The sequence below is a fragment of the Terrapene carolina genome, unplaced genomic scaffold (assembly GCF_002925995.2).
Source record: "Terrapene carolina triunguis isolate 2854851 unplaced genomic scaffold, T_m_triunguis-2.0 Scaffold42, whole genome shotgun sequence".
Lineage (NCBI taxonomy): Eukaryota > Metazoa > Chordata > Testudines > Emydidae > Terrapene > Terrapene triunguis.
The window spans coordinates 41,279,552-41,406,001 of NW_020664393.1; the positions used below are offsets into that span (position 1 = coordinate 41,279,552).

Genomic DNA, 126,450 nt, shown 5'->3' on the forward strand with positions numbered 1-126,450 from the left:
ATTAAAGTCATATGGCTGATGTCAGGTGTGCAGTCCAGAATAACAGAGTAATATCTTGCTGACTTCAGATCTGCCACAATCTTCTGTTTGACTTTTGTTGCCAGTAACTGTATGATCTCATTTTGAGTTGTTTTTCCAAGGTAGTGGTTTGTGTACATTTCTTGGGTGGTGACTCTTCTTAGATGCTCCTGGAGTACAGCATCAAACTCAGCCATCAGCTCCACAATTTTAAGGAAGTTTCCATTGTTTGGCACATACACCTGATCTGAAGTGCCATGCAGGGCTAGGTTTTCAGTAGCAAGCATTCTCACAATGGCAATGAGCCTTTTCAGAACATTTTGCCAGTAAAGAGGCTCTGATGCAATCTTCTCTTTATGCTGATCATCTAGTCTCATCTCAACCTCTTTCCACCTATGGAATGCTCTCCAGTGATTTGCTGCCTTCTCATGGCATGCCAGATTTCTAGCCAGATTTCCAGTCCTTTGTTCCTGTAGAACCCAATGTGGCTGGAACATTAGACTGGAAGAGTTTGCAACAAAAACAGTATGCAGCATTCTGTGTTTTTGAGTACATAAGCCATGACCTCTCCACTTTGTCACCATTGGGGATTTCATGCCAGTAATGTGTTGGACGGAAACTTCTATTTTCATTGTCTTTGAATGAACATGAAGTTGGGGAACATGAAGTTTTTCACTTGCTGTGGCCCATGCAGTACAAGGAAGACCCTCAGGCTACTGCTCAAGTGGGTCCACAGTCCTGGATCATCTAGACTTAAGGAACTAAACTCAGCAGCAGCTGTTTCTTGATCCTCCACCACACTCTTCTTTCATCTACACTTTTCTTCAGGAATGTGCATGGTTACATTCATTTGAGATGGAGATATGGATGCTACAGTAGCTGCCAGGTCATCTGCACTCTGACTAACTGGAAGACCAGGCATCTCCTCACCACTCACATCCTCACTGGAGCTGGAAGGCTCACCGTCAACATTTGTGTCCATGCATCTCAGGAGAGCTCTTTCCTGCTTAGATAGAAAAGCTTCCTTTGCTTTCTTTCTTTTTCTGAATGCTGCCCCAGAGGGACGTTTTCTTCTTTCACTCATGACTGCTGTTCTGTGCCAGCTATAGTGGCTCTCAACACTCAATTGAAGGGGACAAATAAGCAGGCTGGTAGCAAGGCCTGAGTGAGGGAAGATAGCATCTTAAGGGCTCCTACTACTTCAGTTCACTGCCTGTTCTCCTCAAGTGGGTTCAGGGAAGCAGCAGGAAACAGGAAACTCCCTGAGAAGCTGGTGTTAATCAGTCCAGGCTCCTAGGAGTGCTAGAGAGGTACATAAGAGGCTCCTCCTCCTCTCTCTCCCTGCAGCTCCTGCTGCTTTCTGTTATTCCCTCTCACCTTTTCTTCTGCTTGCCTGTTATGTCTCTTGTGCCCTCCCTCCCACAGCACAGAACTCCACCATCTCTGTGCATCTAGAGCAGAGAGAATACATATGCACCAGCAGCAGACACAATCTTCTACACTCTGGGCCCTAGTGGCGACCCCCCACCGTCTAGCACCTGAGGCGGCTGCATCAGTTCGCCTCATGGTAAGGCCAGCCCTGTATGTCAACTTTCCTATGTTTTATCGTCTGAATTCAAGACAAAGCATTTTTAGCCTCCACTGTATTCTCGCCACCCAGTGGTAGTTAGATTTACATTGCTTCTCTTACCAGTGGGAATGGCCACATTGAGATCTCGGTTACACCAGTGCAAATCTGGAATAACTCCAGGAAAATCAATGGATTGACTCCAGATCTAAATGTGACCCTAAGTCTTTTATGTCCTTTAACTTTTTTGCATGTTACTTCTCATTTCTATCATACTGGTGAAAAGGTACCATTGCAAAATAAGACAGTAACTTGGGAACTATGAATGGGCATCACTGAGGTAGAGAAGATGACAGAACATTAATTCTAAGTGCTTGATTATAGTCACAATTATACCCATTTAAAGAAGGAATAACTATACTGAGGTCAGTGGAGTAAAAGCAGTGTAAAATTACTGACAGATGAAATTCAGGCCCAATGGAGGTGTTCTGGATTTATACTACCATAACAAAGTAGAGTTTAACCACAAGTATCCAGGTTTTATTCATGAGTCCCAAAACACTACAGCTCCAGTTCAGAAAGATACTTAAGCACATGAGTAGGCAGTCAGTGGGACTAACTCTTGTGCTTAAAGTAAAGCATGTGATTAAATACCTTGCTTATCTGGGACCTATGCTACGGTAACTGATCTGTTCTCACAGAAAATTTTGAGAGACAAAAGTGTAAAGGAAGAAAACAAAATGAGACCAGGCCAGCTGAAAGATCATATAAGAAAAAAAAAGTACACTACTGAGATAGGAGGGATTTACAGTAAATGGCAATGTTCCAGTTCAGTCTCCCAAAGCAATTTCATTTCAAAAGCCTGGAAGTATTGTTTTGTTTAGAGACTGGAGAAGTGTAGAAAAGCTTTTAGGTTTGTTAAGATGGACACTGTAGTTTGGATCAGTTCATAGATATATGGGACAAGTTGAAGACATTCTCGGAACATTTAAGGAGTAGAAAAGGGCACAATACTAGGTTGAGCAGATAGACCTAATGGCAAAACCATCATCATATGTATTTTTTTATTTGTGAAGTGAATGTGAGAAGCGCTGGGGGGAGGATGATTCTTGTATGCATACAGCATAGCAAACAGGAAGTCTAACCCAGATGTGGAAGACAGGCAAACCATGATCTTGTGACTAGCTGGCTTGAGTGATAAAGAGCTTCTTGTCTTAGCTAAAAGAAAAATCAGAATGTTGATGGGCAGAAGATCCTGATGTTCCTAGATGTGGGTTCCTAGAGACAGGCAAAGAACTATGGTTCTTATTATAAAATTATTTGAACAGCAGCAAATGCAGAGGCATCAATGCAGTAACCTGCAAAACTAAGTCAAAACCAAAAGACAATGGTATGTTTTTATATTTTGGGACTTTGAAGTACAGAGACTGTTGAACAAACTTAATAAAAGCCTAATCTCTCCATATAATGAAATCTGATCAATATGACAGGCCCCATTAGCTGGGAAGGAACATACTGTCTGCTAGTTACAGCACAGCAATCAGATTCAGGGGCTGTTTCCTCCACTGCCTTTCCACGTGACTTTGGACAAGGCACTTAAGGCTAATTGTGATCACTTACACTTCCTATTATAATAAAATGGGACCAATGACACAAATAGAGTAATCACAATCCTGCCCTTCATCTCTCTGGGCCCAATTCTGCCAACCTCATTGAAGTTGAGTGGCAATTTACTTCTTACATAGTCTCAGTCACTTCCATTGGACTAATTGGGGATAAGGTACTACTCACTCAGGGAGGCAGAATATAGCCCTCTATCTATGTCTCAGCTTCCGATCTGGAAAAATGATGATAAAAATACTAATCTGACTCAGAGAGATACAGTGAGGATGAGTTCATTAGAGCTTATAAAATGCTTTTTAGAGGAGAGAAAAGGCTGTGGAGTGTGGTTCTCTCTACACGCTCTGGTAGCCCTTGTGCCTCCCAGCTGGAGTTCACAGGCTTGCTGCACAGAATCTTGGTTTGTGGGATGGAAGGAGAGGCAGCATTATGACAAACACAACTCCCTCCCTTGGTGTGCTTCTCTCTATGTAATTCACCATTGACTTCACACACTTCTACTTTTTCTTAAAGAAATATCCTCCAGTAGAATAAGGAACGGACAAAAGATGATGGGTCATATTCTGCACTGATTTACAACCCTAACTATGCCAATGAGATGAGGTGTAAGTCAGTGCAAAATATGGCACAGCCTTTATATTTTTATTCCGTGAAAGCTTATGATGCTGTTCTCTAAATGCAGTCAACGCTCACTCAAGTGAGATGCATAGTCCCTCCATTCAAATCTTCAGCCTGCTTAGAAATTAACTATCTTGAATACATCATCATCTTCTCCCTCTCCACTCCCATCCCCTTGAAGAATAGATAAATAATTTTAAGGCCTCAAGCTGGAAACTCACCATGTTCTCTAGATGGGGACCTCTTAGAAAATTATGAGGGAAGGCATGCCACTACCTCAAAAGCAGTGAGTTTGCAAAAAACTCTCAGTGTGACTACAGAAAGAAAGCTGAGTATAATCTTGTGGTTTGACTTTCTTGCAAAAAACGTACTGCAATATTAAGAGATGTACTGTTTCTAGGAGTGTCACATATAAAACTAGGGAGGGAATAGTGCCAAACTATGGAGTTTTGGGGAAACCATAGCTGGGATGCACTAATATGTATAATGATCTGTATATCTAAGCTGCTGCTCACAAATTAACTAATTTAATCCTCACTGATGAAAATCAGTATTTGCTGCAATCCTTGTTCTAGCTGTTTGGGAATACTAAAATAGTATGTAAAATAGCAAAATACAGACGTTCAATAAAAAATACAGAAAACAAGATATATAAGGAGAGAGAACTACATTTATATTCTCTTTAAAAAGGGAAAGACTAATGAGGGAGTCTTGTTGATCAGAATCTATAAATATGTAAAAGGTTACAGTGTAAATGGAGAGCATTTTTCACAGTCTCAGAAAATGGCAGAAGTAATGGTGTGAAACTACATAGGGAAAAGTGTAGATACCAGAAAAAGTCTGTGGCTGAGAGAGAAATCAGGTAGTGAGCTATGGTGATAAAAGTAGTATAAGACGTTCAGAACAGACTAGAACAGAGTACCATGGGAGGTACTCAAAGCAGTCATTGCAGATATTCCAAAACAAGTTTAGATTAGAAATGAGGAGGAATGAAGTCATAAATAGCTTTTATGATGGAAAGGGAGATCAGAATGGAGAACCAGAGGCTATAGCTACCAATCATTTACTTCTGTGAGTAGACCTGGAGTCGTTTTGCTGGTTTGTTTTTGGCTTTATTTTGTTTTGGCCCCCCAACCCTTTTTTTTCTTATTTTAAGTGCTTTAGTTTAGTTTTTTTTTTTAATTGGTTCATTGTCCCAAGACATGGAAAGGGCTGATTTATCAATCAGCAAAGAAAATAAATATTACCCCATACAGGCTAACACTGTTAACCACAGATAATTTCATTATTACTCCCACTTTTTTCATTATTTAAAAGCTTGGAAATCAGACTTCAGACACTACATTAATGAAGCATGGAGTTCACACAGTACAAAGCATACATTTAATTTTCAGCAGCAACCTCAACTGTACTCTATTTCATTGGTAGACAGTATTTTCCATTTCTGTTTTTCTGACTAAATATGTTATACTATATATTGTGGACAAAATAGAAAATACATTGGATTCGCAATGCGGCTAATTTAGTGTTATTAATACCCTAATTGCTACATTTCATGGCTTTTGTGATTTTAATTGGACAACCTAATTATTGGATTAATTAGACTTTTAATAGTTTGTTTATTTAGTTTTGTTTGTTAAAAGTCCGGTTGGCGACACAGCAGGGCTAAGGCAGGCTCCCTGCCTGCCACAGCTCTGTGCAGCTCCCGGAAGCAGCGGCATGTCTCCCCTCCAGCTCGTATGCGTAGGGGCAGCCAAGGGGCTCCGCAGGCTGCACCCGCCCCAAGCGCCGGTTCTGAAGCTCCCATTGGCTGGGAACAGCAGTCAATGGGACATGCAGGGGCAGTGTCTGCAGACAGGGCAGCGTGCAGAGTCACCTAGCCGCACCTCCGTGTAGGAACTGGAGGGAAGACATGCCACTGCTTCCGGGAGCTGCTTGAGATAAGCGCCACCCGGAGCCTGCACCCCTGACCGCCTCCTGTGCCCCAACCCTCTGCCCCAGCTCTGATCCCCCTCCCACCCTCTGAGCCCCTCAGCCCCCCCCCAGCCTGGAGCCCCCCTCCTGCACCCCAAGCCCCTCATCCACGGCCCCACCCCAGAGCCCATACCCCCAGATGGAGCCCTCACCCCCCCACACCGCAACCACCTGCCCCAGCCCAGAGCACCCTCCCACACTCTGAACCCCCCAGCCCCCTCCTGCACTCCAATCCCTCATCTCTAGCCCCACCCCAGAGCCCACACCCCCAGCCAGAGCCCTCACCCCCTCCTGCATCCCAACCCACCGCCTCAGCCCGGAGCCCCCTCCCACACCTTGAACTCCTCATTTCTGGTCCCACCCCGGATCCCACACCCCCAGGTGGAGCCCTCACCACCTCCCACAGCCCAAGCCCCTGAGCCAGCCGGGTGAAAATGTGTGAGTGAGTGAGGGTGGGGAGTGCAAGCAAAAGAGGGAGGGGGTGGGGCCTCAGAGGAGGGATGGGGCAGAGGGCAGGGCAAAGGTGTTCGGTTTTGTGCGAGTAGAAAGTTGGCAACACTAGTTGGCCCTAATGCCTAGATGGATCTGACTAGAGGATTAACAACTAAAATCTGACATCCTCTCTCAACACTGTTCTATTATGTTATCAAATTAAAGCAGAGAAAATGTTAATGCCAGACTGGGAAGATGACTTTGATGGGTTAGATCACAGAAACCCTCTTGGGAGCTGCCAACTGATGTGCCAAGACTATTTCTGCCCCTGCTTTCCTGCCCTGTCAGCTTAGGACTTCAGTGCCCTGCCTGGTTTGAGCCAGACTCGCTAGCCTGCTGCAAACCCAGACCCAGGTCTGAACCATGTCTCCTAACAGCTGTAGGGTTACCTGAAAGCAGCTAATAGAAGTGTTCTTATCTTTAACACTCAGATGCCCAACTCCCAGTGGGGTCTAAACCCAAATAAATCCGTTTTACCCTGTATAAAACTTATACAGGGTAAACTCATAAATTGTTCGCCCTCTATAACACTGATAGAGAGATATGCATAGCTGTTTGGCCCCCCCCCAGGTATTAATACATACTCTGGGTTAATTAATAAGTAAAAAGTGATTTTATTAAATACAAAAAGTAGGATTTAAGTGATTCCAAGTAGTAAAAGACAGAACAAAGTGAATTACCAAATAAAATAAAATAAAATACGCAAATCTAAGTCTAATACAGTAATACGACTGAGTACAGATAAAAACTTCACTAGTAAGTTTCCTTTTACAGACTAGCCTCCTTCTAGTCTGGGTCCAGCAATCACTCACACCTCCTGTGGTTACTGTCCTTTGTTCCAGTTTCTTTCAGATATCCTTGGGTGGTAGAGGCTCTCTTCAGCCAGCTGAAGACAAAATGGAGGGGTCTCCCACGGGCTTAAATAGACTTTCTCTTGTGGGTGGAGACCCCCTCCTCTCTCCTATGCAAAGTCCAGCTCCAAGATGGAGTTCTGGATTCACCTTGGCAAGTCACATGTCCATGCATGACTCACAGTTTTTACAGGCAGAAGCCATTGCCCACATGGTATCTTGTATGTCTCCAGGAAGACTTCTTATGTGGATTGGAGCATTCCAAGATGCATTGTTCCTTAAGTGCTTCTTGACTGGGCACTTAACTTTGCTCATTCCTTTCTAAAGAAGCTGACCAAATGCCTTACAAAGCTTACTTAGAAATCAAGCAAGTATACAGCTAATATTCATAACTTCAAGTACAAAAATGATATATGTGTACAAATAGGATGAATAGATTCAGTAAACCATAACCTTTACAGAGATATGTTACATGGCACATGTAGCATAAAACATACTCCAGTTATGTCATATTCCCATAAAGCATTATGGGATACATCGTCACAATGACAACCTGCTAGCCATGTACAATTGCAAAACAATGTTTATTTAAATTCTATGGAAGCTTGATTACAAAATTAATACAACAAAATTTAATACAACTTTATATTTTGCAAAACATCACAAGTCAAGTTTATGGAGACTACAACTCTATGATAGAAACAACACTACACTGAAAAATCTTTCTGTTCTATCTCTGGAAAGCAGATTAAAATAGCAAAATTATCAATGTAAATCTATCAAGGTAACAAAATAGTAATATACTAATGAGTGGGTGTTAAACTCTGGCTATCTACAAAAGAGTGTGTCAGAATCAGCCCATCTATGTCAAAGACTCCACCTGCTGGTTCAGTAAAGGAATCTCCTTCATCTTAAAGATCCAGGACTCTGTTTTGTTTCAGAGGGGTGTTCTGTTTTGTTTTTGCCAAAAATAAAAATAAAAAGGGCCTTGTTTCACATAAAGTGGGTATCAGATTTTTTTTTTAAATTACATTTTTTAAAAACCACAAGTTCTGTGCTACAACTCATACGTTGGAGTATTAAAATGGAAATTAAAAAACCCACCAACTAGGTGCAGATGTTTAGAAATGCAACATACACCATCACACAAACAATTAGCCTGGCTGTGCACACTGTGCTCACTTGCCTAGGCAGTTACTGTAACTGTGCATGTCTAGTTCTGAAACTTTGGATTCTAATTTACTTTTCATTGTTTATTTTGTGCATTACTCTGAACTTGGACAATGAAAGTAGTCTGCATTTATCGGGGACCAGCTTGTCGTATTGAGCCTTTGGCCCATACTGAGGGCACTTTCCAGCAGGATTTTGGTCCAGGAGTCATAATCCCTCCTTGGACATCCTTGTGTGAATGCTGCACTTTCCCTTTGTAGGGTACAGTTTGCTCTCCTATCCACAGGCTGGTGCAAGGACGCACAGTCCCATCTCATTCCTTCCCTTTTGGGGCATTGTACTCCCCACAGTAGTTTTGAAAGATTAACAGATTTGAAATCCTGAAGGAACCACTATGGTCAGCTAGTCTGATCTCCTGCATAACACAGGCCATAGAATTTTAACAGGTGGAGCCTGCATCAAGCCCAAATCTTTTGCTTGAGCTACAGCTTAGAAAGGAATCCCTCCATATGATTTAAATCCACGTGATTTAAAGACTTCAAGTGATGGAGGTTCCACCATATTGTTAACTGTTCAAACAGTTAATCCACTGAAGGAGCAATTTCTGCACTTTCCTGAATGTGAGGACTGCAGCTGGTTGATACATGAAGGGCTCAAGGGGATTGTGGGTTAGAACACACTTTGGGTCAGATTTTTAAAGGTGTTTAGGTGCCAAAAGCACCTAGTGGAATTTGCAAAAGCATCTAGGCACCTTGTCTGCATCTTTAGGCCCCTAAATACCTTTGTAAATACCTTTGTAAATCTGGCCCTTTGTGCGTTTCTCCCACCCACACAAAGGCTAGCAACCTGACAGCGCTCCTATTTTCATCCCATTCTTACCAGATGCCAGCTTACATTATTTTGTTCCAACATGACATGCTGCAACTGTATTTGGCATCATGCTTTTCATATAAGCCCCATACAAAAATGCTATGGTGTCTTGAATCACACAGTGACACAGTTACAAGCATACATCGTAAAGAGAAACCAGAGGTGTACTGGCAGGAAAGAAGATGTGTTTTCAGTTAAGAGCTGACATGCGATGAAGGGCTGAGGAGGCAAAGACACAAAGTCTGTTCTAGAGTGTAGGAGCAGCTGAAGAGAAGGCTTTCACAGGAACAGTGGAAAGACTGTATGAAGAAGGGAAAGGAAGAAGATTGGGGCTAGACAACAGAGAAGAATAGAGAGAGATATTACAGGTGCTCAGACAGTATGGTAATGAGAGAGCAGTAGTATAAATAGATGCAAGGTCTGTGAAGTAGGCTGGAAGAAGTCCACTTTAATGTAGTTACTCCAGATTTACTATAGGGTCACAGAGCAGAATCTGATCCAATGGATATTACATAATATCACATATCAAAAGTACAGGTTATTTGATTATTTTTTTAAATCATAAAGGCAAGAAAATTCAAAATTCAGTCTCAGCTGCTTTAATTTAGTTCTTTCTCCTGGAGTACCTAAATATTGCAAAACATGGACTTCAATAATGGCCAAATTCAATGACAACTCCCTAGCTTCCACACTGTAGAACCCCCAGAATTGTATTTAATGTTACCAAAAAGAGGAATATTACATCCACTCTAGGCAACATTTTCCTGCTTAGGAATAAGTCACTAAACATCTTGGGGCATGGAACATTTCCCACGATTGTGCGGCCAGAATATGCTACAGTGCCTAAACCTGTGAAGTTTATCTACAAAGGTTATATCCTGCTGTCTCACTCTGGCCCGTTGACATCAGTGGAACTACACCAATCTATACCAGCTGAGGATCTGGTTGATGGCAAAGTTGAAAGCACTTTGAAGTTCCCCAGTCATAATATTTGTTCAAGCCATTATTCAAAATGTTCAGATTTACGTGTGTTCATACTTTATCCTTTATGCTGATTTAATGAGCTTTAAAGGGCTAGAGTTTCCCAGGGATGTGATCTGAAGGCTTTAGCACAATAAGAAGAGAGGTGGAAGGGAACGTTGTACCCAAGATGATCAGAGATAAATTTCTGCTGGTATAAATTGGTGTATTGACTTGAGCAAAGCTGGAGCAATTTACACCAACAGAGAATTTGGCCTTGTATTTTCAAACCTTGGTAGAGCAGCACTGCAACCAAACTGCCCGTAAAAGTGTGCACCGAGAAATCTGTCACTGAGCATAGCTGAAAATAAATTGAAATTGAAATGCAATTGCTCCGTAATAGGAATTGCATGTCAATTGATGGCTGCCGGAGACAAACATACAGCTAATGACCTGTATTATTGTAACCAGCCAGCCAAAAAAAAGCCATAACATTTGCAAACAGATACAGAACCAGCTGTGTTTGGGAGCTGTAGCAGCCTATATGGAATTTAGAGGAAGGAGCATAGGGTGGGTGCAGGAGGGAAGAATTTGGAGGATTCACCAGGAAGTTAGTGTGTGTGCGCATGTGGCTTGAATACTAGCTGCTGTTGCAACATCTCTGTAAATAGTTATCTTCAAGAAGAGCCAGTTTGGGTTTTACAAGTTTGGAGTCCCTTCGTGTGATTACCTAGCATGCAGTACATGAAATAGGAATCACACTGCCAGCATGAGATGCAGAGAATAGGATAAGTAGTCCAGAAAGCCCACAGATCACACCCAGACTAAGAAAACAGGTTATATATGGGCAAAGGGTCAACTTCTTCAGAATGATAAAGAACAATGATGCTACAGTTGTAGAAATGAGAAAAATCATCATAGGGACTTAAACCAGGACCTAAAGGAGGAGACTCTTGTCATACAGTACTACAATGGTCAATGTAATCACTGCCTTAGGATTTCTAACCACAATGTCTTTCCAAAGAATTACTGGGGACACCCCCAGGTATTAGCCAGTCTACTACATCCAGCTATATTAACCTTTTCCTTGACACTATTCTCAAAGAGGAAAATTTTCAAAAGCGCATAAGTAATTTAGGAGTCTAAGCCCCATTTTCAAAAGTGATTTAGGCACTCATCAGCTCCTAACTGCCTTATTCACCTTTGCAAATGAGACGTAGTCCACTAAGTCACTTAGGTGTTTTGAAAATTTTACCCAAGAGATAAAACACTATATTTGTTTTCCACAGGAAAGACAAAATCAACAGCTCTGCATGTGCTTCACTTCTCAACTCCTTTTCCCATTTAAACAAAGTCAGAGATGCCCATGATTTTTCGCCACTCTTGCCAGTCCATAGCATGGGTTCATAGCTGTTGTAGTTCCAGTCTTTTTTCTCTTCAAACTTCTTTTGGTAGAGTCTTTTCATCACATCCTTGGTGGCTGTCCTCTTCCTCCCATGCTTTCTTTGCTGGTCATTCTTCTCCCATTCTTATCACATGTCCAGCCCACCTCAAACATGAGCGGTCCAGCCTATCTATCACAGAGAGTCCCCAGTTCACCCTCTGCATAATTTCTTCCATGTGCACCCCTTGTCTACCCTCTGCTTGCCTCAGTAGATTATCTTCCTCTTCTAGTAGAGTATCTTCCTCTTCCATCTCCGTAAGACCCACCATTTCCAAACATACAGGAACAAACGCACGTAGCATACACTTTTTCTTATAATTTGTTGACTGCTGGTCCCACAGTACTGCTGCCACCTTTTTTACTGAGTCCCATGCACACTGAGTTTTCCTTTCAATTCTCCAGATCTCTCTTCAATGGCACTAAGAGTACTTCCAAATACACACATTCTTTCTTCTGATTCAGCTTCTTTCCTGAATCCTCAATCAACAGCTCTTCTTCCACCTTCTCTACTTTATTACTTCAGTTTTCTTTGTGTTTACCTTCAAACCATGGTCTTCAAACACAGACACCCACTCTGATACCATATTTACATGGTGTTTTTTATAGTAGAGCTAGGTAAAATTCTTGACCGAAACTTTTTCAGTGAAAAAGGCAGATTCAGTGACACCAAAACATTTTATGGACTTATGTCAACTTTGCCAAAAAAAACCCAAACCCTCAAAGAATCAAAACTTTGTTTCAACATTTTCTAAAGAAAACGTTTGGATTTCAATTTGAAATGACTTTTCATTTGCAAATTTCATATAATTTTATTTTTAAAAATTAAAAAAAAAAATTAAAATGCTCAAAGTTGAAACAAAACATTTAGTTCAACCTGAAACCATTTTAATTTTACTTTTCAATTTGTCAAATATTTTTAAAAAAATCTTTGAGTTCAACTTGAATTTTTTTTTCTCCTGATTTTGTCAGAATTGCCAGTGAACCAAAAAATTCCATTATTCACCCATCTCTACTTTATTGACCAAGCAAAGAAAGATCCCTGACTTAGGAGTCTGAAATCTAAGCTAAACTATAAAAGAGTTCTTTGGCATAGCAAAACCTCATAACTTGGATTGGTGCTATAGACTGCACTTACATCTCTCTTAGCCTCATTCCCTGGAGGAAGGGAATAGAACCATCTACAGAAGCTGGACTGTTTTCCATTCAATCATCATATTGAAGACGCACAGTACTCAGGATGATGTCATACCTCATACGTCCTCAGACATTCAGCCTTGGCTACAGCATTTGGAACCAATGATCTTGGTAGTGTTTGGCTGTTCGTACAAGACTGACCTCACTGTGCATTTACATTGAGAAAGATTAAATATAAAATAAATAAATTAATTAATGGAGATATCCTATCTCCTAGAACTGGAAGGGACCTTGAAAGGTCATTGAGTCCAGCCCCCTGCCTTCACTAGCAGGACCAAGTACTGATTTTTGCCCCAGATCCCTAAGTGGCCCCCTCAAGGATTGAACTCATAACCCTGTGTTTAGCAGGCCAATGCTCAAACCACTGAGCTATCCCTCCCCCTGTGATTGATCAGACCAGTGGTCCTTCTAGCCCAGTGGCCAGTACCAGACACTGCACCCCATTTATTTAAATTAATCAGCATCATAAAAGGCAAGGGACATAAAGACAATAAGAGGTTCTATAAATACATAAGGAGAAAGATGAAAGAATGGAAAATGCAGGTCCAGTACTTGGCAGGGAAGGAAGGCTAATAAAGGCTGACATCAAGAAGGCTGAGGTGTTTATTGACTATTCTGCTTCAGTCTTCACTAAAAAGTAAATTGTGACCAGATACTTAACCCGATAAATATTAACAAGAAGTGGGAAGGGAAGCAAGCAAAGATAGGGAAAGAACAGGTTAAAGAGTATTTAGATAGGCTACATGTATTCAAATTCCCGGCCAATGGGAGCTGTAGAGCCAGCACTCAGGGCGGGCTGGGGGCAGCGCACAGAGCTGCCTAGCCACACCTCCGCCTGGGAGCAGCAGGGACATGTGGCTGCTTGCGGGGTGCCGCCCAAGGTGAATGCCGCCTGGATTTGGCACCCCAGAACCCCTCCCGCACCCCAACCCCTTGCCCTGAGCCCACTCCTGCACCCAAACTCCCTCCCAGAGCCTGCACCCTGCACCGCGGCCCACACGCCAAACCTCTCATGGGCGTTTCTCCGCCTCGGAGCAGCAGGGACATGTCGCCGCTTCCAGGGAGCCATGCGGAGCCAGGTAGGAAGCCTGCCGGCCCTGCGCCAACCAGACTATAAACTGGACTTTCAATGAAGATCAGAAATGCCAGTTTATAGAGGTTTCTGGTTGGTAAAGTGACGGATAGCACAGCTTTTACTGTATAAGGATTGTTAAGCACTGGAACTGGTTTCCAAGGGAGGCTGTGGAATACGTCACTGGATGGTTTTAAGAACAGACTAGACAAACACCTCTAAGGGATGGTCTAGGTATATCTGGTCCTGCCTCAGTACAGGGGGCTGGACTAGATGACCTCCTGAGGTCCTTTTCAAGCCTACATTTCTAGGAGTCTATTATATGGGTATCATGCAAACATATCTGCTGATTGCTGTGCCTGTGTCTCTGCATACAATTTTGGTGATGCTTGGACGTTGAGATGGAACTTGTGGGAGGTTCCCTACTGATATCTTATTCTTTTTTTATCTCAGCCACGAAACAGGGCTCGTTCAAACATACTTCATGCTAGCTGGTGCAGGCATCTCTCATGTTGTAGAATTAGGCATGCCAAAATTTTGATGTAATTTTAGCTGACATTTGGGGGCCTTTTCCTCCTTGCCAGTGCTACACCTGTTTGTGGTCCATATTTCTCATGTTTCATAATTTTTGATATTATTGGTTGTCATGCAGATTTTGTACTCTTCATCAGTGGTTCTCAAAGCCGGTCCGCCGCTTGTTCAGGGAAAGCCCCTGGTTTGTTTACCTGCCGCCTCTGCAGGTTTGGACGATCACCGCTCCCACTGGCCGCGGTTCACAGCTCCAGGCCAATGGGGGCTGCAGGAAGCGGCGTGGGCCAAGGGATGTGCTGGCCGCCCTTCCTGCAGCCTCCATTGGCCTGGAGCAGCGAACCGCAGCCAGTGGGAGCCGCAATCGGCCAAATCGGAGGACGCAGGAGGTAAACAAACCAGAGCGGCCCGCCAGGGGCTTTCCCTGAACAAGCGGCGGACCAGCTTTGAGAACCACTGCTCTACATTGACCAAGGTCAACGAAGTCCAACTCATGCTGTTCCATAAAATTGTTTATGAAAAACAGGAAAAGTTGGAGATCAACAGACTGGATTGTTTAAGTAAAAAGAACTGTGATAAAGGGACTTTAAGGCTTCTGATAAAGTCACAGGTTGATATGACAGCAAACTGAAAGATTCAAGAAATGGGAGGAAACATTTATAGTTGAAATCACCAAAACATGTTTCCATTGGTTAATGCTAATAGGATGAGATTGACACCTGTTCTTGGACAGTGTTTATATAGGGGTCACTGAAAGGAAGTGTGGGGGAGGAATACGTTTTTATCACCTCTACTATCTCCTGGGAACCCTTGGATCCACCATGACACTGTTGTGCCTGCATTGTCCTGATCCTAAAAGTCATCCTGACCAGATCAGTCCAGAGAGGGGGAACCGATGACATTACCACCTCTACCAACTTTGCCTAAATTCTGAACACCAGCTGGCATGAGAGACTTGGGTTCCTAATGTCATGCCTTCCTTCCTTCATGTGTCTTTTTCCTTCCCTACCTTATTTCTCTTTTTACTCTCTCTTTTTTGTCCTCTGTTTAATAAGGGTCAGGCTTAGTAGGCCAAGACTGCATCTTTTGCAACAATTCTGTGAACCCATGACCAGTAAGGCAGCTAAAAAACATGACCTAAAGAGCCGAATATTGGTGCAAGTTTGCCAGGTCTCAGAGAAGCTGATAGAGCTGTGTGCTGTGCCAGTGTTTCTCCAGCAGTGAGGTTGCAAGTGAGAAGTAGCACCAGAGACAGAAGCTGTGTTTTCTATCTTTTCTGCTCTTTTCTGTTTCCTTGTGTGTGTATTTGTTTTGTTTTGTCCTTAAAGGACTGGACTTCAGTAACTTCAGATGTAGCTCCAGCCCATCTCAACTACCTACTTCTGTTTTCCCCAGAAAGGACAGTTTTTACCATCTTTAATATCATCTAAAAGACTGTAAAACAGGATTTTTATTATCCACCCTTACAAAAACGCTCTACCACTAAAGGGAAAGAGAATAAGGGATATTGTTACACTGAAAGCCTTATTTTACTTTACATTTCAAAAGCTTTAACTACTTTTCCTTCTTTTTCTTTATCTCTAAGATAAGGTTAAATATTTGTAATGTAGGCTGTTAGAATGGGAGTCACCAGCAATAACTTGAAATGAAATCCCGCACTACACTTCATTATTAAAAGTTGTAATAGTGAAACAGAGTTTTATTTACATCTTGTCCATGCTCATGCTTGAACCCCCCTTTTAAACACAAAATTTCTAACTCAGCCTGGCCTCTGATGCCACATTAAGCCTGAACATTTGTGCCTGCAATTTGCATGCATGACATCCCTGCATTGTTTTTAGGATGTAACTTTGGTAACTTTCCCCCCCTCAGGTTTAACCTTTCTGCAAAGGATTTGCTATGCAATGTGCAAACACATGTCCCCAACCTGGTAATGCTCTTCTTTGTCTTAAAATATAGCTCCTACTATTATTGGGGCCTTTCTTCTACCTATAAGAGCCTAAACTATCTTATAACAGCAGCTTATTCAAAAACATTGCTTTATTTTGCATATCATTTTCCAGAGGTTGGTTGCATGCTGTTTCAACACTTCTATTAACATATTATAGCACTGTGAGCTGCCTTAAAATGCTAATAAAATTAAATTCTAGTTTATAGTCTTTTTTTCCAAGTATTTTCCAAAAGCAGTGACAACAAAGGAGATTTGTACCAAAAAAAGAATGGGCAAAATTCATCTTTCACATAAGTTCACCGCAGTTAGAAGAGATATCCCTGGGCTGATACTATATCTAATACTAAACTTTTACAGTAGTATGTATTTGTATTATGGAGGTGCCTAGCGATCCCAACAGAGATAAGGGCCCCATGGTGCTAGCCATTGTACAAACACATAGAAAGAGGCAATTTCTACCCCAAAGATGTTACACCCTAAACAGATCAGATAGATAAAAGGTGGGAAGAGAAAGGATATACCCAAAGTCATAGAGCGGATCAGAGGCAGAACCAAGACTAAAACCCATGTTGTCGATGCCACTCTATGTTTAGGACATAAGGTCTTTTCAGGGATTCCAGGTATCCTCAAGTTTTCAGTCTATTTTTCATTTTGTACTCCACTCTCTCATAGGTTTGTATTATGACACTTCCCCACCTATTCTCTTGTTGGTGGCCCTCTGGGATTTCCATTTCTGGGGTAATGCAAAGATGGTCACAGGAAAATAATACATGAAGTAATTTTGTCATGTGATCAACTCACTAATTATCTAAATCATCCTGCACACTGCCTAACGAACAAGTTATGCAGCTAATTGCAAGGAATCTTTGTTCCCGTACAGTATTTATTATTTGAATGATCTCTTTTATAGTCATTTGTTTTTCTGTTCTCCCTTATGTAAGAAGTAGTTCATCTGTTATCACTGTCCAGTAGTTGTGACACATCTTGGTTTCAGTGCATGGGAATATAATAGAGATCTGACACTAAGTAAACATGAAGTACTGGACTTGGTATTCCTCATTTCTTCTGTTATTGCTAGAAATTTGCTCATTATCCTCCCTTCCTAAAGTCACATTCAGAGCGGTCTCCCAGATTCCCTCAGAGGGTGTAAGCTTGTGATGGGTTGTATTTACTCTCTTAGAGAGCTGTACGTCTGAGTAATTGAGGTTTTAGTTGTTTAGTGTGCTGAGCAGACATGTTTCTGAGGTGCTCATTTTCCTCAGCTCAGTTCTTTCCTCAGATAAACCCATGTTACCCTACTTGAGGGAGGCAATGTCCTTTTGAAAATAACGTAAAGGGTCACTCCCAGTCACTGACTGGATCTTAAAGCTTTTCTCCCCTAGTGGAGCCTATGAGAGTATATAGCTGTATCCCCGAATGGGGGTAAGCCCCTTCTTCAGTACAGTTACCCTGTTGGCATGGGTGTGTACATACAAATTCCACTCCTAAGAGTGTTGCACAGGTATAACTGAGGTCAGGTTCATGCCTAATATCTTAATGGAAGGTCTGTTCTTTGTTCTATTCTGAGCTTCTATCTCCATGGAGATATGTTTTCAATGCATGCATCTCTGAATGACTTTTCACTTCTTTGTCTTCATGGAGATATGAGACATGAAGGCCAGCTTGTCTTGAAAAGTTTTGCATGCTGACATTGTTCCAATGAAAACAAGCATTTCTTGATATTTTGTAAGCTGTCGTTTCAGATGAGTCAGCAGGGAGTATCCTTAAACTGTGTAGTCATACCTATAGACAAGAGGTTTGATTCACAGATGTCTTAGCCAGACTGGGTGTGGTATCACTGAAGCAATTCTAAAAAACTTGGAACAGACTGGTGAGAATGTAATTCTATGAAAAGCCATTTTCACATTTTTTTTCCAGTCTGAAGGCAGAATGATGCTTTAGTCATGGATCTCATTATTCTTGATTTTAAGGCCTCAGGGTCTACTTTCCACCTGACATCATCATAAAGAAATCTGCTGGGTCATTTCTTTGGGGAAATAAAAGCTGGTTTAGCTTTGAAAGAGAATTTTTCCATTATACTTCAGCACAGTTTACACTTATTTAATATTTTATCCTGCACATTTTTAATATTTCGATAGCCCTTTCCATTTTGTGGTCTTTGGAGATGAGATCTGCACACAGTGCCTCATAAGAAACAATAGGTTGACTTTACATGAACCTCTGTACCACTTATATGAAAGGATCTGTATCTAAAAACATTAATATGGCATTATATAATGCTAGTAAAACTTCCCAAGTCTTAACTGAACCAATGTAAAGTTAGTGATAAAATAATTCGTAGTACATAGTGGGCCATATTCTCTTTTTGTGACAAGATGAAGGACTGAGGAGATGGCTACTTTAATTTAACATAGCTGGCTGATTCCCTGAAGGATCACAGGTCAGCTGAGAAGGGGCACAGTGGCGCTCCAGTCAACGCATTCCCAGACCAGAAGAGTGGGCCAGCTGGTAAAAGCAGGCTCTGCTGGCACATTCAGCATTCCCATCTGCTGAGGGAATTCTCACTTTGTCACTTGCAGCCAAATTACCTGGATGGACATGGAGCTGAAAATCTGGCCCATTGTCTCTCCTTAATCCTTGAAGTCACTAGTTAGTTTCACCAGAAGCTTCCAGGCTTCTTTGGCTTAGTTTCTACTCATGTAAAAACCTCACCCTGGTACATCTGACTGATAGTCATAGAAAATATTTGCCAGACAATATTTTAATTATGGATATTAAAATCCTACATACACACAAGATTGTCTGTCTGTTATAACCCAATATTTTTATGCCTAATATGATACAATGTTTTTTAGCATCCTAATGCCTAGCTCACTTTGACAATGACATGTTGCTGACATATTCCTTATCTATAAAAAGTGATGCATGACATTGCTGTGAATTTATTCAAATAAGCCATTCCCACAGGATAGTCCAGTTGTGGCTAATAAATCAACAAGATACTAAAAAACTTCTCACCATCTAAGCCAAGGCAGCTCAAATCTAGCAAAATAAGACCCCCACCTCGAACTATGCACCCGCAGACATGTCTTACAAATAAAACTAAGTAATAAATGGCATTGTATAGCTTGCACCTTAAACTCAAGGGTTACCATAAATAAATATTGTCCTTCCCTTAGGCTTGCTATACTAAACTTGAAGGTCAAGACAAATGAGCCTACATTACAGAAACATCAAGGCAGACTCTCATAAGAACCTAGCATACACTCCTAAAGAAAAGAATTCTCCATGTAAGAAGAATATTAAACTAGTTGAACTGGTCGCATGCACTACCTTAAGTGTGCTCTAGAACCTCTTCTATCAACAACAGTGATACAATAGCTGGTCTTCACTTTGCACTTTCTTGCAGAATCAGAATAAAAAGAAGTACTGCTTATCAGCAGTGTGACTTCAAATTGGCCTTTGTATGCTTTTCTTTTTTAAAAAATTAGACTGAAAACTTTTTTCTAGAAATTGTTACTGCCGTGCTGGAACAGGTTTCTGGCACAGTGTTCATGGGAATGGAATCAAATAACGTGCAATAAGAGCAAGTCAAGGCTTCCAAAAGCAACTAATGATTTGGGGTCCCTCAGTATTTAGGCACTCAACTTGAAATATTTTAAAGGGCTTTATTTGCAACATTTCTTGTTCAGTCCTTTCTGAAAACCATCTCCCCTTATGGTGTCTTTTATTGAGTCCTCAAATATTTATGTGCCTGAAATCACTAGTCACTTTTGAAAGCCTTGGCTACAATAAGCAAAACTACAACCAGAAGGAAATGTTTCACTGAAGAAAGAAAAGGGGAAAAAAAAGTTTTATGTTGCTGAAACAAGTTCTTATTTCCTTTACCTGGAATCAACAGCGCATACACTATTTATCTGTGCACACCTCTTTAGTAGGAATGTGTAATATATTATGCTGTCAAGCTTTGCCTCTGGCCTAGAACAAGTATTTCAGTTGCCTGTTCAATTAGCAGCAGCCACTTCCTCAGTGGGGCAAAACAGAAAGCTGCTTCAAACATGCAGAAGGGGTTTGTTTGTTTGTTTTGTGGTGGAAGCTTATTTGTAGATTTTTGTGCAAATGATAGTATTTGCAGACATGCCAGTTGCATAGCCCTGGAGACCAAATTCCTCCATCTACACTGCAGGTGCAGCACAGAGAGCCCCATGCCAATTCACAAGTCTGACTCAAAATGATCCCTCTTTGGGAGTGATGTCATTTCTAGGTGTAATTAGTTTCTATAACCATTTACTCCTTGGCCTCTCTGCTAAGGTTGCCAATGAGGAAGTCTTGAAATAGGCCTTATTATAGTGGTACTTGTTATTTGGAAGCCTCTCCGCTGGGAAATGGACTAACAGCAAGTACATATTGTGTAATTTACCATCTGGCTGGATGGAGTGGATGAGACACAATCTCTTCCCTAGCTCCCCAGCTGTGCAGAGAAATGCATGTGCTGCACCATCCCTTTAGATGGTACAGCCTGCTGCTGCCCCTCCGCACTCCTAAACCAGCTCCCTTGGCTGGGCCTCATGTGGAGGGACCAGGGGTCTGCCACCTGTCTGTGCCTTTTGGGGTGCCATGCACCCTCAGTGATGCTTAGAGGGGTCATCCCTGTGCTCTCCAAACATTTTTTCTATTTCTTCATTTAAAAGAAGATAAAGGAAATTGAAGAAAAATATCAAATAACTCTACAGATTGGAGCCAACCCTTCAAAAGTCAAGCTTGTTGAGGCAACTTTTAAAAAAATTCATTTCTGTGGCAGGTTTTTTATAGCAATACAACAAAATTAAACACACTAAATGAAGGGCAAACTCAAAAGCTGCCACATAACTTGATATTTCACTGAATCATGCACTAACTTCCTTAGCCTAGAATCTTGAAATTCACAGTTATGTCCTGCGCTAGTGCTACAAATACCATACCTTGCCAATTCTGGAAGAGATCAGCAGAGCACAAATACTTACTTCTGTCTGATGAGTCCTAGAAGTTATGCCCAACCTATTCAAGTAAATCTGGGTCCAAGTTTCATAAGTAGTTTAACCAAGTGGCTAAGCAGATGGATTTGACTTATTTTTACTTGAACTGGAGGCAGTTCTTTCTTTTTCTATCCTAAAGGTCATAATGCATAAACATGAGAACATGCCATCTCTGCAGATTAAGATATAGAAAACGGAGGAAAAATGCAAGAGTGCTTACCAGTTAGTAGGGAAGAGAATGGAGCATGCAGAAGCTACCTGCAAAATGGCCACCTTAAGCCTACTCCTTCTTGGCTCTGCAAAATTTAAAGAGCCAGGCCACAGAAAGGCATGTGGAGAAAAAAGTTCCTATAAAAGGGCTACCATGTATTGGGGAGAATTAGATGGTGCGAGGTAGTCACAAAAGAAGGTTCAGTGTGTTGTATTCTTCCACCGTAGAACAAGTAACCAAAAGACCGAATCTACTAGAGCTTAATGCCAAGAGATACTGAGTACCCTCAATTCCCATTTGAACGTGCACAGGACCTTATTTATTAGTGCATAAAACTGAGTTGATCTGAGCAGTATTTGTGGATTAAGCCATGAGTTGGCCTCAGAAACTGGTGATTATTGGGTACCCTAAATACACTGGAAAAAGCTTTTCTCTGAGTACATTTATTGCATAAGTGGGGATTTCCTACAGCTGAACTTGCTTAGTGGAAGCGAAAGTTTTATAAAGCTTGAAATACCCTGACATGATCTTTTTTCTCTGGTGGAGGTAACCCAGCAGGAAAGAAAAGATTTCTAAGAATAGCGTAAGTGACAAATATTGATCTCACATTACATATTGGCAGAGGTGTTTCTGAGCAGAATCATGGTCTTTGACATAAAGTTTAGCAATCTTTCTTGAACTACAGATAAAATCACCATGGAATAAGCAAGACCCAAGGCTATTTTTGTAGTGCACAGGTACATGAAAAAGCTAAGTAACAGACAGATTCTGTCATTAACAACACCCTTACAGGTGAGCCCAGTGAGGTATCTAGTGAAGTTAATGAGAATTTTTCCGTTGACCTCAATGGGAGCATTTATTAATGATTAATTATCATTAGTCTGTATTTGTATTACAGTAGTACCAAGAGGACCCAACCAAGATTGGGACCCCATGATGCTAGGCACTGTCAAACACAGAAAAGAGTCCCTGCCCCAAACAGTTTACAGTCTAAATAGACAAGCTGGACAAATGAAGCATTATCAACCCCATTTTACAGATGAGTAATTGAGGCACAAAAAGGATTCAAGAGCCAGAATTAAAAATAATATTTCAGTGCCTAAAGAGGCAGATAGGCTTCTCGTGGGATTTTCAATAGCCCCTAGGCATCTAACTGCTATTGAAATCAGTGGGAGTTAGGCACTTAGAGACATTTGAAAATTGCTCGAGGCATCTATTTGTATCTTTAGGCACTAAAATACCTTCAAAAATCTGGCCCTAAGTGACTTGCCTAAGGCCAGACAGGAAGCCTGTGGCACACCTGGGAACTGAATTAAGATCTCCTGAGTGCCAATCCTTAATGAAAATATCCCTCCTGAGGAGAAGGGTTAGGCTTTTACTGTGTGTAACTCAGGATGGAATTTATCCCCAAACTCTTTCAGTTCACATCAGTGTAACAGCTGGCAGCTCTAATATTAGCTGAAACTAGTGAATATGTGTTAATTGCACTTCACAGGAAGTAGAATCAAGGTCCTTCACAGAGTATTGCTTTTACTTCAGTATTCATCTATAATTATATCTCCATCTTTAAAGGCAATATGCATCAGCTTCATGAAAAAACAAGTGATTTGAAAGAGCATATAATCAGGTTCCTATTTTCTATAGCTTTGCCTATGATAATTGCCAGTTTTATGCCTGTATTATAATCACATAGAAAACATATAATTAATTTGCTTTTAATGTTCCATTTTATGTAATGGATTGCTGGATTAAACCTCAGATCAAACTTCACATACTTAATTTTGAAGGCTGGAAAAGGGACATCTGAAAGCCCTGAACTGTTTAATGGTGGGTATTTAATCCCAGGACATTTTTCTACTTTGTTGGGTCTTTTAAAAACAGATGTTCTTGTATGTATTGTGAATTATGTTTGGATCTTACAACAGTTTAGGGATCAGTAACAACCTATACATCTCAAACATATAGATCTCATTGCTAATCACTGCACAGAGTAGTTTGTTGTGATTTCCTTAAAACTGCTGTCATGTTAAAACACAAATACTAGCGTGCAAATGTGGTACTGGTCATAGTGTCAGTAGAGTTATCTTGTCTGAGTTACTACTGAACTAGTACCCCAGCATAGAAATGAGTTGCTATAGAGCATTTCTTTAGAAACTGTAAAACTAAACTCTTAGTTATTCTTGGGATCATAATCTATCCTGGTTGTGTGTGTAGAACTCTCATTGGACACGGGAACAATATGGAGCATGATCATTAAAGCATCCAGTGTTCTTTGCAGGAATAAGGCTATTAGTTACCCTAGGTGTCAAGTCCAAATTTCAGTTTCAGAAATTACATTCTAGCTACCTAAAACTCCACTCTAGTTTCAACAGGACACATTACTAATCACTCTCCCTCCTTAAAGTGTGCTACTACTCTGAAAAGTGACTCTAAAAATATCATTAAGTTAGGAATTTGTATTTATTCTTTCAGTGCCTTTCAATAACAAACTTTCTCACTTTACAAGAAGCTGTTTATCTATCTGCCAACAATAGATATCAACCATTGAATCTGAAAGTCAAGCTGTGTTCTTTCAAGCTCATGGAGCACCACCAGTAGCAAAGATTTTGGAACTGGAATTGTCTAACTATTTTGCTTGATGGTTCATGAGACTAAAGAGAATCCAGCTCGCACAAAGCTCTATTTGATTTTCTGTGCTAAAAGACATTAAAAAAAATTAAAGCAGGTGTGACTGTAAATACAGGCAGGGAGCAGATTGATCTGTTGAGGGGTTATCATACTTACATAGCTTTCTGGCTGTAACTGCACTTCAGGTTGTTGTGTGATGTTAAAGGCGAGGCATGAGGCTCCCATTTTGCAAAGTAAATGCACAGGTGGATTGATGTGCCCCATTGACTTGAACGGGGGCTCTGCAAGGGTGAACTTAGCTCAGAAATACCTTATATTTTACAGGATTGGGGTTTTCTATTTTCTCAAAATAGATCTCTTCTGTAAGTGTTTGAGCTTGGGGCTTGTTTCCTTTAAAAATAACAATAAATAAGTCAATGTTCAGTACAAAATACTAGCCTATACTTTCCATTTGCCATCTGTAATCTTATTTAGCTACATCAAAGTGCTATAAATTTGGTCTGTTGTCCACAGAAAATTAAAAATGCCACTTTGGTTGCCTCAGGCAGCTGGAGAGACTAATATTTTCTCCTCTGTGATTTTTTCCCTTTAATTAAGAGATCTACAGAAGTGTGTTAAAGTAGAGAGAGATAAATAGTCTGACCCATATATTTTCCTCAAATTATATTCTCAGGATTTCTAGGGGATTTGTGGCATTCACCACTCTGTTGAGAGGGGGAAAAACATTTAGTTACTCACAAAAGAAAATAGTGACGTGTGTTCTACGGGCCACTTCTTAACACTTTGAAGCACTAAAGCAGATGTGGTTTGTCATATCTTTTGTGCATCATATATTTCTTTAATCCAAGAGTGGTAGTGGATGGGAGGTGATGGACAGAGCTACCATTTAAAGTTCAAAAGAACAGATTTTATGAATGAATAGAGGGCAGTTCAATCTTGGGGAAAGACTCATGGTGAGATTGGAGATCTATTTTGAGAAAGTGTAATCGTTGACTTCTGTCCTAATTTAAGCTATTTGTTAAATATTTATTACTCAGACTTTCTCAGAAACACATCCGTGATATTAACTCTGAATTTACACCAGAAATGAATGTGGCCCCAAGAGCTGTCTTTACAACCAAAATATTGCATGTAACCAGCCTTTAGAAAGAAGCCCAATTTGGATAACTGGAATCTCTGGCATAGTTAACTGGAATCTTTGTATAAGGAATGTGAAACATTTTTCAAAAGCAGTTAAGTAACTTAGAGCCAGTTTTTTACAGGTATTTAGATGCCTGAAGATGCAAATAGGAACCTAGTAGGAATTTCGAAAGTACAGTACTTAAGTGCCTAAATCCTAGTTAGAAGCATAGGTGTTCAAAAGACTCCACAAGAGGTCCACCTGCATACTTAGGCACCTAAATACCCTGAAAATTCTGGCCCTTTAGTGACCTTGAAAATGGGATTTAGGCTACTAAGTCACTTAGGCACTTTTGAACTTTTTACCCCATATACGTGAATGAGAGTTTTTAAATTCCTGCTGCTCATTCTTTTTTTTGTACCAATACCTCACATTTTTAGGACTTCCCCACGCTTAATTAAAATATAAAGCAAGCTCCATACATTTGGATTTTGGCTCTTATCTTTCTTCATGTGATTGTGTGCCCCAGTAAATGTAAATCAGTTAACTAGAGTGGATTTATACTGCCAAACACCACCTTAATTTACTACTAAACTCTCAAGATTCTTAGATCTAAATTGTTATAAACAATTGATCTGAAAATAATTCAACCAAATTATTGGCTTTACCTTTTGTAGTGAATGAAATATTGGCTGTTAATCCCACAATTAAAGGCAGTGAATTCATCTCGGAGAAAAAAGTCCTTCATTTGGAATTTTATAATACTTTTGAGTATGATTGATGTCTTTAGGACTGATGAGGCTGAATCTATATGTGCTCTCCTAGCCAGGTCAAACACAGGAAATGTGCTGGAGCCTGTCTCTATGGAACTTTGACATTACTCAGAGAAAGGCTGTCCTGATGCAGAGCTTGTTTTATAAAACTCTCAGAGCCAAATGCAGTAGTGAAGTAAATTGTGGTACAAACTATATGTTTGATATAAGTGGGTTAGAAGGTGGGTCTAAGCAGCCCATAAGTGGTACATTAGTGTAACTTACACCATGTGGATTTCAAAGGGTGGGTAAAAAAAGTGCACAAAATAGGAGAGAGGGCTAGCAGGAAAAGCAATGATCAGGAGTGTGTAAGATACAGCATTTCCTTCTACCTTATCTTTTACTCTACTGTCCATTGCTTTATCTGGTACATCCTCACCTTCTGCTCCCTTGTCTTATCTGTGAAATTGCAGTGAAGACGGGGCTAGGCAAAGCAGAAAGTCTGTCAGTAATCCCATAGAGAGTTCATATTTCATTACTCGAAGTGGTATTATTGCTCTGAATCTGTACATTGTGGGTGGTAAAACTTTACCATCCTCAAGTTAAAAAAAGAAGTCAGACTGTAGAATCTGTAGCACTTTATTTGGAAATGCACACCTCTCTCAGATAAAGTTTAATCTGTCCCAACAAATTGAACAGAACATTCCTTTAGATCCAAGATTCGTTATGCTGGGCCTGGCTGGTGACCTCAAGTTTCAAAGTACAGTGAGAGAGACAGCTCCATTCCAGGCCACTTGACTGAATTTATTGAGGAATTTTTGTACCTAGAAGAATTATGTTTAATTTTCAACTGAGAACTGGAGACTTCAGTGCCAAGCATCCAGTATTTTGAACTCTCTGAAACAAAAGAGGAAAAAATTAGATGATTGTATTCATTTTCTTTTTAAAGTACTGCTCAGTGACTGCTTCTAATTTTTGCTGTCTGCATAATGCCAGTTTATCCATGCTCATACATGTATTTATGTTGCTTGATAAATTCTGTGGAGTTGCACCTCAAACTGAATTTATCCCTACTCTGGGGTAGAGTAACTTTTTCTTTGTGATTATGAACAAAGAGACTGATAACAGTCAGTACTCTTATCCTCCTGATTTTTTCCCCCTTTCTCTCCTTTGTGACCCAACCCACCCTTCTCACCCAAAACATTTGTAATGTTATAAAAATGACAGAGAAAAGGGGCATGAATCTTTGAGGCTTCTTTACTGCACTTGCCTGACAGACATGTTACTGGAGTCAGCCAAGCCTGTACATCCTTGTAGCTACTCTTGGTCACTTTAAGGTTTATTCAGTTGGGGAAGAACGGACAGTCAGGATTGAGTTCCTGTGTGTGCTCACTGATGGTTCTTTGACAGTATGACAGACCAAAATTACCATCTGTGGGTTGGATCCTCCGCTGGTGTAAATCACTAGTTCCATTGGCCTGAGTGGAAACACTCTGAATTACACCAGTTGAAAACTGACCCATGGTCAGGTAGTGAGATATTCTGACCTTGGGAAAGCACAATGAAGAATGATTAATGAAGACAGTAGCTGTTTATGGTGGGCTTGGAACAGACTGCTGTATAAAAATAGTAAAGATTACCCCTATATTGCCATTGAACATTCAACACGTATAGGCAGTTACCACAATGATAGCACTACACTTAGAATGGAAAATAAGTGGGTATTTCAAATACACAGTGTGGTAACTGTCAGTGATTTTTTGAGACTTATATGGAAACACTTATATACCTATACAGAGGCCTGTTTTCAAAATGGACTAGTGATTTTGGATGGATCCATTTTGAGTCTCCTTAACGGGGCTTGATTTTCAGAGGGCAAGTGTTCAGCAATTTCTGAAAATTTGGCTCCAGCTCAGGCAGTCAAAAACTTAGGCAACCCATATAACTGGTAATCTTTGACATTTTAAAATTTGAATGTTCAGGCCACTGGCAGGAGCCTGAGGGCTGGGAGTCAGGAGACCTTAGTTATATCCTCAGCTTTACTATCAGCTCACTATGAAATCTTGGCTGAGTGACACAAGACCTCTGTGCCTCAGTTTCTCCAATTTGTGGAGGTAATCATGTGTATTCACCTATGCAGAGTTCTCTGAGATCTAAGCACTTTTATAGCAGATTTCATCCTATGTATTATTTTTAACAGTACATACTGAGTCAAAAAATGACACTTTACACTTTTTGCTGATGAATAGTATCTCATTGCTTAGTCTCAAACAAATCTATCATTTATATCATAAATTAAATCTTGATTTTGTTTAGTTATATAGGCAAGGCTTGTTCGTCAAGTCAGTTGAGACTTTAATAGGGATAATTATTATTTATACCAATTTTTGAGCTCCCACATACATGCTAGGCACTTTAGAGAAAGAAGTTGAAAACAGTCCCCCGCCCTGAAGAACTTACTGTCTAAGTTTAGATTTGACACAAGTGAGGGAAATAAACAAAGAGGGGAAAGGGAAGAAGTGGGACCCAGGAGTGTAATCCTGACATCAGGTGGTTACTCAGTTACAGCATGAGCACATCTTACTTAGTAGGTTAAATCTTTATGCTCTTTTATTTATATTTCTGTATATGGGGACATTGTGTGATTTTATGTATATGTATGTCTATCTGAACATGTGCACACACACACACACACACACACACACACATCCCATAACCAAATAATCACCCGATCTTACTTCTATAACTCTTGTCCTCTCTTTTTCTTTCCTCTCTTTTTGTTCATTTCCTTATTGACTTTAAATGTAGACTGTAATCTCTTTAGGACTTATTTTCCCTACTTATTTCTCTAAAGCACCTAGCACATATTTGGATATTGAAAATCAATTCTTCATGAGACATTAAGTTGGAAGTCTATGCTTATGCACAGAGGAGTGTGTGAAGACACTTCTTGTAAGCAATCTGATAGAAGTGAGTTTTTAGGAAGCATTTAAATGAGGAGAGGTTAGATGCTAGGCAAATAGATTTTGAAAGGGGCAGCATGGAATAGGACCTGAGGTGGCTGTGTTAGAAGGAAGAAAAGAGGATATCAATTATCATTAACAAAGCAGAGGTAACATGAAAGGAAACAAAGCTGGAGATGTATGTAGAAGCAGAGTGATATAAGACCTTGAAATTAAGCACAGAAAGTTGACATAATTGACCCGATCCTTGTAACCTTATTATCTCCTTTATTGCTACCTCTATTTTACTATTGATATTCTACGGGGAAATGATTTAAGTTTTCATCCTCCAATTCCCAGTCCAAGGGTAGACTGCTGATCCTGTATGAGGCCCCATGGAAATCAGTGAGGCTCTATGAAGGCATAGCATGCACTAAATTGTAGGGTTGGAGCTTTCATTACCAACATTTGTTGCTTGATTTGTTTTATGTCAGTACGTTTTTTAAAATTAAAAAAAATGATGAAGATATTTAAAACTAGAAATATTAATAGTAGTATGAAATCAATGTAAATAAAGGTGTTAGAGAAACTAAGCTTTAAAAGAAGCATTTTATTTGGTAAAAAATAATAAAAGTAATAAATTATTTCATGACAAATTTTGGTTTGCATTTGTACATATACAGTATATGCATGGCATTAACTACCATGTAATGTAAGTATTTCCATTGAGAAACCAGAGTTTACATAATGAATAACAGTGCAAAACTAAATCCAGACTAGAAACAGGCATATTAATCTGGCATGCCCAAAACCTAGCTTCATGGAATTCCCTGGTGCTTTCAAAACTTTTGTACATTCTGTTTTCTCCTTTGCAATCAAGAATACCAATTATGGATGCTTGTATATGTGTATAATATCCTGTCTATTTCCTTTGCATCATCTAGATTACAAAAAGCAGAAGCAATAGCTACCATTTACATGCGGTTTGGAAGGGGCAATAAAATCCAGATCTGGCTACAGCTTGGCTGTGTGAAATCCAGACATTGCTCTAAGTAAATAAAAAAAACATATATTTAGATTAACAATTGATTGGAATATGTGATTTGATGCCCAAATAGTATTATGAATCTTTAGACCATGATAAAGGAAAGCACTTAAGCACATGCTTAATTTTATACTTTAACTTTATGCTAGGACTACTTGAGTGCTTAAAGATAAGCACATGCTTAAATGCTTTGCTAGACTGGGTTCTAAAAGCTTGATACAAAGGCCATTATAATCAGTGGGAAACAATCAGGTTTTTGAGCTCTTTGACTGCTAGATGAGGCAAGAACAGGCATTGTAGAACAGACACTTAAATGCACTATGTTCACATGCAAATATTTGGTGTTTTACATCCAGTGTATACTTAAATCAGTAAAGAAAATAAAATGTTGGTAGTGGTATCCTGTCGGTATTTTAATTGGAGACTCACACAGGAAGGTTTTTTCCTGGCCTATGTTACACCCTCTGTACTCTACTTGTAGAGAAAGAATGTCAGGTGAGTAGTCTATTCTCTCCCCCCACACACACGCAATTTTCTCAACCATACCCATCTAGAGAGACATACCATCTAGAGAGACATTTGGCAAACAAATGTATATTACGTGCATTTTACTGGAAATGTTTATATGTTCTTTCTCTTGACTTAGCAATCTGCCTTTGATAGAAGAAATAGTAATTTTCCAAAAATTGTAACAAACTATATCTCATAAGATTTACTACATGTATGTACACACACAGGGAACTGCAATTTTTAGCACCTGCCATGGTAGCCCCAAAAGGAAAAATATGAACATTCTATGGTGGTATGCTGGAGAGCTGCCTAGGGCAGGAGAATGCAAATAAATGAGCTTCCAATGCTTACAAATCCTGACTTACAGGGCCATGAGCAGCTCTGCAGCTTGTATGTATTCCAGCGGAGTTCTCATAATTGGGACACCCTCCTGAAAACTTGCTGATCATAAAAAATGTACTGTTAATAAAAAATGCTGCTGTCTAGAGAGTAACAGGAGTCCATACTGGGAAGCCCCCTAGAGTTGTGAGGAGGCATTTTCTGTACTCAACACTCCAGCGATGCCAGTTCAGCATGGAAAAGGCAAACTAACAGCATGTATTAGTGAAGCAATTCATATACTTTCTCAAATATTTCAGCTAAGAAGGAACTGAAAACTTTTGGTAGAGGGAAAGAGAAAGACCCAACATACAATTGAGACACAAGAGTTCACCACTAACTGTAAATACCATCCCCACTATATAATAGTTATTGTTATTACATATCATTTTGCTTAAAACTGTTCTTTGGGAAATGTCCTGATCCTGCCTCATAGAAGTCACTGGCAATAACCATTGTGATTTTAATGAGAACAGGAGAGGGTTCTAGATGAAATGCAGCACACTATAGTTCAAGGACTCCCATCACAGCCATAGGTGGGGAGGAACAAGCAGGTTTCTGACGTAGCCGATGAACAAATCAGGCATGTTTAAAAAAAAAAGAATTAAATAGCATATCCCTTCACTGGAGTTTTTGAGGAGTGCTGTTGGGAGGGAGGTATAATCAACCACTGATTATACATTTTACTTTGGTCTATGAAATTTGAAAGATAATCTGCTGTTTTAACTGCATCTGGAAATTCAGAGTTCAGCTAGGTAGGGCCTATTATCTTTGGGTCACATCTCTTTTAGGTTTCAAATGGAATGATTTTATAGACCTCTAAGGGGGTAGGACAGAGGTCTATCTGATCATGACTGATGTGGCAAAAGTAAATAAGAAAGTGTTATTTACTCCTTCTCATAACACAAGAACTAGGGGGTCACCAAATGAAATTAATAGGCAGCAGATTTAAAACAAGCAAAAGGAAGTATTTCTTCGCACAACTCACAGTCAACCTGTGGAACTCTTTTTCCAGAGGATGTTGTGAAGGCCAAGACTGTAACAGAGTTCAAAAAAGAAGTAGATAAATTCATGGAGGATAGGTCCAACAATGGCTACTAGCCAGGATGGGAAGAGATTGTGTCCCTAGCCTCTGTTTGTCAGAAGCTGGGAATGGGCGACAGGGGATGGATCACTATATGTTAGTATAAATCAGAAATAACTCAGTGGGGTTACAGGAGTGTAGAACACTTAGATACTATAGTGCCGTGGGCCATATTTGTTCCAAGTTATACAGATAAAGCTAAATTAAGTGAGATCATAATCAGGGCCTCTCTGTCAATCCACTAATGTGAGATTAATTCAAGACAACTTTTTCCATAATATTAACAATCACTGCATGAAAATATGGTTGCTATTTAAAAAAGTTATTTGGATGGGAGTTGCTCTCCTCAACAGCACAATATTCTTATTCAAAATCCCTCCCCCATTAAAATAAAGGAAATAACATACAGAAATCACTGGTGTGCTCATCTCAACAATCAGTTCAGGTATAGACATTAAAAATAAATGTTTGTGAATGAATTAACATTAAATATTAATCATCAGTGTCATACTCTTCTCATATGAACTGTTGTTGTAGCCATGTTGGTCCAGGATATTAGAGAGACAAGATTTCCCAGATCTAAAGAAGAGCTCTGTATAAGCTCAAAAACTTGTCTCTATCACCAAGAGAAGTTGGTCTAATAAAATATATGCTTCACCAACCTTGTCTCTCTCATACTCTTCTTATATTTACTATGCACAGTAGTGGGGTCCTGATTATCTTACTGCTTGATACAAGTAACTCTTTATTGACTTCAGTGGGAATTACTCATGTCTTAGTTAAATAAAATGGTTGGTTCCTGATCCAATGTCCATTGAAGTCACTGGCAGAACACCCGAATTTTGCAAACAGATTATCTCAATTTGAGAAATCCTTAAATTAGCACTGACCAATTCAAATGAAAAGAGTTTGTGAATGTTTCCATACTTTAAAAAATGATTTGAATGCAAGCTGGTCAAGTGAACTGTGAGCATTCCTGTGCATGGTCCTTTGGTCCATATAGTAAATAGGAAGAAATTAGGAACAGGAGTTTATAAACAAGATAGGTGAAATCTTGGCTCCACTAATGTCAATGGGTATTTTACCACTGACTCCCATGGAGCCAGAATTTCACCCAGTCTGTCTAAAAGGTCTTTTGTTGCTTCCATTACTTTAGTCTTTGGAAATACTTCAAGTTTTGAGTGAAATAAGTGCCTACAACTTTTCTTAACTGGACTACTTAAGTTAGAATTGCAAATTCAATTGCTAACATTTAAAGCTAGGTACTATATGGGGAACTTACAAACTTGACTGAGAAATGGTAATCCACAGACTAATTTTCTTCCTTGATGCTCCAAATTTAAAAATACAGGAAAGCACATGTTTCTAAGGATGCATTATGGAATATTGGCATATATGATAAAAAGTTAACTGTACATTTGAGGTTTAACTCCAATTGCAGCCTACTTTCAATAAATCTTGATGCATCAATAGTTTTTAAAATGTCACCCTACACTTACAACCACTTCACATTGTAAACAAGTACACCACACCCTGGTGTGAGGGTCACTTTGAGGTTTGTGGTGATATGTAATTACATACAATATTCAGTACAATAAGTGAGATTCTCCATTTGTTACCCTCACAGTTCAATATAGTCTGTGTGGACAATCAGTAACATGGTAAAGTCTGTAAGAGGCTTTCAAAAATTAGTTTAAATGGCTAAGTAACATACAATGAATTAACATCTGCTTTTATTACTTTCAAGAGTACATAAATGCTGAAAAGACACAGCAGACCACTTATCCCAGTATTGTTCTATTTTTAAATGACAGGTTTTTGAAAAAAATATTAGTTGGAGTTTAAAAAACCTCCTCCCTCTTTTTCACACTTATAAGATATTATTACATACTTTCTGAATGAGGGAAAGTATCTAGCTCAAATTAATCTTACAGTATAAACATTATAAACATCTCATTTAAAACACCTTTTAGACACAGAACTTGTGTAATGACGGAAGTATAATAACTCTAGGTTTATTACATAAAAACATATACATCAATTCCAAAGTTCTAACCCCTGCAGAAACCCTTGTAAACTTTACAGGCCTCCCCATCCGTCTAAGTCAGTTAAATACTTAAAGTCCTGCTGCCTTTGCTATTTTTCACACAGTCCTCAGACTATATAGGTGTTATTTGTTTTTGTATAGTAAGTTTCCAAACTTTTGCATAAATCCTCGAAGCTTGTTTTCATTTGGCTGTAATGGACGGTATACAGTCGAGTTGTAATGAGCCACCTGATTGCCCCTTGCATAGTTATTCTCTAAGGTTTTGCTTTTTGTTTCTGGGAGGTGTGTACTGCTCTTGGGTGTATTTCTTGCTGGCTGACCAGAGCTCTCCATCTTCAAGAATGGCTCAAAGCGACTATAAACACGTCTTTCACTCAAACGAGATCTTAATAACTCCTCTTTGTGCTTTGAGTTTCCAGGCTGGGATGTCATTGTGCTTACTCTTTGTGGAGAACTAGAAACAGGTGCAGTTTCCTGGGTAGCATTAGTTATAGCTTCTTTCATCTCTTGGTACTGGATCTGTTCAGTATTAAATCTTGGAGTGGATGCATCTCCTCGAGTTTCTAAGAACTTTTCAGGGGGGCACAAAGTAGGGCACTTTTTACTGCTTTCATCAAATGGAGGTTTTGGAGACTTTGGTGGCTTGGGAGACTTTGGTGGCTTGGGAGACTTTGGTGGGCTCAAAGTGACATCCTCCTTACTTTTATGCAAGCTGCCTTGTGAATTGGATGAGATGGTCCTCTTTTTTCTTGGAGAGGAATCAGCCTTAGTCTCAGATATTTTTGGCTTTTGATTCTCTTCGCCTTCAGAAACCAACGTGTCAGAACTGCTGCACATTCTATAAAACACAGGGCCTTTGTTTTTTGACAAGTTCTCCTTCTTGTCTTGTGTGAGATTCAGCAATGACCTCAGTTTCTGGGATCCCTTTTTCAGGAAACTTGGAGAATTCTTATTTTCTTTCTTTAAAGTACATTCTTTGCTAGGTTCCTCTTTGCTATCTTCGGCTAGAGCAGCCACAGAGATGGCCTTTGTGGTAGTGGGGCTCTTTGATTCTTCTTCAAGATTTTTCTCTTCATGTTCTATGTGGTTGGTCACACTGTGAAAGCTTTTAGAGTTTTTTATTGTATCCTCTGGGGGCTTTAGATTTTCTGGCCGCTTAAGTCTCTGCCTAGTCAGTGTGCTGTACACATAGCTGGCCGCCTGTTTGTTGGCACCATGATCCAAAGTGGACTTGGAGTTGTCAAATATAGGGAAACTTCGCCTTTTTAGTATATTTTCATTTTGGTGGTTCTTCACATTTTCTGCCGGTCTGTTTACATAGAAGGCTGTGTACATGTAGATAGATGGGTCCTGAGTGGCATTTGGGTATAAAATAGGTTTTTTGTTTTCTGCAACCTGCATTCCAGACTTTTTTGGTTCATCTGAGTCAGGTGGGACGTTAGTGCTGACCTCTGCTGATTCTTTGTCGGTCACATTTTTCACAATCGGGATATGATTGGGCGTCCCTTTAGGTGTTTCACTTCCCTCTGAACCAACGATAGTGGAATTTGAAGAACTTGTACAGCTGCTTACTTCCTGCTGTTCTGGCAAAGTTGGCTTAAAAGCTAATGATGACCTCAGGCGAGAATGAGAATAAAGGGCATGAGCTTTAATATTTTCCGCTGTGTCATAGCCCTCATACCTATCACCGACTGCTGATCCACTGCAATCTGCAGCAGAATCTGACTGATCATTTAAGTATGACTCAATTCGCCAGTTACGGAGAAATGATTTTGTAGTGTGTTCAAGGGTTGGCATCCTCTGCTGCAGATAGCGGATATGATTATCCGTTCCATTGAAAGACCTCCGTACAATTGAATTTCTTTCTGCAATATTTATCTTTGGCTGTGCAAACCGATCAGCAAAACTTTGTTGGGGTGCATTGCAATTGTTTGTATAGCCTCCCTTTAATGAAGATACAATACTAAGGCTATCAGACGGCATCTTCCTAGTATTTGATAGATTATTGGCCCGATTAATAGCTCTGTGTAGCAAAAAGTAAGGAGTCCTTTCTGGGTTTTCCCCAGCATAACTATGTCTCTTCCAATGCTCGTTTTGTTCACTGGGTTGATTCTGCCGAATTTTATTTTGCATGTTAAAACCTGGATGAAAGGGTAGTTTGTTGTAGGTTTGATTTCTCAAACCATATGTATCTATTTCATTCACTGCATATCTTCCTCGAGTTTTCAAGTAAATGGGATCTAGTTTGTGAATCTTGTCTTGCCTACCAAAAAGGTTTCGTTGGCTGGAAACCGAAGCTAAAGAAGACTGTGAATGCTGGCATATGCCATTCTCCCAGAGTATCCTCTGACTATTTACCCTAACTAATTCTGGGGCAAATGAACTAGGAACAGAGGAACGGGCATACAGCGTCCTAAACTCTTCATCAAAGGATTCAACCAGTTGTCCTGTGATAACTTGAACCATGCTGAGGTTGGTTTTTTCAAATGACCACATAAAGCTGAAAGCAGAACAAATTACAATTAGCAATACTCTAAAACTTTTGGACAAATGCATCATACCAGGCCTCATTATTATGAGGGCCTCCTCCCACTCTCTGATTTAGCAAGCATATTTTTTCATGCACAAATACTTATTCATGCAGTTAACTGTGGGCATGATTCATGGCACTTAGATATGGAGGGCCTGACCCAACTCCATTTGAATTCAGTGGGAGACTTACCATTGATTTCAGTGGGAGCTGCATTAGGCCCATAACATTCTAATTGTACTTACGAACACTTTACATTTCAATGTTTCCATCCACAAATTGGGTAGATAGGTGCACATGTGCAAATAATTTCACTAGCAATTAATAGTGTATGTAAAACTGTAGGTACAATTATTTGTAGGTGCAAAATTAGCCCTGCAATTCAGAGGCCGCATCTGAAAATTAGGCCCACAGTATGCATAAGTAATTTGTATTATTATATGAAAATAGTAAATTAGGAATATATGCAAAAGTCTTTCCACAGTTCTGAATAAATAAGAGCTTGTCTACACAAACATTTACTTTGCTGCAAGCTAGGATGTGAATCTATCCCATTCTAGCCTGCTGTGGATTAACTGTCTGTGTGCTCCCTGCTGCCATACATTAGTAGTTTGTTAACGTGCTTCAATGTAATCCAATTTCAAAGAGGACTAGATCAAAGCACATTAACAAACTTTTTAAATCCTCAAAAATATGTACACTGGAATTGTTAAATAAATTAACTCCTCCAGTAGACCCCAAGAATTGGATAGTGAAATCTCTTCATAACATACAATCATAATATTTTGATAATGGAAATTTAACTCTTCTGTAGTGTGTTCAAAATGGTTGAAGGATGTACCAATAACTGCATTAATGGAGAAGGTAGCTTTACATCAGCAAAAAATGCAAAAAACCCCCACTATAAATGTTGTGTCACATGGATGCATAAATGCCATTGTGATTAACAAGTGTTACTCCTGGGGGAATTCTACATCACTGCGTTTGCACAGAATTCATGTCCCCCCCCAGATTTCTTTGCTTCCCTGCAGAAAAATGACTTCTGATGGGGGAGCAAAGGGAAGCCCCAAGAGTGGTCACACACCCCTCCCCAGCATTGCAGGCAGGTTGGTTCAGGCACATGGAACCGCCAGTAGAGATGTAAATCACCGCTGGGGGGAGGGGCTAGGCAGTTGTGCATGTGTGAGAGGGAGACACTCTGTCCCTCTCGCTCTCTATTGCAGCATGCTTGGTGTGGAGGGGCAGGGTTTTGGGGTGTTTCTGAGGAGGTAGGCATGGGGCAGGCTCTGTCCCCTCAGGCAGAGCACAATGTAGCAGCCTGCCTGCTTAGTGAATTCCCCCAGGCGTATAAAAAAGGTGTAAAAGGTTTAAGGCTCCTTTACATTGCCAGAGTTGTGTAAAGGACAGTACGGCCTTATAAATGCTTACGGTGCTTTAGTGATTAGAACTGGTCTAAATTTTTGGACTGAAAAAATTTCCTATCAAAATGTGCTCCATGAACTGTTTGCTACTGATCTTTCTGGAGATGGTCAGTAGCCAATATAAACTGTGAGTTTAATTCCCCAGTCCTCACTTGCTGTTCAGTTGCTTATGATGTAACACTGAGCAAATGGCTGCATTTATTTGTTGACTAATAACTAGAAATATAGGATCAAACCTAGTTACATTATTAGTAGGCCAGGGGGTTGGGGGATTTCCTCCAATGCTCCCCACTCCCATTCTCCATCCATTGTATTGTAGTTTAAACAAATTACCGAAATAATTGAAACCAGAGTGATTATATTGCATTATTTTGACAAATAAAATATGCAGAATTTTAAAATATTCTGTGCAGAATTTTTGACACCGAATTTCCCCAGGAGTAAAGTGCCACACCGTGATGTCACTATTAAAACTACATATTTTGTAGATTACATTTGTAACAGATATACATTTATTTTATGATCTCATTCTTCCTTGCATCAAAATAACGAAAGAAAACTGAAAGTGAAAGTATTGAGCAATATGTTACCATTTGTTGGTCCTGATGATAGTAATAAGGATTGTTGAGTTAATTTAAATGTCTTACTTCTTTTATTTTATTTGTTCAGTTAGTTTTGTATTTTTCAGGAAAGAAATATGAAAATATAATAGAATTACATCAAAAAGTTAACGTAATGAATCATGTAAAACAGTTCTATTTCTCATTCATTTTCAATGAAGTTATTAAATGAGCATACTGTACTTTTGAACATTAAAAAATTCTGTAGTTTTAACTAATTTTTAGAAGACAAATTCAAATATGATAGTCCTAGCTACCATAATTGCTTGAAACATTTTTTTTTAATGGAAGCTTAATTTCAGCAGAAATGGATGATTTAGGCCCCAAAGTGCCTGGTCATGAAAACAGCAATTTTCTAAAATGCTTTTCTTTGAGACATAGTAATTTTCAAAGTCACATTCTCACAGACACTAACATTTCAAAGGCATTATCGGTGACAGATGTCAAACCAGTCAGATTCCCTCTGCGTCCTCTTATACGTACTCACTGTTGAACCTGGCACTTCCCTCATCACCTTGCACACTTCACAACTGAATTTAGTTAGCTGAGTCTCACTAAGCATAGAGGGCCACATTGTCAGCTGGTGTACACTGGCAGAACTCTATCAGACACCAGCTGAAGATCTAGCCCATAATCTCTATGTTGCTGCAAATAAATTTGAGAGCCCAAAAGAGAGAAGTGTTTCAAGAAAAGCAAATAAAAACGTCTAATAATGTGAAAGACAAAGTTGGCCATCCTCCTTTTAGCTTACCACATTTTTATAGTCTTTTCTACCTCCTCAATATGTAAGTTATGGCAATTTTCACTCCCTTGCACATATTTGTATATTGTTAAGTAGATATAAGTTGGTCTAAGGGAAATCTAACCAAGTGTAAGAGAGTCTAACTTATCTTACCTTATACCTTATCACCTCTGAATTTGGATCACAGTGGAGAACACAAAACAGGAAAGAACAAATTAACGATGCAAGTATCTGGAGGACTATTACAAATAGAAGTTTAACAGGAGAGCTTATGAAATATACCTTGGTGATCTTTTCTAAGGAGAATATTAAGTAAGAATAATTAAATGGTATGGGACAAATACTGCGGTTCTTACTCTGGCCTTGTCTACACTACCGGGATAAGTCGACCTAAGTTATGTTACTCCAGCTGTGTGAATAATGTAGCTGGAGTCGACGTAACTTAGGTCGACTTACTGCGGTGTCTACACTCAGGGGCGGCTCTATGTTTTTTGCCGCCCCAAGCACGGCAATCAGGCAGCCTTCGGCAGCATGCCTGCGGGCGGTCCACTGGTCACGTGGATTCAGCAGCATTTCTGTGGGTGATCTGCCGGTCCCGTGCCTTCGGCGTACCTGCCGCCAAATTACCGCTGAAGCCGCGGGACCAGCGGACCTCCCGCAGGCACACCGCCGAAGGCTGCCTGACTGCCACCCTCACGGCGACTGGCACGCCGCCCCCTGCAGCTTGCTGCCCCAGGCACACGCTTGCTGCACTGGTGCCTGGAGCCGCCCCTTTCTACACTGCACTGCACTGATGGGAGACGCCCTCGCATCAACTTACCTCACTCTTTTCGTTCCAGTGGACGGGAGAGCAACCTGCGGTCAATTTACCGGGTCATCACTAGTCCCGCTAAATAGACCCCCACTGCATCGATTGCAGCAGTGTTGATCCCCGGTAAGTGTAGACATGACCTCTGTTTTTACTGACTTCTTTGAACTGAAGCCAAATTGAGTCTGTTTGAGTCCTTATTCACTAAATACTGAATGAGGAGTTCAAAATTTGGCCCTACATTATGTTAGTTACCCAACAAAACTTCTATGTCAGACTTATTAAATAATATACAATATAAATTATATCAAAGTTAACCATCGAGTATACTGACCATTTTCAGAAATAGCAAAATTACTTATCATGAAAGAGTCATATTCTGATTACCTTTAAGGAAACATATTCTATTCACAGCTTTGTGTATTGAATTTACCTGTAAGTACCATACATGACTTTCTTACAGTCAACCAGAAGAAATTTCTGTTCCATTTTTCCATGGAATTTTGCCCCTGATTTGGAATAATAATCTTGTCCTTTTACTGTCCGCACCCTCATGTTCTGAAAAAGATTATAGAAGATGTTTAAAATGAACAAAAGTAATGTTGCTGTTTATATTTAAGATCTCAGGACCTGATACTGCACCTTTAAGTATCAGGGATGTAGGGGGTTGGAGGCTGAGAGAGAGAGAGAGAGAGAGAGAAAGAAAAACTGTTACTTACCTTTCGTAATGTTATTCTTCGAGATGTGTTGCTCATGTACATTCCATTCTAGGTGTGTGTGCACCCATGTGCACAGTCGGAGACTTTTGCCTTAGTGGTATCTGTAGCGTTGGCTGTGGCGCCTCCTTGAGTGCTGCGCTCATGCATCAGTATACCGCCGAACATGCGCCCCCTCAGTTTCTTCTTGCTGGCAACTCCAACAAAGGGCCAGGAGGACGGGTAATGGAATGGACATGAGCAACACATCTCGACGAACAAGTTACAAAAAGGTGGGTAACCATTTTTAATTCTTCGAGTGCTTGCTCACGTCGATTCCATTCTAGGTGACTCACAAGCAATATCCTCGTAGGTGGGCTCGGAGTTCATGGTCTTGCGGCTTGCCACACTGCTCTACCGAAACCAGCATCATCCCGAGCCTGCTGGATAAGCGCATAATGGGACGTGAACGTGTGGATGGATTACACGGTGGCTACCTTACAGATGTCCTGGATAGGCACCTGGTCTAGAAAAGCTGACGAAGAGGCTTGCGCTCTGGTTTAGTGGGTGTTCACGATCACCGGAGGTGGCTCCCTTGCCTAATCATATCAGCAGTGAATGCAGGCAATGATACAAGAAAAAAATTTTTGAGCAGACACTGGACGACCTTTCATCCTGTTGGCCACCACGACGAACAACTGCGTCAAATTGCAGAATGCCTTGGTCCTTTCAATGTAGCAGGCTAGCGCCCTCCTGATGTCTAGGGAACGCAACCTATGCTCCTCCTCCTCTTCGTTATGCGGCTTTGGGGAAAAAACAGGTAAGTAAATGTCCTGGCCCGTATGAAACTGAGACCACCTTGGGCAGGAAAGCCGGGTGCGGCCGCAGCTAGACCTTATCTTTGTAAAAGACTGTATAGGGCGGTTCCGAGGTAAGCGCCCTAACCTCAGAGACCCAGCGGGCAGATGTCATTGCAACCAAGAACGCGACCTTCCAGGAAAGGAGAAAGAGAGAGAAGGAAGCCAGAGGCTCGAAGGGAGGGAGGGGGGTCCCGTGAGCTGCGACAGCACAAGATTCAGGTCCCATGGAGGGATGGGGTCCCTGATGTGTGGGTAGAGGCGCTCGAGGCCCTTGAGGAACCTGGCAATCATGTCCTGGGCAAAAACCAACCTACCGTCAAGTGGCGGATGGAAGGCTAATATAGCAGACAAGTGGACCTTGGTAGTTGAAAGGGACAGGCGTTGGAGCTTGAGATGCAAAAGGTAGTCCAGGATTAACTGCAGTGAGGCCCGCTTGGGCCGAATGCATTTATTTGAGATCCAACAAGCGAACCGCTTCCATTTGGCCAGATAGGTTGCCCTGCTGGAGGGCTTTCTGCTGCCCAACAGGACCTGTTGGATACCAACCAAGCACTCCTGTTCCTCTACATTTAACCATGCAGCAGCCAAACCGTCCGGTGCAGCGCCGCCAGGTCTGGATGCAGAAAACTGCCGTGGTTTTGTGACAGCAGATCCAACCAGAGCAGTAGCCATAATGGAGCAACCACCGAGAAGTCCAACAGCATACTGAACCAGTGTTGGTGCGGACACGCCGGCGCTATGAGGATCACTTTCGCCCTGTCCTGCTTGAACTTCACGAGGACTCTGTGGTTCAATGGAACTGGGAGGAAGGCATACATTAGAGCCCCCAACTACAGAAGCAGGAAAGTGTCCGACAGGAAGCCTCTGTCGAACCTCTGAAAGGAGCAGAAAATGTGGCATTTTTTGTTCTGCCTAGACGTGAACAGGTCCACCTGTGGAGTAGCCCACCTCTGGATGGAGAGACCACTCGTGGCGAAACGAGAAGGTCCTGCTGAGGTGATCTGCCAAGGCATTCCTGGGCCCGGGGAGGTGTGCGGCTATGAGATGGATGTTGTGTTGTACACAGAATTCCCATAGCCTGAGGCTTCCTGGAAAAGGGCAGACGACCTAGTTCTGCCTTGCTTGTTGATATAGAACAGAGCCGCAGTATTGTCCATCAGGACCTGGACCACCCTGCTATTTAGATGAGGTAGGAAGGTGTGGCAGGTCAAGCAGACCGCTCTGAGCTCCCTGACATTGACGTGTAGGGAATGATTGAGACAGAACCAATGACCTTGCATGCTGAGATTGCCAAGGTGGACTCCCCATCCCAGGTCCGAAGCATCGGAGACAAGGGTAACTGATGGCAGGTTTTTGCCACCGTGCGAGTGATGACAGGATGTGGTCCAGGCCCTTGACCACACGGCCTATGTGTGTCTGTTGGGGGCGAAGATCGATGCCAGCCACGCCTATAGTGGCCTGAGGTGGAGCCATGCATGCCGGACGATGTAAGTACAGGCTGCCATATGGCCCAACAGCCTCAGGCACATATGAGCGGTGGTAAGAGGGTGGGTTGCACGCACAAGATCAGGTCTGCCATGGCCCAGAACCGGGTCTCAGGAAGGAAGGCCCTGGCCCGAGTAGAGTCGAAGACTGCTCTGATGAACTCTATGTGCTGCACTGGAACTAAGGTTTACTTTTTCTCATTTATTAACAGCCCCAAGTCATGACAGGTGGAGCAAACCAGGTTGAAATGACACTGAACCTGATCCCGGTATCGGCCCTTTATTAAGCAGTCGTCAAGATATCGATACATTTGCACACCTCGGCACCTTAGGTAAGCAGCCACTGGCCACTTTGTAAATACTCTTGGGGCTGACGAGAGACTGAAGGGCCGTGAATTGAAAATGGCTGTGGCCCAACACAAAACAGAGGCAACGCCTGTGCCCCAGGAAAATGGAAATATATGTCCTTTAAGTCGAGGGTGGCGTACCAGTCTCCCAGATCCAGGGAGGGAATAATGGAGGCCAGAGAGACCATGTGAAACTTCAACTTCTTGAGATACTTGGGTCTGAGGCCCCCTTTTGCTTTTGGGATTAGGAAATAGCGGGAGTAGAACCCTTTCCCTTTCATGTCTGGAGGGACCTCCTCCAGAGCCCCCAGGCACAGAGGTTCTCAACCTCATGAACGAGTAGTTGCTCATGAGAAGGGTCCCTGAAGAGGGATGAAGAAGAGGGGTGGGAAGGAGGGTTGGCCATGAACTGCCAGGTGTAGCTTGAAGATATTATGTCGAGCACCCAACGGTCCAAGGTCAGCCGCAACCACATCAACAGGAAGGAGGGTGGATTCTGGGAAATGACTGGGGTGCTGTCTTCGGGTGCATCCTCAAAACACCTGCTTCTGGCTTCCTTGGCCTCTGGAAGAACCAGGCTGGATAGAGGAATGGGAAGACAAAGGGTGCCACAGCTTAAACCCTTTGTCTCTTCCTTCTTCCTGTAGGAGCTGAACCGGGGGACACCCCAGGATGTCGATGGAGACGGAGGAGGTGGGGGATGGAATGGCTTTCTAGTCTGCAGAGGGGTGTGTAGGCCCAAGGAACGGAGGTTGGCAGATGAGTCTTTAAGGCCATGGAGTCATGCATCAGTCATCTCCAAGAAGAGCCCTGCTGCCTCAAACAGGAAGTCCTGAAGGGTAGACTGCATCTTCTGAGACAGCCCGGAGAATTGCAACCAGGAGCTGTGCGTCATGACCACCACAGAGGCGATTACCTTGGCTGCCAAGTCCATAGCGTGCCAGGCCATCCAGGGCCGGCTCCAGGCACCAGCCCACCAAGCTTGTGCTTGGGGCGGCACCTGGAGGGGGGCGGCACGGCGCTCCAGCCGCCAGGGAGAGGGGGGCCACGGCTGGGCTTGCCGTCCTCCCCCCGGCGCTCTGGCTGCCTTTCCCCCTGGCGCCCTCCCCCCGGCTGTCGGGGGGAGAGCGGCGAGCCCCAGCCGGGGCTCGCCGCTCTCCTCCCAGGGCTCCGGCCGCCCTCCCCCCCGCGGGGGGGGGGAGGGCGGCTGGAGGCTTTTTTGCCTGGGGCGGCAAAAAAGCCAGAGCCGGCCCTGAGGCCATCTGGAGGGGGCTTCTCACCACCACTTTGCTCTCATCCACCAAGGTGGCGAACTCCTGGGCTCGGTCCTGTGGAAGGCCCTCCTTGAACATGCTGATGGAGTCCCACAGGTTGAAGTTGTACCTACATAGCAGGGCCTGATGGTTCGACATCTGAAATTGCAGGCTGGCTGTTGAATAAATTTTCCTGCCAAACAAGTTCAGCCTCTTGGTGTCTTCATTTTTCAGTGTGCCACTTGCTTGGCCCTGCCTATCCCTCTTATTGACGGCGGACACGGCCAAGGACCCCACTGGAGGGTAGGTATACAGGTATTCAAATCCCTTTGCCGGGACATAGTACTTCTTTTCTGTGTTCTTGGAGGTAGGTGGAATGGAAGAGGGGGTCTGTCACAAAGATTTAACAAAGATTTAGGACCCCTGGGTGGATGGGCAATGTGACCCGGGCTGGGATGAAGGAGCGTATGACTTTTTAAAGAGGTCGTTGAACTCTGCTGCTAGCTTCTCGACCTCCAAGTTCAGGTTGGCAGCCACCCTTTTGAGCAGGGCCTGGTGCTCCTTGAAGTCATCAGGGGGGGCTGCTCATTTGCTCTTGAGTTCAAGGGCGAAAGGTTTTGCAGATCCTGCACTTGTCCTTTCTGTGGGACTCCCCCAAACACTTCAAACAGCTCTCCTGGGGGTCACTAATGGGCATTGGCTTAACGCCTGGGGAACGGGGCATGGCCTGCTCCAAGGCGAAGTCCCAGCCGGGACTCTCACTCAAACTACTACTCGAAAACTAAGCTTAATAGTCTAACTAAGTACCTATCAACTAAATACAAAGGTGACAGAACAATGGACTATAAGAACCGCTAACGCTCTTGCGCTGCAAGACAAGGCACTCTAACCAACAGTCACGGTTGATAAGGAACTGAGAGGGCGTAGGGTCGGCGGCGCCTAATATACTGATGCATGAGCACAGTATTCAAGGGGGCCCAGAAGCCGACCCTCTGAATACTGCTAAGGCAAAGGTCTCCAACGACTGTGCATGTGGGCACGCATATACCTAGAATAGAATCGACATGAGCAAGCACTTGACGAAGAAAGATTATTACTGCACAGGGAAACCCTGTGCATGATAGATAGTAACTTCTGACCTAACTTCTCACCTGGGAGCCCCTTTTAGGCTTAAAAGGTTCACTGTTCCTTTGTATCTCTGACTCTGGCAAGGGACAATATAAACTCCCCTTTTGTAGCTGGCTTTTACACTGGAAGCTTCTTGTAAACAAGTTGCCTGCTGAGTATCTATGTGTTTTTTTAGGTAGCCATGAAAAAACACCAAGAAAGGGAATGAGCAGAGGGTTAAATATATATTCTTGTTGTGCAGAGCTTATTTATTTTCTTCTATCAGATTTCCCTATAGTTTGTGGTGTTATAAGCTATTTATTACTATTTAAAATAAATGAAACACTAACGTGGTAACTTGAAAGGTGCTAGAATAGAAATGAAACCAATGAGTTATTGTATATACATACCTACACAGAATTTGCACATTTACAGCAGTATCTTCATTATTATTACATATGGTCAATATATGAAATAGTGGAATATAACATTTTTGAATAAGGATCAATAGCTTGCTCAATCTAACTGTTCATAAATAAATAATGGGCTAAATTCTGCCCTGACTTATACCATATGACTAAATGCACAGGTTGGAAATCAGGGCAGAATTTAGCTCTGTAAAAATGTAATTTGAGGGAGGATGTAGGAGAACCATTAGGTCAAGGCATTGTCTACATCAGTGGTTCTCAAACTTTTGTACTGGTGACCCCTTTCACATAGCAAGCCTCTGAGTGTGACCCCCCTTATAAATTAAAAACACTTTTAAATATATTTAACATCATTATAAATGCTGGAGGCAAAGCGGGGTTTGGGGTGGAGGCTAACAGTTCGCAACCCCCCATGTAATAACCTTGCAACCCCCTGAGGGGTCTCGACCCCCAGTTTGAGAACCCCTGGTCTACACTCTACAGAGTGAGAGGAATCAAAATAAACATTTCACTTTAAAAACAAACCCTACAGCATTCGTTTCCCTAAGCTGCCACTAAATTGACAATATTCTAAACCTTAAATTTGCCAAAATCTTTTATCCTGTTAAGTGCTCCCTTAGACGATATATATTTAGCTAAACCATGCAAATTATATTATATTATGACTATAGAAGGTGTAATGGCCTATTGTAATTCACTGAAGAATATTTCTAGGGGAACAGAAATTCAGTAAAAGTTTTAGAAAAACTCCCTAAAGTAAAGGATGAATAGCAAATAATGGGTGGTTTGAAGAGTCCTATACATTTTACTCTTGATTTTTTTTAAACCATCTCAAAAGATCAGACAGTTCAAAGAGCCTAATGCCATTTGGAACCATATCCAGAGACAACTGCTAATGGCCAAGGGTCTGCTAAACTGCTAACTGCTGCTGCTGGCAAGATATACCATACCATGGCTCATTAGCTTGTGTGATGTTGTATGATTAAAATATGACTATGTATATCATTGTTGCTACCACTGTTAAACAATTGCAATAAATCTTATGGAAAATATGTCATGTAATGTATCAAAAGTTACAATCTATCAAATGATTATCCTGTTTATATGCATGTTTCATTTTGTATCTGAAATTAGGAATATTTACTGTATACTTGTATTTCAAATGTGTTTGCTGCTTGGGTAACACCCAGAAGGTAGTTTGCATCCAGTCTAGTCAGCACATTGTGAATGGACTATTCAAGTTGATGGCCCATTAGAGGTCACTTAGCTTGCACAATCGATGATGGAAGAAGCCTGTCCCTGCTCAAAGGGCCTTCCTGGAGATGTTTTAGCCAAAGTATGGGTAATGGCTGCTCCTATGAGTCATCAAATCATGCATGGGCATGTGACTAGCTCAAGTGACCCTGGACTCCATCATGTGCTGTAATTTCCCACAAACTAAGACAGAGTAATCCCTCCACATGGGAGAAGGTAAAAAACCCTGAAAGCATCTCCATTTTGCCTCTTTTCTGCTCTGATTTCTGGACTATGGACATACACTAAGGCCTGGTCTACACTACGACTTTAATTCGGATTTAGCTGCGTTAATCCGAATTAACCCTTCACCCGTCCACACTACAGAGCCAGTTAATTCGAATTAAAGGGCACTTAAAATCGATTTCTGTACTCCACCTCGACGAGCGGAGTAGCGCCAAAATCGATTTTGTTAATTCGAATTAGGGTTAGTGTGGCCGCACACCACCGAATTAATGTGGTTAAATTAATGGGGTAGTGTGGCCGCACACCACCGAATTAATGTGGTTAAAAACCGAATTAATGTGCTTAGTGTGGCCGCGCACAATCGAATTTATACAACCTGTTTCCCAAATTCGAATTATCTAAATTCGGATTAATCCCGTAGTGTAGACATACCCTAACAGTAGCATTACAACCAATGGACTGAGGATGGTCCAATCTTTTGGAAGTTACCAGAGACTTAAAAAGCCAGAAGTTTATTCCATCACTGCTACAAATCTGATACAAGGACTTTACAATGAGTGCATGCATTTGTTTTCCTTGATCATTATAACTCTCTCCTCTTTCTTTTCTCTTATAAATAAGCTTAAATACTAAAGCATTGGCAACAGCTTGATTATTGGATAAGATCTGAGTTATATATTGACCTGGCTGTGTGGCTGATCTCTTGGTATTAGAAGAACCCTTTGTTTGATTAAATTGGTTTTAAATAACCACTCATCATTAAGTCTAGTGTTTGGGTGGTGAAAGAAGGGCTGGGATACCTAAAGAGACTGCATTTCTGACTTCTTGTTAACCAGTGCGATGAGACAGAAGTTTACTTTTGTTACTGGCTTGGTATATCTTATGGAAGAATAACCAGAAGTTTGAGGTGGGGCTGCCCCATTTTTCAGCAGTTTGTCCTGAATCTGGTATTCTCAGCTGTGACCCACTGAGGTATGGTGACAGCTTGCTATGTATGTTGATTTGTCTGCCCATAGAAAGAAGGGCTGGAAATCCAGTAGGGTAAATGTCATCCAGTAATAAGCACTTGCATAACACTTTTCATCTTCAAAGATCTTTATAAACATTAATTAACCCTCACAATCCCTTAAGTGTTTACAATATAACCTAGTTAATCTGCACTTTGATAAACTGACAATTGTCATTGAAAGTTGCTGTCCAGTGAAGTAAACAAAAAGTGAAGTTCTGCTTTTGCTGTGATAGGACCAGTGCAGGTGACATCACACTCCCTGTGGAACAAGAGTCCTATATTGTCACATTGCATTGGACCTGAAATTTCAAAGACTCTAAGAAAAAGGGCTACTATAATTACTGTTTTCCCAGCTGCTCATTGTGGTGCTGCTACTGCCCAGGGGGAGGGGCCAACCTCCTTGGAACTCTGATCACTGCTTTCTGCACCTAGAGTTCTAACCTTTACACCAGAGAACCAGCTCACTGCTTGTAAAGTATGGAGAGAAAGTGGTGGCAGCTTTGCATGGAGTAAGGAAGCCATTAGAAAGGTTTTCTCCAATGCTTTGCTGTTGCCCTCTTCAAGATCAGCTCTGAGAACAGATGCTTCCATCTCCTCTGCATTCCCCATGGAACGGAGCACAACAGCAGGGCTTTATTGTAAACTCATCTTTGATAGGTTTTCAAGGTTCTTTTTGGCCAAACTTTCAAACCTGGGTGCTTAGAATTAGACAAAGACGACTAACATTTTCTATCTTGGTGACAGAAATCAATAAGAGCGGTGGGTGCTCAACACATCTGAAAAGCAGGCCACTACTGACATAGGCACCAAAGCATGGATTTAGGGCCTAACTATAGGCACCGAAGACTTTTTGTGAGTTATTTAGACTCTGAGGGCTTGTCTTCTCTACCCCACTAAATCAGTGCTGTTGCCATCAATGCAGTTGCGCTGATTTAGTGCGTCTGGTGAAGACACATGATGTTGATGGCAGAGCACTCTCTTGTCGATGTAATTACTCCACCTCAATGAGATGCGGAAGCTATGTCAGTGGGAGAGCATCTCTCACAGACATAGCACGGTGTAGATTTTAAGTTGATGCAACTTACGTCGCTTGGGGGGGATTTTTTTCCCCCCCACACCCATGAGCGACATAACTTATATCGACTTAAATGGTAGCGTAGACAAGACCTGATAAATGTTTGTCTTCATTGCAGTCGATATAGGTGAGCTTTCACCTCTCAAGGATAGTACGGATTTTGAAGAGAGAAAAAAAAGCCTAGCCACTCCAAGATACGAACTTTGTCTTTTAACAGTTGGACCTTTTCCACACCACAGGAGCATTTGATGCCAGCTCTACAAACAGGTGGACTTTATTTTTTAAACCAAACATTTTCTTCCCCTTTAAACTATTTTCACAAACCTCTCCCAGGTGAAAAGTACTGCCAAATTCATACTTTTCTTTTCAGTACAGGAATTCTATGTCTTTCTAGAAGAGGCATCAATTTCTCTGTTAAACAGACACTATCAATTTCCAAACGAAATTTCACCATACAACCTTAATGGATGTCAAATTATACCCTAGATTCATACTGTAAGATTAATCTCTTTTGGTTATTTTTCTAATGGTCTAATCCTCTTATTTAGGGTAAAATTTTCTTTAAATAAGACCATTGCAAAAAATGTACATTGGTGTTTTGGGATAATCTTTTATTTAGTACTCACTGTGCACTGTGACCTAGAGAATAAATGTCCACTTTTACCCGTAGATCACTAACTGGAACTCCTTTCCCGCCACTAATGAAAATAGATTTAGTTAGGGCATTCTTGCATCATTAATTTGCTGGTGAAATGTGGTGTAGTAGATGAAGTAGGAAGACATGAATACACTAACTCTTCCGATAAAAGCAGCACTGAGCTAAGGTATGGTCCATTGCCGAGGTGCCTTTGCCATCTCACATGTTTGTTTGTTTTTCTTCTGTTTTAATTTTTTATTGTCTGCAGTGTTGTTGTAGCCATGTTGGTCCCAGGACATTAGACAGACAAGGTGAGTGAGGTAATATCTTTTATTGGACCAACTTCTATTGGTGAAAGAGACAAGCTTTCAAGCTACAAAGTGCTTGAAATAATAAATAAATTATTGTCAAACTATCATGCTTTTCAATCAAGACAACTCAACTGGGCTAAAAAGAATACTTTGACTTGCAGAAAGGAAACCATAGTTGGGAAACTAGAAAAAAAGTCTCCTGGCAGCCAGGAAAGCACTCTAGGAGAGTTTGTTTGGTAACAGTGAATTGACAGTGCATTTCCCTTTTTCTTATACCCTTGTTCCTATCAACTCATCCTCTCCTTTCATTGCTCCATGTCTGATCCCTTCCTCCTTAATGAAAAAATTAAACTAATAAAATAATGGAACTATAAAGATAAATGCCAGTCATCACCCTGACTAGTTTAACTGTACAGTGTATCCCTTTTATCCATCCTTCACCTGGGTATTTCTCATCTATTTTAGACTGATTTTCTGGCCAGAAACCGTGTTTTTCTATATTTCTGTAAGTCCCCAAAATATTTTGAGTAATACTGTCATATAAATGTTAATAAATAAGTAAATAAGCTACAACTTTGGTTCTTAGATATGACTGCACAACTCTTAGTTCAACGGAAGCTGTGTGAACCTATCTGGGAGAACAGTGTGGCATGTTATTTTCAGCAGTAGCAAGTCTCCAATGTGATAGAAAAATATAATGGAAATATTTTTCCAAAGCATTTCATTTCAGCAGATTATGTTTGTGGGGCCTGTTTTCATCAGTGTCCAATTACTCATCCTGTATTTGCTGCCAACAGTGTCTAGAAAGAATAAAATGGATGTCTAATATTTTACCTAAATACATTTTTTAAAGAAAAAAGTTTCAAACATTTTTCATTAGTAATCATATTATTTATTATGATAGATCTTTTGTATTATCAAGATATGTGATTTGTGCAATGGTTTTTGAATTAGTTTCTGTTCTGCTGTTAGGGCCTCATCCAATGCCCATTGAAGGCAACTGAGAGACTCCTAATGACTTCACTGGACAATGGATCAGATCCTTAATTCTCAGTTCTTTGCATAGATGTAATCCCCGGTGAAGTTAATGAGAGCTGTGCATGCCTATCTGATGGCAAAGGTAGTCCTATATTATGGAAGCACAGGAAAGCTTCTGTTGAAATACAGCATTGGCAAAATGTAATGGATCTGATTCAGCTCTCAAGTTCACATATGCAACTCTCATTGTGAGCCTAGGTGTTTGCATCTTAGGGCAGAATTTGCCCAAAGGAAATAAAGATAATTCTTTATCATACTGTATTATAGAAATGTCATTATTTCCTCATCCTTCCATTTCAGTGAATATGTAAAGGGTGTATCAGGAGATAAATGCTTCCTGACAAATTTGTTTTCTCATCATGCAGCAGCAAGTCTGTTTCTTGTTTCTCACATGAAAAGTAGATACAAGTGTTTGCAAACTACAAAGTCTGTCACATACCCCACCTATTATCTCATAAAACATGATGATCTGACATCAGCTGAACAAGTTGGATCACTTCTCAGGTATTATAAAACATGTTCAAGCTCTTACGTTTGTTCATTATTTTACAATCAGAAGTCAGTACTCAAATTAAAAAAGGGCAGCACAGTGGTACTTAGATGCAGTTTTCTTAGGTACCCTAGTTCAAATCTCTTAATTCATCTTGTTACTGCAGCACCTGCCAATCAACCAGAAACAAAGAGGGCTAACACTTGCTTCTAATAAGTTTTGAAAATAATTTGCCTCTACAGTTTTCATTAGGTAGATGGCTCTTAGCATCTGAAAAAAAAGAACAACACACCAGAGGATTTTTTGATGACTCTTTTCTCCTCCCTCCCTACACAAAGGAATTGGGGATTTGAAACAAAAAGTTGGAGAGGTTTAAACAGATGGGTGGGAAAATTATTGAAACAACTTGTGTGGGGAGGAAGAGAAAAAACAATGTAGGAGGTAGGGGGAAAGATAGAGAAGAGAGGTTTAAGATAAACTTATGAAATCTAAAGCAGAGAGAGAGAGAGAGAGAGAGGTACAGAATGTTTAAATTGTATTTGAGTTTCTTTTGGCTGCCAATCAACTAATGATAATACTTTCAAATAGCTTCTAATAAACTCACCCTCCTAAAAATTTTAAATCTTTCCCCATTTGAAAAAAAAAAGTTGCAGAAAAAGTGTTAAATTAAATATCTGACTTGTACATTCTTCCAGATGCAGACTACCACAATAATCTTTTCTACAACACAGTCTATCACTATTCTTGGTTATGACTGTCAGGAAAAGCAGATGAACAAGTACTGACATGAAGTCAGAATATAGCTGAGTGCAGATTTCTGCATGGCTATTAAATGCAGTTTTAAGAACTTTGTTTCTCCATAAATAGACAAATGAATGGTAAACTCATAACTCAAAACATAGGGCCTGTTTCACCACTGCATTACTCCAGTTTTTAATACTAGTTTAACTTCATTTATTTCAGTGGAGTGAAGAAGAGTCAGAAGAGGCTTAGAGTGGGGCAAAGGCTACCTCTGCAGCCCTAGTCCCTTTTTTACACAATGCCTGTTTTTAGGAAGATGAACACAGACTCTACCATGCTCCTGTAGTGTTGAGCCAAGCCATGTGGGAGAGCTTGCAACCATTTTTTTCCACCAGAGGAAGTGGCTTAAAGATACTGGTCACAAGCTCCTTTCATATGAATGCCATTATGAAAGGTTTCTATTTTTTTTTAAAAGCTAACTAGAACACTACATATGTTGCCGAAGACTTTTTTCAAAAATTAACCATTACATTGCTAAATGTCTTTAATTAAGTTAGTTTTATGCATTAATTTTCAAACACGGTCTTAAATTCAGTTATGTACATTTGGGTATCTATTGCAAAAGCAAATTTGAATACTTCCTATAGAAAATTAAGTTTTAGAAGTAACTGCAACTGCTCATTCCTCAAAAGAAATTAATCCAAGATGACTGCTGTGATATCACAGTTCCTCCAGGACTCTTAAAATGTCTGCATTAACTCCTTGATGGTATAACACTGTAAATAGTCTCGTCACAGTCGAGAACATAAAAAACTACACACTTGGTATATTTACACAGAACTGCATATGAATAAGTGCTAAAGTTCAATGAAGAAAGCTACTTATAGTATCTCAGAGGAAATGTGGAGAGCTATCATTGAGCAGCTTCAATATTTTTTAGTGTTATCCTTGGCACAACAGACCTAGAAGAACATCCCACATATTTGTGTTAGATCAATAGAAGTACACTGTATTGAACTGTGCTCCCAATGATACACTAAGGACATACAGCATGACTTCTGGAGTATTTAGATTCTATCCCTCTACATATTATCTTTCTTACCGGAGAAAGGCACATATTTCATAAATAAAAGTGCATCTAATCATACTGAATATTCACAAGGACAAATATATGGTAAAGCAGTTCATAGGAAAACGATGAAAAAATGGAATCCTGTGCCTTTTGATATAATTTTAACATCAAATCTCTTGAAAGGAAATCACTGTTTTTTTTTAAAAAAGAAAGCCCATATTTTGTTTTCCTAAACAATTTATATTTTCTTTATGCTTACATTTTGCAGGCTGATTTTACAAACATAAAAACAAATTGATTAAGTCCTCCCAGAATATAATATTCTTAAAATAATAGTAGTACTCAGAAAAAATATGTAGTTTTATAGAATGTACTGCATGTATTTATTTTGCAAAGTCCTGAAAAGGACAAACATTTTTTTGAAGGTAACAAAAATAGGGTAAGGTTGTGCTTTGAGCCTGTTGATAGCAATTAATTTTTCATAAAATAAATTACATAAAATAAATTAATATTAGATATTTACTTCCTAAAAAATAATATCCTTGAAGAGCACTACACAAGAACTAGGTATTGTAGTAAACATGTATTTTATTGTAAAACACGAAGCCTTACCCTGAATCTCTGAACTTGAAAGCCCTGTTTTTCTGTCATTTTAAGAAAGTGACTGAAGTTGAACTCATCAAGCAGAATATACACAGCAATCCCTCTGGTAGATGCCTCTACAATTTCTCTGAAGATATCCACATCTGTAAACATATCCATAATTATGGCAATGACCTGTTTTTAAAAAAAGAAGAGAAATTACTATAATAATTTAATGTATAAATAGTATTTTTTCATGAACTCAAAATATATAACATTTTACATAGTGCATCTAATGAATTAGTACTCTCTACATGCCAAAAAGCTCTAAGGTTGTTTTTTTTCCATCCAGGATAGTTAACATGGTGCAATTTTTAAGATATTTTGATCCTATCTTTAAGGAAGTACAATAGGGGCTATATGCTTACATTTTCATTGGGCAGGTGACCACTTGCACGACACATTATTTACATACATCAAAGTTTGCCAAAAGGCTGATACAGTGCTTGTGTAGAAAAACAAATGAAAACAAAAAACAGTGAAACCATTACTGTAGTTTGGCTATGGAAAGAAAGACAATGGTATTGTTACTGTAAAAGGCTCTCATTAGTCTTCATCTGTAATACTGTTCTCAGTTTTGGCCACTTGATATAGGAAGAATGCCCCCACCCCAAGACTGTGGGAGGCAATAAGGATGACTCAAGGTTTCATCAGACGGGCCTATTCAGCACTTTTAGCAGATGAAACTCCCACATAATTCAGTAAGGGTCTGGTTGTGTAAGGACTAAGAAATGCTGAATAGAGACCCTTGTTAGGCTTACCATACTGAAAAATAATAGATACTTCTGAATAAGGAAATACAATACCTATTGGTTTGAAGATTTTTGACCAACTGTGCACCAGTTAGCCATCATTGGTGATTTTAGAAAAAATAATATTGAAGTGAGAAAGAGAGGTAGAGAGACAGAATATATGAGTAGCTGTGAGAGAAACTTTTAACCTTTACAGATAATCTCCCAAATCCATTATAGTCTTAATAAAAAGGTTGTACCACATCACTCATAAAAATGACCAAATTCTGCTCGTGTGTGGAAACCTTTCACAGAGTTCAAAGATACTAAGTTTGCTTTACCACAGTCACTAATTTTATTGAACCATCTGTACTTATGATTTTTCATCTTGTAATTGCTATATTTCATCCTTTAGTCTTATCCTAGAACTGAGGACTGAGATATTCAGCTTATTCATAAAATTGGTGAAGCCATGTCATACACATCCAGGCCAGAGTTAATTATTTCTCCAGTGAGCCATCTTCATTACCTTTAAGAGTTTGCTTAGAACTATAAGAATCACTCATAGCAAATATCTAAATGTAACAATGGAAAGATTAATGGCTTCCTGAAATATGATCTAAAGCAAAACCAAGTCATCAAGAAAGATGAGAGAACCATTAAGGAAAACGGCTTTGGGGAGGCCAGAAGATGTGAAACAAAGACAGAGTGTTAAGTTGGCCTGTAATGTAAGTGCTTAGCAGTTAAAATGCTCCCTATAAATTCCATGGGATGGAGAGGAGGTCAATAGCCAGGACTCATGCTGTTCCTCTTTCAAAAATCTTAGATTTCATACCATTCCCATTTTAATTCTTTTTGTAATCAATGTTCATTCTTTTTTTTTTTTTTTTTTTTATTAAGGCAAAACAGTATTAAGCTAAGCTGTACTATACTGTGGTACCGCATTTGGATAGCCTAAAGCTTCTGGCAGCTGAAAACTCATACAATCTCTAGTTTTGAGAATGTGTGCACTGAATAAAGAGTTTAACAGAGGGCATGGCCTTACAATATCCATGCTTTTAGTCTCTGTAGATTGTGGGACATCCTGGTAAAGAGCCAGCCCTACCATGTCTTCTTCTCTGTCCTGCCCATGCCTTCCTTGCAGCATAACTGTCTCAGACACCATTGGTTCCTCTAATGAGGCTGTCAACTTCCTCATCTTGGAGTGGGTAAATGCCACACAACAGAAGTTAAGGCTGCAAGGATTTCCCCAAGAAAATATATCAATACAGGGTTGTTGGATCCTATCACTCCTCCTCTATAGACCAGCAGCCCGCTAAGCCCATGGAGCCTCAACCATGCAGAGGCTTCAGCAAACTATGGGATGCAATCCTTTGGATATTATAGTATAAACAGGAGTATACTGAATAGAATAGAGAGGTTATATTACCGCTGTATACATCACTTGTGAGAGCACTTCTGTGTCCAGTTCTGGTGCCCACATTTTAAAAAAAAAAAAAAATTGAAAAGTAGAGAATTTAGAGAACAAGGATCTGAGGTTTGGAAAGCCTTCCTTACAGTAAGAGGCTTAAGGAACTTGACCTACTTAGATTATTGAAGAGAAATATAAAAGGTGACTAAAGATATCACAACTATTTACTGTAGGAAAAAGATATCAGATGGCTCTTTAATTTAGCACCCAGGGGCATAACATGATCCCGTGACTGGAACCTGAAGCTTGAAATTCAAACAGCAAATAAGCAGTTCATTTTTAACAATGAGGATAATAAAGCATTTGAGCAACTTACCAAGTGGTGGTTTCTCCATTATGTGAAATCTTTAAATCAAGATTGGATGTCTTCTAAAAAAAATGCTCTTGTTCAATCATAGGTTATTGGGTTTGACACAGGAATTACTGGCTGAAATTCTATGGCGTGTTATGCAGGTAAGACTAGCAGAGATTCATAGATTCAAAGACTCCAAGGCTAGAAGGGAGTATTGTGATCATTTAATCTGACCTCCTGTATAACACAGGCCACAGAACTTCCCCAAAATAATTTCTAGAGCAGATCTGTTAGTAAAACATCTAATCTTGATTTAAAAGATGCCAGTGATGGAGAAATCCACCACAACCCTTGGTAAACTGTTCTAATGGTTAATTACCCTCACTGTTAAAAATGTATGCCTTATTTCCAGTCTCAATTTGTCTAGCCTCAACTAGACATTGGATTGGATTATACCTTTCTTTGCCACACTGAAGAGACAATTAGCAAATACAGTGGAGTCGCATCTTACACAGGGGTTAGGTTCTAAAGTCAGCGTGTAAGGCAAAAATCGCGTAGTCAAAATTACCCTTAAATTGCCCATAAAGTACAGTATACTGTACATGGTTTTGTGTATACAACCCTGTACAGTAATATGTATAAATGTATAATGTACACAGTAATGTACAGTATATAATAAAGAGTACATATGCAAAATATAATCTTACAGTACTGTATTTTTAATTACAGGGGGTAATTACAGGGGGTTGTCAGGGCTTGATGTCAATCCAGGAGACAGAGGTGACGGAGAGCTTGGGTGATGGAGAGCGAGTCGTAGACGAAGTGGTTGGCTCTGGTTCAGGTTGAGAAGATGATTGCGTAGGCTCATCTGCTGCTGGTTGTTTTTCCTTGAAAAACATGGTGATCGGCAACTGTCGCTGTTGTCTCTTGAGCTGCTCAAACATTTCTTGATACAGTCTCAAATCGTCCGTAATACTATGTGTGATTTTGAGACTTCATTCCATAGAGGGATCGTATTCAGAAATTAAATCATTCAAGTGTTTCGCTGCTTGGAACACTTCAGCAAATTTATGAAGATTCCAACTTGCTGGCTCTTCCTGTTCGTCATCATCATCTTCGTCTTCTGTAGATGATTTTATCAGTTCCTCTAACTCTTCGTTAGTCAATGTTTCTCTATGGCTCTCAATTAATTCTTCAATTTCCTCCTCAAGGATGTCGACGAAGCCATCACCACCCACTTGCCTGGCCACCTGAACAATGCATTTCACTTCTTTGTCAATGGTCGGGAAACCCTTAAAATCATTCACACATTCTTTCCATAGGTTTTGCCAACATGCATTGACTGTTTCAGGTTTGATTGCATCCACTGCCTGTTTAATATAAGTGATGCAATCGGCAATGTTGAAGGACTTCCAACACTCCATCACATTAAGATTGGAATCAGCATCCATAGTGCTACGTATCCATGAGAATGTAAGCCTCATATACGTGGCCTTGAAACAGCGAATCATGCCTTGGTCGAGAGGTTGGAGGATGGAGGTGGTATTGCGGGGGGAGAAAGACGACTTCAACGTCATTATGTGCAAACCGGAGTGCCGCACGGTGGCCAGGAGGTCTACGATCAGCAACACTTTAAAGTCAAGTCCTTCCTCTTTGAAGTACTGCTTGACCTCCGGAATGAAACACTTGTGGAACCAATCCAGAAATAATGCTACCGTCACCCAAGCCTTTTTATTTGATTGCCAGAACACAGGCAGGAGATTTTTGTTCTTGCCTTTCAGTGCACGGGGATTTGCAGCCCTGTAGAGCAAGCCTGGCTTTATTAAATGCCCAGCCGCATTGCCACAAAGCAACACAGTCACATGGTCTTTAGCTGCTTGTCTTTCTGATTTCGAAATGTAAGTGCGGTTGGGCATTTTTTTCCAGAAGAGCCTAGTCTCGTCAGCATTAAAAACTTGTTCTGGAAGATAGCCCTTTTATTCTAAGATTTTCATTAATTGTTCGGGGTAGGCTTTTGCTGCCTCGTCATTGGCAGATGCAGCTTCACCAGTAGTCTAGACATTTTTGAGGTTGAAGCAGTTCCTAAAACTGTTAAGCAAACCTTGGCTGGCTTTGAATTCCTTCTCATCAGAAGGCTGTCCCTCTTTGGCAGGAGGTTTGAACAACGCATAGAGGCTAAGAGCCTTTTCTCGCAACATGTTGCCATCGATAGGCACACGTTTACGGTTCCTGTCCTCCAGCCATAAGTTTAATGCCTTTTCAGTCTTCACTAAAGTCACGCACCTAGCTCATCACCGTAGCAGTTATTGGAGCACTTGATGCCACGGCTCGACAAATTTCTCTCTCTCGAATCTTGATGGCACGGATGCTAGATTCGTTGCAGCCATATTTACGTGCCACGTTGGAGATCGAGATACCGTCTCTCAATAAGTCCAACACAGCCAGGTTTTCCTCCAGCGTTGGAACAGATCACTGTTTTTTCGGTTGAGCACCAGATGAAGTAGTTGGCTTGCGTTTAGGGGTCATGTTGTATGAAAAATATGTATCTTTTAACACTAGAATCACACTCAGCACAGTGAGATGCTCACACTATGAGAGGCACGTGGGAACTGAGACCGACTGAGGGAACAGCAGATTCACGTCTCCCATCCCACGCTCACTCCGGGGAATATGCTCATTGGGTGGAATTGCCCGCACTATTTACAATTTGTGGCTGCCGGAAAAAATCTCCCCCAGCATCTCCCCTCTGGTGGCCCTTACCGAGCTCTCAGCCCTCTCCCTCAGAGCAGTGAGCAGGGGCGTGGCCTCGGCCAGAAGAGGCAGGGCCTTCGCCAGAAGAGGTAGGGCAGGGGGCTAGCCTCACTGAGGAGACGATTTACCCCCTCACCCATGTTCCCCATATCGGTACTTATAGACTGTGATCAAGTCTCTTTGTTAAGCTAAACAGTTTGAGTTCCTTGAATCTAACACTATAAGGCATGTTTCTAATCCTTTAATCATTCTCATGGCTCTTCTTTGAACCCTCTCCTGTTGATCAACATCCTTCTTGAATTGTGAACACCAGAACTGGACACAGTGCTCCAGCAATGGTCACACACAAGTTCCAAATACAGAGGTGAAGTGACCTCTCTACTCCTACGAGATTACCCTGTTTATCCATCTGTAATAGTCCGGTGCGGGGGCCGTGCCCTCTCAGGGGCCGTCGGGAGCCAGTCCGCCTCACTACACGGTCCAAATTGGTCCTCGGGTTCTAAAGGTCTCGGGGTTCCGCCCCTCAGGCAGGGGCTAAACAAAAGGCACACGGCCTCTGCAAGGCTACAGCCCTCCGTCAGGGCTGGGCAGCAACCCCGTTCAGGGGGGCTCAGGTCCGTGTAGCCGGAGCTGAGCACTAACAAGGTCAGGAAGCCCAGGCCCTTAGTCAGGGCGGGGCAAGCAACCAATAGTTCAGGGGGGGCTCAGGTCCGTGTAGCAGGAGCTGAGCACTAACAAGGTCAGGAAGCCCAGGCCCTTAGTCAGGGCGGGGCAAGCAACCAATAGTTCAGGGGGGGCTCAGGTCCGTGTAGCAGGAGCTGAGCACTACCAAAGTCAGGAAGCCCAGGCCCTTAGTCAGGGCGGGGCAATAAACAATAGTTCAGGGGGCTCAGGTCCTTGCGGCAGGAGCTGAGCACTAACAAAGTCAGGACGCCCAGGCCCTTAATCAGGGCGGGGCAATAAACAGTAGTTCAGGGGGCTCAGAACCTTGTAGCAGGAGCTGAGCACTAACAAAGTCAGGACGCCCAGGCCCTTAGTTCGGGCGGGGCAACAGACAATAGTTCAGGGGCTCAGGTCCTTGCAGCAGGAGCTGAGCACTAACAAAGTCAGGACGCCCAGGCCCTTAGTCAGGGCGGGCGACAAACAATAGTTCAGGGGCTCAGGCCCTTGTAGCAAGAGCTGAGCACTTTGGGGCAGTCCGGGCCCTAGGCAGGGAGGAGGAGAGACTGCCACCCGGCGTGGGGTGGCAGGGGGGAACACAGGCCCACCCACTCCACTGTGTTCCAGCCCGGGGCCCTATCCGCAGCAGTCCGTCTGCCACGGGGTCAGTGGGGATCCTGACCGCAACACACTGACATCGGTTCGGGGTCTGCTATTCCCGGGCCACTTCCCATCTCCTCCTCCTCCATAGGTACCTGCTCATCGCTGGGCTCGGCAGCGGGGTCCCACACCATGGGCTCCTCGGCTTGCTGAGGGCTGTCTAGGTCGGGCCGCTCCTCCGGTCTCGGGTCAGGGGGCCGCTCGGGCCGCTCCTCGGGGTACCTGGCTCTGGGGAGGCTCGGTCCGTCGGCATCCAGGTACCTGGCTCTGGGGAGGCTCGGTCCGTCGGTGTCAGGGTACCTGGCTCTGGGGAGGCTCGGTCCGTCGGCGTCAGGGTACCTGGCTCTGGGGAGGCTCGGTCCGTCGGCGTCAGGGTACCTGGCTCTGGGGAGGCTCGGTCTAGCAGGAGCCCGAGCAGGAGCGTCTGTCCTCTCCGGCTGCTGGGCTCCAACTGAGTGCTGGGGCCTGGCTTTTATACTTCCTGTCCCGCCCCTTGACTTCCGGGGGGCGGGAACAGGTGGCGGTGGCTCCGCCCACTTGGGTGCCTGTTCCGGTTCCTCTCTCTCAGGGGCCGTCGGGAGCCAGGCCGCCTCACTACACCATCCAAGGATCATATTAGCCTTTTTGGCCACAGCTTCCCACTGGGAGCTGATGTTCAGCTGATTATCCACCACAATCCCGAAATCTTTTTCAGAATCACTGCTTCCCTGGACGGGTCCCCCATCCATCCTGCAAGTATGGCCTCCTTTCTTTGTTCCTAGATGTATACATTTACTTACATTAAAAGGCATATTATTTGCTTGCACCCAGCTTACCAAGTGATCCAGATTTCTCCGTGTCAGTGACCTGGCCTCTTCATGATTCACCACTCCCCCAGTTTTTGTGTAATCTGAAAACTTTATCAGTGATGATTTTGTGTTTTCTTCCAGGTCATTGATAAAAATGCTAAATTGAATAGGGTCAGGAACCAATCCCCGAGACACCCCACTAGAAACACAGCTGCTCAATGATGATTCCCTGTTTAATATTACATTTTGAGAACATTACATAATGGTTCATCTGGCTTCAAATCTATTAATATTCCTTGAATTTCTGGTTCTTTGCACACATGGGCCCCCCTCCACACAGGAGGTGCAGTTTTGTTATTTAATTAGAGATTAAGACTTGGCAAAAACACTGAGGATTACACATTTAATTAGTATGTTAATTTGTTTGAAGCTCTACTGATAGCATTAGCAGCTTTATTTATATTCTTCATCAGTTTCAAAGTACTGAATTTGCTGTTGTGTTTTAAATTGTTTTTAAAAGCTCATCTGCAGAAATAATTTCTATGCTAATAGTAGTAGCAAGAAGTCACAAAACAGTGAGATCTACTAAGGGAGAGGGCAGAGGAAGAAGTGATACAAATTCAAAACATATACAGCAAGTCATAAAATTGTTCGTTGCACAAATGCTGTACAGAACAATGTTATTTTGAGTGAATTGATACATATCCTGTTGTAAAGGAATTCCCCATAATCTGAGTAGTACTTAAAAGTATACTGCAGTGTTTACCTATAAACTGTCATTGTTCTTTTTGAAACACTTTATAATCCTTGAAAACAGAAGTCTCTTCTGAAACAAATGGTTATGTTCATTTTGTAAAATGTACAAAGGTTATTCAAATTTTACAATAGATACTGAATGATTTAAACTGTACTTTCCAGCCAAACACTGCCAGAATTTTATGACTTCAGCAGAAATCTTTACACATCTTTTCAAAATTGTTGGCACTCAGCAATAAAAAGTGACCTTGAACCGAAAACAACTAAGCATTCTTCATTGTCAGAGGAGGAAGGTAGTTGACTGGGTAGGCAAAACTGCTCACAGAGAAAACAGAAAATTGAACTGCTCCCAATGATTAGATAGTAATCATTGGGAGCAGTTCAATGATTCCTGAAAATCACTACTCCTATAATTTATGTTGAAAATGACTACTCCTATAATTTATGTTTATTTTCTCCCGTAGTATTCAAATTAAAAAAATCTATATTTGTCATAGATTAGGCATACAAATGTACCCACTCCCACACATTTGCTACTGTCTTATATATTTTCTAAATGGTGCATGGGTTTTCAATAGGTAAGGCCAAATTGGCTCTCAGTTACATCATTACAAATATGTAACTCCACTGAAGTCAATAGGCACAAAAATTTTCCCATTTAAACAAACAGTTTTCATTGACTTTTCAGAAGGTACCATCAGACCCATGTTTTATAATCTACATTTACAACAGTGAAAGAAACAGAGCAGAATTAGACTCATAGTACATGAGTAAAATGTCACATTACTTAAAAAAATTAGATAAGTTTAAATAAGTTTGCAATGATAAGAAAAAACATTTTCGCTGAATAGTGCTTTGGTTTTAGGTAATGAAATGAAATATATCAGCTTAAAGCAAAATAAGTGTCTTTAAAGTGTAACCCTTCTGCCCATCTAAGGTGGCAGCAACAAGGGCCGGGTTCTGTATCTAGGGGTTCCGTTTCAATAACACAATGCAAAACCGGCTCGAGCCCCCACCCAGTGACCTGGGACAATTACATACCACCCCCCTGGGTACCTCTAAGAGGCAACACTTCCCCTCTCGCAGGCACGGAGTCTGAGTGTAGCAGAAAATGTTTAATAACATGAGGTAAACGACATCAGCATAAAATTGGAAAAACACCACAAACAGGATTCATAACACAAACCATGAGCCAAACCCACCCCAGCAAATGGGGCTGTGTCCTTTCCCTTTGGTTCTTGAATCCAGCAACCCAAAAATCACCCAGAGTCCCCAAAGTCCAACACCCCCAAAGTCTCTTGGGTCCAGCAACCCCCAAAGTCTCTGTCCCTGGTCAGTGCAGCCCCAGAGTAAAAAAGGGGGGGGCACGCAGGGTGTTAAGGGGCACCTTACGTGATCCAAGGCTGGCCAGCCGTCTGTTTCTCCGTGGGGGTTCCGCCGCAGCCTTTACCACGAGCCAGTCCACTTTCCTGCCATCCCACGAACTGCTCCGCTCTACAAGCTGCTCCGCTCCGCTCACCGACCTGTGAGCCGTTCCAGCCGTCCCCGCAAACAGCTCCGCTCGCCGTTCCTTGGGCCACTCCAACCGGCCCCGCAAGGCTCCACGCCGCTCACTGCTCCTCCAGTCGTCCCCACAAATTGCTCCACCAGCTGCTGAGCAATATAGCTTCAGGCTCCCCCACTAGTTAACACAGCACTCAGTGATCTCAGCTCTTAATAACATCAGCTCTTTTGTGATTTCAGCTCTTAGTGATTTCAGCTCATAGTATAGTAGGGGAGCCCCAGTGCTGGTGCACCATTGGCCCAAAGTGAATTCAGCTCAGCAGCCTGTAACTAGACTCCTAAGGGAATCAAAGTTAGCTCTGACATTCAACAGTGGAGAGAGGAGGCGGTGCAATTGGTGTTTCAAACCCTCAGAGGGGGCCCATACCATCAGGTACAAATACCTGTCCCCATCCTCTCTCAATTCACTGGGTTTTGTAACCCATGGCCCTTGTCAAGCAAGTGCTACTTAGGTAATGGTGAAGGACTCACTCAGTCCTTCTGTCATACAACAGTTCCACTGGCCTTGATTCACAGAATCAGGGTAACAAAACTTTATTCTTCCTGCCCCAATAATAGAGAAACTGGGGATCCCACACCAGCCAAAGTAACCACTTTCAGTTGCTGTGTTTCATGCCAGGCGAGTGGGTGTGCCTATGCAAACAAGATCAGCCCCTGGAGTTCTTTTCCACACTCGCCATAATTCATCACCAGATGTCAGGGTAGAGCTCATCCTGACTCTGCTTACAAAAGTGACATAGTATCTGGACACAGTATTTCAAACGAAGGTCTGGTCTACACTACACGTCAACCTAACTCCGTAAGCGTCTACACTACAAGGTTGCTCCTGCCAATGTATGTGACCCACTACACCCAAGGCCGGCTCCAGGTTTTCTGCCGTCCCAAGCGGCGGAAAAAAACAAACAAAAAAGCCGATCCGCGGCACTTCTGCTGCAGCTCGGCGGTGGGTCCTTCACTCCCTCTCTTCCTCTTTGGCGGCACTTCGGCGGCAGCTCAAAGAGGAAGAGAGGGACTGAGGGACCTGCCGCAGAATTCCCACCGAAGACCCGGACGTGCCGCCCCAATAGCGGATGGAGTGCCGCCCCTTTGTATTCGCCGCCCCAAGAACCTGCTTTCTTAGCTGGTGCCTGGAGCCAGCCCTGACTACACCAACCTACTAACTCCACCCCTGCAAGAGGGGTAGAGCTTAGATCGATGTAGTTAGGGCAACACAGTGTCCCTGTAGACACTGTTACTTACATCGTCTGTTGGCTTTCGGCTGTTCACAGCTGGAGCCCTCCACCCTGGGGCTGACAGCCCAAGCTGTCATTCCCATGTGGGGCTCACCATTGGAGCCCCCCGTGCCACTGCAGTGCTGTAAGTGTAGAGAAGCTCTCAGTACCGTAAAAGTACCAGAACATGTTAATAAAAGATTCACAGCTCTCTCCAATAAAAACCAAAATGCATTTCTCTGATAATGGTTTGAATATAGGAAACGATGTCTTCCTAAATAATAGATACTCCCATTGTTAAGATTTAAAATCTCTCTGACAAGTGCCAATTGTAAAGAAAGACAGGTATGTGCATGTTTTGAAGGTTAAAATAGCCACATTTTTTATTAAAATAACCATACAAAATTGAACTTAACAGCTGGCAGGCAATCCTTGCCAAACTTGACCCATATGTATTGTTCCTCTGCACTGTCATTTGACCCCGGTTAGCCAGCTGATGACTGTAACCCATGCTGTGGCCTAATTCAGTTGATCTACCATGCATTGGGGTCAGCCTTGGAGATTGGTACGTTGGGCCTAGCTGCACTCCTCTTACTTGATGAAAATGGTTAAGGCCTTATTAAATGCATACTGTTATGAGGTCCATGTGAAATGAGATGCACAGTCCAGTTCCTAGTGTGTAAAGTAACCATATCACCAAAAAAGATCCCACTAGCACAACTGATAATAATTAGCTGTTAGTCTCAAAAATAGGTTAAAAAAAAGCCAAGATAAACATTTGTAAGCAATTCTCTCTCCTTTTTTAAGATGTTGAAATTAATGAAAACTGTCATTGAAATGGCAAAAATTGAAAATTTTGAAGATGCCTTAGGTTTAATGGACACCAAATCTAAATCCTGTCATTCAGCTAGTCATTCAAGGTTAGGGGTTGAGACACATTGGTAGGGTACGGCATAGGAGTTTTCACTGCCCTGCTGGATCCATTCTGTAAATAACCGATGACTTCACTCTCCTGGACTGTTCATCCAACTCCTGTCACAAATGGGGTGACCAGACAGCAAATGTTAAAAATCGGGACAGGGGGTGGGGGGTAATAGGAGCCTATATAAGAAAAAGACCCAAAAATCGGGACATCTGGTCACCCTCGTCACAAACAATAAATTCACTTTGAAAAAATGGATACCTTGTGAAGGCTACTTTTTTAAGCCTTCTGGCACATGAACAGCAGAGAAGACTCTGATTCAGCTGCTTCTTTTGTTCATGCTTTACTGGAAAGGGCAACCCGCAAGGTATCAATAAACTAGTAGGAACACTCAAGACCTATCTTCACTGCAACACCGTACACTAGTTCCTTGTAGTATACACTAGCCCTACACTGTGACAGAAATACATGAGTGTACAGCCCTTCAGGAAACTCTGGGAAAGCAAATAATCTGCTTGTCCAGCAAAGAAATCAGGAAGGGCCCAGTTTGAAGTAAAATCTGATGGGGAAAGCACTTTGCTGACCTTTTAAAGGCTCTAGTTTTAGGGGTTCCTGAGAGCCAATAAAGAGCCAACACAACCTAGCAGATTACAAATTCAGATTTAGAAAACAAGAGGGTGTGTGTGTGGAGGTACTTAAAAGGCAGGGAACCTCTGACCTATGAATGTAAAGGTAACTGAGTGAACCCCAAAATCAAGGAGGAGATGGAAAGAAACTTTCCAAGATCTAATGCCCTTAATGGCCAAACTCGGGGAGTCCCTGGATAATCTAGCCCTGGCCCAGCTACTACCATACCTATCTAGCTTGCTGATGATGGGCCAAATTCAGGAACCACAATCTCTGATTTAGGGTTAGCTGATACCTTTCCCAACAGCAGGTGATAAGACTAGCTGATCCCATTCCAGGACGAACTTTATTGTCAAGAACTCTGATCAGGATGTTGTGCTTGTCATAGTCCTTTGGAGGGATTCACAGCCACTAGAAAGAGACCTTTCCTTCACCCTCTTCTCTGATGACCATTAGACCCAACCAACAAACTACTAGTGCTGGGCTAGTGCCCAGGGAGGAACAGATGACACTGATCAGTTTCCTGACCACGCTAGTGCAAGTAGTAACTTTGCTATATTTTAATAATAAAATTAAATTTTTTCTTACAGCAGACATGTATTAAAGTATAATCTGTTTAAAACCACAAAGAATATGTTTAGAATGATTAAAGTTAGAAGCTTTATTCTGTACTGCTAATTTTTTAGTACATAATACACATTATAAAACCTTGTTACTCTGTAAAAGGCCTGTGCACTGAAGTCATGGGAAATTTAAGCTCAGCAAGGAGTGCTGAATAGAGCCCTAAATATTGTTTAATGTTATTATTCTTTATCATTATAAAGCCAATATGGGTGGACATAGCCATACTTTAATATGTTTATTCACTGCTAATTCACTGAGTGTTTGCATTTTCAAGGTCTCAGTTAAAGGAATGTGTTATAAATCTGAATAGAATTAACAATTATCCACTGAACTATACTTTCAAGTGTTTTAGTTGCTTGCTTTTAGCATGCCTTTACCCATTTTCCTCAATAAGAAATAAAATCCAGTTATTACATTAGGAAAAATACATGATTTTCTCTGATTACGAATAATTCTTAAATATTCAAATACTGAGATCATAACAACATCATTAAAAACTTATTTCACGGAAGAGGAAGGTATTGAAGCACATACCGTGAAAGGCATTGTCTTCTCCTGGCAGAACCTTACACTGCAGGTCTCCACCTATGGAAAGTCAGCTGGAGTAGAAATGCATGGCACAACCTGCCTATGACTGCCTCTGCCAGTAGTCTATAGCCAGCAGGTGTAGTGCCAAAAAAAAAGGGGGGGGGGATGGGGGGGGGGACAAGCCAGGAGGGTGTTGGGCTGGCCAAGAGATACGTTGATTCACTGCATCTTGCAGGCTTCCTCCACTGCTCGGGCTCGTATGGATCTCCAACTGGATTGTTAATGCTACCCTAACTCTGGGGTGAATCTTCCCTCTGGCTGTGTCTGAATCTGGCCTATAGGAGCTAACATCAGGCAACAATCTAAGACTCTTGCAATACAGTATAACAATAACCCACAACAGAGTGTGTATTAGCAGGCTATTAGTGCACTGCTTGGGTGCATTGTGTTACCTTGAAGTGTACAAACTGTTTACTAATGCCCAACCTGGAGTGCCTTACTGCTAGTAATTTTATGTTAATTTTTTAAAATTAAACATAGGTTGGGGTGGTTTATGCAACATATCCTTCCATTACAAAAAAGTAGTTTGAAACCAATAGATTCTGCACCTGTTTATCTCAGGACTGATTGATCTCCCAGTGCCTGGTTGAAACTCCAAGGAACATGATTTACCAGAATATAAGCATCATGTTTAGTGGAATTCTAACAACAAAATGGATGAATATGATCAACTCTCCTAAAACAACTGTGGAAAAACAGGATAATGCTCATAGGCCACAATCTCTGCTGACTTACAACTTATGCAACATCCATTAAGTTAATGTCATTGCATGAAGTAAATCAGGACCAAATTTGGCTCCATTTATTCAAATTTAATGTATTCTAATTGGTTCTGCATAAAAGCTGAAAACAACAAATCATAGTCAAGAAATATACTTCTACCTGTATACTGCTTCATTCTTTAGAAGGAATTTCCATCATCCATTAAAATCCACTGGAGTGAAGTCTGGGACCCAACTTTAAACAGAAAACTAACTACACTAACAGAAACAACACAACACCCTCCCAACCTCCTCTCTCTCTCCTCCTCCCCTCATCTCAAAAAAACTCCCTAATACTTTCTGTTCTGTAAATATTAAATGTACACAAAATCCAGCAACAATGCCTGCAGGGTAGAATTAGGTCAATCCCTTATTCTAATCACCCTACAAAAAGAACATAAAACTTCTGATACTGCCTCAAAGCATCAAATACTGCCTCGACTACAAAGCATCACAGAATCAAACAATAAATCTAAATGAAAGTGTAATAAACTCATAACATTATGTCTCACTTATCCTCTCAAACAGTGATTCAAACAAACTCATCCATGAATGAATAGTATTCATGAGACTAATGACACCAATAAATGTGTAACTGGAAGAAAAAGGAACAGTTAGAACCCTACAGATCTCCACACATCTCATCACTGCCGAATGTGCGAAGCTAAGGCTGACTCTTACAAAATACAGATTCCATGACCATAAACTACAGATTAAAACTGGGAAACCCAGAGTGCAGAGGAATGATTGTGCAACCAATGTGACTAGGATTTATATGTAGAGAAATTCTCTACTCTACTGTCCAAGACACATTTGAGAAAGATATTTCATTGAATTATTAGAAATGCTAAAATACTTTCTATAAAAATAGAGAAAAAATATTGCATTACTCCTGGCAGAAAGGAAAGAGATAGCAGAAATAGCATCAGCCAAATTTGACAAGGATATGGGATAAAATCTCAAACATACTAAGAAGATCTGACCTCCAAATTGTATCTGCCTTTCAAATAATTGAGGGGCTCTGTCATTTTCTCACTTTGGCAGCACTTCTGCAGCTCAACATGCCAATAAAGCACTACTGAAATGAACTGTGCTCTTCTACGGCCTGCATTACAATATTACAATAAATGAGGAGAGGACCAAGATTAGCCCATTCAGAAATGTAATTACAGTATTACAGCTCTATTCTGAATAGTGCAGCTCTATTCTGAATAGTGACTGTAAAAATGGCCTTATGTAGTTCCATGCTTACTATCTCTCTGTGATTCTGGACCAAATCTCTTTGGTTTACAAATAAAAAAAAGTGTTTCTATGTTAGCTGCCAGCCCTGCTAACTCAGCTCTGAAAATTAAGCAAGATTCTTTCCAACTTGTACATTATTTGTGGTAATAAAGGTTCTATAGGCTAAATTAGCCTCTCAGTTAGACCACACCATGTCTTAAAATTATGTCTTCAACAATACCTGTTCAAATCCATTGCCTTTCTAGGGAAAATATGCTGTTTTGCAAATATTTAAAAAAAAAATTACAGTTGTTTCTCTGAAAAGCCTACCACTTCTATGCTCTGGAGTAGGGATTTGAAATTTTTGCAGGGGGGACTGCACTGGTGTCAGGGATATGTCTTTTTCTTTCTGCAAACCCCTTCCTCATTCACTTATACACCCTCCAACTTCTGCAACAAATAAGGGAGGAGTCCTACAGAGAACAGTCTCCTTCACTATACAACCCTGATTCATTCCCAGGGCACTGTCCCTCCTGTGCACTGAATGAGGCAGAGGTCTTCCAGAAAGAATAGTATGTGACCATGTAATTAAAGAATATCATAATGCACATGTGGCCAGAGGGCCAAATTAAGGTTGCACAGGCAACTGTAAATATGACATTTCCTAACTTTTGAGTGCTTGACTGTGCAAGCTAAATAAAATTATCTTAATGTAGTAGGATCTTTACGTAAATTATTTTTAGGAAACACTAAACCAATTTATTATGCTCAGCAGGATCTGAACCTTGAGCCTTCAGCACCACAGCAAACTGCTGCTACTGGAGGTACAGGACTAACTACACAAATTAGCAGCACAAGAAGGCTGCTAGTCCAGAGGGTACATGGGTCACTGGGACCACATGCTCAATCTGGAGGATGGTCAAGAGGGGCCTGGCCTGAGTATCTTTGCCCCCAGGAATCAGGGAAACTCCTGTCCCATGTAGCGCTTCCAGAAGGGTAGATGGGATGCGGAGGTCCTATGCTAGGTTCAGGTGATGAGATTAGGGGGAAGCTCAGCCCCTTACCCGACTGCTACAGTTGATCGAGTAGCTCCTAGATATTCCTAATGCAGCGTATGCTACTGCTGCTGCTTTGGTGACACTGGAAGACAGCAGAATTTATTCAGCTCTTCAGAATGTTCTGATTCAGTTGCTATTTTGGCAGCCTGCCAAAGTTTTCCTACAAACAACAGAAATTAAGTTGCAATTTTTAATAGTTTATAATTCAGCTAAACCAAAATGGAATTACAAGGGACAAAGACGAGTTAGGAACAATAAATAAATGGATTGTTACCAGCTCCCCCTAAAATATGTTAATGTTTGTGTTATGAGTATACAGTACCAAAATTTATAGGATGTGTAATCTGCCTGAATCAGTGTTATGAGAACCTTACATTTTATTTTAAATTTGTATATTTATACATAAGATTTTGTATTTTAATGTAGAGACTGTTCAAAATGCATAATTATACACATCTACACTATAAATTTTGATAATTTTCTCAAAGTATCTGCAGTAGTTACAGCATGCTATACAGTAATCTCTTACCACATTTCAACTTTGAAGTTGCTAGAGTATTAGAGCTGTACCACTAACAAACAAACAACCAGAACAGCTGATACAAAAGCACAGGGGGGTTGGAATTTTAGTTCATTATATGCTTTTCAGTTAAAAAGATTGAAAGATTTGGCATTTGTTTACCTCCTCCCCTTCAGTTCACATCTCTGATTGATCTGTTGGTCATTATATAAAATTTGCAGGTGTTCCTTTGTTCTCTTTTGAACAACTTGTTATTAACCTTTCAGATTTGAGTTTGACATATTAATTCAAATTACCTATTCCCAGTTAATGTTATTTTTTTTAAAAAGTGGACTTTAGTGAAAGAGATTATACTATTAAAATAAAAAACAAATTAGAATAATACTGTATTACTATAATATAGACCCCGATTTCAGAAATACTTATGCATCTGCTCAACTTTACTCCTGTGAGTTGTTCCTATTGATTTCAATGGGATTTCTCAGGACAGGGAAGTTAAGCACACAAGTGTTGCCAGGGTGAGGGCTGTAGCCCTTGTTTCAACTTTAAATGGTGTGTCTAACTTTAAAGATGTGAATAGGCCCACTGAAGTCAACAGGACTTTTAGCTCTTGTGCTTAAAGGTAAGCATGTGCTTATGTAACTTGCTGAACTGGGATCATAGTTCTCAATTTTCCCAGCACTTTGGAGGACAGGATTAGAATTCAAAATGACCTTGACAAATTGGAGAATTGGTCTGAAATCAACATGATGAAATTCAATAAAGACAAATGCAAAGTACTTCACTTAGGAAGGAAAAATCAAATGCACAACTACAAAATGGGCTATGTGGGAGTATTGCTGAAAAGGATCTGGGGGTGATAGGGGATCATAAACTGAATGAGAGTCAATAGTGTGATGCAAAAAAAGATTAATACCATTCTGGCATGTATTAACAGTAGTATCATATGTAAGACATGGGTGGTAATTATCCTGTTCTACTCAGCAGTGGGGAGGTCTTAGCTTGACCAATTCTGGTCACCACATTTTACAAAAGATGTGGACAAATTGGAGAGAGCCCAGAGGAGAGCAATAAAAATGATAAAAGGTTAGAAAACCTGACCCATGGGCGGGAGGTGAACATGCCCTTCGGGGAGGCTAGCCCAGAGCACACGCCCCCCCGCTCTCCCCCCCACGGCTGCTGCCCCCCCGTTCCCCAACCCCCGTGCATCCTCAATGCTGGGTGGGCGGGCGGGCGGCATGCCCAGAGCACCCTTGGGCCCAGTGTGGTCCCAGTGCCAGTGGACAGGTGGCCTGGCATGGTCTTGTGTACCACAGCCCCCAGCCTGCCTGCCCCAGCCTCTCGGCCACAGAAGCGAACAGCAGGCAGGAGGGGCCCTGGTGGAGTGTGGGCGGGGCCACACGAGGCTGTTTGGGGAGCCATGGCCTCCCCTGCCTATGATACTTGCCACCCATAACCTGACCTACGAGCAAATGGGTATGTTTAGTCTTGAGAAAAGAAAACTGAGGAGGGACCTGACAACAGTCTTCAAATATGTTAAAGGCTGTTATAAAGAAGATGGTGATCAGTTATTTTCCATGTCCACTGAAAGTAGGACAAACAGTAATGGACTTAAATCTGCAGCCAGGGAGATTTAAGTTAGATATTAGGAAAAACTTTTCAACTATAAGGGTAGTTAAGCTCTGGTAATAGGCTTCCAAAGGAGGGTGTGGAATCCCCATCATTGGAGTTTTTTTAAGAACAAGTTTGACAAACTCCTGTTAGGGATGATCTAGGTATACTTGGTCTAGCCTCCACTGAGAGGGCTGGACTTCACAACCTCTCGAGGTCCTTTCTGGCCCTACATTTCTATGATTTTCTGCTAAGAGCAGTAAAGGGATTTATATTTGAGCTTTCATTTAATATAATTTATTTTGTAAGAATGCTCCTTATTTTTATTTGTATAGTTCTTTACAATGGTTTATTTTCCTGATCTTGAATATTATTTTCTATTAATCATATTGTGACGTTGTGCAGTCTATATGGTTTTATAAAAACATGATAATATAATATACATGATAAGTGAATATAATGTAACTGGGATAGTTTTAGAAAAATATGGTAAAAAGTGAATATAACGTAACTGGGATATGCTTCATGCAAAAGGTCTCTTGTAAGGTATCATTACAAAGCTTATAATCTACTGAGTGTGATCATCCGATTTGTATAAATGTACCACTCTTGTATCTAAAACTAGAAATATAAAATATAACTCTGAGGGCCTATTGTAATTATCTAAAGTGTGGGTCATTAAAGATGGTTTGGAATCTTGACGACTCCCATTGTCTGCAGATGGCTGTGTTTACCTGTGAGTCTTCCTGTATATGTGTGTGCTGGCAAGTGAGTAATGAAGTCTTGCAGTGACATGTGATCATGTCACCTGAACTGGAATCCATCTTTAACCTGGTGCTTTTCCAGTGAGGGGGGGCGAAAACCCAGGGACAAAGGGTTCCCGCCTTATGCAAAAGATATATAAAGGGGTGGAAGAGAACAAAGGGGAGGGAGGAGCCATCATGAAGAATCCCCTAGCTATCACCTAAGCTGGAACAAGAGCTGTACCAGAGGAAAGAATTGTGCCCAGGCCTGGAAGGTGTCCAGTCTGAGAAAAACTTACTGAAGCATCTCTGAGGGTGAGATTATCTGTATTTAGTTTGATTAGACATAGATTTGCGCATTTTATTTTATTTTGCTTGGTGACTTACTTCGTTCTGTCTGTTACTACTTGGAACCACTTAAATCCTACTGTCTGTATTTAATAAAATCACTTTTTATTTAGTAAGTTACTCAGAGTATGTATTAATACCTGGGGGAGCAAACAACTGTGCATCTCTCTCTATCAGTGTTATAGAGGGCGAACAATTTATGAGTTTACTCTGCATAAGCTTTATGCAGGGTAAAACCGATTTATCTGGGTTTAGACCCCATTGGGAGTTGGGCATCTGAGTGCTAAAGACAAGCACACTTCTGTGAGCTGTTTTCAGGTAAACTTGCAGCTTTGGGACAAGTGATTCAGACCCTGGGTCTGTGTTGTAGCAGACAGGAATGTCTGGCTCAGCAAGACAGGGTGCTGGAGTCCTGAGCTGGCAGGGAAAACAGGAGCAGAGGTAGTCTTTGCACATCGGGTGGCAGCTCCCAAGGGGGTTTCTGTGATCCAACCCGTCACACATATATTTTACATCAGATTCTCTCAACCCGTAGAAGAACCTGCACAACCTAATAGAGATTCTATAGTAGTTTGCATAACTTACCCTTCTGCAATTTGGACCCCTATTGAGACGCATCCAAAGGTAGAAATGATTATAGAAGCCAATATTAGTACAGCTCCTGTTGGAGCTGTGCTGCTCAAGAACAGGTTGGGGGTGGGCATGGTGACGATTGGCAGTGCAGATGTCTGGAGCCTTTATTTACCAATTCTCACTAGACAATCGTTCTGAGAAAGTGTGTGTATATGTGTGCGTGCATGGGGCAGTGACAAGTGGAGCAAACAGAAGAATTCAAAGGATAATCAGTGAACTGAAACTCCTGGAGTTTCTGCTCCTCTATTTGGTTATTCCCAGTAGGGGAAAATGGGACTCTAAATGCAAAGTTATCCTTTCAGATCCACGTAGATCTGAGGGAGGAATTTCACTCTAATTTTTTCCCTATAAAACCTATCATATAATTTAAAAAATAATCTGTATTTTGTTAATGTGCTTTAAAAGCCTTTTCAATATCCTTGCACTGATGAATCATTGATGCATTTTGTCATGTATAAGAAAAGTCAGCATGTGAAACAGCAGCCTTCAAACTCTGAAAAACATCACTGCAACATTACATCAACTCAAGATAATATAAACAATGAAAGAAATGTGCTAAAATAATGAACTCCAAAGTGTTTCTGCTAATGAATACTATGCGTGTGAGTGAGGCCAAAGCTCTTCAAAGATTTTCTTTTTTAAAGAAGAAAAAAAAAACCTGCTGCTTACCGGAGAGTCAGGGTAGAGGATTGGAATTAATGGTCTTTACAAGCTTTCTTCTAAGAAAATTGATTTTGGTGGGGTTTCCACAATGTGGAAGTTGGATGGAGCTTTTAAGTGAATCCACCCCATTGCTCCTTTCTTTTTCTTTAGAAATGCAGTATGAACACATAGTCAGCATTTATCATCTATCACACTGGATTACCATATTGAAAAATAAGATGCGTAGACAATCACAGTATTAAAGGACATTAGTGGATATGAGTTACAGTAATCAAGCAAAGTTCCGTTAAACCAGTCAACTTTACAGGTATTTGCTAATTAGATTCATGACAAATTGCAAATTTCCCTGTGGTTTAGTACAAAAGCAGATTTTGCTGGAAGAAATGATTCCACAGAACCAGTTTTCCAAATTCAGGAGACTGATTTCTCCCATCATTTCTCATGTAAAAACTGTATAATATTTTTCATCTTTGAGGATATAACAATAGGTTTTATAGGAAACAAAAGTATTTTAAATCATACAGGGCAGTATGTGACTTCCATATTAAATCAGTGAACAGTATATTTTAAAAGTACCATATTAAGTGTTCAGTGCTGATGCTATGTTAATATCTGTGATAAAAGCTTTTTACAGAAAACACAAATTTCATTTAATTGTAAAATGCTGCATTAGATCTCCCACTGTTACATGATTGGAGGTTTTACTATATACACAAAAGCACCCATATCCCCACTCCATTTTATAGAAGTGGAGAAAGACTCCAAGAAAAGGCCAAGAGAGAGAAGATCAGAATTTTCATTTCCTCTGCAGAGCAAGCATGTTCCTACTTCAAAATCTTTGAGTGGCTGAGGGCCCCAGGAGAAAAATGGGGAAAGGAATGGATGGCAGAACAGCATATTCCTCATTCTAAAAACACATTTTAGTTAATAATGCTAAGAGTAAACTGATTTTATGGAGTCAAGTCCTCTGCATCTTTTAAAATTCCTATCTTCCCTTTCCTATTAGGAAAGGAACATCTGATTCTGATTACAAGTATTTGCACTGAAAAAAACCCCAAAAGAAATAATATTGAATTATTTAATGGCACTTTTTTCACTGAGCAAACAGATTTTGTCTATTGGGATGGTTCATCGTCATATGATTAAATAAGCAGATTGCTGGTCCCCAACAGTAACACAAAAAGCACTCTGGGCTCTATCCATAAGTAAACAATTTGCACACAAAATTAGAACAATCTAAACTACTTTACTTATGCTGAACTTCTATCAACTACAAGCTTTTTCCTGTAAACCAGTGAGCATGTAGATCAGACATTCCTGTGGGAAAACAAAACTAAATATGTATTACAATGTGCAGAATCCTAAAACCTGACTATACTACAGAATTTAGAGTCAATGGGAGTTTTCCCTGCATAAAGCACTGCAGCAACAGGCAATTTGGTATATATAAGTTACACTAACCTCCTCAGTGTTCTGATATCCCTCCCAATGCAAAACACAGTTCAGAACTGAGTCTGGGCAGTTTCCAGACTTCCTTAGAGAAATACATATGGCACAATGGTTCTAAGCACTTCTCAATACAATTTGGCAGAAAGGTAGTGCAAATATTTTGTAAAAAAAAGGGCAACAACCCCAAATCAGACAATTTTTGCCTAGGTTTTTGTTACAAACTTAAATCCAGCCCAGTTCCATCAAAAACTTTGCCAAAGTTTTCAGGTCTTCTGAGCAAGCTCAAGCTGAATTTTGAATACAACTAGACCAAGTTCCTAGCAAACCCCATTCTTCTCTTCTGGCTTCTCATACAAACCACATGAAATAGGCAACTTTGACTGATTTTTACTCTCATTTTTCAAATGTGAAACTCAAAGTGAAAATCAGGATGAACAAATGTGAACTGAAGCAGAATATCATTGCTGAAATGTCTATAAACCAGGACTAGGCTGTTTCTTACACTTCTAGTCATTAGCACCACTTTTAAAATGTCTCATTTTATGCTATTTTATTTCAAAACACTGCATTTCTCACTTGGCATATTATATTCCTATTTGGGTATCGTATACGTGCTAGTTACCTGTTACATAACAAAGCTGCTCTAGCACACAAACTGACCTGCTTTGCTAGAAATACTGAGGATTGTTAATGTTTTTCCTTTTTTCCCTTTTGTTTTAAAAACAAATTGCAACCTAATTATAAAGCAGTGGCCTCAGATATTTTTGTGTAGGAGAATGGAATTGCTAGTTTCCATATCAATTATACTGTATGCCTATACTTGAGTAAAAGTAATTTCATAAGGAATATCAATAATCCAATCTTCTTGTAACATTTTTTGTAAATTCTATACATTTCCTTGTTTTGTGAGAGACAATTGTTAAACCACTCAATCTGCTACCCTAAAAATAAAATTATATTATTATTCATAAAATGAACTACTAAAATAAGGCCACTTTTTTGGTCACCAAACACACCAAGACAGCCCAATTTATTTATTTAAGTGTGCTGGGTCAGATCCTTAAGCTTGTGCAATTGAACATAGCTGCACTGAAGATAAATTTCTACAAATAAAAGCTAGTCAGGCTCTGGTGCACAAAAAGTTTGTTATTAATACTGTGACATTGCACTCCATATGTTTTATGGAAATATACTTATGAGTATGAATATGAGGTAATTGGAATATGCTTTAGGCAAAAGGTCTCTTGTAAGGTATCATTACAAAGCTTATAATATACTGAGTGTGTTCATCCTATTTGTATGCATTTATCATTCTTGTATCCAAACCTAGAAATATGAAGTATAACTCTGAGGTCCTATTGTAATTATGCAAAGTGTGGGCCACTAATGGTGGTTTAGATGGCTCACATTGACTAGGACAATTGGTTGTAAATGGCTCTGTTTACTTGCAAACCTTCCTGGGTATGTGCGGGCCAGCCCTGGAAGAATGGAGGCTGGGGTCTCACAGGACATGTGAACATGTCGCCTGATACTGGAATCCATCTTAAATCCATTTAGAAGGAGGGGACCCAGAGAGACAAAAGATTCCCGCCTCGTGCCTAAGCTATAAAAGGGGGTGGAACAGAACAAAGGGGGCTGCCAGTCTTGAGAACACCCCTGCTTTCCACCTAAGATGTCTGCTGGAACTAACAAGGACTGTACCAGGGAAAAGGATTGGGCTCAGACTAGGAAGGAGTCTAGTCTGTGAAAGAAGCTTATTGGAACATCTCTGAGGGTGAGATTTTACCTGTAATCAGTTTCTTAATGTATTAGGCTTAGACTTGTGTTTTTTTGCTTTATTTTGCTTGGTGACTTACTTTGTTCTGTCTGTTATTACTTGAAGCCACTTAAATCCTACTTTTTATACTTAATAAATCCCTTTTGTTTATTAATAAACCCAGAGTAAGTGATTAATACCTGGAGGAGCAAACAGCTGTGCATCTCTCTCTATCAGTGTTATAGAGGGCGGACAATTTATGAATTTACCCTGTATAAGAATTATACAGAGTAAATCGGATTTATTTGGGGTTTGGATCCCATTGGGAACTGGGTGTCTGGGTGCTGGAGATAGGTGACCTGCTGAGCAGTTTTTGGTTAAAGTCTGCAGCTTTGGGGGCGTGGACCAGACCTGGGTCTGTGTTGCAGCAGGCTAGTGTGTCTGGCTCAACAAGCAGGGTTCTGGAGTCCCAAGATGCAGGCCAATGGGGGCTGCTGGAAGCGGCGCGGGCCGAGGGATGTGCTGGCCACCGCTTCCCGCAGCCCCCATTGGCTGGGAGCGGCGAACCACAGCCAGTGGGAGCCGCGATCGGCTGAACCTGCGGACGCGGCAGGTAAAGAAACCGGCCCGGCCTGCCCTTGTGCTTACCCTGGCGGGCCGCGGGCCAAAGGTTACCAATCCCCCTGCTCAAGGGTATTAAAATGGGAAATTATAATTTTGAGGTTGGAGTTGAGGTTTGTAAAATGAAATCGTATATTTTCTACAATGTTCATACGTGCTTTAAATTTATACAGTTGAATTATGCACAAGAGGGGCGTGTGTGTGTGTAAATAAATGGATAGTGAGTGGCAGAATGATAGGAGGAGATAGGAAAAAATATCCAACCTAGTTTTGAAGATTTAACTTACTCATGTGATATAGACACAAAGAAGATGGGAGCAATTTGTCTGGAGAAAAGTTTCTCATTCCCCAACCCCCTCTCTTCACACTTGGATGTAATCAACTCAGGATGCTTACTCGTTTTCCAAACAAGCAAATTATGCTGCTGTAGACGTGTATTAAAAGAAAGATTATTTAAAGGATATTTAAACTCTGATCCTTAATGAAACGTGCTTTGACCCTCCGGTCCTGATCCTGCCAGGACTTATGCAGGAGAAGTTAATAGGACTTCTTATGTGCATAAAGTTAAGTATAGGTGGTAACGCCTGGGAGATATGGGCCTTAGTTTGCTTTCAACACATCTTTTTGGGGAAAAAAATATTATCTTTATGTTTGAACCAACTAGTTACTTTTCCACTAGCTATTACTGCACATGTATAAATGTAGTTGAACTGCAGGCTCTTTCAGTTTGCAGAGATACACAATAACTGTTTGATGCCATTAGATAAAAAGTTGAAAAATCATTTCAACAAATCACTTGACACTTCAGGGTGATGGTGTTGCAGCACCAAGATAGCACCAGATGAATCGAGGGTCATCCAATATTTCACCCGGTCCTTAGCTAGAGAACAGGGAATAGATAAGGCTTAACCTGACAGAGCTTCAGCCAGCTTAAAACAGATTGATGTTGACAGGATCAAGGAAACGACAGGAAAATATGACCAGGATTAGATCTGCCCCTTGAAGTGAAGGTAAACCATTTGGTTACTCAAGTTCACAATGTAAGGGTTTGTTGGATCCCTATCTGCTGTTTGATGATCACATAGAAGCTCAGGATAGAGAAGCTCTCTTTATCTTCAAGAGTGATACAGTGCATTCTTTCACATGTTATTCTATCAATATGTCTTATCCTTCTTCTGGGTAGTCTACCACTGTAGTTGTGAAAGTGGTCTGAGCAGATCTGGAGCTGTAGTTAGCAAAACTTCTCGACAAGAGGAATGCTTATGATGCTTTTGAAATAAAGCCAGGTTTGTACCTAGATGCCTGTCTTATGAGTATCAGAAGTGAGAGTCTGTTTTTGAAAATTTTGCCCTGGCTCCCTCATACCTCACTCTTGGGGCAGTAAGATAAACATTCCAAACCAACCGACTCACCACTTAAACTAATCATTCTTACTTAAAAGATTAGGACACTCCAGATATGCCCCGATAAGCACTGTTTATTTGGGGATATGATAGGACTTTACGTTTTTACTGTCCTTTAAAAAGGGAGCTCTATGAAGTCAGTCACATACTAATGGAAATGCTTCTTAAGGAGTACTGATGTCCCACTAGAACTCAGGTTTTTATAACTGTAAATACTTGCTGCATGGCTCAAAAACTATATTAACTAAAGTTATGTCTTTATGTACTTGTTTCTATGATAGTTAACCTTCCAGAGTAATAGCTGACAATTTAAATTATTCCTACATTTTGGTTTACATTATGCATTTCTTAGGGTAAATCTACACTCTGAGATGAAGGTATATGTGACGTTATTGACAGGAACTGTGACCATATAGATCATTGTTGCAACCAGGGTCCTATGGTTGCACCAGGTCTTGTACAGAGGAGGTCAAGTGGGATGTCTATGAAAAGGTTGTAATTTGCTGGTTATGATTTTGCCGTCTTTATGTGTGTATCATTTTTGTATTTGAAGTTATGAATATTGGCTATGTACTTGTATCTCAATATGTTTGATTCTAAGTATCTTCAGTGAAGCATTTGGTCAGCTCCTTGAGAAAGGACTATTCTCCACAAGTGCCCAATCAAGAAACACTTAACTGACTGGATTTTGGGAGATGGCAATCCACATCTGAGCTTTCCTGGGAATGTTCAAACTAACATGTAAACAATGGTGTTGGCCTGCAAAAAGCTGAATCATTCATGGACATGTGACTTGCCCAAGTGGCTACAAATTCCATCTTGTTGATGTGATTTTGCACAGGAGAACAAAGGGGTTTCCACCCACAAGAGAAAGAATATAAAAGGCCCTGGAAACCCCTCCATTTTGTCTTCAGCTGGCTCAAGAGATAGCCTCTCCACCTCCAAGAGATGCCTAAAAAAAAAAAAAAAAAACTGGAACAAAGGACAGTAACTACGGGGGTGTGAGTGATTGCTGGACCCAGACTAGGAAGGAGTCCAGTCTGTGAAAGAAGCTTATTGGAACATCTCTGGGGTGAGATTTTGTTAGGATATAGATATTCAGGCCTGTCTGTAAAGGCCTATACTTTAAGAATGTAAGTAAATTCTTATCACTTAGCTAGTTATAGAGGTATAAAAGAAAGAATCAAAATCACTCTTCGTATGTGTAAGGGACAGACTGAGGCTCTGTTCTTAGGCTAAGTAAGGCCTTTGGCTAAGCAGCAGAGGCAGCCATAAGCTGAGAAGTGAACGGTCACATCCTCACATTCCAAACTAGTCACATGGAAATAAGGTGCTATTGGGCTGTTAGGAATACAATCCTGTCCTGATATTCCTATCACCTCCAGAGAAAGGAAAGAGCCTAGAAAATGTAAAAGGAAACTTAGTTTGATAGCATCCTGTCTGGTAAGACTCACTTATCAATAGACACAGCTAGAAAACCCTTATGTCTGTATAGATGTAGTTGTGAAATCCTCACTTCTGTATTGTTTTGTATGTTTATTTGCATGGTCTCTGTCTGGTTCTATAATTGTTTCTGTCTGCTGTATAATTAATTTTGTTGGGTGTAAACTAATTAAGGTGGTGGAATATAATTGGTTAAATAACCATGTTACAGTATGTTAGGATTGGTTAGTTAAATTTCAGTAAAATGATTGGTTAAGGTATAGCTAAGCAGAACTCAAGTTTTACTATATAGTCTGCAGTCAATCAGGAAGGGAGGGGGGAATGGGAACAGGGAATGGGGGTGGGGAAATTGGAATCATGTTTTGCTAAGGGGGGAATGGGAACAGGGAATGGCTCTGTGGTGTAAGAGCTGGGAAGGGGGACACTGAGGAAGGAAACTGGAATCATGCTTGCTGGAGGTTCACCCCAATAAACATCGAATTGTTTGCACCTTTGGACTTCGGGTATTGTTGCTCTCTGTTCATGTGAGAAGGACCAGGGAAGTGAGAGGGTGAAGGAATAAGCCCCCTAATAAGTTTCTTAATGTATTCTTATTTCACCTGTAATAAGTTTCTTAATGTATTAGGCTTAGACTTGCATGTTTTATTTTATTTTGCTTGGTAACTTACTTTGTTCTGCCTGTTATTACTTGAAACCACTTAAATCCTACTTTTTATACTTAATAAAATCACTTTTTGCTTATTAACCCAGAGTAATTAATACCTGGGGGAGCAAACAGCTGTGCATATCACTCTATCAGTGTTATAAAGGGTGGACAATTTATGAATTTACCCTGTATAAGCTTTATACAGAGTAAAACAGATTTATTTGGGGTTTAGGCTCCCAGAAAGACTGAATACTGGGTGCTGGGAAAGTCTCTGTTAATTAAGAAGCCCCTGAGCTGAGTGGATCTCAGTTTCAGTGAACTGCTGGGGGGCGTGGCACAACCTCTTGGTCTGTGCTGTAGTCGACTGGAGTGTCTTACTCAGCAAGACAGGAGTGGAGGGAAGCCTTCTCTGGCAGGGGGTGGTTTGTTCTCAGTGGTATCCCAGCACATATAGTGACACTCTTGAGGGAGTTTCTGTGACCGAACCGTCACAATATAATTCCAGCTTGAGGAGACATGCCCACACTACCTCTGATTGAGGTTGTACACTTAAAATAGAATGTAGCCACAGCAGTGCAAAGAGCAGGAGGGGCTAGCCACTCCAGGTACTTGCCTAGGGTCTCGGATTGGTAAGTACTCAGTATGGCTAGCCCCTTCTGCTGCTATGCTATTTTTAGCACACCAACTTGATCAGTGCAAGCATGGTATTCTTCAAGATGGGAATCACACACCCCAGGTCAAAGAGTAGACCTATTCTTATTGGCAGCTAGAGGAATTCAGTTACTCTCCCTGTGGCTCAGCTGTAAAATAGGGATAATAATTCTTACCCACTTTAGTAATGCATTTTGAGATCAAAGATGAAAAACATCATCCCTATTCTTATGTAAGTACTAAGGCCCAGAGTTTTGAAAGTGTTTAGACATTGATTAACTCAGCTTTGCAATGCCTAACTGATTTAGACACCTAAATCTCATTTCCCAAAAGGATTTAGGCACTTGAGTGTCAACAGAAGTTAGGTTTGGAGGTGATTAAATCCCTGTTGAAAAAGATTTTTAGGTGCCTAAATCAGTTCAGCATTGCGATATTGAGCGCCGCAATGCCTATATGCCTTTAAAAAAAAATCTAGCCATAGGTATTATTATTTATATATATTTACCAAAGGATCTTAAGCAAAGTCATGGGATAAGAGGGAAAGTCCTCTCATGGATCAGTAACTGATTAAAAGATAGGAAACGGAGTGTAAGAATAAATGGTCAGTTTTCAGAATGGAGAGAGAAATAATGATGTGCCCCATGGGTGTGTACTGGGATCAGTAGTGTTCAACATATTCATTAATGATCTGGAAAGAGAGATAAACAATGAGGTGGCAAAATTTGCAGATGATACAAAACTACTCAAAATAGTGAAGTCCCAGGCAGACTGCAAAGAGCTACAAAAGAATCTCTCAAAACTGGGTGACTGGGCAACAAAATGGCAGATGAATTTCAATGTTGATAAACGCAAAGTAATGCACATTGGAAAACATAACCCCAACTATACATATAAAATGATGGGGTCTAAATTAGCTATTACCACTCAAGAAAGAAATTGTGGATAGTTCTCTGAAAACATCCACTCAATGTGCAGCAGCAGTCAAAAAAGCCAACAGAATGTTGCGAATCATTAGGAAAGGGATAAATAAAACAAAATATTATATTGCCTCTCTATAAATCCATGGCATGTTCACATCTTGAATACTATGTGCAGATTTCACCATCCCATCTCAAAAAAGATATATTGGAATTGGAAAAGGTACAGAAAAGGGCAACAAAAACGATTAGGGGTATGGAACAGCTTCCATATAAGGAGAGATTAACAAGACTGGGTCTTTTCAGCTTGGAAAAGAGACATCTAAGGGGGGATATGATAGAGGTCTATAAAATAATGACTGGTGTGGAGAAAGTAAATAAGGAAGTGTTATTTACTCCTTCTCATAACACAAGAACTAAGGGTCACCAAATGAAATTAATAGGCAGGAGACTTAAAACAAACAAAAGAAAGAATTTCTTCATACAACATACAGTCAACCTGTGGAACTCTTTGCCAGAGGATGTTTGTTGTAAAGGCCAAAACTATAACAGGGTTAAAAAAAGAACTAGGTAAGTTAATGGAGGTCCATCAATGGCTATTAGCCAGGATGGGTAGGGATGCAAAACCATGCTCTGAAGTGTCCCTAGCCTCTGTTGCCAGAAGCAGGGAATGGGCGACAGGGGTGGATCACTTGATTACCTGTTCTGTTCATTCCCTCTGAAGCACCTGGCACTAGTCATTGTCAGAAGACTGAATACTGGCCTAGATGGACCATTGGTCTAACCCAGTATGGCCATTCTTATGTTCTGTTCTAATTAAAGTAGCACTTAAAGGCCCCAGTCAGGATCAAGTCCACAATGTACTAGCTGCTGCATGTACGTATAAAAAGGTAAAATGGTATGGGGAAATGGATGCAAAAGTACAGAAAAAGTGATCAGGATGATGATGATAATACGTTTGGTTTGTCCCACTTCTATAATTATTCAGTTAAATATTATTGTTGCAAATTAAACTGACTTACTGACTCTTCACAGAAAAAGAACTAATGTGTGTGATTTCAAAATGTATGAACCAGACTTTAAAATCATTATTTTGATTAGCTCTTACTAAGGTGGGTAATCCCATTAAAATCAAAAGGGATTACTCACACTGGTAAGAGTTGCACGATCAGGCCCTGTTACAATATCTGATTGCCCTGAAAGCCATAATTTGTTTCCCCTGTAAGGCAAACTTATTTGATCAAGGACCACTTCTTTGTGTCTGTATTTATTTATGCCTCCTCTACCCCCCCCAAGAACACATACCTCCGCCCAGCTCTGAAGGCAGAGCGGATAGCAGTGGCTGCTGGCTGGGTGCCCAGCTCCGAAGGCAGCGCCATGCCAGTAGCAGCCCACAAGGAAGGGCAGCAACGTTAAAAGTGATATTCATCAATATCACTTTTCACAGCAGACTTAGCACCCCATTGCCACCCTTACTTGTGCGCTGCTGCTACCACCCCAGGGTTGGTGAGGCAATGTGTTTGGGGGGAGAACCTGAGCCTGGGCTGCCTCCCTGTGAGGGATTTGGGGGGGGGGGGCGGGGAGGAAACGAGAGCCTGAGCCCAGGTGGTGGGGCTCCAGCTGTCACCTTTATCCCCAGCTCTTGGGTGTGCATAGCTGTTCTGCATGAGCCCCAGCCATCCAGGGCTGATAGCCAGAGCTCTTAAAAACAAAACAAAGCAAAAAAAAACCCCACAACTCGCATTTCTCTTGACACATTCCCACGTCTCCCTTGGGAGGCCCGACTCAGCGTTTGAGAACCGCTGCTCTAAGGTAAGTAATTTAGGGTAAGATTTTAAGAGCGATAGGAGCGGAGTATTTTTGAATATATGGCCCTTCATTTTTACTTAAGAGTAACATCTCTGCTTATTATTAATATTCATCATTATTATTGTATTTTATTTTCAGCAATATACTGAGGGGTGAAATCCTGGCCCTTTTGAAGTCAATGGCAAGTCTATTTTTCTTTTACTGAGCAGAGTCCTGAATTGCAATTTGACATCAACCTATGTACCACCTCCACTGGAATTCTTACAGTGTTCTCTGTATAGAAGAATATAGCTTTGAGCAAATTACCTAAAAACAATTAGGAGTTAAGAACATCTCTGTAGCAGGATCATATGTATGAGAATGTAATAAATCAGTTTTGCTCCTTCAAATATTTGTGCACATGCTTAACTTTAAGCATGAGTAGTGCCATTGCAGTTAATGACACTATGCATACGAACAAAGTCACATATCTGCTTAGCTGTTTGCATGATCAGAGCCTTAAATTTCTATATATTATAGTTTTGTAAAATTGAAATAAGAGACTCTACTAATAGTGGCAGTTAAAATAGCATCATTTATAATTTAGTTCGTTAAAATTTTAAAGTAGCAATAGCATACATTTCAAATTAGTTTTACAAAGTCTCAACCTGACTGAAAGCAGTGACTTTAAAAAAAAAATCAAGTGATTTAAATTGTTATGTCAATTAATTATTTAAATCACTTCACTCCAGCCATCCCTTTCATCTTGCCACCTCTTGACTCCACATATCTGGTGTTTGCCTTCCCCAGAGATCCCCATGAGCCCTGGGACTGGAAAGCCATAGAATCCCTCTCCAGTTTGCAACCCCAAATCTCTTCTACCTAATGACGGAATTACCAGGATATTAATGTGGTTCAACCCTGTTCTGGAGGAAACATCCCTAGGGTTACAATTACATATTAAAAAAACCTGAATAAAATCAATCAATCAATCAATCATACAAAATGGGTTCATTCATTAATTCCCCCCAAAAAAACTGGCTGAATCAATATGGTCATATAATATACCTAATTCAGCTAATATTTGAGAAAATTGTATATTTGCGACCAAGTCAGCATGACCCACATATTTCACATTGGAAAAAAATCCATTTGGCTGGTCAGCTATAAGAATAGAGTTATTTTACTAAATTTCTCCATTAGTATTTGCTTTGTATACACTGCATTTTTATCTTGTTATTGCTGTTTAAATTTTTTGTCAGGTAAGTAGATAATGCAATATAAATTTCCAAAACAAATCAACGCTGACTGAATGCCTGAAAATACTTTCTTTCCACAGTAGAATGAAACTAACTTTACACCTGAGGGACAGAGTAGCAGTGAAAACCTTTCCCCAAAAGTACTATGGCTACAAAACTAGAGAGACTAATGCCTAGAGAGACTAGAGGAATTCTCAAAAACTGAATAGAGCCTGCGGAATTTGGCACTGGGATTCATATAGATGTTCCAAGTGGAGACTCGGCCCCTTTCTGACCAGTACTGCAGTCAATGGCCTGTTATTAAAATAGCCCCATTGTACTAGGCACTGTGCAAAAATAGAACAAAGTGTAGTCCCTGCTATGACACAGAGGCCCAATGGTGGTTCACTACTCTGTGCTAGCAGCTCTTGGCAGGCCTGACATGCTCACTACACCTAACACACTGTTGTCATGATATATATCCAAAAGGTGGCATGTAATATGTCATTGGACAACTAATAACTTACTTTATTAATATTCTTCTGAAGTGTATGTGTGAGTTGTGTACAAAAAGTTATGGATTTGTGCTAGAATTATATTCTTATAATGTGCTTGGTAAGCAATGCATAAGTGCAGTCTGCCCTAGACAATGGGATGTGTATTTGCTTGGCTGGTTGTCAGGCAGAGACAATGAAAGTGCATTTACATTAAAAGGTAAACAAAGTCATCAAGCTAACAAGGGGAAGAGGTAATGACTCAACTATTACCAGAGGAGAAGAAACCAGCATGAAGTCTTCACAGACCACATAGCTTTTCTCCCTCTGGGAATACATTTCAAATGGTTTATTGGACTATGTAGACCGTGGAGCTGAACCTGAAATGATAAGTAACTGAATAATTGATTGTATGCACTATTACTGTATTATAAAAGTATATCAGGTAAGGTCTTTTGTGAAAGCTAATGACAAACTGGTGATTAGGATCATTGTAGAATGTGTGTATTAACACAATATATGGAATTATATATACACTCACTGATATTATGCTTTAACGTCTGTGACCAAACAAGGGAGAGACAGGTTCTCTCCCAGACCGGAAGGAAGGCAGCTGTCTACCCGTCTCCAATGAAATTAAACAATGTGTGACCAAAAAAAAAAAATGAAGCCCTATTAACATACGAATCAGCAGTGGGATGGAAAGTTCACAGGAAGGGAAGAACAGCATGGGGTCATGGTCTGGGGACAAAACAGTGAGTGTGCAAAAAAGCAATAGAAGAAGCCATCTTGGCATCCACTACTGGACAGACACAAGGGGCAGGAGCTCTTGCAAGGTGATAAAGCTGGGTCCTTCAACAGAGGAGGTTGAAGTCGCTGGGAACTAAATATAAGTGAAAAACCTTGCCAAGGCAAAAGTCTTTCACTTAAGAAGAGAATGGAGACTAGCACCTTGCACTTCAGTGGAAGGTCCTGACTGACAGAAAGTCAGCCATGGCCGGAAAGAAAAAAAGATTGATAAGAAATCTCCCTTGAACCAAGGCTGTAACTTGTTGAGTGAAGTATTAGCCACTAGAAAGTATATTTTACTTTTATTTGCTTGTAACCACTTTGTCTTCATCTCTTGTACATGAACTCAGTTAAAAACTCTCTTTTTATGAGTCTCCTTTTTGATTAAATAAACTTGTTTTACTTTTAATCTAAACCAACCCAGTGCTGGGTTAGGAGAGAAGTGATTCTTAACTCCAGTTATAGTAATAAACTGTGCTTTTGTCTCTCTAAAGGAGACAGAACCCTTGTTAATTCTGAGCATAGGCGCCGACTCTGTGGGTGCTCAGCACCCACTGGCAGCTCCCTGTGGCCCCGATCCACCCCCCTACTCTAGCTTACCTCTGCTTCCTCCGTGATCGCGCCATGGCGTCCTGCTTCTTCTCCTTCCTCCCAGCGCTTGCGCCGCGAAACAGCTGATTCGCGGGGCAGGGAGGGAGGGGGAGGAGGGGGAACGTGGTGCGCTGGGGGAAGAGGCGGGGCAGGGATTTGGGGAAGGGATCCAATAGGGGCAGGGAGGGGGTGGAGTTAGGGCGGGGACTTTGGGGATGGGGTGGGAATGGGGGCGGGGCCAGGGGCAGGGATGGGATGGAGTCGGGGCAGGGAAAGGGGTGAAGGGGCACAGGCACCCACACGCGCCGGAGAAAGTTGGCGCCTATGATTCTGAGTGTTCCAGGAAAGGGTTGGACACTCCAGGGCAGATGTTTTTGGGGAAACCTGGGACTAGGGTCACTGTGCAAGTAGTAACCAAGGCAGGTGGAGATTACAGGGGGGCCATTGTGTTGCAGGAAGGCTGCCAGGGTGAGGGTGCTGAACCAAGGGTGCACAGCACACAGACACTCATGGAACTGCATCCTTGTCTGCTGATGTCCAGGCTGTGAGCCACAGCAGCAGAGCATTTAAGGCGTTAAATGCAGGTGGTAACGCAACCTCTTATCAAAAGGTGGCAATACAAAATTTTGCCTGAAAGCTACAGGCATGACTGCTTTGCCAATTTTTAAATAATCATAAATCATTTTACAGGAGAACAGGTGAAAGGAATGATGGCTGCAACTTTTAATATGCTTGTTTCAAAGCAGCTGACTCCACAGAGCACTTGTTGAAACTCAATACTTGCTGAAACATTTTAACAGGGCTGAATTCTGCCTTCACTTACACCCCTTCAACTGCACTGGACATCAGTAGCAGTTGTAAGGGAAGGCAGAATTTGTGTCTATCATCATCAATATGGTAAAAGATTACCTTACCTAATAAATACTGGTTCAAACCATTTGGGGGCTTTTTCAGTCAGTCAGTTGATTAACTTGTTTATGTATTGTTCTTTGGAAAACTAAGCATGTTTCTCTAAATTTTATGAACCATTAAAATGGCATCGCTTTCATCTAGTTAGACTTTTGTAATTAATAAGCTAAGACAAGCATTGCCTCAAGCACAGTTTATCGTTGTTCCAGTATCTGTTCAAATTATACTCAAAATGGTTGGCACAGAGTATTGCTGAGAGGGTGAAAAAGGTTGCTCAACCCAGTCTCCCACACCCATAGTCTGTGATAAGTTTCTCTCTCAGTATGAACATTTATTTTTATATAAATACGTACAGAAGTTGACCTTGTTTAATTCAAAGTAGTATTTTATTAGCCTCTAACAGATGACTATTTGAATACACTAATAGATTATGTCTATGTCTATATCTACTCTGATTGATGCCCATACAAGGGAGTCATTCCATGACATTTCAATGGGCAGTGCTTTTATGTGAGAAGTGCCCATCTACTCTCTGTGATTCATATATGTTACTGAACCAAAAAGGCAACAATGACTAAAAAGTGGTTACTCACCTACTCGTAACTGTTGCTCTTTGAAAAATGTTGCAATTGTCCATTACATTTGTGTGTGAGAGAGAGAGACAGGCACACCAAGACCAGAGCTGAAAAGTTTCCCAGGCAGTAACCAAAGGAGCAGTCACGTGTGCCACAGTGTTCCTTGTGCTCTGAGACAAGGGTATAAAAGGCATTGCCAGCCCACCCTTCCTTCAGTTCCTTCGTACCAGACTGAGATGATAGATTCTGATGTGTTGGGAAAGAAGGGTAGGTTGTGTAATGGACATATGGAACACATCTCAAACAGCCACAACTACAACAATGGGAGTAACTGTTTTTATTGCCTAGAGTAATTGCATATGTCCATTACACTAGATCAATGGTTTTCAAACTTTTTTCATTTGCAGACCCTGTAATGGTCCCTCGCTATCAAGTGGGGGAGAGAGGCCACTCTGCCTCACTACCAGGAGACTGCAAGTGACAGTTTGTAGGGGAAACTCTGGCCCTCTGGGCAGGGCAGAGCCACAAACAGTCTATAGCCCAGCACCTTCTGGATGGGGCTGACAGTATTTAACAGTCTATAAGGGAGCTGTGGCTCCCTGGGCAGGGCAGAGTACAAATAGTCTATCAGCTCTGGGCCCTTTAGGCAGGTGCAGAGCAAACACAGCAGACAAAGCAGTCTGGCATTCTGGCTCAGGTAGACGTCTCGGGTAGATGAACCCAGGCCTCTTGGGCCTCAGGTGGGAAGGCTGCCACTGCAGGGGTGGGGTGACAGGGGAATGCGGGCCCACCCGACTCCACCACATTCCAGCCCAGAGCCCTATCAGTGGCAGAGTGTTCCACCACTGGGTCAGTGGGGAATCCCACAACACACTGACTCACACTCTGGCAGCAGAACCAGACCAGAGTCTGGTTCCCTTAGGCTACTTCCTACCACAGTCTGAGTGTAGGGTCCTGCAGTCCAAAAGTCCTCCATCTCCTCGGGGTACATAGCCACTGGCAGTCCCCATAGCTCTTCAGGGCATCCATCTGACGGTGGTCCTGGCAGTGCCTCTGGGCACTGGTCTGTCTCCTTCGGCCGCAGCTCCACTTGGGCCTTGTTTGGGATCCTGTTGAGATCCCAGCTCCCTGGAAGAGCCGTCTGCTCCCTCCAGTGCTCCAGCCCCAACTGAGCACTGGGGCTCTCTTTTTATACTCCCTGTCCCGCCTTGGGACTTCCGGTGAGGGGGGCAGGGTGGATTTAGCTCCGCCCTCCAGGGGGGAGTATAATGGTCCTTCACTCTGCTGTTCAGAGGGAGGCCACTCTGCCTCACTACACACACCTAAAAAATTTCAAATGGAGGTGTGGACCCTTTCGGAAATTCAATCTGTGGTCCGCAGACCCCTACCATAGAAGTCTTCAACTGAAAACTGACTGAACAGAATTCAACCATAACTGTGGCATGTGCTTGGCACAGCATTTGACACAGCGTGAGAAAGGGTGCTAAATTGTGGGCTTCTACAGTCACACCATCACTTTGGGTTTTGACCGGTAGGTGCGGGTATTCACATACTTTTGATTGATCAGAAAAACAGAATGCCTTTTCTGTGATCTGAAACTTTATTTTCACAGTCACCTTTCACGAACCCTTTAGACGTAGTCTGTGGACCCCAGACCACAGGTTGAAAACCACTGCATTAGGTGACTCCCGAGCAATTTCCAATGGAGGTGGAGCTACAAGTTTCATTGGAGGAGGGAATGCAGAACTGGTTTCCTCATGTTTTTATCTTCCCTTGATACAGCAGCAACTACATAATGTGTAACAAAGGTGTGAACAGAAGACCACCTAGCTACTCTGCATCTGTCCATGAAAATAACATTTCCCACCAAAAGCCACAGAGGCTGAGTGTGCTCTAACACGGAGAGCTTTTCCAATTGATCTTATAGCAGTGCTCCACTTGGACAGTTGTTGCACTGTTACAGGAAGTCCTGTCATTCGCTGTGGATAGGAGATGAACAGCTGGGAAGAGACCCGAAAAGGCTTTGTTCTATTCTAGATAAAAAGCCAGTGCTTGGTAAACATCCAAAGCATGGAGTTATTGTTCATGTTTATGAGCATGTGGCTTTGTAAAGTAGATCCGCAAATATGTGGATGGTTGAGGTGGAAATCAGATACTACTTTGGAAAGAAACTTGGTGGCCGAAGTTGTACCTTGACCTTGTTAAAACAAAGTATATACAGGATCTATTACCAGGGCACATAGCCCCCCTACTGTCCTCAATGAGTTGATGGCCATTAAAAGGCCAATTTTGCTGAAAGGTGTAACAATGAACAGGTGACTTAAAAGTTCACAAGGGCAAATAGGATTTGAATTTAGTACTACCATGGAGTAAGGTCTCTGATAGGTGGAAAATCTTTCTAGAACTTTACGGAACCTGGAAGTCATGTGGTTAGAGAATACAGTCCTAGCAGAAACACAAGAGTGAAACACAAAAATTGTAGCCAGCTAGGCATAGAATGGCCCCTCATCCCGGGAAAGGAGAAACATATTCAAGATGGATCCCAGGGTCCACCTTCGAACAGAATAGGGAACATTTCCTGTTCTGAGAGGTTAGAAATCAATCCATTGATGGGACTTCTCCTATTTGAAATATTGCTCTTAGAAAGGTCATATTGAGAGATCATTTGTGATCCAAGGGGAACAATCTGGTCACTGTGATGCTATGAGAATCAGGGAATTCCAGATGCAGAAATTCCAAGGCCTGACTGCTTTCTTATCTGGTGCCCCCCTGCTTGATGACATGGAACACCACTATGATGTTATCAGTATGTACATGAATATTGCTGTTCTGTATATGATGCAGAAATTAGTGGCAGGATCTGGTGGTTGCCCATAACTTTAAAATGTGTTGCCTGGTGGGTGGACCACAAGCCTAGAGCTTGCAGATCTCCCAGATGTGCTCCCCACCCCATGGCTAGGGTATCCATTACCAAAGTCACTGAAGGAAGAGATGGGTAAAAACAGGACCTCTCCTGTAAATAATGCCTTGGTTCATCCACCAATCCAGGGAAAATAGGCAATTCTCTGGGATACACACTAATGTCTTCAGCTGATGTATCTAAGGACAGTAAACTGACTTGAGCTATGAGATGAAGCCTGGCATGCAACTCACATAAGTACATGTGACCATATGCCCCAGGAGCCTGAGGCAATGCCTCACCAAGGTTCAGGGATGGGTCTTGAAGGATATACAGAGGTTTTGTAAAGCTAGAAAACTCTGTGGCAGAAAAGCTCTTGCTAGTGTTGAGTCCAGCACTGCCCCAATAAATTCTGTTCTTGGATGGGTGAGAGGATTGAGTTCTCTTTGTTTATTTCCATGCTTAAGCATGAAAATAGGAGGAGCATTAAATGGATACTTCTCTCCACCTCCTGAAGGGAGCAATCCTGCACCAGCCAGTTGTCCAGATAAGGGTATAACTGCATGTCTCCAGGGCAGATGTGTCCTGCTATCACTGCCATGCATCTGGTGAAAAACCTTGGGGTAGATGACAGGCTGACGGATAGAATTGTGAACTGCAAGTGGTTTTCATTCACTATGAACCTTAGAAATTTCCTGTGAGCAGGGTGGATTGCCATATGGAAATACATGTCCCTCAAGCTGAGGGCAGAATACCAATCTCCTGGATCTAGCAAAGGGATAACAGTTGCAAGGGAAACCATACAGAATTGTAGCTTCTTGATGTATTTGTTCAAGTTTCAAAGGTCCAAAATGAGCCTGGGACACCCTCTCATTTTGGGTAATGGAAAGTATCGGGAGTAGAACCCAGCCCTGATTCTTCTATGTCTCCTAAAGAATGTAAAGGCTACATCTTACCTTAGTACAGACTCATAATATTGGCCACTGAAAAGGGGGGGGGGAAGGTAGGAACTGCAGGGTAAATTCCAATTCCACTACTTTTAGCACCCACTTGTCAGGTATGGGCAATATGCCATTCTCACAAGGGAGTGAAACAGACTGCTGTCAGTTGTGCAGGTGTCTGGAAGAAGCTGCCGAGGTGGATGGCTGGCGCCCTCCTCTTTTTCAGTTTATGCTTCTGCCTCTACTCGTGTGCCTGTTTAGGCATGTAATACTGCTGCCTCAGAGGAAACGGAGGAAAAAAGTGTGTTCTTTGGTGCATATATTTAGACCCAGGGATTTCAGCATTTCCTTCGAATCTTTTAATGTATGCAGGGCTTCATCCACCTTTGAGGAAAATAAGGCACAACCCTCAAAGAGGAGATCTTCAGTGATCTGTCATACCTCTGACCACTGGAGCAATGATGAGCAGTGCATGGTTACTGCTGTTGCCATGACTCTGGCAGCTGAATCTGCAGTGTGGACCTTGCAACTACCCACCTGTCCACCATGAAAGACCAGAAGTCACCCTTGGGAGTCCTCTGACAGCTTGTTAAGGAATTTGGCCAATTCATTCCAACTGGAATAATCAACACAGGCCAAAAGGGCTTGATGATTTGCTATGTGTAGTTCTAACCCCACACTTGAATAAATCTTTCTACCAAAAAGGGCCAATTTTGTGCATCTTTGCGAGTCAGTTTCACTCTGTCTTGGTGGTGTCTTTCAATTACTAACACCACTACCTGGGAGAGCAACTTTCGTTGATGTAGCTAGGTATAAAGTGCCTGATTTGGGGGGATTTTTCTCCATAAGCTCCATCTGTAGAAGACTACCTCCATACCAGGGCCTCAAGCACTGAAGAGGACAAGGTGTTTGGAAGAAGCAGATTAGAACCCTCCTAAGGATGGTCTTGCACTGGCAATGCCAATCCTCAACACCAACATCGACTAGTCTATCAGTTCCATGTGGAGAAACTTCCTCCATCAAGAGTAGGTTTCTGTAATGTAGCAGTTGCCCGGTACTGACTTTGGATGGTCTTTTGTGACTGGGTGGGGAGACTTCTCTTCTCAGTGACTGATTTCTGTAGTGCAGTAGATGAGGATCTAGATGCCAGAGGCATCCTGCATGTCACCCAGTAGGGCCTATAATAGGGTTGGTATGGTACCAGAGGCCAATTGTGGCACTGCATTCTCTCAATCTGCTCTTGTCAGAATTAGTCCTACAAGAGCAGGGATGATCCCTGGAGGAAGCTCTGGATTCCACGAAGTGGGAGACTTCAGCCTCTGAGGAAGAGTGTGAGTACCAAGGGCCAGGGTGGAACAGTACCAGCAGGCATCGCAAGAGATCAGTCCTGTGATCTATGATGGGTCTGCAGTTTCAGTGATAACATCGGGGGCTTCCTAGTTATCAGCACTGTGCACTGCAGTGGAGGGGTTGTCATTGGTTTTGGAGCTGCCATCGAGATTACTGGAAGCAGTACCAGACCTGATGTTATTGCCAGTGTAGCAGATCCTGATGTGGAAACCAACATGCGATGGGCCTGATGTATTAATTTAGATGGACTATATGGGCTAAAGGTGTTAACATAATCCAGTCACTGTCCAACACTAAACAGTGTTAAACAAGCTTCGGGGTTTAGTATGCAGAGACCTTAGCCTGCTTAGCACCATGACAAATACACAATTAAAAGTCATTTTAACCTTTTTATTAAAGATAAAGAACAAAAGGAAAAACAGTTAATACATTTCAAATCTTTTAAGTAAGGCTTTCATTTAAACAACATTTTTGTTCCCTTTCCCTTTAGATGGAACTCCCCTCCCCCCCCTTGTTTGACAGTCTCTTCGACAGTATTCAAGATGAGTAATAACTGTCATCCCAGGTGTGGTTTGGGATTCAGCTGGAACCGTCAGAGATGGCAAGGTCATCTGAGTACCTCTATTTCTGGCCCATTCTGGTCAGGACACCTCTCAGGATCAGGATGATGAAGGTCTGGGGTCCCTGAAAATAGTAGGGGTGGCAGCCATGATGCTGACATTCATTCCAGTAGCCTTTTGTTGTCTTGCTGTTCTTTTAAACTTTCCCCACAGAATCTCTCTCTTTTAAGGACTCAAAAAGCGAGTGATGGATGGAATAGCCCATCCCCTCATCATTTTGTCCACCAGTTAGGCTTAACATCCAACACACCAATTTTGGCTCAGTAACTTCCATAACATAAGAACAGCCATACTGGGTCAGACCAAAGGTCCATCTAGCCCAGCATCCTGTCTTTCGACAGTGGCCAATGCCAGGTGCCCTAGAGTGAATGAACACAACAGGAAATCATCAAGTGATCCATCCCCTGTCACCCATTCCCAGGTTCTGGAAAACAGAGGCTAGGGACAGCATCCATGCCCAACCTGGCTAATAGCCATTGATGGACCTATCCTCCATGAATTTATCTAGTTCTTTTTTGAACCCTATTATTGTCTTGGCCTTCACATCCTCTGGCAAGGAGTTCCACAGGTTGACTGTGTTGTGTGAAAAAATACTTCCTTTTGTTTGTTTTAAACCTGCTGCATATTAATTTCATTTGGTGGCCCCTAGTTCTTGTGTTATGAAAAGGAGTAAATAATATTTCCTTATTTACTTTCTCCACACCAGTCATGACTTTATAAACCTCTATCATATCCCCCCCTTAGTCGTCTCTTTTCCAAGCTCAAAAGTCCCCGTCTTATTAATCTCTCCTGATACAGCAGCCGTTCCATACCCCTAATCATTTTTGTTGCCCCTTTTCTGAACCTTTTCCAATTCCAATATATCTTTTTTGAGATGGGGGCGACCACATTTGCATGCAGTATTCAAGATGTGGGTGTACCATGGATTTATATAGAGGCAATATGATATTTTCTGTCTTATTATGTATCCCTTTCTTAATGATTCCCAACATTGTTTGTTTTTTTTTTGACTGCCGCTGCACATTGAGTGGATGTTTTCAGAGAACTATCCACAATGACTCCAAGATCTCTTTCTGGAGTGGTAACAGCTAATTTAGACCCCATCATTTTGTATGTATAGTTGGGATTATGTTTTCCAAAGTGCATTACTTTGCATTTATCAACACTGAAATTCATCTGCCACTTTGTTTCCCAGTCACCAAGTTTTGAGAGATTCTTTTGTAGCTCTTTGCCGACTGCCTGGTACTTCATTATCTTGAGTAGTTTTATATTATCTGCAAATTTTGCCACCTCACTGTTTACCCCTTTTTCCAGATTATTTATGAATATGTTAAATAAGACTGGGCCCATTACAGACCCCTAGGGGACAACACTATTTACCCCTCTCCATTTTAAAAACTGACCATTTATTCCTACCCTTTGTTTCCTATCTTTTAACCAGTTACAAATCCATGAGAGAAGCTTCCCTTTTATCGCATGACTGCTTACTTTGCTTAAGAGCCTTTGGTGAGGGATCTTGTCAAAGGCTTTCTGAAAATCTAAATACACTGTATCCACCGGATGGCCCTTGTCCACATGCGTGTTGACCCCCTCAAAGAATTCTAGTAGATTGGTGAGGCATGATTTCCCTTTACAAAAACCATGTTGACTTTTCCCCAACAAATTATGTTACATAAGAACATAAGAATGGCCATACTGGGTCAGACCAAAGGTCCATCCAGCCCAGTATCCTGTCTGCCGACAGTGGCCAATGCCAGGTCCCCCAGAGGGAGTGAACCTAACATGCAATGATCAAGTGATCTCTCTCCTGCCATCCATCTCCACCTTCTGACAAACAAAGGCTAGGGACACCATTCCTTACCCATCTTGGCTAATAGCCATTAACCTCCATGAATTTATCTAGTTCTCTTTTAAACCCTGTTATAGTCCTAGACTTCACAACCTCCTCAGGCAAGGTTGACTGTGCGCTGTGTGAAGAAGAACTTCCTTTTATTTGTTTTAAACCTGCTGCCCATTAATTTCATTTGGTGGCCCCTAGTTCTTATATTATGGGAACAAGTAAATAACTTTTCCTTATTCACTTTCTCCGTACCACTCATGATTTTATATACCTCTATCATATCCCCCCTTAGTCTCCTCTTTTCCAAGATGAAAAGTCCTAGCCTCTTTAATCTCTCTTCATATGGGACCCGTTCCAAACCCCTAATCATTTTAGTTGCCCTTCTCTGAACCTTTTCTAATGCCAGTATATCTTTTTTGCAATGAGGAGACCACATCTGTACGCAGTATTCAAGATGTGGGCGTACCATGGATTTATATATGGGCAATAAGATATTCTCCATCTTATTCTCTATCCCTTTTTGAATGATTCCCAGCATCCTGTTTCCTTTTTTAACTGCCGCTGCACATTGCGTGGAGGTCTTCAGAGAACTATCCACGATGACTCCAAGATCTCTTTCCTGATTAGTTGTAGCTAAATTAGCCCCAATCATATTGTATGTATAGTTGGGGTTATTTTTTCCAATGTGCATTACTTTACTTTTATCCACATTAAATTTCAATTGCCATTTTGTTGCCCAATCACTTAGTTTTGTGAAATCTTTTTCAAGTTCTTCACAGTCTGCTTTGGTCTTAACTATCTTGAAGCAGTTTAGTATCGTCTGCAAACTTTGCCAACTCACTGTTTACCCCTTTCTCCAGATCATTTATGAAGAAGTTGAATAGAATTGGTCCTTGGACTGACCCTTGGGGAACACCACTAGTTACCCCTCTCCATTCTGAAAATTTACCATTTATTCCTACCCTTTGTTCCCTGTCTTTTCACCAGTTCTCAATCCATGAAAGGATCTTCCCTCTTATCTCATGACAACTTACCGTAATTTATGTAAGTGCCTTTGGTGAGGGACCTTGTCAAAGGCTTTCTGGAAATCTAAGTACAGTATGTCCACTGGATCCCCCTTGTCCACATGTTTGTTGACTCCTTCAAAGAACTCTAATAGATTAGTAAGGCATGATTTCCCTTTACAAAAACCATGTTGACTTTTGTCCAACAATCTATTTTCTTCTATGCGTCTCACAATTTTATTCTTTACTATTGTTTCAACTAATTTGCCCGGTACTGACATTAGACTTACCAGTCTGTAATTGACAGGATCACCTCTAGACCCCTTTTTCAATATTGGCGGTACATTAGCTCTCTTCCAGTCATTGGGTACAGAAGCTGATTTAAACGATAGGTTACAAACCACCGTTAGTAATTCTGCAATTTCACATTTGAGTTCCTTCAGAACTCTTGGACGAATACCATCTGGTCCTGGTCACTTATTACTGTTTAGTTTATCAATTTGTTCCAAAACTTCTTCTAATGACATCTCAATCTGGGACAGTTCCTCAATTTGTCACCTAAAAAGATTGGCTCAGGTTTGGGGATCTCCCTCACATCCTCAACCTTGAAGACCGATGCAAACAATTAATTTAGTGTCTCCGCAATGACCTTATCATCCTTGAGTGCTCCTTTAGCACCTTGATCGTCCAGTGGCCCCACTGGTTGTTTAGCAAGCTTCCTGCTTCGAATGTACTTAATTTTTTTGCTAATACTTTTTGAGTCTTTGGCTAGCTGTTCTTCAAATTCTTTTTTGGCCTTCCTAATTATATTTTTACACTTCATTTACCAGTTTATGCTCCTTTCTATTTTCCTCACTAGGATTTAACTTCCATTTTTTAAAGGATGCCTTTTTGCCTGTCACTGCTTCTTTTACTCTGATGTTTAGCCATGGTGGCGCTTTTTTGGTTCTCTCACTATGTTTATTAATTTGGGGTATACATTTAAGTTGAGCTTCTATTATGGTGTCTTTAAAAAGTTTCCATGCAGCTTGCAGGGGTTTTACTTTTGGTGCTGTACCTTTTAATTTCTGTTAAACTAGCTTCCTCATTTTTGTGTCATTACCCTTTCTGAAATTAAATGCTACAGTGTTGGGCCGCTGTGGTGTTTTCCCCACCACAGGGATGTTTAAATTTAATTATATTATGGTCACTATTACCAAGCAGTCCACCTATATTCACTTCTTGGACCTGACCCTGAGCTCCACTTAGGACTAAATCAAGAATTGCCTCTCCTCTTGTGGGTTCTAGGACTAGTTGCTCCAAGAAGCAGTCATTTAAGGTGTCAAGAAACTTTATCTCTGCATCAACAGGGAGCAGTGGGCTGAAAGGCACACTTTATCTTCAATACCAGACTGGCTAACAGCTTCTGCAGTTGCAGAGTTCCGCAGCAAGGCCTTTAACAATGTGGAGGCCATTCTCTTCTTTGGCTTTGGAGGGTGAGAGTGCTCCAAGCACTTGTGCCTCTTGGAGGAGTGCTCTAGTGAGGAGGATATCCTCCTCCCTCTTTCTGCAGGTAAGACCAGGGGAGCACTCCTGCATGGTGAGGAACTCCCTCTGGTCAACTGAACTGATATTGATGCCAGGCCAGCAGTGGCCTCCACAAGGATGTACTGGAGACGTTCTTCTCTCTGCTTCTTGGTTCTTGTCTTGAAGCCCCTGGAAAAAAAAAATCAGATGCCTGTCCCTGACTTCACCCTCACCAAGGTAGTGAGATTGAGAGTCACTCACAAGCACTGGTTTGTGACACCCAAAGCAGGGTTTGAAGACAAGGGACCTTGGCATAGGTTCCTCCAGTACAAGGCAGAGCCTGGAGTCCACTGACAACTAATTGTGAACAATTGATTAAAAAAAAAAACAGACGAAAAAGAGGTCTAAGGACCCAAAAATGAGTACCACTAACTAAAACCAGCAAGTTCTCTAAAGGAATGACCAAAGAGCATGTTCTGACCACCGATAAGAAGGATGGGCATGGTGGCTTTACCCTTTATAGCCTTAGCTCAGAGCACAAGGAAAACCAGGTCACAGTGTGGCCGCCCCTCTGGGTTCTGCTAGGGAAAATTCTCCAGCACTGGTGTACAAGGTGTGCAGCACATTCTCTCCCATCCCCGACCATAATGGACATGTGCAATCACTCAAAGAAGAATTAGTTTCTTATTGTACACACAATCTCCTTCTAGGTTCATAACTAGATCCAAGCAACTGAATCAGTTTTAAGTCTTGTGAGCTGGAAGACAGCATAAGCAGTTACTTTCTGTGTGGACCTGTATCTTTCATGAGTTAAATTCAAACAGAGTTGGTACTTCTTTCTGAGTCAGTAAGTTTCTGCCATGAGTCCCACTACATTTAGTAAGAGTCTTTTTTACAGTGCAGTTTTAATGTTTTTTAAGGTCCCAGTTTTGCAGTCTTTTCTCACATTGATAGTCCAACTGAAGGTAGTGCCCAAAATTTTCAAACTTGATGCACAAGTTTGGCCACATAAATTTATTAAGTAGCCTTACTTATGAAAGGACTGGGCCCCACAACTTACATTGATTTCAGAAACTCATGTTTGAAAATTGTGGCTCATAGGACTATTCACGTAAGTAAATGTAATTTAGTGTAAAGAGCACAGGTTTGGGGTTTTGGTTGCTTGCTGTTTTTAAAACATCTTTTGAAATACAGAAAAAATATGCTTAGGCATTTTCAAGAATTGTTTCCAATGTCTGGTGTGTATCTTAACTTATTACATGCTGTCAAAAATTCTAAAAGTACTGCAGTAAGCACTGAGAATTGTTTTCCAAACATCCTCCCTTTGTGGTGCAAACCAAACCTCATGGTGTTGTCTGAACTAGGTGATGCTGTAGAAAGTAATCTGAATGATTTCCAAGAGGTGCTGATCAATATTTGGATGTCCACTATTAGACTTGGTAGGAACATGTGAGTGATTTAGGGAGGAGATAGAAACCAAGCTCATAAAATGAGAGGAAGAGACATTGCCAGGAAGTACACCTCCCAGCTTCACACCCACTTCTCTGTCCTCTTCCCTCCCCGCTGTGACACTCTGAACGACTGTCACACCTGATATATTAATGTAGTATTTTTCTCATTTCTTTGCCACACCACAGTATGCAAGTCTCAGATCTGATAATATTGGAGGCAATTGTGAAGAGATGTCAATAGGGAACTCATGGAAGGAATATTTTATTAATGAGTTACCCATGGTACTGGACAGTAAGATAAGGAAGTTTCATGTTGACCCAAAACAGAGGAGTAGTCTTCTTGATACCAGTGCCCAGAAGAGTAATTATCTGGGGGGGGGGGGGGAATATTATCCACCAGGTGCAATGAGTCAGCCCTTTTATAGCATCTTGAGCTCCAGAGGAATTTGGAAAACAGCCCAGCATTCTTGAGAAATCTCTGAAGGATGAGTATAACAAGCCAGTTGCCTTATTTCTGGAGGCCCTGTCTACCCTGCTCCATCCTCAATTTCTCTTCAGAGGAGGCTCAAAATCATGGAGCTGCTTCAAGGTGGCTTTGTACTTTTTCTTACTATGGCTATTTCACCATCCTGTGTTTTCATATTAATATGAAGCGGGTTTTAGCCCACGAAAGCTTATGCTCAAATAAATTTGTTAGTCTCCAAAGTGCCACAAGTACTCCTGTTCTTTTTGCGGATATAGACTAACACAGCTGCTACTCTGAAACATATTAGTATGGTAGCAATTAAACTTAATTTTTAAATTCAATGTATTCACAATAAGCTAAGTTGATAAGGAAAAAACATTATTGGCAAGATTCCTTTCTGACATCTTTTATGGATATTATTATTTTTCCCCCCCTAGCATAGCGTGGCCTTACGTCGGACATTCTTCTTTTGGCAGTGTAGATTCATCATTAGTCAGCGATTATATTTACAAAACATGCCTCAGTAAAGAAAGCAGTGGACAAAATTAACATATATAATTATTTTACTAAATCACATGTTGTTCCATCCATCCTTGAGAAAAATTAGTTCACCCTTAAGGTAACTTTGGTAATCTTTCCCCTGTAAATCTCCCAAAATTTAAAGAGAATCTAGATTATCTGATGGATCAATCACCACCACCACCAGTCTCTCTTGCACACTTAAGGTCTGCTTCTATTCCCATTAAAGCTGAAATTCAGTGGGGGTGAGATAAGATATGAAACATTTGGGGCCTCATCACCAAGTTATAAATGAAATTCTCCTTCCTGAGGACAGTCTCATTTGACCACTCCCCATTATGTGACAAGTAACACCTTTTAATGAAAATGTCTCAACATAACCTACCTCTGCCAAGCAAGTTACATGGTGCTTTCTGGAATTTCGGGGGGGAAGACGGGGGGAGGGATAGCTCAGTGGTTTGAGCATTGGCCTGCTAAACCCAGGGTTGTGAGCTCAATCCTTGAGGGGGCCACTTAGGGATCTGGGGCAAAATCAGTACTTGGTCCTGCTAGTGAAGGCAGGGGGCTGGACTCAATGACCTTTCAAGGTCCCTTCCAGTTCTAGGAAATAGGATATCTCCATATATTTAAAATTTAAAAAAAAATTAAAATTTAATTCTAATGTTTACAAACTGACTTAAAACATTTGTACTGCTGCTAATTATAAGTACCTCCCCTACAGTGCACCTTTCTTTAAGCATAACTATGCATGAATCACATGCCTGCAGATACAAGAAAAAAAGTTTTAAGACCCAGACAAATACCATTTCCCCCTTCAAGACCGAATGTTAACTTCGTGAAGAACCTTATCTATATCACCACAAGGCTCAGTTTTAAGACTGCTATTAAACTTCATTTTTTCCTATTTGGTATTGCACCGATCAACCAATCAAGTCTATGTTCTGTCTTATCATTGCTCATTCATCAGTAACATCAACTACAAAACATTCTGTTAATTAACATGGAAGTCATTTAAATAAAGTATTAGAGATCTAAAGTACTATACATAGATCCTTAAAAACGGTAAGGGTCACATCCAACCTTTCCCATATCAACACACAGAGGAGGAATATTTGCCCAAAATTTTGAGCATTCATGTGGCAGCATCCCCTGCATAGGGCAGAACCAATGGACGCAGCATGGACTGTAGGCCAGAAAGAAACACGTACACAGAAAAGACATGCCACTCCTCACAATCTCAAGTCTTAAGAGAGAAGTCAGTATATCTTTTTGGTACTCCAAGCCCCTTCCACAAGGGGAAGCCAGTCCTGGCAGCATGGCTAACTGTGCTGTCGATTGCTTTCCCTAGGGGGAAGGGGGTTTTCATGGATCAGGCCCTCCAATGGGGAAAGGAGATTAGAATAAATTTGCAGAATTATTGCTGCTAACAGGAGCATTAACATAAATACAGTATTCTGACTCATTCAGAAAGGAATACGCCATGAAGACCAACTCTTCCCTCCCTTGCAACTGGACTGTTTTCTTCCCAACATGCAGCAGTACCAGTAAGCAAATGGTAGGGATGGACTGGTGGCAGCACCACAGTGGTAGAAAAATACCACCACATAACTGCCTTTTCTCACCATTCCCATACCAGTCCACTTCCTCTTTATGGCCCCAATTCAGCAAAGCATTTCAGCACATGATTAAACCCATGTTTGTTCAGCAAAGCACTTCAGAGGGAGCTTAAAGTTGAGTACACACTTATGTGCCCTTGGTAGGCTTAACCATGACCTGCAGCCATCTGCAGGAAACTTAGAGGGAGGAGCACAGGTTGCAGGAGAGAAGGGTTTGGAGGAGGCAGCACAAAGCCAATTTGTTATTCCCCTAGCTTGAATACTAGCTGCAGTTGCAGCATGCCTGTAACTAGTTCTCTTAATAAACACCCAATTTAATGTTAGAAATGTGGAGTCGTTTCATGTTTTTACTTAGCACATCGTACATGAAACAGGGCCTAAAGTGAAACTTTTTGGTAAGTGGTTTGCTGAACAGGGATGGACTGCTGAATCTGAGCCTACACTCTTCCAGTGCCCCTCCATGCCACACTACTGAGGTAAGTGTGGGGCTTTAAGTCATGTCTTTTCTTTGGATAGATGTGTATTTGCTTATACAGCTTTCTGTTACAAAAAGCTTTGATAGGTGCCTCATATATCACAGCTTAAAATTAGTAAACTTTGTATGTTTTGCTTCCATTTTAAAGAAATATTGATCCAAGATTGAGACTCTTCTGAAACTGTAAGCAATTTAAAGTGTGCTAATACTTTTCTATAGCTTTCCAGCAGCATACACAGTGATCAATGGCTCAGCTAAATATGATATGTACAGTTAAAAGGTCATAAGTCAAGGCTAGTAGGCTTAAAATAATACCTCTATTTGTTTTGCAAGATGAGCGTGCAAGAAAGTTCTTGATATACATTCCTGATCCCTGCAGAAAGATTTCCGCCCCCCCTGTGTCCAACATTCCACATTAAATTAAGTACAGTTTGTGAGATAACATTCACCTTTTCCTCATGTGTCAGGTATTGGCAATTTCTGAAGGCAGGATACCAGACTTTATGGACCAAATGCTATCTTCCTGTTTCCTAAATTTATATTTATATAACACTTCTTCTTAACACTCATTTGTGCTTTTCTGTTCTATTACTGTAAGCAGGAGTTGTATTCAAAATCACAAAAATCTTGCTTCCTGAGCGCTTCAAGAAACATGATTCTGGTACATGTAAGTCAGCAACATTTTCACAAGAATTGGACTGACAGACAACTTCACATGCACACACGAATACCTAATCACAGCAAAATAACAAATTGGATAGATCTTGGAGCTAGACTGAATGACACCAGCTAAGGATCTAGTCCAATGTTCCAAATTTGTTGTTATAACATTCATATGAAGATTCAGTTTATATTCAACATAAGAAAGCTGAGATCAAAACAACAGGTCTATCAATTGTCTAGGCATTTCTTATGTGCCTATCAAAGGCCTCAATCCAATAATTATTTACATCCACTTTTCTTTCAGCCAGATTTTTCTTCCCACTGATAGTATGCACAAAAAGACTCAATAAATATCAAATTATTTCCATAGTCTTTGAATATAAATATTGTTTAAACTGTTTACCTTTCTTGCTTCTCTTATCATCTTCCTAATGGTTTCCTTTATTGTGAAAGGCTGTATTCGTGGTGGATGAAAAAGTAGATCAACATTTGTACCTCCAGATATTCCAGGCATCAGATAGGGCCAGCCCAAGTCAAGGTTCGGAGCTTCCACATCAGATTCAATAGGCCAATAAGTACCCGAGGAAGAGGTATCATCAACAGCATTGTCAGAGGAATAAACTGTGTTTTGAGGAAGTTTCTGAACTGTGTTCAAAATATAATTAATTTCTTCTTCTGCTAGGAACTCTGAACATCTCTCTTTGGAAAGAAATTCTTGGTAGGCTTCTAAACCTCCTTCAATTAAAGCATCAATAGCTACACGATACCATTCCTTGTAATGAGGTTCAATGTAATTGTCTGATCTGCATTCATCATGTAAAGATGAAAGCATAGATGATGTTTCCATTTTCACCGATATTTAATGACAAACCTTTTAAATTTCCATTCATGCACCAATGAAATGTACCTGAGAGGAAATTGAAAGAAAACAGTTAATGTTTTAGGCAATTTTAATGATAATACTTTAACCTTCTCTTCCACTATCTAAGGATTTCAAAGTGCTTTGGAAAATTCATCAAGTAAGCTTCACAAACCTAAGCCAAGTGGGTATTATTCTCCCCTTTTTCAGATGGGGAAACTGAGGCACTTGTGAGTTAAGTGATTTGCTGAGGTTCATATGTAGAGTCTATGGCAGGACTGGCAATACATCCGAGATTTCCTGATTCCTAGACTTGTAGTATAAACAGCACATGTTCTGTGTGTGGAGAATGAATATGTAAATTCCCTCCAGTCAATTGTTTCAATACTCTATGCTTGTTGGACCATACTTAAAAGTGTTAAAACCCCAGCCCTGATTCCTGCTTCTTTATGCTATAGTCTCTCATAATCCTCCCTTGTACACATACCTTTTCTCAGGCTTCTCTGAAACCACAGCCTTTGATGTCCTTATCTTTATCTACCTTTTTATTCACCATGCTGATCTAATCCTCTTGCTGCTTGAAGCAAAGCCAGCCTACCTCACTTTCATGAGTTACTTGAAACAGAGTTGTCTCCTCCCACATCTTGAATCAGACTATGACTCAGCAATCTGTTTTCTAGTTCCACCCTGCTCAGCCTCTGGAGCGGCTGCTTTTATCTTACTGTTAATTTAAAACAACAATAATAATAAAAAATCAGGAGTTTTTTATTGCTCACATAAATGTTCTTTTTTTCAATTAAACTGGAAGGGGGTTTGTGGCTGCTGCCACAGAGAAAGGGAGTATGTACAAGGGGAGTAAGTACATAAAGAATAGAGGGCCAACTTCTCCTCTCATTTACAGACATACAACTCCACTGAACTTCTACAATTTACTTACAATCCTTGTCCTAGGGAGGTAAGCTATAACTTGGAAACCCATGAGAGCAGTATGCAAGTGGTCAGGTAGAACAGAAAGCAGGTACATGGCAGAACCTTCCCAACCCCAATGGTAACAACATAATGTGACTCAGAGAAAGATAACCAAAGGAGAGTAGGGGAAGTTGGAAGAACAGCTATTGAGTGCAGAGTAACTTAGGACACAGATACCTAATGTGTTGCTAGAAAATTAACATGAAAATCCTTGTTGGAAGCCTATTTAATGATATTTTGCAGTAATGCATTATTTATGTAAATAATAAATGTACATATTATGCTGAACTTATTTATTGAGCACATAAAATATTTTATTTATATGTAGATCTTCCTAATGTTTTTGCAAGAAGTGCAGTGTTCATTTACTTTAGTAATCTACATTGGAAATAGCCTAAATAATATGAAAGTGCAACTGAAAATGGCTTCCAAATACCACTTAAATTAAGCCTAATAAAATACAAATTAAAAACTCCCTATAGCACACTGTACTAACTTACAGGGCCGGCTCCAGGCACCAGCTTCTCAAGCAGGTGCTTGGGGCGACCGCTCCGGAGAGGGGTGGCACGTCCAGGTATTCGGCGGCAATTCGGCGGACGGTCCCTCACTCCGCCTGGGAGCGAAGGACCTCCCGCCGAATTGCCGCTGCAGATCGCGATCGCGGCTTTTTTGTTTTGTTTTGTTTTGGCTGCTTGGGGCGGCCAAAACCCTGGAGCCGGCCCTGCTAACTTAACTGTAAAATCCAATGTTCAAATATTATTTATTTTCAATTCTGGATAGTAATCCAAGTAATATTTGTGTCTGCAGATTTGTTGGTCTTGCAACTAAATTCCTTCTAAGGGAGGAAAGATCAGCTGGATAAAGGAGGATGAAATAGGGGTGAAAAATTAAACCAAGACTGCTGTTGAGGAGATTGCTAAATCTGAAGCTTAAAAGAAATGGGAAAAGGCCAATCTGAAGCTTGCATCAGCCAGACACATGAAGGATTCAATTTGAATTCTGTCTCTGGGGCAGCAGAAGGAGAGATCATCACCCAAAATATTATGCTCTTGAGCCTGGGGGAAAAGGCGTGTTTTTTGCTGCTACTGTAATGGCGGATTTCAGTGGATAGCAGTAAGCTAAAGGAGGTTTGGTTCATGTCCACTGACTGAGAATTATGATGTGTTACAGTGGGAGATATGCAGAGGCTGATTATCCACTGCCTTGCACAGTGGGTACAAAGTAGGTATAAAATAGGAATAGTAACATCTTTACACACACTTTGTACAGATGCAAATGACTACACATGGTCCAAGGCTGTGGAGAATCAGTCCGTGATGCTTAAAGGAGCAAAAAAATTAAAAAGACAAAATTAGGCCTCTCATGAAGTTGAGATAGTATCACTTTGAAATCAATGTTTTGTGAACTCAAACAACAGGGCAACACTTTTTCAAATCTATTTAAGATCAAGAGGGAAAAGTTACTAAGTACAAAATTCATAGATATTCAACTGAATATTAATAGGAAGACAATTCACTAATGCAGGCTACTAAATTGACCAGTTAGTGCACTTTTGTAGGACTTTCCCAGGGGTAATATCACTCTAACCATTGCATTGTTAGTTTGATGGTAAGGGCCTGATCCTGATTCCACTGAAGTCACTCTCTCTAAGGTATTTCTAAAGTGGGTTACTACTGTGGTATCTAAGTGTTGTTGGCTTCATTTGTTCCACTATCCATTCCTTCTAACTAGTCTATGTAAGTCTCTGCAGTGGGGATTAAGGGAAAGAAGGTTTGGTTTTCTTATTTTTAATGGGCTAAAGACTCAGATGTTGTAGATTGGAGTTCAATTTAAGTTAATGGAGCTTTATAGATTTATTCCTGCCAAGCATTTGGCCCAACATTGATATTTTTCCTTTTCCTTTGTTTTTAAATAAGGACAGAGGGTTCTTTGGTTTTTGCTTGTTGTTTTATTGAAGAAAATGTATTTATTAAATATGACATACAGATCAAATGCAATTACCTGGGCTAAGACATACAGCAGCAGGCTATAAATACAATATGGCTCTCCATCTCAAAAAAAGCTGCAGACTTCTGCATTAATGAATTTTGTCCCACATAAGACTAATTATGTTTCTCAGAAAAAAAGTTGCTTATAAAAGTGTCAAAAGCAGCATCCTTTTAAGAAATTATATAAATTTCCTGTTTATCATAAGGAAAAAGAAGGCAGTCAAGGCAGGTGAGACACATGGAACATATTGTCTGGAATTAAGGACATCAGTGTCTGGTACGTGGATAAGTTCAGACAAAAGAAGACTCTCAAATTGAAGTGATTCTATCAAGTAGATATAGTACCATCTCTAACTCTCTTGCAATTGTCTTTTCCCATCCCCAGAACGTAAGAGTTATTGCACAGGAAGGGCACCTTGATGGAAGGTTAAGAACTTGTAGAAGGTACGCTAAAGAACAGAGATTTAGACAATTGGTCTGTCAGGCAAACTAAACTTTTCATATTTTTTATGGTGTATCAGCTAGTTAAAATTTCACTATATTAAAAAAGTATATGGTTTTGGTTTTTTTGAGATCTTTTTAATATAAATCAGCACAGAGATTAAATTGAGAAACAAAGTACGCTGACTTTTGAAAGATTTTTTTAAGTCCCTTCCACCACGTATATTGTTTCTGTACAGTGGGCTTGAGTCTTCAAAGACTCATTCTCAGGATTAATCCTTACATTAGCAAACCTATTACTGACACAGCTAAGGATTTGCAGGATCAAGCCCATAGTCTGAGGTTTCAGTAATTTGCCTAAACCCATCTTCCTATCTTTGTATATGTCAAATGCACTTTGATTAATCAGACTTTGTGTACATACTTTTAAAACAGACTGGCTGTGAGAAAGTTGTCAGGTACCTTCTGAGATATACTGTCAACTGTCAATTCCAGTGCTTTCCCTATGTTTAGTTGCGTGCACATGACATTCACTGTATTAGCCATCTTCCACTTAAGGACATAGGGACTGGATACTTAACATTGGTCAAGAAAGAATTTTCCTACCAAGAGCTGAAATGTGCTTCACTGAATGAATAGAGGATTTGCATTTCAGAGCACGTGCTCCAGCTGAATCAGTTAGTATAGTATGTAAACTCTGCATGCATCCTGCACAGGCTTGCTCATTTTTGCTCACGCTAACAACATACCCCACCCTCTCCAATGTTGCTACAAGCAGCATAGCAAGACAAAGCTTGTATTTTGGGAAGGAAGTGGAAATGTGTGTCTTCGTAGAAATGGACTTACAACATGTTAGCCTCCACAAAGATGACAGATGGATGGCAGACATAGAAAATGCAAAATAAATAATGAGTCCTGCTCCATATTCAGGCCCCTATACATTGCACATTACTCTAGGCAATGACCCACCTGTGGGTATATATCAATGAGACAACGCACAAACATCTCCCTACATCCCTCACCTCTATCACATATGATGCTTGTGGATTTTATGGCTGTTATTGGAACAATACACCTTTAAACCAATTATTCCTATTATCAAAGCTATGGACAATACACAAGAGCCTTATTCAGCCAGTTGCTAACAGAATAGGTGTTTTATGACACTGCATTCCCTACCTGGGTAGTGCCTTTCCTACCAAAGGATCCAAAATGCTCTATTACAGTCAGAGAAAAAGTAGAATTTAATAGGGAAAAGTTGAACATCATTTTTTCTGTAGGATAGAAAATTAAACTTGTTGACACAAATATGAAAACTACCAAATGCTGATTGACCTTTAGGAGACTAAACCTGTGGTAGCTATGGCCAGAGCTGGAAAAGTTTCTATAAAACAAATAGGAGAAAGACCCAACCAACAGTGATTGTATAGGTGCTCAATAGGTACAAAGAAGTGCAGAACAACTCACTATTTACTTCAGATGGGAAGCAAAGAAGTGGTAAAAGCTGGAGTGAGTTCTACTTGCATCCTTGCCTCCAAGAAATTTCAGGCCCTACAGTAAGCCTGGGGGAAAGGACCCAATGGCAGATACCTGGGGCAGCAGAGCAGTTGTGACCATGGAGCCCTTCAGAACATTGCTTTCAGTGGACTTAGCCAGCTGCAGGTATGTTACCTGCTGAGTGAACTCCCTGGCAGTGGAGGTGATGAGCTGCCCCAAGACATGACCAAAACCAGTGTGGTGTTAGCGGTGGGGTGCTAAGCCGGCAGGCTCCACTCCATGTGACCCAGCCTGTTAGTAGCTATTTGACCAGTTCACTACTTGGGTGGGTGTGGCGAGCGGACAGGCTCAGAGCAGACCAGAGTGGGCTGTCGCCCCTGCAGCACGCAAGCCCAGGCTTGGAGGAGCACAGAGTGCACCCACAGTGGGGTGTGCGTGCAAGGCAGGTCCCGCCCTCCACAGCCAAGCTTGGATTTCACAAGGTCTGGCCCTTTCTGCTGAGACAAAGCCCAGCTCCTGGGCACGTTTGTCCCAACAAGTCTGCAGCTCAGAATGGGGGGGGGGGCTGCAGCACCCAGCCTCTGCTATAGCTCTGCCCACAACCCCCTAGCCCCTTCCTCCAGCTCTCACTGCCCTGCCCCAAAGTTGTCCCCTTCACACCCCCTAATGGCCCACCACCTCCCATTGCCCTAACCCCGCTGACCACCCAGCAACTCGCCCCTCTGGTCCTTGCTCCCCCCTGCCCAGCCATCGCCTCTCTTCGTGGGCGCTGCACGCCCGGGGTCGCTCCCAGGGGCTCGCGCCGCAGCTCCACTCCTTTGCTCCCCTGGGCCCGGGCTCCGCTTTCAAACCCGCGCGGCGCTGCTGGGGACTGCGGGGGAAGGGGCGGGGCGGGGCGAGCCGGACAAGCTAGCCTGGCCGTGGGGAACGGTCCCCGCCGCCCCTCAGCCCGGCAAGGGACTGGCGGCGAGCGGAGCAACCCGGGGGGCAGGGAGCCGAGCCCCGCTGCCCCCAGCCCCTGCAGAGGGCGAGGAAAGATCCCACTTACGGTGCCGATCCCCCCCGCGCGTGGAAATCGCCTCAAACCGCGTCTAGGGAGCGTTTCCCAGCCCGAGCCCCTCAGTTACCCGAGAGTCACGTCGGAGCGCGGCGAAGTGCAGCCGGCCGCAGGTACTTCCCGGCGCTCTCAGGAGCGCGCTGGGTGGGGAACCAAGTTGGGACATGCCAGGAGAGTCACACCAAACCCTTCGCAGCAGCCACGGGAGCGGGGCGAGGAGCTGTGGGAACGGCCAAACCCCGCCCTGAGCAAAGTACTAGGCTGGGCCCCTGGCACCGGCCACGTTGGGGAAAGGCTGCTCCCGACGGGGGGGCAGCCCCCTGACTTGGTGTCTTGCACCGGGCAGGCTGGGGGCAATAAGGAAGCGGAAAGCTCACCGCGCCCCAAAGTGCCTGCAGGCTTGAGTTAGGAGAACGGGGCACATGCAGCCCTGCTTTAATTAGCAGGCACACAGAGAAATGGGGGAAAGAAAAAGTAAATGTAATAGTGCAGTTCTTGGGTGGCACCTGCACTCGGGAAACTCAAACGGTGCATGAAAAAAAAAATCAAAGCTAGAAGGAGTTGAGTAAACTTTTCATTCATCAGCCGTTGGCTTTAGACTTTCAACACAGAGTCCTTTTCTGGGATGAAGAGGTTTTCAAGCGGATTCCAAGAAGATGAAAGGAAATGCAGCCTTCCATTGGCAGACTGATTCCTAGATGGAGAGTTATATTTAAATTAAACTATTTACTTACTTAATTAAAGTTAATTTTGGTGCTCACTATAATGCTCCTTTGTTGTGTTTTGGGAGGTAATGGTGGCTAATGGTTTAGAGAAAGGGAATAGGCATTAGGACATCTGGGATATATCTAGCCTGCAAATCACATGGAGTACCTCATCTCAGAAGCCATGTCAACTGGTTTGGGCTCAGGAGGCTGGTGCTGTGGAGTTAAAAATAGCAGTGGAGAGGTTTGGACTGGATCCTGGGCTCTGTGACCTTCTCCCATTGCAGATTTGGAGCCTTAGCCCAGCTGTCTACACTTGCACTTTTAGCCCCACAATCAGAGCTCCAGTTAGCTGACTCCAATAAAAGACTGGTGGCGTGGCTGTGGCTGCAGTGTAGGCTGACACAGCCCCTGTCTCTATTCCTAGCTATGCCCCTGACTTTGACAGAGAGCCCCACATCAGAATATCCCATAGCTCTGTAGCTGGAGCACTCTCCTGAATGGTTTAATGAAAGGGAGCTAGTAGTTTAGAGAACATGTTTAGAGTACTCACCTGGAATGTGGGAGGCACCTGTTCAAATCCTTTCTGCCCCTCTAGCAAAGGAGGGGGAATTGAACTTGTATCTCCCACATCCTAGGTAAGTGCTCCATATACAAGAAGGGTTGTGTGGTCAGCATCACCTGGTGTTTTGTGGGGAGCTAGGGAGGTACCTAACTAATTCTTGCAAGAAGCATCTAAGCCAGTTGACTCCAGAGGTATGTCTACACTGCAAAGAAACCTCAGGCCTGAGCCCAGAAGTCTACACAGCAATGATACAGCTCCTGAGTCTGAGTTGGCTGGCATGAGCCACCTTTAAGTGTCTAGTTGTTGTGTAGACCATACCCCAAGCAGCTGCTTCTCATTGGGGGATTACTAAGCACCTATCTAAGGGTATGTTTACACTACGAAATTAGGTCGAATTTATAGAAGCCGGTTTTATAGAAATCGGTTGTATACAGCCGATTGTGTGTGTCCCCACATAAAATGCTCTAAGTGCATTAAGTCGGCGGACCGCATCCACAGTACCGAGGGTAGCGTCGACTTCCGGAGCGTTTCACTGTGTGTAGCTATCCCACAGTTCCCGCAGTCTCCGCCGCCCATTGGAATTCTGGGTTGAGATCCCAATGCCTGAATGATGCAAAACAGTGTCGCGGGGGGTTCTGGGCACATGTCGTCAGGCACCTCCCCCTCCATCAGAGCAACGGTAGACAATCGATTCGTGCCTTTTTACCTGGGTTACCTGTGCAGACAACATACCACGCCAAGCATGGAGCCCGCTCAGCTCAGCTCACCGTCACCATATGTCCTCTGAGTGCCGGCAGACGTGGTACTGCATTGCTGCACAGCACAGCTAATTGCCTTTTGGCAGTAGACGGTGCAGTATGACTGGTAGCCTTCATCGGCGATCTGGGTGCTGGCAGACGTGGGGCTGGCAGACATGGGGCTGCATTGCACACAGCAGCAGCCCCTTGTCTTTTGGTAGAAGATGGTATATTACGACTGGTATCCATCGTCGTCGTACTGCAGTGGCTGTCAATCATAGGCACCTGGGCAGACATGCTCAGTCCTATCGAACTGTCTTGACGATGATGGCTATCAGTCGTAGTATGCTATTTTCTGCCAAGTGCCCAATATTTTCTGCCAAGCACCCAGAAGATGCCGAGGGCTATCATGCTGCACCGTCATCTGCCAGCTTAAGATGTAAAAAATAGATTTGTTCTGTATTCATTTGCTTCCCCCTCCCTCCGTGAAATCAATGGCCTGCTAAACCCAGGGTTTTGAGTTCAATCTTTGTGGGGGGGGGGGGCATTCTGTGTGATAGTTGTTTGTGTTTCTCCCTGATGCACAGCCACCTTTGTTGATTTTAATTCCCTGTACCTGTACGCCATGTCGTCACTTGCCCCTCCCTCCCTCCCTCCGTCAGATACTAGTTTCGCGCCTTTTTTCAGACCAGACGCCATAGCTAGCACTGGGATCATGGAGCCCGCTCAGATCACCACGGCAATTATGAGCACTATGAACACCACGCGCATTGTCCTGGAGTATATGCAGAGCCAGGACATGCCAAAGCAAAACCAGGACCAGCCGAGGAGGCGATTGCAGCGTGGCGATGAGAGTGGTGAGGAAATTGACATGGACATAGACCTCTCACAAGGTACAGGCCCCAGCAATGTGGAAATCATGGTGTTACTGGGGCAGGTTCATGCCGTGGAACGCCGATTCTGGGCCCGGGAAACAAGCACAGACTGGTGGGACCACATCGTGCTGCAGGTGTGGGACGATTCCCAGTGGCTGCAAAACTTTCGCATGCGTAAGGGCACTTTCATGGAACTTTGTGACTTGCTTTCCCCTGCCCTGAAGCACCAGAATACCAGGATGAGAGCAGCCCTCACAGTTGAGAAGCGAGTAGCGATAGCCCTGTGGAAGCTTGCAACGCCAGACAGCTACCGGTCAGTCGGGAATCAGTTTGGAGTGGGCAAATCTACTGTGGGGGCTGCTGTGATCCAAGTTGCCAGGGCAATGAAAGACCTGGTGATATCAAGGGTAGTGACTCTGGGAAACGTGCAGGCCATAGTGGATGGCTTTGCTGCAATAGGATTCCCAAACTGTGGTGGGGCGATAGATGGAACCCATATCCCTATCTTGTCACCGGAGCACCAAGCCACCGAGTACATAAACCGCAAGGGGTACTTTTCAATGCTGCTGCAAGCCCTGGTGGATCACAAGGGATGTTTCACCAACATCAGCGTGGGATGGCCGGGAAAGGTACATGATGCTCGCGTCTTCAGGCACTCTGGTCTGTTTCGAAAGCTGGAGGAAGGGACTTTCTTCCCGGACCAGAAAATAACCGTTGGGGATGTTGAAATGCTATCGTGATCCTTGGGGACCCAGCCTACCCCTTAATGCTATGGCTCATGAAGCCGTACACAGGCAGCCTGGACAGTAGTCAGGACCTGTTCAACTACAGGCTGAGCAAGTGCCGAATGGTGGTGGAATGTGCATTTGGACGTTTAAAAGCACGCTGGCGCAGCTTACTGACTCACTCAGACCTCAGCGAAAAGAATATCCCCATTGTTATTGCTGCTTGCTGTGCGCTCCACAATATCCGTGAGAGTAAGGGGGAGACATTTATGGCGGGGTGCGAGGTTGAGGCAAATCGCCTGGCCGCTGATTACGTGCAGCCAGATACCAGGGCAGTTAGAAGAGCACAGCAGGGCGCGGTGCGCATCAGAGAAGCTTTGAAAAAGAGTTTTGTGACTGGCCAGGCTATGGTGTGAAACTTCTGTTTTGTTTCTCCTTGATGAACCCTCTGTCCCCCCCCCCCCCCCCACCCGGTTCACTCTACTTCCCTGTAAACCAACCACCCCACCCTCCCCTCCCCCCTTCGAGCACCACTTGCAGAGGCAATAAAGTCATTGTTACTTCACATTCATGCATTCTTTATTAATTCAATCACACAACTAGGGGGATAATTGCCAAGGTAGCCCAGGATAGGTGGGGGAGGAGGGAAGGAAAAGGACACACTGCAGTTTAAAACTTTAACTCTTATTGAAGGCCAGCCTTCTGATGCTCAGGCAATCATCTGGGGTGGAGTGACTGGGTGGCCGGAGGCCCCCCCACTGTGTTCTTGGGAGTCTGGGTGAGGAGGCTACGGAACTTGGGGAGGAGGGCTGTTGGTTACACAGGGGCTGTAGCGGCGGTCTCTGCTCCTGCTGCCTTTCCTGCAGCTCAACCATACGCTGGAGCATATCAGTTTGATGCTCCAGCAGCTGGAGCATCGACTCTTGCCTTCTGTCTGCAAGCTGACGCCACCTATCATCTTCAGCCTGCCACTTGCTCTGTTCATCCCGTGATTCAGCACGCCACCTCTCCTCTTGTTCATACTGTGCTTTTCTGTAGTCTGACATTAACTGCCTCCACGCATTCTGCTGTGCTCTTTCAGCGTGGGAGGACATCTGGAGCTCCGTGAACATATCATCCCGAGTCCGCCGTTTTCTCCTTCTAATCTTCACTAGCCTCTGTGAAGGAGAAACATTTGCAGCTGGTGGAGGAGAAGGGAGAGATGGTTAAAAAAGACACATTTTAGAGAACAATGGGTACACTCTTTCACGTTAAATTTTGCTGTTCACATTACACAGCACATGTGCTTTCGTTACAAGGTCGCATTTTTCCTCTTATATTGAGGGCCTGCCGGTTTGGTGTGAGAGATCACTCACGCAGTGCCAGGCAACAGATTTCGGCTTGCAGGCAGCCATGGTAAGCCACAGTCTTTTGGCTTTTTTAACCTTCTTAACATGTGGGAATGGTTTCAAACAGTAGCACCCTCATTTCCCATACCAAGCACCCGTTGGGTTGGCCATTTAAAATGGGTTTGCAATGTAAAAGAAGGGGCTGTGGTTTCCGGGTTAACATGCAGCACAAACCCAACTAACCCCCCTCCCTCCCCACACCCAATTATCGGGGATGATCACTTCACCCCTCCCCCCCCACCGCGTGGCTAACAGCGGGGAACATTTCTGTTCAGCAGAGCAGGAAGGGGCACCTCTGAATGTCCCCTTAATAAAATCGCCCCATTTCAACCAGGTGACCGTGAATGATATCACTCTCCTGAGGATAACAAAGAGCGATCAGGAATGGATGTTGTCTGCATGCCAGCAAACACCGGGACCATACGCTGCCATGCTTTGTTATGCAATGATTTCAGACTACGTGCTACTGGCCTGGCGTGGTAAAGTGTCCTACCATGGCGGACGGGATAAGGCAGCCCTCCCCAGAAACCTTTTGCAAAGGCTTTGGGAGTACATGAAGGAGAGCTTTCTGGAGATGTCCCTGGAGGATTTCTGCTCCATCCCCATACACGTTAACAGACTTTTCCAGTAGCTGTACTGGCCGCGATTGCCAGGGCAAATTAATCATTAAACATGCTTGCTTTTAAACCATGTGTAATATTTACAAAGGTACACTCACCAGAGGTCCCCTGTGTGCTCTCAGGGTCTGGGAGCACGCCTTGGGTGAGTTCGGGGGTTACTGGTTCCAGGTCCAGGGTGATAAACATATCCTGGCTGTTGGGGAAACCGGTTTCTTCGCTTCCTTGCTGCTGTGAGCTATCTACATTATCTTCATCCTCATCTTCCTCGTACTCCGAACCCGCTTCCCTGTGTGTTTCTCCAGTGAGGGAGTCATAACACATGGTTGGGGTAGTGGTGGCTGCACCCCCTAGCATGGCATGCAGCTCCGCGTAGAAGCGGCATGTTTGCGGCTCTGCCCCGGACCTTCCATTTGCCTCTCTGGCTTTGTGGTAGGCTTGCCTTAGCTCCTTAATTTTCATGCGGCACTGCTGTGTGTCCCTGTTATGGCCTCTGTCCTTCATGGCCTTGGAGACCTTTTCAAATATTTTGCCATTTCGTTTACTGCTACGGAGTTCAGCTAGAACTAATTCATCTCCCCATATGGCGAGCAGATCCCGTACCTCCCGTTCGGTCCATGATGGAGCTCTTTAGCGATCCTGGGACTCCATCATGGTTACCTGTGCTGATGAGCTCTGCGTGGTCACCTGTGCTCTCCACGCTGAGCAAACAGGAAATGAAATTCAAACGTTCGCGGGGCTTTTCCTGTCTACCTGGTCAGTGCATCTGAGTTGAGAGTGCTGTCCAGAGCGGTCACAATGAAGCACTGTGGGATAGCTCCCGGAGGCCAATAACGTCGAATTCCGTCCACACTACCCCAATTCCGACCCGCTAAGGCCGATTTTATCGCTAATCCCCTTGTCGGAGGTGGAGTAAAGAAACCGGTTTAAAGGGCCCTTTAAGTCAAAAGAAAGGGCTTCGTCGTGTGAACATGTCCAGGCTTAATTCGATTTAACGCTGCTAAAGTCGACCTAAACTCGTAGTGTAGTCCAGGCCTAAGAGAGGAGCACAGCTTAAGCCAGTCCCCTTTCATTGGCAAATCCCATTATCTAGCTTAGGCTGCTGCCTTTGGCAGCTCCCTGCCTAGCATGCTTGCTTTTGCAGTCTAATATGTGTATCTCTTGACATTCATTTTACTGAGAGGCTAGGCACCTGATTCAGCCTTATGGATCACAGTGGTGTTCTTGTGATTTTCTAAGCACTTAAAAGTTGTATGTTGCAATGCTCAGCATTGCTCAGCATTGCAACATACAAGTCCCTTAGGGAAGCACAAAGGGTGGGATTTACAATATAGAAGATGTGTTTATAACACTTACACAGCTGGGTTACAAGGCTAATTATTGTCTGTAAAGTATTTTGAGATCCTTGTTTGAAAGGCTTTCAAAAAAATGAGACTATTCTCAGCATGTGTGAGAGAGAAACATTCATGATTGTTAGTTAGTTACATGCATGTTTATGAAAACCAACTTTTGGTTTTTTAATTTAATGTAATTACAATAAAAAGAAAAAAGTAGTTATCTTGTTAAGCCTTTGCCCTCATTATATTTTGTAGTATAGCTTACAAGCAGGCCTTTCCTTGGTTGTAAAGCTGACATGTCACTTTGACAAGAATATTTTATCTGCAATATTTCATCTTGCCTACCTTGAAGTGCAAGTTTTCCCTTCAAGCTTGTAACACCCAGTATTAAATGCAAGGCATATCATGATGAGCTGTGAGGTTGCCACATTTTCTAAGCTAAGCAAGGTTCAGCTGACAATTTCTAAAGAGACAAGATAACGAGGTAAAAGTGGTAAAGATATTAACCGAATTTTTATCCAAATAAACATCAAAGATAGGGTCCCAAAGAAGTGGATAACAGCCAGTAAGTTTTGCTGAATATGCAGTGTTGTTATAGTGTGTTGGTCCCAGGATATTGGAGAGACAAGGTGGGTGAAGTAATATATTTTATGGGACGAAATTGTGTTTGTAAGAGACAAGATTTTGATCTTACACAAAGTTCTTTTTCAGATCTTGCACTATTACTAATAGCCATGGGACCACTTGAACCCAAATTGTGCTCTCAGTTACATCTGAGTGAATGTTTCATCCATTCTTGATAAAAATTGAAGTTATTTAATATTTAGCCCTTATACAGCAGTTTTGATCTTATGATAATTTGTGGTCAGAAAGGTAGAATGCTTTTCTATGGACCATCTTTCAATAGCAATATAGTGCCAAGCAAATTTTTAAAACACCATCTATATTTTCCAAGTTTATATAGGAAGGGGGGGGAAAAAGGGGGGGGGGGGAAGAGTACTAACGCTCTTTTCTACACCAACTAAATTGCTTGGACTTCCCTTTCTTTATATATGTAAATGTTACTAAGGCTTCACTTAAGAGATGTTAGTCATTGATTACAGGCACAGCATAACAAGAAGCAGTTCTGGATGTCCATTAACTTTTCTTGATAAAGTGATCTGGATAAGAAAAGATAAAGGTCAGGTGCTTTATGCCACAGGCCTATTACTAAAGCATCAGTTGGGGTAAGTTTGGAAGGATTTGATTTTTTATCAGTAAATATTGATTTTACTTTACACATACAATTACTTCCATTGATGATAATCCAAATTTACAGATAGGCAAAGAAAGAAAAATACTGCTTGAGGCCTTAGAGTTTGATTTAATATATTTTATATACTTTGACAGGTGATATTGACAAATTGTGTTTTAATGGTTATAAACCTTTAGCTTTTGAATCTCAATGTCTACTGTCAGCAATTTTTAGTGTCTGCCTCTCCCATAATTTCCTACAACTGTGAAAATTTAAATCAATACAAATAAAAAGCTTAAATATATACAATCTATAATTGTCAAAATAAGAAAAAATAAAAATGAAATTCTTCCACACATAGTTAAGAGTACCTTTTTCTTACATATTTGTACAATTCCTAGCACAATGGGACCCTGATCCAATACTGGGGTTCTTAGGTGCTACCACAATACATAAAATAATAATGAAACTAAATCAGCTTCATTATCATACATGTGGCAGTGGAGATGGAAGAGTTCAATCAGATTAGTAAAAGGGACTTTGAAGATCAAGAAAGATGAGGTATTTATACAGCTCAGGACATTGATGATCTGAACTTTTAGATTTCAAACAGATGAAGGGAAAAAAAATACAATTGCCAAGCGTATCAAATGTACAATATCCCGAAGTCAAAGAATTTGTCAAGAGTAAAGAGGCTTTAGCCAGCTATCTTTAAAGAGAAAAAGATACGTTGTTACAGATATTAATCTAAAAGGGGCCATATCATTTATGTAAAGCTTTAAATAGTATTGATACAAGATGTGCACCTTTTATGAAGAGGCAGGAAGAAAGATTGATGCGAAAAAATAAAAATCAGTATATTTAACAGATGTCCTGTTTTCAATACATGCTATTACAAAACAATCGCTATAGATTACCTTCTCAGGGGTACCTTACTGAACATCAGTCAGATTAAAAAGGTCTTTGGCCAGGGATAATGTTGAAGGATTTCATACAGAATTGGTAGTAGACACCCAAAATGGAAACATTTTGGAGCAAATGTACAAACAATGACATCAGTTGCAATTTGCCAGTGGTCCTAGTGGACCTGTTCTGTTCGTTCCTTCTGGGGCACCCGGCATTGGCCATTGTCGGAAGACTGGATACTGGGCTAGATGGACCTTTGGTCTGACCAGTATGGCTGTTCTTATGTTCTAAAGAACTTTATAGGTAGGCAAAAATAGCAAATGGGGGAGGAAGGGAAGTAAACTACTTCCAGATCTGCACATGGTTCATTTTCAAAGTTACAGCAGTGTCTCTGCTAGGGCAGTTTTGGTGTATATAGGAACCAACTCTTGGCATGGAATTCATCCTGATGCTGATGCACAGCCTGCCAAAGGGATGGAGGGGAGATGGATTGTGCCCTTCTAATCCTGGGACTTCCTGGGGCCAGTTTGGCTCCTGGCACTGGCTAGAAGGGCCTGGAGACTGCCTGAACTTATGCCCCACTGCCTGAGACCGCTCATGAGCCTTGTGGGGCACAGATCAGTCTTCTCCACAACCTCTTCCAAATGTTACAAACCCAATTTTGTGGTCAGTATATGTAAATTTTTCATTTTTGTAATTTAAATTTGGGACTGGACTTAGGGCTGTCAGCACTAACTGGCAGCAATACAAGGGTAAAGAACCCTTTTAGAAATATGAGATAAAGAAGAAACCTCTCTCAAATGATCAAATCTTATACGCAGACCTGCAGCGTGAAAAAATATTTTCATCTCTAACGATATCAGTGTTCTTGACCTGAATGCAGTTGCCAGGAACAGCAGGGTGACTGTTTCATATACAGATTTTTCCATGCACAGCCAAAACAGTTATGCCCCCAAGCTTCTATTACAAGCTGGAAAAAGTGCTATTGACTATTTCATTGTTAAAACTCTCTAGACTACAATAGCTGGATAGGCCACACAAATGATGTGTGCAGGGATGGTCTCTAGGCCTGGTGGCCCCATAGTGTGTTAAAGTGCAGGCACCTGAGTTCAACTTTGAGCCCGGTCTACTCCCTTCTGTAGAATTGGAGTTTTATAATCAATCAGAAGTGGTGATCCCATATGCACAGTTTGCAGAGGAACCAATGAGTCAGTGAATTTGTGTTTGCTGGCACAGTCATGCTCCTGAGATGACCTACCCTTGAGCAGTGCACAGCTCAGCATGTGGAGTCCTCTGAAATACTTTGAAGATTCCCATTGAGTGGCCAGCCATTCAGTAAGGATTCAGGTGACTTGGGAATGACTGACAAGGTGTTCTGAAAACCCCATCAGCATCCAAACATATGCCAAGCCCCCACTGGAACAAGCAAGAGGCCACGTGCACTAGTGCAAGCTTTTGAAAATTCCAAAATGAGGTTTCTATGTTAACTACAAAATAGAGGTAGGCACAAATAAGACAGGGTGGGGGTAGAAAATGTGGACAATACTATTGCATCTCACAATCTTATGCCATGTAAATCCATGGTCCTAGCTGTACAATAGACCAATAAAGTGGATTGAGAACACAAGGTATACACAAGGTGTACTTGGTGGCAGCAAGATCCCTGGGTTCTGTTGCACTCAAATGTGGAAATTCTGTAGCAGCTTCATTTAAATTAACAGAGACTTAATTGTTTTAGTGTATATGAATAATTTTGTAGTAGTATGCCAGAACTGGTAGGGGGCAGAGGAGGGTAAATCTGTACCACCATTTTCTGCACTTAGGGAAAGCAGCCACCACAGAGCCAGTATGTGCCCTTCCTTGTGCAGGTGACTGAAGCATCAACTCTGTTCATCCAATGCCTCCAATAACATAGTTTATGCCCACAAGTGTTCCATGACAGAATTATATCTGTCACCATGTTTACTCCCTCCCAAGAGCAGGGGGGAAGATTGCAAGTCACCCACTGCTGTTTCTGTCCAAGGCTGCTCCATGGTAATAGACTGCTCCTTGCTACAGGCTAGATTATCACTTCTGATAAAATATCAGAGTGTGTTTTGAAAATTATTTTTTTCAGATTAGGACTTGAGAACTGTTTTCCAACAAAGGTTGTAATGAAATATTCTAATACCCTTATTCACATTATGGAGTAAAATGCTACCAGACTGTCCCATTGACATCAAATGGGACCCTTTGACGAGTAAGGGCAGTGTTTATAGGGGTTTAAGAATCTGCACCTATATTTGTTACAAGTCTAGTAATTTACTGTACCATATTATTAATTGTAAAGGAAATAAAAAATTCTGTTCTATTCTATAAAGGTTTTATCTCTTTCCCATCACTGTAGGATCTGCATGCCTTCCATGAATGTATTAAGGTAGTTCATTCTGTCTCCAGAGGGAGAATTGTATTGTTAGTAGTTTGTTTTGGTAGGGAGTTTTTATTTTGGGGGTGGGGGAGAAGTGTTGCAGGGGGATAGCAGTGTATACATTTAAAAAAAATACTATGTATTTTAATAGACACAGCAAGCTTGAAGAAGTACACCTTGCTCTTGGAGCAGCTGGTGGTGAAATTTGTGAGGATCCATAGTCTCTGTGGGAGTTCATTTCACAGCTTTGGCCTACTACATGTGGAAAACAAACACTCTATATGCTGCTGTAATAGTCCTCTTGGGGAGTGTGGCCTAGTGGTTATGGCTGCAACTCCTGCCTGCCAAGGAGGTTGTGGGGAGGGGAGCCTGGGCCCTCCCACCCCACCAGCGTCCAAACCAGGGCCCTTTGGGCTATGTCCTCCCTGGGCCTCTTCCTCTTGTCCACCCCCCTGGGGTCAGCTTAGTCCAAGGCTTTCCCCTGGTGGGGAAACTTAAACCACAATAAGTAAGGGGAGTTACTAAAGTCCAAGGTCCACAGGATACTTCCCTCTGTCTCTGGGGTGGGTCCCTCCTTCCCTCAGGGCAGGCCCCTTTAGGCACCTGTGTCAGAGTCTTAGGCATCCCTCTGCTCTGCTGGAACTGTGGGTCTGCTCACCTCCAGCTCTACCACCTAAATGAACTAATTCCTTGCCTTTTAATTTCTCCAGCAGAGAGAGAGAGAGAGAGAGAGAGAGAGCGCGCATTTGCTGCAGGTGTGGTAGGGTGAGGCTGGCTGAGCCCAAAATTATCCCTTAACCTCTTGTTGCTCGATGTGGGGCTTGTACACCCCATCATACCTGCAAACATAATCTTTACTCTCATGATAGAGTGGTTGGTGACATTATTATTAATTTGTACACAAAGCATAGGGCTACTAATTTGAATAACCAAGAACCCTATTTGCATTAATTGGTTCTTCTTGGCTTGAAATTATTTCAGTGCAAAAACTTCCATGTGTCTGCTATACTGTTCTAAAGATGGAAGTGATAATTATTTTTTCCTTTACCCTTAATGTTTCTACCAGCAGCATGCATGAAATAGTTTAATCAACTATTTCTTTGGCTTAAATAACATTTCAGTGCAACTAATGAAATTAATCTTATCAGTGTCAGCCTAAAGACTCAAATCAAATGAATATGGTTAAAGAGAAAACAAATTTCTTTTAAAAGTATTTTAAAACCACATTTCCCAAACACAGAACTTTCAAACTCCCACACATCATGGATTATTTCTGGATTTAGGTAACACCCTTATTAATGTAATTAAGTAAGGTAGAGCTTTCTTTTGGTCCAAAAGTGTGGCAACGTATAGGACCAGTTTCTACACTAAGATGCAAATACAAAATTTCCACTGACCTTTACAAGAGCCTCTCTTCTGTAATGGAGAGCAAAGTTTTACTGACAATAGATATAGACCAAGATTTAAAAAAA

General features: G+C 41.8%; 1 protein-coding gene across 2 annotated transcripts; it reads right to left on the bottom strand.

Moving 5' to 3' along the window:
* Positions 1-33,883: 33,883 nt before the first annotated feature.
* On the bottom strand, positions 33,884-107,519 carry FAM83B (family with sequence similarity 83 member B). 2 transcript variants are annotated; one of them, XM_024216501.2, is made up of 5 exons: positions 107,076-107,519; positions 54,821-54,985; positions 40,616-40,740; positions 34,705-36,561; positions 33,884-34,665 (listed from the first exon to the last, which is right to left on the bottom strand). In XM_024216501.2, the coding sequence occupies exons 1-5, from the start codon at positions 107,517-107,519 to the stop codon at positions 34,185-34,187; spliced, it is 3,072 nt and encodes a 1,023-aa protein (XP_024072269.2). In that variant the 3' UTR covers positions 33,884-34,184. The 2 variants fall into 2 exon arrangements, with proteins under 2 accessions (XP_024072269.2, XP_024072268.2); XM_024216500.2 differs by having other exon boundaries at positions 33,884-36,561.
* Positions 107,520-126,450: the final 18,931 nt, after the last annotated feature.

Excerpts from the sequence above, each read along its gene's own strand:
- FAM83B (XM_024216500.2), bottom strand. The coding sequence starts at position 107,519 with ATGGAAACATCATCTATGCTTTCATCTTTACATGATGAATGCAGATCA. Across the intron at positions 54,986-107,075 it reads TGATAAGAGAAGCAAGAAAG|GTCATTGCCATAATTATGGA; the intron begins GTAAACAGTTTA and ends TTTTAAAAACAG. Across the intron at positions 36,562-40,615 it reads GTCATGTATGGTACTTACAG|CTTTATGTGGTCATTTGAAA; the intron begins GTAAATTCAATA and ends TTCTGCTTTCAG.